The sequence below is a fragment of the Sturnira hondurensis genome, unplaced genomic scaffold, assembly GCF_014824575.4.
Source record: "Sturnira hondurensis isolate 20B ecotype Veracruz unplaced genomic scaffold, ASM1482457v3 Scaffold0006496, whole genome shotgun sequence".
Lineage (NCBI taxonomy): Eukaryota > Metazoa > Chordata > Mammalia > Chiroptera > Phyllostomidae > Sturnira > Sturnira hondurensis.
The window spans coordinates 25,125,950-25,270,128 of NW_028079127.1; the positions used below are offsets into that span (position 1 = coordinate 25,125,950).

The 144,179-nt window shown below is 43.3% G+C and overlaps 1 protein-coding gene across 2 annotated transcripts; it reads left to right on the top strand.

Moving 5' to 3' along the window:
* The first annotated feature begins 2,430 nt into the window (after positions 1 to 2,430).
* On the top strand, positions 2,431 to 109,689 carry CCDC93 (CCC complex scaffolding subunit CCDC93). Of its 2 annotated transcripts, none has more exons than XM_037049905.1 (24): positions 2,431 to 2,671; positions 9,112 to 9,225; positions 10,729 to 10,823; positions 18,549 to 18,660; positions 23,983 to 24,081; positions 24,682 to 24,738; positions 34,596 to 34,696; positions 50,450 to 50,486; positions 53,007 to 53,099; positions 53,373 to 53,423; positions 54,331 to 54,417; positions 67,844 to 67,957; positions 73,504 to 73,566; positions 78,355 to 78,428; positions 82,584 to 82,665; positions 83,595 to 83,666; positions 84,915 to 84,968; positions 86,469 to 86,531; positions 89,467 to 89,575; positions 95,429 to 95,511; positions 99,411 to 99,448; positions 100,878 to 100,962; positions 103,099 to 103,212; positions 108,376 to 109,689. In XM_037049905.1, exons 1-24 carry the CDS (start codon positions 2,630 to 2,632, stop codon positions 108,427 to 108,429), a joined length of 1,893 nt encoding a protein of 630 aa, XP_036905800.1. In that variant the 5' UTR covers positions 2,431 to 2,629; the 3' UTR covers positions 108,430 to 109,689. The 2 variants fall into 2 exon arrangements, with proteins under 2 accessions (XP_036905800.1, XP_036905799.1); XM_037049904.1 differs by having other exon boundaries at positions 2,432 to 2,671; positions 67,841 to 67,957.
* The last annotated feature ends 34,490 nt before the right edge of the window (positions 109,690 to 144,179 follow it).

Below are 144,179 nucleotides of genomic sequence, written 5' to 3' on the forward strand. Positions count from 1 at the left end.
CCTGATAAGGTCAAGTTCAAGGAGTTCATCATCACCAAACCCTTATAATATGAAATGTTAAGGCGACTTACTTAAGAAAAAGAAGATAAAAAATATGAGCAGTAAAAAGACGGCAAACTCACAGTTATTAACAACCCCATCTAAAACAAAAGCAAACTAAACAAACAACTAGAACAGGAACAGAACCACAGAATTAAGATCACATGGAGGGTTAGCAACAGGGGAGTGGGAGGAGGAGAGAGGGGGAAAAGGCACAGAAAATAAGTAGCATAGATGTTAGGTAGAAAATAGATAGGGGGAGGGCAAGAATAGTATGGGAAATGTAGAAGCTAAAGAACTTATGACACATGGATATGAACTAAAGGGGGGAATGTGGGTGGGAGCAGGTGTGCAGGGTGAAGTGGAATGAAGGGGGGAAATGGGACAACTTTAATAACATAATCAATAAAAGTGTTTTTAAAAAAGAAGAGGAAAAAAATTCTGGAAAAGGGATTATGGAGTAGGTACAGTGGCTTGTGGCCAGGAGAAGTCTTTCAAATAACTCCCCACCTCTGGGACAGATAACAGGTAAATCATGTAAGCGATGTGGCAGCTAAAACAATTACCGAATTCTCTGAGACCTTCCCAGAGACCTTCCCTGACCTTCTGGTAAGGAAGACCAGAAGGAAGACCAGAAACTGGGGATGGTGGGGGAACATCAGCCAGATGAGTTTTCCTGGGCAACAAGACACACTGGCTCAGAAATTAGTAAGGCTTGCAGATGCGAAGAATCCTTTGCCAGGGGCTTGGTTCCTGGTCCATATATAAAGTTTGCATATTAGTCAGGGTGTTACAGAACAGAGGTCCAAGGGGGACAATATTTGGTTCACCCAGGGATGCCAAAAAACTGTTACAGAACAGATATACCAGGCCCGGACCCCAGAGGGTGGTATAGTAATACCATCTGTACCCCCTACTGGGCCTGATCATCAGTCGCCAATTGGAAAGACATCTCTCAATGCCAGAGATTTGTGAAAAGGAAAAGAAATGTTTATTTAATGCTATACAGAACTAACGTCTTCATTAAAATATCAAAGTCCTTTACGATATCCACCTACACACACACACACACACACACACACAGAGCTCTCCATTCTCCCCCTGTCCTAACTCTGGGTACTGTAAATCAGGAAAAGAGCACATGTGGGTTTTTCCTGACCGCTGGTGCCATCAGCTGTGTCGCTATCCACGCAGGATCTCCAATTAATCCAAAGTCATGCGGCACCTCCTCACGGTCCACGGGCAAGAGTTCTCTGTACCCATTTTTCCACGCAAAGTCTCTCCTGCTTCCCAGGCCACATGGCCAACTGGAGCAACTCAAGGCCACGTGGGCCACTTCTACCAAAGCTGCATGGGTCCACACTCCACCAAAAGCGTGTGGCTTTCTTCTTCACCTGGCTGCAGGAGTCCCCACTTTACCAAAGCCACACGGTTCCCCCAGCCATCTGGGCAAGAGGGGGTCCTCACTCTGCCAAAACTGCGTGGCTCTCCCTCAATGGTTGCTGTGTCTGGGTTTAAATCTCCATGCCAATCTTCCTCTGTACCCCTATTTCTGACTTCTCCCACAATCCATTACACCTACCAGTATATTATTACAAGTTTACTGGGCTGCCGTCGTGAGTCTGGGCAGGCATGGCCCCCATGTCCTACAGCCAATCTTCTCCACACTTCCACACAGGTGCTGTAATTCAGGGAAACCTCCCCCCCCCCCCAGTTACATCTTGGGCAGGTGTGGGGGGTGGGGGGAGTGACTTCATCCCCCTGGCTCCAAGCCTGGCCACAGCCATTTAACATATCCAAGTGACCCACCAAAGGCTATAGATATGTTAAATGACCATGCCATGGATTAGCTGTGAGGCCGTGGCTGTACAAAACAGCCCTTCATGTTCCTGCTCCATGTGTCCCTTCCCCCAGCTCACACCTGTGGGGGAAGGGGTGAGGACATCTTATATGTCTCTCCAATAATTCCTATACACCTTGAGTTCTGGATACCATTCCAAATCTTTTTTGGGGTGCCCCCTCTTGGCTGCACCCTGTATCAAGGGGACATCTCGATTCTGAGCTAGCACCAGGCCTGAATTTGGAATCCCCAAGCTCATCTGTGCTGGAACTCTGACCCAGGAGCTAGTAGTCTTCTTAAGTTTGGGTGAGGGGGAACCGAACCCACTGGAGTTATGCAAGCATGAAGCAGAGCAGAATCAGAATGCAAAATTTCCCAAGACAGGGGACTAGTCCCTTTCACAAAGCACCTGGGAGGAAAACGCTGAGCCCCAGCACAAAGATTCTGCAGAAGAAAAGCCTCCAAAGCGAGACTGGAGTTCTCAGGTGCCCCGGACCCATCGCAACCAGGCCGTTCCTGCGCAGACGCAGTCGCGCCTAGTTCCGCTCTCACCACGCATGCTCCACCAGGGAAAAGGCGCTCTGGGTCCTGGCGGTGGCGGTTGCTGCAGCTGAGGCGGAGGCGGAGGCGGAGGCGGAGGAAGTACCAGCTTTGCACTTCACCCCGGTAGCAGCTTCGTGGCGGCGGGGATAGCTTCCTCCCAGCGCCCCACGGACTTTGGTGCTACCCGCACGTCTGTCCAGCCGGATCATGGGGTTGCCTAGGGGGCCGGAGAGCCAGGATGTCCCAGAGGTAAGGAACCCCTCTTCCTGACCCGGCAGGCTCCTGAGAGAGGGCTGAGCAAGCCAGGTGGCGGGCACAGAGGGCTCCGACTTCATTTGGGACCATCCGCCCCCTTCCTCAGGTGTGTGGAGAGGACGGGTCCGCTGGGCCTGAGGAAGTCCCCCTGCATGGGCAGGGGCTAATTTGATCAGTTCCGGGTCTGCTAGGGCTGAGGTGGCCTTCCCAGCCCAATAACTGCTCCAGCGCAGCCCTAGGTGCCGCGGAATCCACGGTCCCAGCTCTCTCTTGCTCCGGCCGGAGGGCCGGTGTTGTTGCACTAGGAGTCACGAGACTTGCTCTGGGCTCGGGTTGTGCAACGGGCAGTGACCTCGCGCCGGCCGCTGCCTCACTGGACCCGCGGGGTTCTGGCGGCCAGCCCCACCCTCCTTGGTGCCTAGAGGGAACTCCCCACTACAGTAATCCCTGTGCTGGGACCCGGCGGCGTTAGGACGCCTGGGGGCTGTGCCCAGCTGAATCAGCTTGCCGCGGTGTCCCAGAGGGACGCAGCACCGGGCAGAAACGTTGCTGCTTATCCGAAGGATAACTGGTGCCTTTCCTTCCAGGGGTGTTTATTACTAAGCACTCTCTTGGTCCTAAGGGACGGGATAATCACTTGTTTCCGGTTTTCCCCGTTGGCTGGAAATAAAGGAAGGGAAAGTGCATTTCCTTCTGGATGCAAGCATCACTTAACTAGGTGGTTTACAGCTGCCTTCTCTTGTAGTGGATCCACTCGAAAGCTAATCTAGTTTTTTACATTCTTGAAAAAAAAAAATGGAATCCACGCTGCATCTCTATCCCTGCCTAAGGTTCTGAAGCAGGTCTTTGGCAGGGGATTGATTTCTGGGCATGATGAGTGGTCCCTTTCCTCTTAGCTGTCTGGCCAGTCTTGCTTCTCTGGCCTCGTCCTCCTCAGTTCTTTCATCTCACAAGTACCCGCTAATTGAGAGAACATTGTTCTGTGCATAAAAGCTGGGATGTAGTGATGGAAGGATAGATTTACCTGTCAGTCAGTGTGTATTCTGTCCCAAGAATGTAAGTACATTTTGTTATCTTAGGAATCCTAACAAGTGTGGTCAGAACCTTTGTATTAGGTAAAACCTTACACAAAAGATACTTTGATGATGCCAGGAATTGTGAATACTGGGGATCTGTACTGTGATATTTTATTTGACATTTCTTTTTGCCATTTCTTTATTCTAGGCCTTTATGAAGTTTTTTCCCCAGTCTTTTGCTGTAGACTCCTGTCTCCCTGGTTCTACTTTAAATACATTGGGTTCAATGTCCCACTACCAAAGGAGATCTTTCTAAAATAACAAGCAGCCTGCTTCTGTGCGTCCTATGTTTAACCCTTCTCTTACTGCTAGGAGGCTAGGTCTTACTTGTCACTTTTCCAAGAGCTTAGAACAGTTCTTGCCAGTCAGGAGGCAGACAGGTGACTATATAATCAAGTTATAGCATTTAGTTAAAAAACCAATATGTATAGTCTGTGTCATTAAGCTGTTACTAGTCCTGTTAACTTCAGTTTTTTAAACCCTTTATGGTATGCATGTGGAGGATAGAAAGATAGCTCAGGACTTGGCCCTACTCTCCAGCTTACATGAATATATAGTACAATGCAATTGAAAATTTAGTGTGCCTGGTTTAGGAGCTCTGTCATTTATCTTCACCAGAATTTTGTTTTTTTAACAACTGTATGTATTACCCAGCCTGCTGCTTTTTATGACTTTAAGGAGACATTCTTTCATGCTCTTTCCCATTTTGTTTCAGTGTTAATCTGTGAAACGAATTTGGGGTCTTACTAGCATTATCCATTCAGTCAGTGTCTTGTGCCCAAAATTATTTCACAGGTTATGTTGCCATGGTATACTTCTCCATTCTGGGGGTGAATGGTAGAGAAGAATGCATCTTCCATGGGGTGCTCCATAGGTAGAAGTTGAGGCAGGGGTGATCATCCCATGATAAGCTGTACTCTTCTTACAGGTGTTTTTATGATAAATGATGATTAAACAAATGCAAGCTTTCTGTTTTATATTCCACGAGTTTTAAGAAAATACTTGTACATCCCATTTTTCTTTTCTACTCTAACTTTATGAACCATAACTGCTCCATGCTTTCTCTTCCGTTTGAATTTCTCCACTTACAGCTGTTTTTCACCCATCGTGTGTCTTTTGCCAAGGAAGAGAAGGTGTGAATAATTAATATTACATTATTTTTGCATATCCAGTAGTAATTAGTGAATGGTAAGCTTTAAAATTTTGATAGGCTGGGCCAAGGTCATTTGAGAGTTAAGTTAAATGAGTAAGTGGTACATGGTTGTCATCTCTACCCCTCCACCCCTGCCGTTGGATTCACAATCACTTTAATTCCTTGTTCAACTATATATTCATCTCTATGCTCCCTCTCCTGGCAGTTTGTCCTTCAGAGTAAACATGAATTCCCACTATCAGTGTCATTACTATGAAAACATTTTGCTAATACAGGACTGGGGCAGGTCACGCACTTTATGTAATGACTGATCATGTCGTTCTATAACAAGTGTGTCTTTGAAGCCTAATGCTGTTTCAGAACAGACGGGTGAACATGGGTGAATAATGTATGGGTCCATTCCTGAATCAGCTAACATAATAGTCTATTTGGAACAACAGGCATGCCATTCAAAGGAGGTTGTTACTTAATTGTGTGAATGACATGGATTATAAATAAAATAGAAATGCAGAGAAATGACCATTTTAGGCTCTATTTGTAGGGTTTGACTTCAAATGGGAGCTAGAATTCGAAGGTAATTTCTGCATGATCAGGGAATGTTAGGAGGAGACTGGTGTGAACACTGGTTGTCTGTGTTGGCCATAGCCGTGTCTGGATTGTTTTGGGGGGAGGTGAAGGATGAAGCTGAAAAGATAGGTTGCAACTGAAGATCTGGATGCCAAACTAAGACATTTGGAGTTTATCTTACAGATGGTGTCTGTAAGTGATGTAGTAATGATGAAGGCCAGGGGATGAGCTAAAAATATAATGATGTAAAAGCTGTGATTCAGAAACAAATGAGCAAATCAAATTGACAAAGAAGAAAGATTGAGAGGCAGTTGCAATAGTCCTGGCATGAAGTGTAAATAAAAGGGAAGGGAGGATTAATGTGAAGTGCATAATAAAGGAAGATTTTAAAGTCATTGTTGAGTAAGGGAGTAGTCAGAAGTGGGTCCAAGGATTTGAATCAGGATACTTTGGTGGTGGTTTATATAGAAAAATGGGTTGTTGTTTTTTTTAGTTTTCTGCAGCGATGCAAGAGAGGAAAGGCACAGCTCATGAATGTGAATGGAAACAAAAGTACTAAAAATTCAGATATATTTGACTTGTAAAGAAACACCTGCAAGTAACGGTAGAATATTAATTAAAATCGTTAAATCAAATCTGTATTACATAAATTTATTATTTTACATTATATTTTATTGATTATGCTATTACAGTTGTCCTGAATTTTTTCTGCCTTTACCTCCCTCCACCCAGAACACCCCACTCTCTCAGGCAATTCTCCCATCATTGTTCATGTCCATGGGTTTCATATAAGTTCTTTGGCTACTCTATTTCCTATACTGTACTTTACATGCCCATGGCTATTCTGTAAATACCTATTTTTGCTTCTTTAAAAAAATTTAAGTACTTTTTATTGATTATGCTATTACAATTTTCCCAATTTTACCCCCTTTATACCCCTATACCCCCTCCAGCATTCCTCTCCCCCTCCACCACCACCTGCGCTTAATTCATGTCCATGGGTTGTATATATAAATTCTTTGAGTCCTCTGCTTTCTATACCATTTTTTATCTTTCCCTGTCTATTTTGTGCCTACTAATTATGCTTCTTCTTCCCTGTACCATTTTCTGCTTATTCCTCCCTTCCCCCTCCCCACTGAACTCCCTCTGTGTGATGTACATTTCTCTGATTCTGTTCCTGTTCTGGCTGTTCGCTTAGTTTTCATCATTTTTCTTTTCTTTTAGTTTCATTTTTTTTATTGTTATGAGCTTGTTGTCATTTTATTCATATTTTTTATCTTTTTTCTTAGATAGAAAAGATAGACTTTTTTCTTAGCCCTTTTAATGTTTCATGTAGTAAGGGCTTGGTGATGATGAACTTCTTTAACTTGACTTTTTTGGGGAAGCACTTTCTATGCCTTTCCATTCTAAATGAAAGCTTTGCTGGATAGAGTAATTTTGGATGTAGGTCTTTGCCTTTCATGGCTTCAGATATTTCTTTCCAGCCCCTTCTTGCCTGTAAGGTTTCTTTTGAGAAATCAGCTAATAGCCTTATGAGAACTCCTTTGTAGGTAACTGTCTCCTTATCTCTTGCCGCTCTTAGGATTTTCTCTGTGTCTTTAATCTTGGGCAACTTAATGATGATGTGCCTTGGTGTGTTCCTACTTGGGTCCAGTTTCTTTGGGACTCTTTAGGCTTCTCGGACTTCCTGGAAGTCTATTTCCTTCACTAGATTGGGGAAGTTTTCCTTCATTATTTGTTCAAATAAGTTTTCAATTTTTTCCTGTTGCTCTTCTCCTTCTGGCACCCCTATAATTTAGATATTGGAACATTTCAGGTTGTCCCAGAGAGTCCTCAGCCTCTCTTAATTTTTCTGGACTCTTGTTTTTTCATTCTGTTCTGGTTAGATGTTTATTTCTTCCTTTTGTTCCCAATCGTTGCTTTGAATCCTGGTTTCCTTCTTGTCACTGTTGGTTCCCTGAATATTTTGCTTTATTTCATTTTGGGTGTCTTTTATTTTTCAACCAAGCTCAGTCAGTTCTCTGAGCATTTTGATTACCAGGGCTTTAAATTCCCCATCATTTAGGTTGGCAATGTCCTCATCACTTAGTTCTGAGGTTTTGCTGTTATTCATTTGGGCCATATTTCTTTGTCCTAGCGCACTGGTGTGGTTGTTCTGGTTGAATTTTTCTTTAACTCCTTGGTTGTCACAGTTCCATGCAGTTTGATTTTCTGGTGCTTCTGGTTGTTTATTGATTTTAGATTGGTTGTTATCTTCCTTTTGGTTGTGAGAGGAAGCGAAGGGTTTCTACCTACACCTCCATCTTGGCCAGGACTCCCCCCTATTTTTACTTCTTAATCCCTTCACCTCTTCACCCATTCTCCCCTACCCCTCTCCCACCTGCAACCATCAAAATGTTCTCCATATCCATGATTTTGTCTCTGTTCTTCTTGTTTGCTTAGTTTGTTTTTTAGATTCAGTTGTTGATAGAGATGTATTTATTGCCATTTTATTGTTTATAGTTTTGATCTTTTTCTTCAATAAGTCCCTTTAACATTTCATATAATAAGGGTTTGGAGATGATGAACAACTTTAGTATTTTCTTGTCTGGGAAGCTCCTATCTTCTCTTTGATTATAAATTATAGCTTTGCTGGGCGCAACAATCTTGGCTGTAGGTCCCTGCTTTTCATGACCTTGAGTATCTTTAACCTTTGGCATTTTAATTAGTTTGGCATTTAATTAGTCCCATCTAGTTTGGGACTCTGTGCTTCCTGGACTTGCATGTCTATTTCCTTCACCAAGTTAGGGAAGTTTTGTTTCACTATTTTTTTTCAAATAAATTTCTAATTTCTTGCTCTTTTTCTTCTCCTTCTGGCACCCATATACCCATATGATATGAATGTTGGACCTCTTGAAGTTGTCCCAGGGGCTGCTTATACTATCCTCATTTTCAAAAATTCTTTTTTCTTTTTATTTTTCTGGTTTGTTTTTGCTTTCTTATATTTCAAATCATTGATTTGATTCTCAGCTTCATCCATTCTACTGTTGTTTCCCTGTAAATTGTTCTTTATTTCAATTAGTGTATCCTTACACTTTGGGAAGTCCACATTTATTATTTTTAAGGCAGTTCTATTATATGCCAATAAGGCCCTTTGATATCTCTGGGTTGAAAGCCTTCTTTATATTTGTGTTAAAGATCAGAAAGAGTAGTGTAGAGAGGCATACGAATGTGAATTAATTTTTCTTGCACCTTTTAAAAATAATTTGGACCAAAATGAGTATGAAGTTAAAAATGAAAAATAAAAAACACCTTGTTCCTGTCTGTAAGGAATTTATAAACTAGTTGAGAGCCTGTCAAGCAAACTATGTGTTAGAGAACCGGGAGATAATGTGCCTTAATCTCCCTTTCTCTGGATTTCTCTAGCACCTGGTGAATAGGCTGTGCTGCCCGTGTCTTCTCCCCTGACCAATGATGATTAATAGCTTGTTGAGGACTAGGGACTTTCTTCTGTGAAACTGGCAGTACTGTGTCCCTATGTTCCTTTATGACTACAGTGATACAGCCACCGTCACTTGCCAATATTGGGCATTGGGAGATAACTCCTGGTGTTCCTTTATTCAAGGTAGCATTTACCAGTCTTTTAAATTTTGTTTTAGGTAGAAACAAGAGAAGATGAAGAACAAAATGTCAAATTGACTGAAATTCTGGAGCTCTTGGTTGCAGCTGGGTATTTCAGGGCAAGAATTAAAGGCTTGTCACCTTTTGATAAGGTAAGAGGAAATGTTCCTAAACCATTACGCTTTTTTGGGGGGGCGGGATCAGGATGGCATAGTTAATTAACCGTGGAAGGGAAAAAAGATTGTGGTTTTACTTTCTCCATGTTCATGTTTTCCTTTCTCCCTAATTCAGGGTCATTATGGAAATGTTCAAATTTCTTATTAAAAGAAAATAATATATCAATAGATACATTTTGAATTCCTTTTGTATGCACGAAGCTTTGGGAAATGCAAATGAGCCATTGAAATTACTCATTTTGAGGAACTTAAATTTGGGGTGGAAAGATAAAACTTATGTAAAATAAAATAATCTGAGTTAATGAGCTATCCCAAGTCAGTGTGCTCACAGTCAGTTACCAGATTTTCATTGAATGAATGGTAAATGCCTCATTTGGAGGAGGGAGAAGTCACTGTGGGGTGAAGTTTAATTCAGCAGAACCTGAAACAGTTATTATTCACTAGGCTTAGTAATAGGTGTTGAGGGCACAGAGATAAGACAGATACTCTATAGTCAAAGCGTCCGACCTCTAAAGCATAGGGAAGAGAGACAGAAAAAGCAACATGCATAGAATAAATAGCATGATGCAGTAAATACTACTGCAGTGAACTATACACAGAAATGAAGCATGCTGGTCAGACAGGGCAGGCGAGAAAGCTTCCTGGTGGAAGAAATTGCCGAGTGCTCCAGTGGGCCACAGCCTTGGCTCCCTATAACAGAATCACTGTGGATTGTTTTAGAATACAGATGTCTAGGCCTCACCATTGAAATTCTGGTCAACTAGATCTGGACTGGGACCTGGAATGCTTATGTTATCAGGCATCTCACAGTTCACAGCACAGCTAGAAGTAAGATGCACTATTTTTGTTTTTTGTTTTTATATCAAACTGTGTTCAAAAAGGATTTTGTTTCAAAATGGATTTTTAGTCTTAGTGTCATTTGCATCTCAGAGAAAACCTGTGAAAAAAAGTAGAGCAGGGATTCACATCCCCTTTTGGTAGGTGAAAAAAAAAGATGTATGGAAATTAAGTAATGATCCACAAAATCTCAGTTTTGCTATTAATGTGTCTGGTCCATAAAACACATGGAATATGGTACTTGCCTGAAACTGGGTGGTTAAGGCTTCTCTCACCTGAGCATTAATGTCTGTCTTGTTCAGTATAAAGAAAGTCAAGTGTGATATGTCCATGGAGGGATAAAAATCAGTTTCTTAGTCACATTAGCCACATTTCGGGGGCTCAGTAACTACATGTGGCTAGCAGCTGCCCTATTGGACAGTGAAGATACAGAACTTTTCCATCACTGCAGAAAGTTTTATTCAACAGTGCTATTTTAGATGAATTGTAGTTGATAGAGTCAGAACATATATACCCTCTCTAACAATAGAAAATTGTGTACATTCATTGAGACTGTAAAAAAATATTTATATTTTAAGTACTTTTCATTTCTTTCCCTCTCTCCAAGCTAGAAAGAGAAAACATATTTTCTTTGTCTTGCAGGTGGTAGGAGGAATGACGTGGTGCATTACCACCTGCAACTTTGACGTAGATGTTGATTTGCTCTTTCAAGAAAACTCTACAATAGGTCAAAAAATGTGAGTTGTTAGGGTCTGCCTAAAGGGGAAAAAAGAGTAACTTTTGAGTGTCTACTATGTGCCAGAGGTTGTGCTAGACATTTTTACATATTTTATTTTAATTTTCACTATAACAGGTATTTCACAGTTTTATAGATTACAAATCTGAGACTGAAAGAAGCCATGGTCACACAAGTAGCATATAAGAGTTATTTTATTGTTTAGGCTCTTTCTAACACTTTTTTAAAAAACTTTTTCCCAGTTTTTTTTTGAGATGTAATTGATATATAATGTCATATTAGTTTAAGGTGTACAACATAATGATTTGATTTGATATATATATATGATTACCACAGTAAGTTTAGTAAATGTCTATCCTCTTACATAGGTATGCATTTTTTTCCTTATGATGAGAACTTTTAACATCTATTCTCTTAGCAACTTTCAGATATATAATGTAGTATTGATAAAAATAGTCAGCATGCTATACATTAAATCCCCAGAACTTTTTTATCTAATAATGGAACTTTGTACCTTTTGACCACCTTTGCACATTTTGCCCACCCTCACCTCTGCCAACCACCAATCTGTTCTCTGTTTCTATGAATTTGGTTAAGTGAGGCCATGCATATTATTTGTCCTTCTCTGTCTGACTTATTTCATTTAGCACAGTTTCCTCAAGGTCTATCCATGTTGTTGCAAATAGCAAGATATCCTTCTTTTTTATAGATTAATAATATTCCATGGTATATATACTACATTTTCTTTCTTCATTCATCTGTTGATGAACACTTAAGTTGTTCCCATGTCTTGGCCACTGTAAATAATGCAGTGAATGTGGGAATGCAGGTAACTCTTTAACTTTTTTTTTTTAATATTTATCTTTAGAGAGGAAGGGAAAGAGAGAAGGAGAGAAATATCAATGTATGGTTGCCTCTCATGAGTCCCTTCCTGGGAACTGGCCTGCAACCCAGGCATGTGCCCCTGAGTGGGAATCGAACCGCGATCGTGTGGTTCGCAGGCCTGCGCTCAATCCACTGAGCTACACCAGCCAGGGCTGCAGGTAACTCTTTAAGATAGTGTTTTTGGTTTCTTCTAATGTATACCCAAAAGTGGAATTTCTGGATTATATGGTAGATCTACTTTGAATTTTTCGAGGAACTTCCATAGTCGTTTCCACTGTAGCTAGACCAATTTACAGTCCCTCCAACAGTACACAAGAAAAGAAAAAGGGTTTCTTTTCTCTGATGCTTGACACCCATTCAAACAGGCGTGAGGTGATAGCTCATTGTGGTTTTGATTTACTGTACATTTCCCTGATGAGTGGTGCTGTTCAACAACTCAAATACTTTTTCTTGATGAAAGTTTCTATAGACTGCTTAGTGTATCTCTTTCTAATGGCAGCTAATTTCAATGGAAGTTGAATGGGGTGAGAAAAAGAGAATCTTTTCTTCCCTGTTGCCTCTGTTGCCTCTGAAAGACAAGGCTTTGCTTTGGAGGAGGTACGGGCTCCTTGCTAGAGATCTCACCTGAGGGCCCCCTGTCTGGTCTTCCATAGCTCACTAGGACTTGGTGATTTCATTAGACCTTTTGGCATCCCCAGTGCCAGCCCATTGTGTATCTGTGTGAACTTAGGCAAGCCTCAGCTCCCTTATCTGTGAGAAGATGGATTTGTGACCTCAGATCTGAATGATTTTATGACTTACTTTTTTTTTTGAAGACTTATTCTCCCCTAGGGAAAAACAACACTTCCCAATGGATTAAAGATGGTTTACAAATATGCATACGAACCAGTAATAGCTGAAAGTTGAGGCAAAGATAAATGGAAGAGAAAGGGGAAAACAGTGGAGACAAAAGGCAGGGTTGGAGATAAGGCTAACACATTTGCAATAGGCCTCAAAATGCCTTGTTTTCCTAAGAGTGGGCTGCAGATTTAGCCCTGAGCTTCTGGCAGACAAGAAAAAAACACAATAAATAACCCAGTTCACAGTTTCTATATAGTAAAAGAAAAAATCAGTCCCTCAGAATCACCAAAATTCTTAGTACTAAGACCATCTCTCCAGGTACCTGTTGTTTAACACAGTGACACTGTTCTCATCGGTGCCCAGGCCGTGGAGAATGGGGCCCTGCACCCGGAACACCTGCTGCTGTGGGGCTGTGGCCTCATACCCTGCCAGAGCAGCACTGCAGCAAAGTCCTGCACTGGGAGGCAGGGCAGTGGAGTCCAGGTGCCTGGCTTTGCTCTCTGCTGCTCAGGCTAAATCAAGAGGTAGCTTTTTATTCCTGTCTTTTTGTTTGTTTTTATTATGTTAAATCCATGAAGTTAAAAAAAATTCAGATACTACCAAAGGGAACAAAATATACAGCTGTCTCCCTCACCCTCCCCATTCTATACACCAGTTTAATTTCCTGGAAAGAATCATCTTCAACTATTTAGGTTTTAGATTGTTCAGAGTGGTGACTTCTGCATCTCCCAACTATGTATACACTTTCTTTCATTTGTACTTAATGAGAAGAGGAAATTAGCTCCCCTATACTGCTCAGTACATCTATCTTCCATCTTCCAGTCTTTTATCACCTGCTCTTCTGTGTATGATCACTTGTATAATTTTAATCTACTTAACCTTCTATATCTTGGCTTATAAACATAAGATAGTCTCTCCTGGCTCCTATGTACATAAGGTAAACATTTTAGTATCTTTGTTTTTTCTTTTACCTTTCAGCCTCCATCTACCATTATAACATTACTTTTGTAATCTTTGGGGCATAATATTTAGAGTCTCTTCAATAATAGGAATTAAATTGTCCATGCTTTATATACAGATAAATTCTAAAAGTAAATCTATATTACAGTAAGAACTAAGACTTGTGATGGGAGCAGAGAAGAGGAAATGTTATCTTTTGGACCTAATGATATTGTTTAAAGTAGAATATTTAAAATATCATAATCAAAAGGAATCTCTTCACTTATTCATTGACTCAGCAAATATTGAGCTCCTACTATGTGTCAGGCATGTTCTGGGTACTTTTGATATATTAACGATTTCATGACAGATTGGACCTCAGGGTATGAGTTAAGAGGGAAGTCAAGGATTATTCTGAAGTATTTGGCTGGAGCAAGGTGGCCTGTATGAGTCACTGAAAATCAGGCACATCATATGTATTTTCAGTCGCAGTTGAGAAGCCACAGATGCAGAGGGCTAACTAGTTATATTTAAATTTTCAACTCTGTGGGGTCGGTGCCCCAAACCCCTATGTGGTTCAAGGGTCAACTGTAAATCGCTTTATAGCTTTTTTTTTTAGTTTCTGATTGCCTTTTTTTCTTGTTAACAAAGAAGCACATATCTTTACCTGTAGGAAAGATCAGCCCACTTCTTAGTCTATATACATACTATCAACTATCATGAATTCACTGTCTTCTTGAGGACATTCTTTTTTTTTTTAATTTGTTTTTTTTATTTTTTAATATATTTTATTGATTATACCATTACAGTTGTTCTATTCCCCCCCTTCATTCCCCTCCACCCTCACCCTCCCTCCCCCACCATTCTCCCCCCCTTAGTTTATAACCACGTGTCTCAAGTTCTTTGGATTCTATATTTCCCCCACTATTCTCGCCCTCCCCCCCTATCTATTTTCTACCTACCATCTATGCTACTTTCTGTGCCTTCTCCCCCCTTCTCCTCCTCCCACCCCCCTGTTTCTAACCCTCCATGTATTCTTCATTTCTATGGTTTTGAGGACATTCTTGATTGAAGCCTCTTTCTGTTAGAGTTTGAGCTGATTGCTTTTTTTTTTTTACATTTGTAGCACCATGCCATACTAGGATTTCTTTCCATTGCATGTTTTTCTGGTCTAGTCTTACCATTTCTTATGTTCTACGTATCTTCTCTATAACTTCTTTTGGTATTTTACAGTGGTCCTTAGTTCTTTTTCACCTTGTTGTTCTTGTGGGTTATGATACATTTCTATCAGTGATAGTGCTGTTAATAGATATTGGAGTATAGTGTTTTTTTTACAGGTTCTCAATTTTTTATCCACATTTCTGAACTCTAAAACACACTGAAAATGTTTTTTTTTTTCTTTTTAAGTGTGGGTTCAAAACTCATGGAAGCAAAATATAACCTGAACTAACTTAAAGCTATTTGTTGTCTTTACTGATCCCATTTATGTGAATATTCATAAGTTTTGCTGTATAAATATTACTTGATTTTAGGGTGCTGCTCTAGATTTTACTGGGGTCCTACATAATGTATAGTATATGCATGCCTCTTAGGTGCACAAAAGTACAAACATCTGAAAAAGTCTGAATTTTAAAACACATGGCCCCAAAGAGTTTGGTTAAGGGATTAAAGATGTGTTATGTTCTCTGGTACGTACTTGATGTGTAGCCTTTAAGTTCATAGCTATGGACGGTAATTGTGGGCAAAGCTGGGGACAGGGATTTGTGTGACTTAAAGTTATCTGTCATGCTCCTAGCACTTCTTTGGAAATTGGGTCTTTATTATCTGTAGGAGAATTGACATAGCCACAGTGCACTGAATTATACAAAAGTCTTCTTTGTTTGGTTTTGGAATATGTTTTTTATTTGGGAGTTGCTCCTTACAAAATTTCTGGTTAGGTGCAATTTAGCCTAATACTACCTGTTTACAGTGCCTCACCATATCCCAGCTGATGTGATGGGTGGCCAGGTAGCACTGTCTGAGGAGTGCACTCGTCTGCTGAGGGCATGATTATCTTTCAGGCTCTTTTCTGCATGCCAACTGGGGCCTTATTCTCCTTGATCCTTCTTTCTTGAGGGTTCCATGAGTTTCTGTCCTCCATCCCAGCCTGTCCTAAAGCCCTATTACTACTTATGCTCAGAGATTCATTGATGAGATTTTAGGCTTATAACTGAATTCATTTTAACAACATTAGTAGGCATCTATGTGTAGAGCATCTGTGGGCATGCTTTATATTACTTAACCTTTGCAACAACCTTTGAATAGGCAGGACAGGGGTTATCTTCATTTTATGGTAGGAGTATTTGACCAGAGCCGTCTGTGTGACTTGGCCAGAAATCCCAGGGTAGGTAATGGAACTGGAATTTAGATCCAGGTTTAATTCACCCTCTTTTAAACTGTTTGCAGTGGAGGAGGAAACAGTGCACTGAACACTCTTAAAAACTAAAGAATCAAACTAATCACACATAGTGACATGTGGGCATCATAAAATCTTAGACTAGGAAACCTGCCTGGTGACCTCTGCAGTTGTCATTTTCCCTTAGTTTTAGAAAGTCAGAGGATTCACCCTGAGCTCCAGGGAGAAGCCAGATGGCACTGGTGGGTTTCTCTAAGAAATCCTTGCTTTTGTCCCCTGGAAGTGTTAGTGCCTCAGGTGCTTCATATGCTGCCAGCAAGGAGGTGGGTTTAAGAGGGTTGTAAACCCTGAGCTGACCTGCAGCATCCTCCCTCAGGGCCTTAATGAACTGAGTGAACAGGCTGTCTTTAAAGACTGGCTGAGGAGAACCTTGTCTAAAGGTGGAGGGTTGTGATGGTTGTTGGGGGTTCCAGCTTCTTTTTTAAGCTACTGAATGATTATAGGCAGTCATTACCCTATGCAAAACCATAGACCTATAGCCACTAGAGGGAGCTTTCCTCCTACTGAACTAAAATACAGCGGAGAAGAAAGGTGTTCCCCCTCTACCGTAGATAGTTAAGACCTGCCTGGAGCAAGGATACAGGCTTGAATTTTGGGGAGCAGGGCCAATTAATCACCCACTTCTTCCCCTCAGAAGTTTCAAGGCATAGGAGTCTGGTAAAGATGAAAATAAAAAATAAAATTCATCAGAGAGAAAGAGCACACCTTAGATATTGCCAAATGGATTTGCTAGTACAACCCTATCAAACATTCCAATTTGAGCCCCAGGAAGAGCTGGACAACCACAGGCTTCCCTACTGAGGCAGGGCACACATCTCATGGCAGAAAAGATGCATGGACAGGCTACTCAGAGAGGAGGGACTGCAAGAATGGCTGAGAGCCACCTGACAATTTTCTTTCATATCTTGGACCTTTTGGATAAATCGCGCATCCTACATGCTTCCCTTCTGAGAAGTAGATATTCCTATCTTATGTGAACTTGTATAGTAGGATATCAGTCTTCCCCTCTCCAAGTTTTTTATTCTTAACTTATTAGACTGGACATCGATACTACAGGTGAGTGGAGCTGGGGGTGTGGCTGTTTCCCTCAGCAGTTTTAACCTTGGTCCCACCTTGTATAGCTAGCTACTTTCTGTATATAAATGTTTTCGTAATGTGTTCTCCAGGGACCATTCCCTGGGTAGCCATTTAGCTTTTGTCCCTAGATTACTTAGTTCCTACCAAGACTGACAAGATGAAACCTACTAAGAGAACATAGATAAAATAATTTCTCTTATCCAGACTTGAGTTAGCTGTTGGTTTTAAGGGTGTGTCTCCTGGGAAGGATTATGGAACTGCAGAAAGATGAAGAGGTACAAGATTTCTTTGAACAAGGATTACTTCTGGTAGACCCAAAACTTAATGAATTTGAAGCATCTAATAAGACCTAGTAACCTCATTCACCAGGGCCTTCATTTATTAACAAATTCCCCTCCACTTATAAACAAGGCCATGGTATTTGCTGTAACTGGGTAAGATTTTTTTTTTTAAATAAGGGTCTTATATGAGGATATAGTCTAAACTATCTCTGTAGGCTGAGCCAGAAGCTCCCCTTGTAACTTTAACATTCCTGATGTGTGTGCCATGGCTTTGGGGTTTAGCAGAACCACTAAATAATTTTTATTCACTTGAGTTGGATTCAATTCAGATATGAGAAGACCGTTGGAGATCAAATATCAGCTGATTAGAGGCAGAGGCTTAAATCTGCGGTGAAATGGACTTGTAACCAAGTCCCTCTATCACTTCTGCCGTAAAACTGACCCACCTAGGCCCAGGTTGAGCTGAAAAACTTCTCCAGCAGCAGAGAGGGGCTTACTTCCAGAGACAGAAGAATGCTTTGGGACCTCAGGGAGCCTGATTCCTCCCTTTCTACCCCCAGCCATCTAGGAGGAGGACTGAAGTAAGGTATTGGAGAGAAGTCATTCCTCCCTAATGCAAAGCAGAAAATTTCTCTCTGGAAAAAAAGAAGGAGGGTACATGGTTCCCCAAAATCTAGTATTGATTTTAGCAGATCAAAATTTAAGACTTTTTTTTATTTTGAAAATACTTTGTACCAGAGTAAAAAACTACAATTTTTTCTTGAGCTTGAGGCCTCATATTTTGTCTTAATATTCTGGGCACCTGGCACAAATCTGTAATTATTTTTTGCCTGACTGATATTTGCAACAGTTTTTAAAAGTGTAACCTAGCGGTTTATGGAAAAAGGAGGTTAGTAAGAGAAATGTAAAGGAATGTGGCGCACTCATAACTTTTTATTTTACCATGTAAAGATGTTAAAAAACAATACCTACTACCTCAAACATCACCCTAATTTCATAAATAAAAAATATATAAAAAAGTAAGAAGCACACAATCTTAGAATAAAGGATGAAGACAGTTTTGTGGCCTTACATGCATGTACAAACACATCTCAATTGTGCTTTTCTTTTCTAATTTTCCAGTCAGAGAAATTTGGTGATGGTCTGGCATTGAAAAGTGCTAGGTTTTTCTGTGATGCTGCCAGGACTTGAGAGATGTCTTACAGGCCACTTAGTGTGTTCTCACTCTTTGCTTGTTTTTTCCAAATAGAGCTCTATCAGAAAAAATTGTCTCAGTTCTTCCAAGGATGAAGTGTCCACACCAACTGGAGCCTCACCAGATCCAGGGGATGGATTTTATTCACATATTTCCTGTTGTTCAGGTGAGACCCTCTATGTGGTTTCTTGTCCTCTGAACATCAGATTCCTGTAACACTCTTGACTCGCGAGCTCTCCGGCCTAGATTCTGAATCTCATGGGTGTGGCGTGGATTTGGTGGCAGCAGAACGTGATGATGTTTCCTGACGTCTTCCTCAGAAGGTGGCTAGTGCTCCACCTTCCCTAGTTTCACACCTTCACCTGATCTTTGAATGTCCCCATTAGTTGCTCTTCATTGTCTTTTTAGTAAAGCTAGGACTCTACAGCCTGCATGGTCACCTCTGACCTATCCAGACTCATGCCTTGCTTTTCTTTGTTCTTTCTGTTTTAATCCCTCTGATTCAGATTGTCTCATGGCTATTATGCTTCCTCCTGTCACAGGGCCTTTCCAAAAAGGCTCTTTCCTTTTCTTCTTAACTGCCTAATTCATATTTATTCTTCAGGCCTCAGTTCCACCAATCCTTCTCAAGAAAGCTTCCCCTGACCCTTTAATCTAGAACAGGTTCTTTTGCTATATCCAGTCACATAGCCGCATTCCCTTTCTCCACAGGCATGTTCCATACTGTCATTTTTACCATATATATTCAAGTTTGTGGTTATTTATCTGTCTCCATCAGACTGTAAGCCTCATGACAGCAAGTGCCATGGCTGTCTCGCTCACTGTTGTGTCTCTAGCACCCCATGGACTGACTGGCACTTCGTGGTCATTTAGTTCTTATTTGATGGCTAAATGCCTGGTGGGAGACTTATCTCCACCTCAGCTTTTCCCAAAGATTCTGTGATTAAGTGGCTCCTGATATTCTCTGCAGTTCTGTTGTGCCTCTCCTCTAGGCACCCTGAAAAGACGAGAAGCAAAGAGACTTGACTTTGTTGTTTGCATTGTGAACAGTAGTTTGCATATACCGGATTTTTCTGACTGTAAGATGCACCCAGGTTTTAGAGGAGGAAATAGGAAAAAAATTTTGAAGCAAAAAATGTGGTAAAATATTTAATAACATAAATAACATAGGCCGCCACCCCTCCCCCCACAGCGAGCCAGGTAAGCTACATTCAGGCTATAATTCGCACCCCCATTTTCCTCCCAAATTGGGAGGTGTGTGTCTTATAGTCTGAAAAATACGGTAATCCTAATAGAGACTTTGAAGAATCTATCTATAAGCCTCATCTGAACATCTCAGAAAAGTGAGACTCAGAGAGGGTGATTGATCTGTTTAAAGGCAGAGTAGAAGAGCAAATGTTCCAGTCTAAACTCTCCATCTGCAAACCTTGTACTTTCCCACTCCACTATTCATGCAGCCACCTACAAGAAAGCTGCACAGCCCTTGCTAGAAAAGTCTTAACTCTGTGTCAGGATTATATAGTATAGGTACATGGACTCTGGAGACTTAAATTCTCACCTGTGAGATAGAGGCATTATAGGACCTACCTGATAGGATGAAAATTAAGTTACTATGTGTAAAGCACGAAGCTGAAGCGCTGGCGTATTTAGTAAGTGCTTTATAGGTGTTATATAGTTGTCTTGTTGTTATTACTCTTCTGGGAATCCTTCCTACTTTAGACTTTAAGTCAGATACCATGAATTTGTAAATTTGAGGTTAAGACTTTTACTCACAATTTGATTTGTATCTGTGAGACTTTCTGTCTCTGTGATTCAGGGAAATGGTACCTAATCCTCTTTGTGAAAACAGGAAGTAGGGACCCTCTGTTGATTTTTACTGAAACCTCCAACACCATCACTCTGCGAAGTTGTTGCCTTTTCCCCCTGAAAGCCTGGATCTCTAGTGATTAGGCCTTATTCCACTGTATCCCAGAACTTGGAGGGCAAAAAAATCTAGTCCAGGCATGAGAGGGGGATGAAAAGGAAATGATCTTTTATAGTTAGTGTGGGCATTTTGCGTGTCTGTGAAATGAACGGTTCTGTTTTGAGAGTAGAATGCTGGAGGGCTTTCTGTCTAGATGTGAGAGCCTTAGCTAGTGGTTACCAGATTTTAATTTCATGGACCTGTAAAATTTAAAAGCAAAAATGGAGGTTGACTGATAATTGCACCTGTATTTTTCCAGGCAAGGATGTTTTTTCTTGCTTTTACCATCATTTACTAAAAGAAATGCCATTTAGCCTAAATCTCAGAATAAAGGACAGGTCTTCAAATTTAATACCTTTAGCATTATGAAAACTCACCACATGTCTGTAGTCTTTTCCTGTTTTGCTGGAGACCAATTTAGAGAGTAGTCATGGGCCATAGATTTGGAAACTTTGAACTCGCTGTTTGTGTGACTCTAGAGGCTCGATACCCATGTTCACTGTGTTTAGCGAAGCTGTGGTTACACTCTGAATGCCAGCTAAGAGAGAAACAATCCAGCTTGCAACCACTGTTAGTTCTAGGTCATATCTTTTTCTCCCATGCCAGACATGTGAGTCCCGTGTGGGCAGGAATTTTTTCCGAATGCTTGGCAGCTGTGGCAGAGCTTGGTCATCCAAGGTGTTCCCTCCATAGCCCTTCACACTGGGATCTCCAAAACAGGGTGATCAATTCCCTAAGGGAATCCTATGACTCAACAGGCTTTACTTTCCTTTTCTGATCACACTCTCCAGGATCCAGACAAATAATTATTCAGTGTAGATCTGATTAACAGAAGAAAATCTGAATAGGAAACAAGCATGGAAGGCCAGAAACTAGATCTCCCCATCTGAAGGAAAGCAGAGCAAAATTGAGTTGAGCAAGTCAGCTGCCTTTGTTGTCCTGGGCTGTGCTGTTGCATGAGGGTGCAAGTAAGGTGCTAGAGTAATTCTGAATGCTTTCTGGACCTGCCCTGCTTCTGGATTTTAGTGCCCAAGGTCATTGTTTGAAACTGGGGTATAGTGGGGTGATGGAAATAAATGGAAGATATTAACAACAAAAGAGTATTTCTCATATAGTTACTTGCATCCACCCCTTCTTGGACAACTTCCTAAATGTGACCTTTACTTGGGCTGGCCCCCTCCACACACAAACATTCTTTCCAGCCCTGTGGGAACACTATGTTGTATGCCATGTGTCTACTTTCCTAGGTGGTTAAATTTTGCCAAGTGTGGCTGTGCTGTCAGGGAAACACAACTACTGTCTAAAAACTGCTTTTGAAATGTAATAGCTCTCTTTGGAGAGAGAACGACAACCCTGACAGAAGGGATCCCCTTCTGTAATGTTCTTCAGTAGTAAAGGGAATGAATGAAGAGCCAGGGTGGAGAACGGAGGCTCTTTTTTGCTCTTTGCATTCTTCCACCCTTTATGGAGTGTGGGTGTGTGCATGTGTGTGGTTTAACTAACTGGAGTTGTAAATAGGGAAAAATCAATAGCAGTTACTTCTGCATATCAGCCCAATAGAACTGGGAAACGTGGTGCATATGGGTGAAACCCATATGTCCAGTCTTCTGGTGTGGAAGACCCACCCCTTCAGTTGTGACTTGCAGCTTTATGGCTTGCTAGTCAGTGGGCAAATTATGTAGCCTGTCTGAGCTTCAGGTTCTGTAAAACACAGCAAGCACCAACTACTTCATAACTTGGATTAAGAGAGAAAATGTGAGTACGAAACTAACCCAAAGCAAGGGCTTTTGAGAATACCCTATTCTCAACTCTGACTCTTTGGGGGATTTTTAAAAAATCTGTCAAATTAGTGAGTACACTAGGTGTTCTCTGGTTCTTCCCTGTTCTCTGCTCCATGGTGCAAATAGCATAGGAGAGAGATATATTAAGGTCTGCCTAGAACCAGATAGTTGTGGGAAATAACTCTGTTTCTGTTACACTTCAGGCACTTATAAAACATTCTAGTACTTGTGATTTTGTTACAGAACAACAGCCCCCCCCCCCACCCAAGGACGGTATACTAATACTTTCCTGACCACCTACTGGGCCCATCTGTCTGCTGCCAGAGGAAAGACATCAGTGCCAGAGATTTGTGAAAAGGAAAGGAAAGTTTATTTAAAGCTATACAGACTTAAAGTAGTGACCTGATGTTTCCATAAAAATATCAAAGTCTTTTAAGATAAACACAGATGCCCACAATGCTTCCTTCTTCCCCTGCCCAAATTCAGGGTACCGCATCTCAGGAAAAGAAGCACATACCCATCAGCTGGCACTGTCAGCTGTGCTGCCGTCCAGGCAGGATCTCTAATTCATCCAAAGCCATGTGGCACCTTCTCACAGTCCACTGTCAAGAGTTCTTTGTACCCATTTTTCCAGGCAAAGTCTCTTCTTTCCTCCACCAGAGCTGCAGAGAGGGTAGGGTCGCCGCTCTGGCAAAGCCAAGTAGCGATTCTCCGCTAAAGCCACATGGTGATTCTACCTCCAGCTGTGGGGGTCCCCACTCTGTCCAAAAGCACGTGGCTCTCTCTCTGCCATGTGGTTTCCTCTTCTCACATGGCTGTGGGGGTCCCCACTCTGGCAAAGCTTCGTGGTACTCCTCCAATGGCTACCGTGTCTCGGTTTTTAATCCCTGAGCCAGACCTCCTTTGCAGCCCCATTTCCGACTCCTCCTACAATCGTCTACACTTGTCAGCATTCCTGTATTATTCCAAGTTTACTGAGCTGCAAATGTGAGTCTGGGCAGGTGTGGCCCCCTGGTGTGGAGCCAGTCATCTCCAAGTTCGCATACAGTCGCTGTAACTCAGGGGACCTGCCCCCCAGTATGTCTTGGTTGGAAGTCATGTCTTGGGTGGAAATCAGTTCCATCCCCCTGGCTCAGAGCATGGCCACAGCCATTTAACATATCTGTGCAGCCAGTTAAATGTTATAGATATGTTAAATAACCATGCCAGAGGTTAGCTGGAAACCGTTGCTATGAAAAACAGCTCTCGATGGCCCTGCTCCGTTTGTCCCTTCCCCCAACTTACATCTGTGCGGGGTGGGTAAGGGGTGAGGACATCTTACATGTCTTTCTAATATTTCCTGGACACCTTGAGTTCTGGACCCCATTCCAAATTTCTTTTGGGGGGCCCTCCTCTTGGCTGCGCCCTGTTACAATTTCATTTGCTCCCACAGCAGCTCTGTGAGGTGAAGAGAACTGGTAGCCTCGCCTCCGCTTTACACAGAGAGGGGCCCTGAGTCCCAAGGATCTACGGTGAGGCTTTAAAGCTTTTGCACGTCTATCAGCTCTAGGTCTCACTGGATCATAGCATCTCAGATGTCCAGTTGGTGGCTTTGCCTGTAGGACGATACACGTTGACAGATTCTTATCACTTGTTCCATTCAAATAGAACAAGTGATTTGTTTAGCAAGTTGTGCCATTTCTAAGTTGGCCTTCATCATGGTGGTATTTCATCTGTACTCACAGTCCTAACTTTTCCTCCCCAGTGGCTGGTGAAGCGAGCTATAGAAACAAAAGAAGAAATGGGTGACTACATTCGCTCCTACTCTATATCCCAGTTCCAAAAAACCTACAGTCTCCCCGAGGTGAGTTTTCTTCTTTTCTCTCCTTGTCCAGCTGAAACCGTGACTGCACACTGAGAGACTCCCTGGGAAGGAGCTCAGTAAGCTTGGGCTCTCCCACGTGCCCACCCCCTGCCATCTGTGATTCTGCTGGGTCAGCATTGAAATGGGGCCTCTTGGGCTATTGGGGCTGCCTCTTTCTATGAGCACTGAGTGTAAAGCCTTACAGTTTTGTCCTTTTGTCTCAGTGTTGGTTGTTGGCCCAGAACTTTTTTAAATTAAAAGAACCCTAGTATATTTTTGTAGAGTTACATAAAGCTTTTCCACAGACCATCTGCCTAGGACATTCCTGTATTAACAGTTTAATAATAATCCCAACAACAATAGCTGGTAGCTATCAGATTCTTACTTCTTCCAGTCCCAATTTATCACATGCCTTCTACTCTAATCCTTTCAACTGCTTCCTGAGGTAGGTAGTGTCCCATCTTGTAGATAAACTGAGGCTTAGAGGTTAGGTAACTTGCCCGAGGTTTTAGAGCCCATAAGGATTTGAAATGAGAGTATTTGTCTGTATCACTACACTAGTCTTCATACAAGATTTAATTCCTGTGTTTTGTCTTATAGGATGATGACTTTATAAAGAGAAAAGAAAAGGCCATCAAGACAGTTGTTGACCTCTCAGTAAGTTTCCCTGCCCCTATTCTTCTGAAAAAAGAACAAAGGCTTACAGCCTCCAAATAGCACTTTGATATAAATCACAAAACCCTGCCCTCTCAGGTTTCACTCTGCTGGGGATGCCCAGGAGCTGACCTCTGGTTAGTGTGAGGGAAGCCCTACCTGTCTTCTGTGCCCCGTATTTGAACAGCACCATTCATGAGTAAAACTTGATACAACCAGTGCCCTATGTTTTCCTTAGTTCCAGTTTTAAGGGAGAAGTTTTCCAAACCTGAAGCCCTTTCTCTTTTGTGCCAGCCAATGACAGGTATAACTTTGAATAGCTCCAAAAAAAGGCAGACAAGCAGATGATGAACTGGAGGTGATAAATTTGGGTCATCTCCCCCATGGTGGCTTTGGAGAGGCAGAACAGAATCTGAGCTTTGCATAAGAAACTCTGGAATGGCCTTTGTCATCATATATAGTATATCTTAACAATGGGGGACTGCACACATGTGCCCATTTCCCCAGTGCAAGGGGCAGAGGAAAGCTTTGGGCTTTTTCAAAACACTCTGGGTCAGAGCCCAGCAGAGCCCTTGTCAGCCCACCCCTACCTCACTTTCCAACCTTCCTGCCTGAGCTGAAGGGAAGGAAGCCTCAATGCCTGGGTGTAAATTATCCTCCAAAAATAATATATAGTGCTATTTTGCATGGTTTTTATTTTAAGAATAAGTATGTGGTCTCCCAGGGTGATTACTCTGAAATGAGTAATAGTCACTTGATGATGAAAGACATGAAGTGCTTGTATAAAACAATAACAGAAAAGTCTTTCTCACTTTATAGTTGTATTTGTATCTTTCCTCCAGTTCCATTTTGGAAGTGGGAGGAGTGGAAAATTTTTAAGATAGTTACCCTCTGAAGTCAGACTCTGTTTTCAGATTTGGTGGATGTATTAAAAATAAGAAGAAAAAGAGTGCCCTGACTGGTGTGGCTTGGATAGGCATTATCCCACAAAAGTGAAAGGTCACTGGCTGATTGCTGGTCAGGGTGCATGCCTGGGTTACAAGCCCAGTGTCTAGCTGGGACATGTGCGAGAGGCAACTGATGGATGTTTCTCTCACACATTGATGTTTCTCTTCCTCTCCTGCTGCCCTGCACTGTCCCCTCTCTGTAAAAATACAGACATACCTCAGTACTTGTTGGCTTCAGAACTTGTGAAACCCTGTACTTGAGGTATGTTGATGAGAAAAAAGTGTTTCAGCACTTGGCACTTGCTCCTGACTTACTTGCACTTGCTAGAACTTGTATGACTCACGATGCTGCTCTGCAAGAGAAGATGCTTCATCATTTGGTACTCGGTTTTGGCACTCATCACAAGTTCTGAAACAAATTAATGATGAATACCAAGCTACCACTCTAAATAAAATCTTTTTAAAAATAAAGAGAGCACATGATATGACAGCAGAATAATTTTTTTTCCTGATCATAATATAGATGTTTAGTTTAGAACTTCTTTAAAGTTATTGTTTTAAAGTTGGTAGATACGGGGGAAGAAAATCAACCTTAATCTCAGAAAACAGAAGCATCCACTTTTGATGTTTGTACATACATCTTTTATGTTTTTATTGTGTGTTTTTATGCTGAATTGGAATTATACTTTAAATATACCTTTGTAGGTTTTTTTTTCACTTACCAATACAGTCTTTAAGCTATTAAAGATTCTTCCTAACAGCATTTGTCATGACAAATAATAACCAGTTGGTTGTATGTACTGTTGCTTTCCCTTATTTTATATGATGCTTCATCTTTGGAAAGATAGGAGAACCAAGCATTGCCTCTGATACAAGGAGCAGAGGAGGCAAGGGCAGTAGAAAGAGGGAAATTCTCTTTGAATTTTGTACTAAGTTTGTGCATTACTTATTCAAACACAATAAATAAAAGTAAAGTTGTTATAGTGCTTTATTGAGTATCTTCACATGTAAATCTCACTATGATTCCTGGGTAGAAAGAGAGGAAACATTATGGTTTTTAGCCGTATTTCCCAGAATAAAAGACCACTGTAGTTGTCAATAATCCTATCAGCGAAAGAGGCCCTGACATCTCTATACCTATTAAATATCTGAGGCCTCCAGAGAAATTATTTCTTCTTTTCATTTGTAATAGAGTTTTTTTAAACCCCCTCTTCTTGATAATGTAACTGTATAGAATTTAAGGACATAATGATAATAACAAATACATAGTACCCAGATATTGTTCTAAGCATTAATGTGTAACTCACAGCAACCCTATGAAATAGTATTTTTTGACAGGTGAGGAAAGTGAGGTGCAGATAGGTTATATAAGTTGCTCAAGGTCACATTGAAGATGATAGTGCCAGAATGCAAACCAATATGCTGTGAGTCTCTAGATAAAAAGATGTTTGCGACTGATCAGAAAATAATATCAAGATAAAGGAAAATGAAAAAAATTGTATAACAGTTTGTATTGCTTAGTTTATTTCCTTTTTTATGTGTAAACTTACTTGTCAGTTGACTGTCAATACATTTTTGGCAGAAGTGGTTAAGAATTTCTGTAGATGGCAAGAGCCAGGTTGTGAGTTTTATTTTCTCCCTATCTGCTGGAAGTAGCTCCTGCTTCCAGATTCTTAGATTTCTTAGCTGTGTTCCATTGCCATTTACTTCCATCCCTCTCACCTACCACCTCTGCGATGGCTTCCTTGCAGCCTTGAAGTGAGTCTCAGGAACTCACAAGAGGCTGCAGTATGTGTCCCTGGCTTATTCTTTTGTCAGTGTAAGAAATGGAACAGGTTGCTGGGTTTTTGTTGTCACTATTCCCAAGGAGAATCCTTCCCTCAGTAAAGGGAATGAATCTTCCTTAGATGACCAGGGTTTGTGGCTCTTTGGAAGTCTCAAGTTCTAAAGAGGGATTTTTTCTTCATCGTTCTTTCCTCAGTTCTCCTTTCAGGTTCTTCATCAGTATTTTTTACCCATTTCCTATTGACAAGCCTAAAGTTCAAAATTTAAATTATGAGTGGTAAATTAAGGATTAAAATCAAGTCTAACATACAGCTCCCTACTTCCAGACCCAGCCTTTTTTATATGAAGTGTGTGCAGCAGCCATGTATCGTTTGAGAGCCATCTCTGTGGTCGGCACCTAACAAGGCATTATCTTACTAACTCCTCAGCAACGCTCAGGGAGTGACACATTATTATTTGCATTTCATAAATTAGGAAGTTGAAGCTCAGAAAGGCAAATAATTCCCTGCATAGTTGTGGAGCTATGAAGAAGCAGCCAGATTTTGATTTTACACCTGACTCCTCCAATGGAACAAGTGTTGGTACTTTTCCACTTTTCTCTGTCTTTATCTGCTCTCTGATTTCCCATGTATCCTGGTGCCGATTTTGCAGTACTGTTCTTGACTCGAGGACTCTGGGCTGTTATTCATCTGGGTCCTAGACCCTCAGAAACATCAAATTGGTTGCGTGCTCCCCTATGACCTTAGAAGTCACTTACAGGGGTATTTACTGTGGCTGTTCCCATTTAAAGACCCTTCGTTTGTCCAGATGGAGAATGTTTGCCAAAGTGGTGGTTGTCCTATTATTTTCATGAATTAATATGTACCATTGTGCTTCAACCAGAAGGATTTTACTTATTTTTGCTTAGAAATAAACCTTTAAAAATAAATTATAAATATTTTAATATTCTTCAAAACATATAACTTATTCTTATTTTTAGCCAACCTTATAGGATTCTTTCAGTCTTTTACATTTGTCCTTGGTTATATAGCCCATCTGTTTTTTTGGTGCATGATTTTTTGTTCTTAAGAAGCTTATTTTTCTTTTATGCTAATACTAAGAATAATAATGAAAAATTGGGAAATGGAGAAATGATGTGGACCCCGACTCATGGGGTCTTCGACATTGTGGATGAGATACGAGACAAATTCACGTGGACTGCCGAGTCCTGTGGAGGAAAAGGGATGACATGGCCACTTTCTCAAGAGGAGAGCACCCCGACCTTTGCCTTGACAGACTTCTATTGCTTTTCTGGGCACCTTACATGATGGTCCTCATTTACCATGCACAGGTTCGCTTTAGGTGGTTACGTTTTACAGAAAAAAAAAGAAGGCGATGCCGCTGATCACATCACAGAAGAAGGATATTTGCAGATGCCAAGAGAAAAGTGGTTGAACCGGTTACACTCCATACTGGAGAGGTTTAGCACAGATTTGAGGAAGTTACTCTAGGCACTTCCTGCCTCAATTCAGGGTGAGGGAGTTTTAGCGAAAGCAAGTCTCAAAGTGGCCTAGGTACAATGCAGGTCTGATTCCCCATGGGAGAACCTATCTGTGGGTGTGGGTCCTGTCTGGGCCCACACCATGCAGAATGGTCTCCTATAGAGAAAAAGTACAAAGACAAATCAGCCATGATCCCACCAGCCAGGGATAATCACTGATATTCCAATTAGGAAATACAGAGTTATGGATATCCATATAGAATTAGGAAGTAGAAAACCGGACGACACTGTACTGTATATTCTTTTTTGATGCAGGCTTGTTTTGCTCAACAATGTAAGCTAGGCTATCTTTCCATGCCAATAAATATCTCTCCCTAGCATTCTTAATGTCTGTAGATGATTCATTGTGTTGTACTAATGTAACTAGCTTAGTTATGAGGTGGGCCATTATGTTGTACATCCTCATAGCTAAATTTTTTCTTTTATCTTTAATTGTTTTCTTAGGATCACTGTCCTGGTCACTGTCAGCCTGTTCTCAATTTCAGTGTCTTTGGTTATATTTTGCTTGTTTGTTTGTTTTGTTGCTTAGGTTCTTATTAAAGGTGAGATCATATGGTATCTGTCTTTCACCACCTGGCTTATTTCTTTTGGCCTCATTTTTCTTTCTCTAGGGGATTATTCCCAGTACTTCTGCTTTTCTTTTTTGAAATGTATTACTTTCTTGACTTCTCCATATCAACTTACCATATAGTATCCAGCTGCTTAGTGTTATAGAAGGCCTACTTGATGGGAGGTGGTGTTTTTAGGGTACCTAAGAAAATGAAATTATTGCCACCCAGGGCAGACCTCTCCTCACCACCTTCCCCTTCCATGTTTTTTTAAAAATACATTTTATTGATTCTGCTATTACAGTTGTCCCACTTTCCCCTTTATTTCCCTCTGCCCTGTACCCACTCATTCGTCTCATTTAGTAGAGTAAGCTGTTGCACAGCGTACTTCCTCCTTTTCTGAGCTGGCAGCCATTCATATGCCTGAAGAAACTGCCCTGTGCAGCGAGGTCTGTTATTCTTAACCTTGAGTTAAGAATACCTGTGAATTTTTACCCCAAGTCCCAAAAGATACTCATTTACTTTTTGTTGAGCATTTTTGGTAGTGCTTAGAATTTTGTATGATAATAGAAGGAACGGGAAAAAAAGACTTCTTAGAGCTTCCAGTCTAGTTGAAAGGAAATAACTTTGCTAAGCTTATTAGATCACCTAAGAGACCATGATGTTTAAAATTACTTCTCCAGTGTGTTATTCCAAAGAGAGGGCCTTTTATACAGTACATAAAATATAAATGTGGTAACATAAATAAAATAGTATCAGTATATTTTATTAATAATATACATATTTGTATATAAAATATGTATCTAAGCTCTTACTATGTGTTAAGATTCTGTTAAATAATTAATCTTCACAGAGGTTAAATAACTTCCCCTGAATCAGACAAGTAGTGGTGGGGTAAGGACTAAAACCCCGTCTGACTCCAGGTCTTCACTTAGTAAGATTGATGAGGACTCACTGTGAGTTAGACCACATTCTATAAGCTGAAGTGACTCTAGCTGTCAAGAATTGGATGAATTAGGGGCTCATCAAGGAAAAAGATATGGTCATGAGGTGGCAATAGCACATGCAGGTATTGAATGCCTGGCATTCAATAAATGTTATTCGTTACTAGTGCTGCTCTTAGTAATAGCAGAGATAAGTTGATGTTGCATACCTTTTTAAGAGTACAATCATGTCAAGCATGGAGAGGTTTTTTTTAATCTCAAAACTTGAATTAATGATGGAATTATGTTACCAAGTCAGTATCTTTACAGGATTGAAAGGACATGAAGAATGAGAGACTGGGAGTCTCCTTCAATACCTATTAATCCAGCTTTCATTTCACAAATGAGGAAACAAGCCTGCTGATGGATCTGCCTTTCCCAAGGTCATCCAGCTAGTTAGTTTTAGAAACAGTACTAGACATCAGTGTACCTGACTCCTGTTACTTTAAAGGGTGACTAGGTAATAGTTCTTTTTAGTTAACCTAGAAGCCTCTGACTTTTAGGTCTAAATTACTATTACTATTAGGTCCTTATTAGGTCCATATTGTTGTAATAATTCATGTGGCAGCCTCAGATTCTATAGTGAGTCTCGTAAGAGGGTTCAAATGAAATGGCTGATGGGTGACTAGTGTAGTGGTAAAACCTTGAGGCCAGTAGCCAGAGTACCTAGGTTCAGGCATAAATCCTTTTAGCAATCCTGAACAAATTATTTAATCTCTGCTTCTTCAGAAGTAAAGTGGAGGTAATAGTGTCTGCCTTAACCCTATCTCAGGGTAATTATAAATTGCAAAGTATGAGATGTTTTTGAGGTGCTTTAAAAATAAGGAATAATTACACAAAGGCCAACATTGTTATTGTTTAGCAGAATAAAAGTTCCTTTTAACTGTTGATTTCAATATGCTGTTGTTTTGGAGTCATGCCCTTTTTTTTTAGAAGAATCCAATTTCCTGTTGTGGTTCATTGACTTTATCAATGGTAACTACTATGGAAGATAGCAATTAAGCTCAATTATATAGTGCTGCTATAGCTGTAGAGCTATAATAGCAGAGTTCAGTGGAAATTAAAGCATATGCAGTAACTGACATCATATGTGTTCATTATATTTTTTCATTACCCCATAAATCTCTTTTATGTTATTTATAGCTTTCTACTCATGTAGGCACCAGCAGCAATCTAGGGAATATTCATGATAGCAAGCTGTAAGAACAACCCTCAAGCATCATCTCAGACCCTGTTTTATTTCTTTTGCACAAAACTTGAAATTATATAGTATACGTGACAGAAAGAATTTTTTCTTTCTGTTCAAAATATTTCATGATAAAAAGTAAAATAGGTTCAGGTCAAGATGGAGGTGGAGGTAGAAACACTCCGCTTCCTTGCACAACCAAAAGAAGGAAAATTACCAATTTAAAAACAGTAAACAGCCCTGGCTGATGTGGCTTAATGGATTGACCACTGGCCTTCAAACCAAAGGATCGCTGGTTCAATTCCCAGTCAGGGCACATGCCTAGGTTGCAGGCCAGGTGTCCAGTGAGGGGCACGTGAGAGGCAACCACACATTGATGTTCTTTCTCCTTCCCTTCCCCTCTCTCCAAAAATAAATAAATAAAATATTTTTTAAAAAACCAATAACCAAAAGGGCCAGAAAATCAGAATGCATGGAACTCTGACAACCAAGGAGTTAAAGAAACATTCACCCAGGCCTGCAGGAGGGGCAGAGACTGATGGCTGATCAGAGAGGACACACAACAAGGTGGGGCTGGCTTGAACCGGAAAATAAAGACTCAAAACTTCCAGCTGTAAAATACTGTGGGGGTTGCAAAATGGGAGAAACTCTCAGTCTCACAGGACAGTTCATTGGAAAGTGGGGCTAAACCAAAGTGAGCCAGTGGCATTGTTCCCTCTCCAACCCCTCCCCCACAGTGCCACAACACAGCAAAGAGGGTTGCCCCACCCAGGTGAATACCTAAGGCTCTACCCCCTTACAGTATAGCAGGTATGCAGAGACAAAGGAATATAGCCCAAATAAAAGAACAGATTAAAACTCCAGAAAAAGAGCTAAATGATGAGGTAGACTATGTATCTGATGCAGAGTTCAAACACTGGTAATCAGGATGCTGACAGAACCGAATGAGCTCAGTTGCAAACTGAAGGAAGAAATGAAGACTACCCAAAGTGAATTAAAGCAAAATATACAGAGAACCAACAGTGAAGGGAAGGAAATGGGCTCAAAGCAATAATTTTGGAAAAAAAGGAAGAAATAATCATCCAGTGGAACAGAATGAAGAAACAAAAATTCAAAAAATCAAGAGAAGCTTAGGAACCTATGGGACAACTTTAAGTGCTGTAATATCCAAATCCTAGGGGTGTCAGAAGGAGAACAAGAAGACCAAGAAATTGAAAACTTATTTGAACAAATAATGAAGGAAAACTTCCCCAATCTGGTAAAGTAAATAGGCATCTAGAAAGTCCAGGAAGCTCAGAGAGTCCCAAAGAAATTGGACCCAGGGAGGAGCACAATAAGGCACATCATCATTAAGTTACCCAAGATTAAAGATAAAGAGAGAATCTTAAAAGCAGCAAGAGGAAAGGAGAGAGTTACCTACAAAGGAGTTCCCATAAGACTGTCAACTGATTTCTCAAAAGAAACCATGCAAGCAAGAAGGGGCTGGAAAGCAGTATTCAAAAATCATTAAAGGCAAGTACTTACATCCAAGATTACTCTATACAGGAAAGTTATTTAGAAGGGAAAGGCAGATAAAGCGCTTCCCAGATAAGGTGAAGTTAAAGGAGTTCATCATCAGCAAACCCTTATTATATGAATTGTTAAAGAAACTTATCTAAGAAATAGAAGAAGACAAGAAACTGAACAGTAAAATGACAACAAACTCATAACTATCAACAACTGAAGCTATAAATCAAAAACAAAAACTAAGCAAACAACTAGAACAGGAACAGAACCAGAGAAATGGAGATCACATGGAATGCTATCAATGGGAGGGACGGAAGTACAGTGAAAAGAAGCATAATTGGTAGGCATAAAATAAACGGGCAGGTTAAGAATAGTACAGGAAACAGAGAAGCCAAAGAACTTACATGTACAACCCATACATGTGAACTAAGGTCAGGGTGTGGGGGATGTTGGAGGGTAGAGGTGTTCAGGGCAGAGGGGCGATAAAGGGAAGAAAAAAATTGGAACAACTGTGATAGTATAATTAATAAAATATACTTTAAAAAGAAATAAAATAATAAACAACCAGAATTATCAAGGCGGGGAACAATTCTAATCAGAAGAAAAATGCTACTGTCTGGAGAAACCTGATAGCAATGCCTGTCCTGGTGATGTCCAGGTAGAGATAAGATGTGGTGAGCTCTGGTACTGCAGAAGAAAAGTTCCTGGGTCACAGAAGTAGAATGCCTTGCTTGTATAAGACAATTGCCCACTTGGACCCAGAACCCTCAACAAATATTACTAAGGGATTATTTGACTGCCAGCTTGGCAGTCAAGGACATTCATTTGGGATAGAATGACATTGCAGATCACCTGGGGGTGAAAACCTAAATACAGTAATTGAGCACTTCTATGTGCTATATACTTGTTTAGGAGGGTGTGTGTGTGTATTCCAAATGGGGAAGGATAGACTTCTGTTGGGATTCTTGATTTTCCATTCAGAAAAACCATAGCTAGAGCCCTGCCTTTAATTATAACCCCCCAAATCTGAATGAATGAAAAGGCTAAATATAAAATTAACACACAAGAACTTTTTTTCAAAATTTCTGGAAGTGGAAGTAAGTTATAAAGTGATACATTTGACTACGTAAACATACTGAAATGTCATAGAACAAAAAAACACCAAGTTACAACAAAGGTGACAGACACTCAGTTGCATGGAAATATTTGCTACCTAAGTCAAAGGAGCAGAGTTCTCGAAGGCAGACACCCTTAATGCCCACTGTTGTGATGGGGAAATACACATTTCCCTGACTTTACACTTGGCAACCAGTTCAGGAGAGCCGTCTTATGCTCCATATCTCCTTTGTCTCATTCACTTTTTAGGAAGCTTACAAGCCCCGTCGAAAATACAAACGCCAACAGGGAGCAGAGGAGCTGCTTGATGAAGAATCTCGAGTCCATGCTACACTTTTGGAATATGGCAGGTATGAATGAGATCCAGTCCGCAGTGTCTATTTTATAAAGCAATTGGAAAGGAAAACTATTTTGAATTTCTTTATTGGGATTAACTTGGTTGGTTTTTTACCTGATTGAGTTTACTATTTTGGGCCCAAGATTTCCAGCATCTGGAACTTGTCTCTGGTATTGAATTACCCAAGTTTCCGAGGGTAGCTTCCTGATGGTGGTAGTGTCCTGATCCTGGGAACTTCTTTCTAAAAATGTGTGTGACTGTGCTTTGGCTCTGTTCTCCTTGGGGGTTGGGAGTTTGGGGCATTTATGGAGGCTGGGGGTGGTCTGCCCTTCATGTCTCTGCCATTTGATAAAATCTCCAAGTAAACTAAAGAGTTTTTAATAGTTTAAGTATTAGAATAATAGTTTTGGTTTCCTATGAACAATTGCCCTAACTAGGAAAATGAAGAATTTTGAAGTAGTTTTGTCCCTTCTTAAAAAAGTCTCTAGCCCTGGCTGGTCTAGTTCAGTGGATTGAGCTCAGGCCTTCGAATCACATGATCGCGGTTCGATTCCCAGTCAGGGCACATGCCTGGGTTGCAGGCCAGTTCCCAGCGGGGTACTCACGAGAGGCAACCATACATCGATGTTTCTTTCCTTCTCTCTTTCCCTTCCCTTCTAAAAAAAGATAAATAAATAAAATCTTTAAAAAACTCTAATTTGTAAAAAACAATTCTTACTTTATATCCTCAGTTTTTACTTAAAGCACAACGGTAAAGAAGTACTTCCTCTCATTGAAGTTTTTGGTTGACACTGGGTATTAACCTTCATTTATGTCCTGCGTTTTCTACTTAGGATAACTGATTCTTTGATGTGAGTATGTCTCCTTGGGCTTCTTTCCTTTATACTGGGAGCGGTTGCTGTGTGCTGCTCTGCCTCATAACCCAACCCTTGTTGGGTGGCTGGAACTAATAGCATTGCCACTAACATCTCCCTGCGTGAACATCTGATGGCTTCCACCTCTACGAATAGGAACTAAGAGAAAACCAGGATACTAGCCTTAATTGGCTGAAGTACGCTATCTTTCAAATGGAATTATTACTACTTTTTGTGTGTGTTTTTGAGGGGGCTGTGTGGGGTCAGGTCCTTCCTCCCTAAGAATGAAAACTAGTCTGTTTCAAGGGAAGTTGTTAGTCCTGGCCCTAAGTTATATGTGATGGCTGCCCACACAGCTCACCAGTTGTTGCTGTGAATTGAACTCATCTGAGTAAGGCATCATCAGACCAACTACATAATTTGTATGACCTAGTTTAAAATGAAAATGTAGGGTTCTTTGTTAAGAATTATTAAAATGATTAATTATTAAGAATTTCAAGACAGCAAAACAGCTAAATGTGGGGCACTTCTGAGTGTGGAGCCCTTTGCAACTGGACAGGTTGAATGTCCTGGGCACTGTGATGGGGTCTTTCCAGCCAAACCCCAGCTGCAGCTGAGCAGGGGAAACCACTTCTCTGGGAGAGCCATGTCAGCATGTTCCAGAGCCAAAGTGTATTTGAGGGATGTTGTGGCTTTTGTAAATCTGTATTTTTCATACTTCCAGTTTTGCCAATATCATGCAAATTCAGCCGTTCCTGGGCTGCAAGGGAATCAGAGATTCAGTAAATTGTCCACCTCCTGAATACCATGCTACAAATTTCAATGTTTTGTTTTGTTTTGAAATAATCAGTTTCGCATTGGATCTTTTGCATGTGTCATAGATGGTAGTTGTTGTCACCATGTGAAGTCTGGGTAAATTCAGGACATTCCTGCCCATCCTCAGGAGTGATTAGAGCACTTTGAGGCCAGAGTCTGGCTTGAGTTTCTTTAGGGAAAAGAGTGAGACATTGGTTTTGTTTTTGACTCCTAAATTTGGAGGGTAAGAAAGAGCAAAATGTCTCAATTCCAATCTTAGTTCCTGTTGGTGGAGTCATGCTGACTTCTAAGCCTAGGTAGGTAGGTAGGATGAAAGATTTGTTTTATTTTTTTAGGAGAGAGATTATTTTGCTTTCTTTTTAGCTTTGCTGTTAAGGAATGATGAGTTTTTGAAAGGTGGAGAAGTAAATACTTCTTATATTTATATTTTATATTTTATATTTTATTTAGTTCATTTTCTTTTTTGAAAATACTAAAGACTGCATTCAAAAAAGGATAAAAATTAACCCTTTTTTTTGGTGCCTGAGGTCAACTGTTGACTATTAAGAGCCTCAGACTAGGACTTGAAATCAGGTTTCTTGGACTCCAAAAGTATGGCATTATCATTATCTACAAACATTGAGCTTACAGTGAGAGTTTGGCTCTTGGTTTTAGAAAGACAGGCCCAGTCTTTGTGTGGTCTGAGACTGAATAAGAAGAGAGTTGTTATTAAACTTACAGAACAAACTGGGTAAAACATAAAGCCCAATGAGTGTGTGTTTTATTCTCTGTTCTGGGAAGGCCCCTTGCCTCCTTTCTATTAGACTCTTTCCTCACAGTTCTATTCAGTACTCTCCACCTCATGGAGATCCTTACCATTAATTAAATGAGGATTACATAACCATATGAAGAACTTTCAACGGTTTGTCCTCTTGTAGAAAACAGTAAATGTTAACTATTAGGTCCCAAGGTCACAGCAATAGCAGCAGCAGTTTTCAGTTCTAAAATTCCCTTAAATATGACCTTTACTTTAAAATAAGGATCCTTTCCTAAGCCTCCCTTTCAATTATCTTTGTCTCTATGTAGTCATTACTCCTAGGACTAGCCCTCTCTCTAACCCTGTTACGGGAAGTTTTACCTACTCTTCCTTCCTTCCCCAGTCAAGCAGGCTGGCCCTTCGTTGGCTCTGAGATTCACTGCTTCATCCTGCCTTTCCCCTTATTTTTGTGCACACCTTAGTTGCTCATCCCCACCTAGGAATACAAATTCTCCATCTTTCATCAGTGTTCCTTTCATTAGCCTAGGCTCACAGTGTACCTGGCTTTGAGGTTAGCATTACAGCTTCTTCCTTCTGTTCTGACTTTTCATTGTTCAAATAAGGCTAGACTTTGAGCCTTGTCAACCATGCTGAAGGCTTTAAGGATTATGTGTCTATTGAAAACATGTTTGACTATATTTGTTTAAATATTATGGTGTTGGAAAAACAAGACTAATAGTTTTATTTTAGACTTAAACAAAGTTGCAGGTGTATAATATTTTAATTTTATTATGGCCCCAATCAACTTTTAGGAGCTAACCTAAATACCTAACCACAAAATAAAATGGCCAGTATGGGGGAATGCATTTTATGATGTGGATCCTGGCTCTTGGGGTCCGAAGCGTTATGGATGAGACGAGATAAATTCACATGGACTACTTAGTCCTGTGGAGGAACAGGAACAGCTCGGCTTCTCTCTCAAGAGGAGAAAAGGCCTTGGAGTGCCTTGGCCACCCTCTGAAAAGGACAGTGCCTTGACCCTTGGCTTGACAAGCTTTATTGGGTTCAATTTGCACAGGAATGCAGGGTGTATACATAAAGCTCATCAATCATTGTCAGGCAGAAATGATTAAATAATATAACATTCAGAGAACTCTGAGGGCTTATTCTGAGTCAGGGTCAGATAGTTAAAGGGCCATAAAACTTTAGGGAACAAACTTACTTGCTGTTTGGACCCTTATCATTTAAATTCAGGGTATTAGCAAAATAGGTTTCATAGGATTTTATGCATTCTTTCTTAGGCCTGATCGCCCTAGGGAACCGGCCCTTTCCAGCACGGGGCTGCACCCACTGATGGCACTGTTTCAGGCTTAAGGCATTGTTTTAGGCTTAAATCAGGCAGGGGAAGTAAGGTAGGCAAGAGATTAGGAGACCTTGCAGACAGAATGAGGACTCAGGCTATGTCAGAGCCGAGGGGCGAGGGTCCATCACCCCCTTTTTCTGCAGCCCACCAAGTCCTTCCCTGGGGGCCCCTTCACAACTGTGCCTGTCTTAGGTTGTCCTTCTTTTGAGGAATCTTACCTGTCATTGGCTAACCAGTCATCCTCCCAGGGTCAAGCAGGGTGAAGAGAAAGGGGGCAGAGGTTGTGCCCCTACAAGGAAGATAAGCTTTGTCTCTTAAGGGGCGTATGGTCCCAAGGTCCTTTACTCAGCCTTATCCACAGGGTATTACAGCTTCTGAAACTAGGCAGGGCAATTTCCAACAATTTTACATGCAGTATAATTGACTTGAAAGTGGAGTTTTGAAGCTCAACCACTAGAATGCTGGAGTTAGCCTATTCCACACTACTTTAGGCTTAATTTTGAGTTGCCTTGAAGTCATTCTGTACTTAGTAAATGAAATATGATGTATCTCTCTCAACCTCTGTCCCATATGATAGTAAGACCTGTGTATACTCATAGAAGGTATTTAGTAAATGCTTGTTCAGTGAACGAAGAATGGAGTTCACAGTCCTTAGTATTTAGGGCTTTCTTATGTCCCTGTTTTGCTCATATTCCAGATAGCTTGACATATCTTAATTTTCCCTGGGGCAGTTATTCTTAAAGGATAGTTTTTCCCTAGAACTGTGATGATCAGTTAGGTAGGCACTAGCCACAGATGGCTATTGAGCACTTGAGATGTGACCAGTGTGGCTTATGAACATAATTTTAGTTTTAGGTAAATAAAATTTAAATTTTAAAACTCCTGCTGACTTAGTTATTAGAATGTTTCATTATTGTTGGAATAACTTGAGTACATTAATCTACTATTTTTAAGTTTATATATGTGGCTCTTGTTATATTTCTCTTGAACTATACTGTTCTAGAAGATACATGTCCTTGATATTGAAGACCAGTTACTAGGTCTAGGTAATAGGACCAGAGTTCTGTTGGTACTGACAGTGTAGGACATCAGCAAAGGTGGTGAGTCAGAGCTAACCAAGGGGAAGGTAGGAATAAATTGCTCATATGGTACTGCAAATCAGGCTGGCTCTTGAGACAAAAGGGTAGGGCTGACTGCCCAAGGGGAAAGAGAGGTTGTAAGATTGAGTAGCATACCTCGAGAGGATAAATGAGAAGTAAATGCTTTTATAGTAGAAATAAATTGAAAAATCCCCATACTCTTTGTGAGGGATGATGGGCCATAAAGGGATGCCTTTTCCTGGTGAAGCTTAAGCAACTTTGGAAGAGGAAGAATGGGGCATATAATGAGGCAGGCATTACTAGGCAATTGAAGACAGCTCTTTGTCATGGAAGCATCACCATCATGTCACATGGAGAAAGAAACCTTCAGAATGAGGTTTATCCACAATAGGATTTTATTTACTCATAAAAAGAAATTAAATCCTGATTTGTGCTACAATATGGATGAACCTTGGAAATGTGCTAAATGAAAGAAGCTAAGCATAAAAGGCTACACACTGTATGATTCCATTTGTATGAAATGTCCAGAATAGGCAAATCCATAGAGATGGAAAGTAGATTACTGGTTGCCACGGGATGGGGAGAGATGGAAATGGTACTGACTGCTGATAGGTGTGGATTTCTTTTAGAGGTAATGAAACTATCTGGAATTAGGTAGTGGTGATAGTTACACAAAATAGTGAATATACTTAAACTACTGAAGTATATATAGTTTACAATAGTAAATTTTTTGTTATGTGAATTATACTTCAATTTTAAAAATGTAAAAAGGGAGTGAATAAAGCAGATACCCTTTCTTCCAGGAGCTAGGCAGGCAGATTCCACATAACGTAATTATATACTCTGGGATGAGTACACTGGTGGTCTAAACAAGAAACACACAGCCAGGAGCCTAGCCTAGTTTTGGATGGTTAGAAGTCTTCCCAGAGTCTGTCTTTAAGGACGGAATAGTTTAATTCTACCTGGGAATTAAATTGCTTAGATTTAGTAGTTTACTGCTTTATTTGGAAAATCCATTAAGTTCTGGGGCCAGATAAGGGCTGTGTGCGTGAGGATATGTCTTCTACCCTTCAGGTCTACACAGACTAAAGTCTAGAAAACAACAACAACAAAAAATATATTCAAGGTTCAAAAACACAGAAGTGAAGATACTTGGTGAGATCTCTTAATTGGTCAAGATTCCCTAGTTGAGAACACAAAACCCTCCTGCTAGTTTCAGCAGAATGATTGACTAAATACAGGGATCCTTGGGAATGTTTGAAAGATGAAATCTAGGCTGAGCCATTGTCTTTTCCCAAGCATCACACTGGAACTGGGCCTCCAAATATGCTGCTGTTCTCCATAGTCAGGAAGCTGCTAGAAGCCTGTGAAATTGGGAAGCTGGTGCTTCAGCTGCTGACAAAAAAAAAAACCCACACTACTTCTGCCAAAATCAGGAAGCCACTGTGACAGTTACTGGCCCCTACACCACCTTATACTTCCCCTGTGATCCACATTGCACAGTCAGTCCTTTGTGAGCATTCAAAACACCAGCAAATGCATCAGATTGGTAGAACCTAACTAGCATTCAAAACCCTATGTGCAAGGGAGTATGGAAAATAAGAGTTTTTTGTTTTTCATCCTCTCTACTAGGAAGATGCAATAGATATTCACTAAGCCAATTCACAGACTCTTGCCATGAGGCCCTTTATAGAATGTAGTAGATATTTTAGCTTTAACCTTGATCTGTTATACTTTGGTGTAAGAAATGCCATCAGTTTCTGAATATTGACTTTGTGTCCTGCTACTTTGCCAAATTTACTCATTAGGTCGAGTAATTTTTTCATGTGGTGCATCACATTTATTGATTTGTGAATATTGTACCATCCTTGCATCCCTAGGATAAATCTCACTTGACCATGGTGTATGATCTTTTTAATGTATTGCTGGATCAGGATTGCCAGTATTTTGTTGAGGATTTTAGTATCTATGTTCATCAGATATATTGGCCTATGGTTTTCCTTCTTCGTTGGGTCTTTACCTGGTCTTGGAATTGGGATAATACTGGCCTCATAAAAAGAGTTTGGGAATGTTCCCTCTTCTTGAATTTTTTTGGAGTAGTTTAAGAATAAGAGTTAGTTTTTCTTTGAATGTTTGGTAAAATTTGCCCATGAAGCTATATGGTCCAGGGCTTTTGTGTGCTGGGAGTTTTTTGATTACTACTTCAATTTCAGTAGTTGTTACTAGTGTATTCAGGATTTCTGCTTCTTCTTGATTCAGTTTTGGCGAATTGTGTTTCCAGAAATTTATCCATTTTTCCCAGATTGTCCAATTTATTGGCATATAATTATTCATAGTCATTTCTTACAAGCCTTTGTACTTCTGTGGTATCAGTTGTTATTTCTCCTTTTTTGTTTTTGATTTTTATTTGAGTCCTCTTTCTTTCTTGATGAGTCTGGTTAAAGGTTCATCACTTTTGTTTATCTTTTCAAAGAACCAGCTCCTGGATTTATTGATCCTTTGAGTTATGTATTGATCCATAGAGTCCTTTTAGTCTCCATGTGATTTAATTCTGCTCTGATCTTTATTATTTCTTTCCTTTTTCTGTCTCTGGGATTTGTTTGTTGTTGTTCCTTTAGTTCTTTTAGAGGTAGGGGTGGGTTGTTAGAGGTTTTTCTGTCTTCTTCAGGTAGGCCTATATTGCTCTGCATTTCCCTCTCAGGACTACCTTCACTGTATCACATAAGTTTTGGGTGGTTGTTTGTTCATTTTCATTTGTTTCCAGTACTTTTTGATTTTTCCCTTGATCTCATTATTACCCATTCATTATTTAATAACATGTTCTTCAGTCTCCATGTATTTGAATGTTTTTGAGTTTTTTTCCATGAGGTTGGTTTCTAGCTTCAAGCCATTGCAATATGAGAAGGTGCTTGATGTGATTTCAATTTTCTTGATTTTGTTGAGGCTTGTTTTGTGCCCTACCATGTGGTCTATGAAAATGTCCCTTGTGCATTTGAAAAGAATGTATATTTTGCTTCTTTGGAGTGAAATGCTCTGTAAATATGTATTAAGTCCATTTGTTCTAGAGTATTGTTATATGCCACACTATCCTTGTTGATTTTTTGTTTGGATGATCTGTCCATTGTTGACAGTGAGGTGTTAAAATCCCCAATGATGACTATATTGCTGTCAATCTCCTTTTTAAAGTCCTCTAAGTTTTTTCTTATGTGTTTATGTGCTGCTTTGGAGAGTGCATATATGTTTACAAGGATTATATACTTTTGTTGGACAATTCTCTTAAGCATTATGTAGTGACCTTTGTCTCTTGTTATGGCCTTTGTTTTGAAGTCTATTTTGTCTAAGTATTGCTACCCCATCTTTTTTTTCATGTCCATTTGCTTGAAAAAAAATTTTTCCATCCCTTCCCTTTCAACCTGTGTAGATCTTTTGTTCTGAAGTGGGTCTTTTGCATATATGCAGATTGTGTTTTATTATCTACTCAGCTATCCTGTGTCTTTTGATTGGTGCATTTACTCCATTTATACTTAAGGTTGTTATTGATGGGTATTTATTGCCTTTTAAAAAAAGATTTTGTTTATTTATTTTTAGACAAAGGAAGGGAGGGAGAAAGACTGGAGGAGAAACATCACTGTGTGGTTGCCTCTCCTGCACCTCTCATTGGGGACCTGTCCTGAAACCCAGGCCTGTGCCCTGACTGGGAATTGAACAGCAACCCTTTCGTTCTCAGGCCAGTGCTCAATCCACTGTGCCACATCAGCCAGGGCTATTTATTGCCAATTTTTTCCCTCTCTGCATGTGTTCTTGTACCTCTCTCTTTTTCTTTTTCTTCATCTTCTTAAAGCAATCCCTTTAGCATCTCTTGCAATGCTTGTTTGATGGAGGTGTATTCTTTTAACCTTTTTCTTTTTTTGTCTGAGAAACTCCTTATTTCACCTTCCATGTTAAATGAGAGCCTTGCTGGGTAGAGTAGTCTTGGTTGCAGATCTTTGCTTTTCGTTAGGTGGAATAATTTGTGCCAGTCCCTTCTGGCTTGTAGTGTTTCTATTGGGAAATTAGCGGATAGCCTTAGCGGAGCTCCTTTGTATATCGCTAGCCATTTCTCCCTTGTTGCCTTTAAAACTCTCTCTTTAAATTTTGTCAAATAAATTATGATGTTTCTTGCAGTGGTTCTCTTTGGGTTCTTCTCAGTTGGTGCCCTGTGTGCTTCCTGAACTTGCATCACTTTTTCCCTTATCAAGTTAGGAAAGTATTCTCTCATCATTTTTTCAAACAGGTTTTCTATCCCTCGTTCCTTTTCTTCTCCTTCTGGAATCCCTATATGCAAATATCGTTATGTTTCATATTGTCCTACAGCCCCTTTAAACTATCTGTATTCTTTTTAGTCTTCTTCATTTTGTTGCTCTGACTGGGTGTTTTCTCGTGTACCCTCAATTTGCTGATTTGATCCTCTGCTTCATCTAACCTGTTTTTATTTCCTTGCAGTGTATACTTCACTTCAGATATTGTATTCTTAGCTCAGTGGATTGAGCACAGGCCTGAGAAACAGATATTGTATTCTTCATTTCTTCCTGGTTATTTTTGATACTTCCTATGTCCTTTTTCATGCTGACGTAGTTCCTTGTCATTCTCATCGAGTTCCTTTAGCATCCTTGTAACCATTACTTTGAACTCTTATATCTGAGAAATTGCTTGCCTCAGTTTCACTTAGCACTTTTTCTGTGGATTCTCCCTTTCTTTTCAATTGGTGATTGTTTCTTTGTCTCTGCATTTTAGGTGGCTCTTTTTGTTTGTTTCTCTGTGTTAGATTGATCAGCTTTGACGTCCTGTCCTTGTTGAGTGGCTTTCTATGGTAGGAATCCTGTGGGACTCAGTGGTGCAGTCTCCTTGTACTCCTGATGTGAATACTCTAGAGATGCCTTTTATGCAGTTTATGTGGGCTCTCTTGTTGTACTGGGTTTTGGTTGTTGGTGGCTCATTCATTGGTAGGTTCTCACCTCCAGCTGGCTGAGCGACATAGCCCCCACCATGTCTTGTATGCTGTTGTACAGGAGCTGCCAGAACAAAACATGCCAGCAATCAAAACCTACAACAGCAAAAATACCGCTCAACCACTACCACAATACTAATAACAAATGAGCTAAGATTTATAAAGGTGGGAAAGAATAAGAATATATGAAAGGAGAAAAGAATAAGAGGTGAGTAACAGAAAGAAAAATGATTTTGAGAGGACACAGGGAGGAAAACAATAAGCATATGTATTAGAAATGAGGCTAAGAAAGGGACAAAATAAAACTTAAAATGAAGGGAAGACAGAGAAGGAGGAAGGCAAAATGGCGTTGGATAGGGGAACAGTGAAAAATGAGATTTAAAAATTTTTAAAAATAGTGAACAACTGGAAGTAGAATTGAAGAAATGCAACAATAACCTTAATATCAGTGACAGCTGAGGAAATATTAATAAAGGTGGAACTACAATAAGGATATTATAAGAAAGGGAGAAGAATGTGAGATGACTAGTGGGAAGAAAGATGGTTTGAGAGCATGGAGGGAGGAATAATAGTAAGAGTGGGGAAGTGAGGAATAGAAACAAGGTGTAGAAAAGGAAAAAGTATAATTTAAAACAATAATAAGAAAGGATGAAGACAAAATGGAGTAAGAGGAGGGAAAGTAAAATATGAGATTGGAATTAAAACTAAAAAAATTATAAAAGTAAAAAAGTATATATATAAAAATAAAAATAGTGAAATAGCAACAAAATTGAAGGCAAAGAAGCAATGTTAAAAAGCTATGCAGGAGAAAAAAATAGCACAAACAATGAAAAAGCATGAGGCGGAATTCATCTCAGCAGAGTCTAGTATTTGTTGGCCTACTGTCTTTTCCTTCAGTAGGAAAAAGCTGATATCCTTTTCCTTTAGAAAAGGATGACATCCTTTTCTGGAGTCATAGTCTAGCTTTAGGCAGCCTGTTTAAGGCTATAAGCAATCTACAGTCTGTGGCTGTCTCCTTCAGGCTTGCTTCATCCATTCTGTTCTGCCCTAATGACTTTTTATCAGCACAAGGCCTAGGAGTAGTTCATCTAATATCTGACAGCACATCTGATAGCACCACATGTACCACCTCCACCTGCTTCCAGAGGGAGCCTCTGGTGTAATCAGGAGGGTGGGATTCCAGGATCAGCCCCCAGGGGGCACTGTTCAATCTCCAGGGAAGATGGTGTATGTGTTCCTCTGCCCCTATGCCAAATGTCCCAGATTATTTCCAGTAATGTGTAGTTTGTAATTAATTAGCTGCCTGTTTCATGTGAGGGGCCAATCTGTGTAAAAGGGTCAGCTCTTTTCTGCTTGGTACTGATGGCAGCTCTTTGTGAGAGCTGAGGCTGGGCATAGCCCTGAATACTTCTTATTGCACCAATTTCTGATCTCTCTGCTCTTTTCAGTGGAGTAGGGCCCGAGGAGTAGCCAGCATAACATCTAATAAAAGTTCATGAAGTGCTCCTTTGGAGATTCTTTCTTTCCCCTGTGGATATGTGCTCAGCAGTGGGTTTTTGAACCTGGCCTTGCTGTGTGGAGTTTGCTGCCCTGCAAGTGGGGTTGGGATGTCTTCCCCTTCCCAGAAATTTGTATTACACAGTTTGAGTGGCCCTGCCTGGCTACAAAGAATCTCAGGTGCCCAGCTCCTTTCTGTCCAGTTCCCAGCTCACTGCTCTTGCAGGGACCTCAGACCCAAACGCTCTGTTTTGTGTGCATCCCTTCCCAACCCCCATCACCAGCTGTGCTGGATAGGGCCCTGCAGTGTGCAGCCTTCCACTCTTCCTGGCCAGCTGGGTTCAGCAGGCATGAATAGCATTTTGGGGGGGTTTTGTTTGTTTGTTTTTTTTAAAATATATTTTATTGATTATACCATTACAGTTGTTCTATTCCCCCCTTCATTCCCCTCCACCCTGCACACCCCTCCCCCACCCTTTAGTTTATGACCACGTGTCTCAAGTTCTTTAGATTCTATATTTCCCCCACTATTCTTGCCCTCCCCCCTATCTATTTTCTACCTACTGTCTATGCTATTTTCTGTACCTTCTCCCCCGCCTTCTCCTCCCACTCCCCTGTTGCTAACCCTCCATGTGTTCTTCATTTCTATGGTTCCACTCCTGATCTAGCTGTCCTCTTGGTTTGCTTTTGTTTTAGGTGTGGTTGTTAATAACTGTGAGTTTACTGTCCTTTCACTGTTCATATTTTTCATCTTCTTTTTCTTAGATAAGTCCCTTTAACATTTCATATAATAAGGGCTTGGTGATGATGAACTCCTTGAATTTGATCTTATCTGAGAAGCACTTTATCTGTCCTTCCATTCTAAATGAAAGTTTTGCTGGATAAAGCAATCTTGGCTGTAGGTCTTTGGATTTCATGACTTGGAATACTTCTTTCCAGCCCCTTCTTGCCTGTAAGGTCTCTTTTGAGAAATCCGCTGACAGTCTGATGGGTACTCCTTTGTAGGTGACTGTCCCCTTATCCCTTGCTGCTTCTAGGATTCTCTCCTTCATTTTGGTCTTGGCTAATGTAATTATGATGTGCCTTGGTGTGTTCCTTCTTGGGTCCAACTTCTTTGGCACTCTCTGAGCTTCCTGGATTTCCTGGAAGTCTATTTCCTTTGCCAGACTGGAGAAGTTCTCCTTTATTATTTGTTCAAATAAGTTTTCCACTCGTGGCTGTTTCTTTTCCCCTTCTGGTACCCCTGTAATTCGGATGTTGGAACGTTTAAAGATGTCCTGGAGATTCCTAAGCCTCTCCTCATTTTTTTGAATTCTTGTAACTTCACTTTTTTCTGTTTGGTCATTTCTTCCTTCCTTCTGGTCCATTCCATTGATTTGAGTCCCAGTTTCCTTTCCATCGCTATTGGTTTCCTGTGCATTTCCCTTTATTTCACTTAGTTTAGCCTTCATTTGTTCCTCTAATTTGTGACTATAATCAACCAGTTCTGTGAGCATCCTGATCACCAGTGTTTTGAACTGTGCATCTGAGAGGTTCACTATTTCTTTTTCGTTTAGAGTTATCGGCTCTCGGCCTTTGAGTTCTTCTTGAGCCATATTTTGGACTGTTCATGCCTATTATGTATGAGGAACAGAGCCCTAGGTGTTCCCCGGGGCAGGGCACCTCAGTCACTGGGTTGTGACACTGTATGTGGGGGCGGGGTCAAAGGAAAGCAATGGTGGTCCCCTCTGCCGCCTTCCGCCGTCGGGGCCGCGGTCTGTCCCACTGAGCATGAATGTGTGACCATGGTCAGCCAGCCACCTTGCGCCCTCACTGGGTTCGCCCGCTGGGGCCTGCGTGGTCCGTTTCACTGCTCACTCCTCTGCTGGTTTATCTGCGTGCAAATGTGTGGTCAGCCTGCCCCGCACCCTCACTGTCTGTGATGTTACCCCAGCTGCCTGCGTGCCTGGGTCCAGGGATCTTTCCTGCTGGACCCTGCTCTGCTGCTGGCTCTGCCCCTCTTACCAGTCCCGGTTGAACGGTTTGTTGGTTTTGGACTTCCATATAGCTCAATTTTCTGGTCTTTGGCCACATCTTTGTTTACTAAACCTTTGTTGTATTCAAACTTGGTTGTGAGAGAATGCACAGTCTTTCCACCTATGCCTCCATCTTGGCGGAAGTCTCATGAATTGCATTTTGTATCTAGCCCCTTTGCTGGCACAGCCACTGCGTATATGTGTGGGATCTCTACTCAGCCAGGCCTCTGCTCCTGTTTTTAAAAAAGTCCCTACGTGTCACCTACACTGCAACCCTGAGCCCCTGCCTGGCTCTCTGTACACTCCACTTCCCCAAAAGGCAAGTCTTTCTCGGTCAGGTCTGGCCATACCCTGCCAGTGCCTCCAACAGTCTTAGGAGCTAGAATTTCTCTCTTGAACTCTCCCAGTTGGTGTTGCAGCTGTGGACATTCTGCTTGCTCTGTGTGTGCAGCCTGAGTCTCCCAGACTCCATATATCCTCCCAAGTGTCTCCTGATCAGGATTGGGCATTCCCTGGGTGGGACTGGGGCCCCTGCCCCACTCTAAGAGGGGTGGGAGCTACTAAGCTCCTTTCTCTCTCCTCTGTTCTCTTCTCTATTGCAGAAACCTCATGCAGGGTAAACCCCCTTCAACTTATAAAATCTCTTACTGGATGGAGCAAAGCCTCTTCTTTACTCCTTGGCTTCAAAATTCATATCAGCTAAGATTCTGTTGATTGTTGGTAAGGTCAATTGTCGGGAGATCAACTGAAAATCTGCGCTGGGGGCAGAAGCAAGTGGGCTCAGCTTCCACCTACTTGGCTGCCTTCTTATCCTCTCTGCACTTTGGGTCTGTAGATTTATGCTTAATGGTTGAGCATGTTGTGCCCAGCAGCTAACTTAGTGGTTTCTCTGATTATATGACAATCTATTGCATGGTCAGGTGGTACTTTTGGCTTCTTGGTTTCTTTGTTTTATTTAACTTGTTTTACTTTATTTATTTCAACACACATTGGAAATAGCAAATGTAAAATTAGCATCAGTGCCCTCCAGGAGAAGGAGGCAGACATGCAAATAGGTAGTTGAACATGATTGCCATGTTGGAAGTAGGGGAATATGTATAGACATAGGGATGGATCATCTAGGGCAGGGTGTCTGTGCATGAGGATGCTTTGGAGAAAAAGTGGCTTTAGAGCTGAAGTGTGAGGCGTGAATAGGAAAATAGAGCGGGGGAAGACATCCCAGTGTGTGCAAAGCTGTCTGTTCAGGCTGGGTGCACTGGAGCATATAAAGTGAGCTGCAGGAAGTGAAGTGGTTGTTAGGCAGGGCCATGGAAGGGAAGCCCTAATGAGAGTGCCCAGGAGGTTCTGTTTTGTCTCTAGGGAAGAGGCCTGCTGTTGATTGGTATAGATCAGGCCAATGGGAAGTTGGATAAGTATGGGGAAGAAGCCCTGGCTGGTGTGGCTTAGTGGGCTGAGCACTAGCCTGTGAATCAAAGGGTTACCAGTTCAATTCCCAGTCAGGGCACATGCCAGGTCCACAGGATGGGGCATGAGAGAGTCAACCCCACATTGATGTTTTTCTCCCTCTCTTTCTCCCTCCCATCTGCTCTGTCTAAAACTAAATAAAATATTTTTTAAAAGAAGAATGGGGAAGAAGAGTAAGAGTAGAGTGAGGCTGGAGACCAGCTAAGAGGGCAGTACACTGAAACATTAAGTGAAGCCTGGCATGTGTGAGAGCAGAGCCAGAGCCTTAATCTGTTTTTCTTAAATGGCTGCATGTAACTTTTATTTCCTTATAAACTCTTTAAAGGTGAGTGAGGCTGGGTATTTTTCCTCATGCTTTTTGTTTTAGGTCAAATGGTTTTTGCATTATTATACTTACTTTAAAAAAGTAGATATTAATTACAGCCAGAAAATAAACTAATTTAAACTAAAGTGCATCTGTGAATTTTTTTAATTTAAAGTTGAGTGACATGAACACATTATTGGCAGAATGTTTTGGTTATGCTTGATAATAAAAAATGGGCTGGACTGAAAGTTGTGAAAGTTGGTATTAGAGAACATGCTTAGCTTGAGCAAATACATTCACATTGGTTTATACAGGTGTTTTTAAAGCTCTTAACTTAAACTGTGGATCTGAAATGCAGTTCCTTCTTCAGAGTGACAGTTGCACTTAAAAACAATGTTGTGCTCTGCACTGTCCTGAGAGTTCCCGCTTAACTTTATATGGCAAGTAGGGTAGCTGGCCCTTTGTTCAAAAACAGTGGAATATGTTTGAGGTATAGACGTTTAAAGAATTTTCTCCAGTCACCAAATAGCCTAAATTCGCTTTTCATGTAAAAATCCAACTAAAATGCATTTTACTAACTTTATGTGATTTTTGAATAGTAATTAAACTCCCTTTTTTTGTGGCCTACAGGAGATACGGACTTAGCCGCCAGAGCAAAATAGAGAAGGTAAGAAAAACATATATAATAGGAGAGAATATTTGAGAGATGGAAGTGACCCTCCCTTTTGTCTCTGTCTGATACTAACAGGCTGCCTAGCAGGGGTGGGAAAGCAGGGCTACTGCCAACCAGGCTCTGGTCCTTGGGCAACCCAGGGCTGCAAAGAGGTGCTTCGCCAGTCTGGGGGAGCGGAAGCAGCAGCCTCATCTGGGACTGGAAGTGAAGGGTGATTAGATGTCATGGCCCTTGGGTCAATCCTGTGGGCTCTAATAATTCTAAAAGGGTAAAGGTGAAGTCCACTGCCAAGACTCTGCACATTCCTCATCGAGGGAGAAAGACCACAGACAGGTGCAAACAGGATGCTGGCAGTGAAATAGAACACAACCATAAATTACAGGCCCTCCCTTGTACTAGGATAGCTAGTGTGGAAAAATCAGGTACATGAAGATGGATTTTTCTAACTTCACAAATTAGTCTTGAAGATATTTCTTCATTCATGTGTTTATTAATGATTCTTAACATCAGAAGCGGGGCATGCATAAATCTTACAGTGCCAGACCTTTACTGTGCTCCAGGCCCTTTGTTCAGAGCTCCACATGTGTTTTTTCACTTACTCCTCTGAACAGCTCTATGAGGGACATGCTTATTCCTATATTTCAGGTTAGAAAGATGAGGCCCAGAGAGGCTCAGTAATTTGTCTAAGATCACACAGCTTCTTAAGTGCCATATTAGGAATCTGAATCCAGGTTTGTGTGACATCAAGTATGCACTCTTGACCACTTCCTTTAAAATAATAAAGTGCTAATTAAAATAGTCAATGAACTCTTAACCAGGGTTCTGTAGCTTGAGATAAAAGATAAATAAATAAAAGATAAATAAAGATATCTTTATTATTATTAATAAAAAAGATTATTAATAATCTTTTTTCTCATTCCTCACCCTCAGATTTTCTGGAATGAGATACCACTCCTCCATTTGTTCTCTTGCCACCCTTCCCTCTGTCTAGGTTCCACATCCTTCAAATTTTCTTTCTGGAGGCCTTCCCTGATTCCAGCCTCCCTCTGCTTCCTGGGGTAGTTGTTGTTTCAGTCATTGGAGGTCCCTGACAGTGATTGAAGCATGTGTTTGAAAGCCAGACTTGCTGGTTTTAAATCCTAACCTCATCCCTTCTCTGTGTGACTTTGGACAATATGCTTAATTGTTGTGCCTTAGTTCATAGCATCTATAAAATGGGGGCAATAATTGTATAACCTTGCAACATTGTGAAGATTAAAATACAAAGGACACAGAACGATCCATACATTTTAAACATCTAGTTATTATTACTATTATTTCATTAGCAATTAGTGATGCACTGATTATACCTTTTTTTGGTTTTCGTATTTATTTTTTCTTTGTTTGTGTTTTCACTCAACTAAACAGTCATTTCTTCTAAAACAAGGCATTTTTTGAATTTCAGTATGTCACGCGGCATCTGATATATAAGAATTTGATGCCTACATTTAATTTGATGTCTAATTTCAGTCTGACAGGAATGTTTATGTATATGACTATATCTTAGAATAAGGCAGGTTGATTATGATTGGAAAAATCATGAAATGCCCATGAAAGAGTATTCACATCAGGCTCATCTTCTCATTCTTATGTCAGGTGGCACATTTGAACTGGCAGTCTTGTCCCTTATAGATACACGCAGCAGTTGGAAGCTAGGTTGTTCCCCAGGGTCAGTTGTAGACTTGTTATAGAAAAGCATCACCAGAATGAGGGTTGTGTGAGAAGGGTATTTGAGACCAGTGTTCCCTTTCAACCCTAGAAGACCCTAATATCTGGAGAAAGTAAGTCCAAGGTCACCCAGCTGATAGATGGCAGAGGTGGAATTAAAACCAAGAACTGAAGATCTTAAGTGTGGTGTGGTACATTCAGAGCCTGAGACTAGATACAGAATGTGGAGCTTGATCACCAGGTGAAGCAGTTTAGATTTTCATCCTTTAGGCCAGTGACTTTCTAATTTTATTGACTTCAAGTTTCATGAAGCAGTACTTAACCCTTGACTGCCTTCAAAGCACTCTGATATGTTTGTTCTTTATTATTTTTATTTAATCTGTTTAGATACTCTTCCTACCTAAATTATTTTTGTGTCCCACTAATAGGTCTCAACTGGCAGTTTTGAAAAGCACTCCTGTGGGCACTGATTTGTTCTCGGAAGCATTAAAGTAAGGGAAAGACCCTATCAAAATGTAAGGATAAGTTTGGCAAATGTGAATGATTAGGGATTTAATTGGCAAGCCGTTTAGTAATGGAGACAGGCATTGGCTGGGATCTGAAGCTCAACCTGCTTGCTCTGATGTTGGAATGGAAACTAAGGTCTCTGGATTTTCCCTTCCAGAGAATCAATCTTTTCTAGGGATTGATTCAGCCCTCCAGATCTGTGTGTTTTCTTTCACAGATTCATGCCTCTCTGCAGTATTGTCCTTTCTATACTCAGTCTCCAACCCCAATGCTCAGCTGATTTTGCATCTTGCCTTCTAGGCTGAGGACAAGAAAACAGCACTTCCCACAGGGCTCTTGGCTGCAGAAAAAGCTGATGCTCGGGAGGAAGATGAGCTTCAAGCTGCTGAAGAGGTGTGTGGCCCACATAGGTCCCCTGAAGGTTCTGCTTAACCATTTGGGGAGAAATTTTACTTTCATTCCCAGCTTTCCAGAATGGCCAGGTGCTTCCCTCAGCCAGCTGCTGTTAGTTGACCTTTCACACCCTTTCCAGTCTCCTTTTATCACCTCACAAGATTCACCATAAAAATGAAATCAAGTAAAATAATGTCCTGTTTAGATGTACCGTGTTGTTAGTCTTAAGTGGTCAGATCCACTCTCTGCTACTTCTCTGCATTCCTCTTTTAGCAGCGTATTCAGTCGTTGATGACCAAGATGACTGCCATGGCAAATGAAGAGGTGAGGTGTGGGAGTGGTTGTGGGGGAGGGAGTGGTTGGGGGGGGGGCGTGGTGTGGAGACATGGACTTGGAACCAACCTGCCTGACTCTCCGGGGCCTCTTCCTAGAGGGACCACCTTCTTCAGAGCCCTGTCTTTTCAGCACTTGGTGTTTCCTGCTTCCTAGGGCTCTTTCTTTCGAGAAGTTTTTTTATAGTGTTTCCATCCATGGTAACCCCTAGGAGGAAGACTTGAGGGATCCTTGTGAAGGCAGGATGTCCCTGCTGGGATAGCACCGTATGGGGCTCAGCGGAAGAGCGATGGTTCAGTTCTCCTTCACGACCATGAGTTACATCCCATGCCTAAGGAACCATTGTCTTCTGTTTCCTTCCTACCATCTAGGTAGAAAATAGAATACCAAATTTAGAGCTGGTCTTCTCAGAAGTCAAGGGCTTTCCAGGAGGTTTAAGGAAGGACTTTGAAAGGATCATTTCTTTGGAGGGCAGGAAAGGCCTGTGGCAGAGATATTTTAGGAGTTCTGAGATTCTTCTTCTTCCATTTGAGCTTCCTTTTTCCCTGGGTCCTAAGGTTGCCAAGTTCCCTACAGGCTCTGTGTAGTGACCTTTAGGAAGAGAGACTTTGGGATGGAGTATAAAGGATGAAGAATGATTTTTCCAGTGGTATCCGGGATCCCAACAGAATCTGGCAGTGAGCCGAGTGCCTCAGGAAGTGGAGAAGGTGGCTTTACATTTGTTCTGAAGCTTGTTTTCTCCCTTCCTTGTTGATGAATACCTAAACAAAAGCCAAACTATTTTCTCCCTTGGGAATATCTATTTTGTTGTTGTGCTAGGTTTTTCAGAGTGTTAGGTTTCCCAATTCTGTGAAGGACAAAGCATGGCCTTGAGAACACACCCTCCCTGTGATTGCAGAGCCGTCTCACCGCAAGTTCCGTGGGTCAGATCGTGGGACTCTGCTCCGCGGAGATCAAGCAGATTGTGTCTGAGTATGCAGAGAAGGTACGTGGGGGCTCAGCTGGAGTCTGCCTCAGGTAATGCCCCAAAGATTTGTCCTTTTTCTCTACACCCTCCCCTGGCAGAGGCAGGTTGTAGTTCATCAGGTACACTTGTCAAAAAACATATGTGTCACAAAGCCATCAGCATCTGCCCATTAACTAAATTAATTTTCTTTTCAGTGCCTATTTTTCTACAAACATAAAGAGAAAACCTGTCTCACAGAACAATTATTGCATCTGATAAATCGATGCCTGAGGTACAGCACAGGCATTTTTCCTTCTCTACCAGGCTTCTTATTTTTTTCATGCTGAGAATAGGCAGTGGGACCTTGAATATCTCATGGAGACAGTGATTAATCATTTTGTACACAACTGATTCTGGTGTGGCTGAGATGTAGTATCAGTAAAATTAAATTTACAAGGCATTGTTTCGCATCCCTTCTTCCCCACCATACTTATCCTGCCCCCCTTAAAACGTTCATGTCTTTGGAAGCATCTAGCTTTGCTTTCCCTGCCTCAGAAGCCTTGTCAGAAAATTAGCTCTGCTTTGACCCCTGTGCAGCAGTCTTCTGAAGTGATTATGCCGATGTTGTAATTGGGAAGGGATGTCACAGCAGGTGGTCATCTCCCAATTAAAAAACTCCAAAGACGTGAACATGTAGTTCTGTACTTGTACGATAATCTAAGTCCTTTTCTGGGCAAACCTCAGAAGGCACTTTGACCACTGTCACCTTCCCTTTTGTTGTAAATTGAAATAGAGGACACTGGATTCTGTGAAAGTTGGATCAGAAAACCTGTGTTAAGAAACATTGGCTTGAGGCATGGGGGCAACAGAACCTCTCCCCCAGTCAAAACTAGTTTACTCACTGTCTTTTTTTTTTAAGATTTTATTTATTTATTTATCTTTAGAGGGGAAGGAGAGAGGGAGAGAAACATCAATGTATGGTTGCCTTTCGTTCGTCCCCTGCTGGGAGTTGGCCTGCAGGGAACCAGCCTGCAACCCAGGCATGTGCCCTGACTGGAAATCGAACTGCGATCCTCTGGTTCGCAGGCCCGCACTCAATCCACTGAGCTACACCAGCCAGGACCTTACTCACTGTCTTGCTCAGAAGGCCAGAAAAAAGTAAAATTACAAATAGTTTTGGACAGCTCTGTTTCCAAAGACATATAATTTAATTTCTCAGAGAGAATTGGAGGTCAAGAGTTCATTGCTTCCTTATCTGTGTTCTTTGCATTGAGTAGGTCATATAGAATTGAAGATGATAATTTTTAAAATTAAATTGCCTTTAATCTTAATCCTGTATCACAGTTATTTCACATTTGCATATTGTCTTCTAGTGTTTGTTTTTGATACCACAGTTGTACCTAGTTGCAATCATTGTGTATTTCTAAAAGAGGTAGAACAGCAGAGTTAAAAACACAGCATTTGGAATCATATTGTGGTTCATATCTGTCTCCTCTACTCACAGCTATGTGATGAAAACCAATTTATTTGACCTCTCCTTGCCCTTAGTAGCTTATTCTGCAAAATGGAAATAATATTACTTTCCTGGCAGGGAGTTGTGAAGATTAAATGAACTGACCAAAATGCCTAAAATAGTACCCGGCACATTATAGCTGTTCAGCTAATGGGTAACCTTTATTTGCATTCTTATAGTCTGCATTTTTTTTGTCACATCAAACCCTAAACATTTTCTGTTTTAGCCTTCATGATTACGTGAATACTAGGTAAGCCATGTGTTGATTCAACACAATTTGTTAAACATTTTCTTACTGTTAGACTTTTAGGTTGTTTCTGTTTGCCATTGTAGATAACACTGTTGTAAAGCCTGAGCAGGTATTTTCTGCTAAAACGTTTCCTAGGAGTTGATGACTGGGTAATGACTCCTCTGTGTTGCCTTATAAATAAGTTGTAACACCTGCGAACCAGACAATCACGGTTCGATTCCCAGTCAGGGCACATGCCTGGGTTGCGGGCCAGTTCCCAGCAGGGGATGCACGAGAAACAACCATACATTGATGTTTCTCTTCCTCTCTCCTTCCTTTCCCCTCTCAAGATAAATAAATAAATAAATTATTTAAAATAAATAAATAAGTTGTAACAGTATAAAATACTATCAGTAACGAAGGGCCAAAGACCACTAGGGACACACCTTTAGTTGAGCAAGTTGAGTGTATCACTGGTTCTACAGGGAGACCACACAGCAATGGGGAACCATGCAGCATCTCAATAAGGAAGCAGTAGAGAAGACTTGTTATAGGATTTAGCCTTGTTTTAGATCATTGGGTGAAAATTCAAGAGCGTAACGCTTTGCTCTGTATTGGATGCTTTAAGGACGGGCAATTCAATGAATGGACATCTAAGTAAATCTCATGTATATACACATTGGGGAGTGAATCAAGGTTAAAGCTGTGTACTTATATTAGCCAGTATAGAGGGATGTTTGCTCATTTGAGGGATTTGATCAATGTTCAGGTTTTTGTTCATGTTCAGACATGATTACAGAATGGTCATAATTTTTACTTCTGTCTTCATGACCTTGTCTGGCGTTGATGTTTTTTGGAATTGTTTGTGGTTAACACCAAGGCCTAGGATAAGTATAGAACAGCTCAATCAACATCAAGGCCTTGCTGAGGTCAGCTCTCGGATATCAGAGGCTGCTTTTCTCTTTCTTTTATGGGTTTGTTGTTGTTGTTGTTGTTGAATTAGTTATCTGTTGTTACATTGCAATATTATCACAAATGTGGCTTAAAACACCACACATTTATTATCATATAGTTTGTGTGGGTCAGCACTTGGGTACAGCTTAGCAGTGTTCTTTGTTTTATTATTTTATTTTTTTAATATATTTTATTGATTATACCATTACAGTTGTTCTATTCCCCCCCTTCATTCCCCTCCACCCTGCACACTCCTTCCCCCACCATTCTCCCCCCCCCTTAGTTTATAACCATGTGTCTCAAGTTCTTTAGATTCTATATTTCCCCCACTATTCTTGCCCTCCCCCCTATCTATTTTCTACCTACTGTCTTTGCTATTTTCTGTACCTTCTCCCCTCTTCTCCTCCTCCTCCCACTCCCCTATTGCTAACCCTCCATGTATTCTTCATTTCTATGGTTCCACTCCTGATCTAGCTGTCCTCTTGGTTTGCTTTTGTTTTAGGTGTGGTTGTTAATAACTGTGAGTTTGCTGTCCTTTCACTGTTCATATTTTTCATCTTCTTTTTCTTAGATAAGTCCCTTTAACATTTCATATAATAAGGGCTTGGTGATGATGAATTCCTTGAACTTGACCTTATCTGAGAAGCACTTTATCTGTCCTTCCATTCTAAATGAAAGCTTTGCTGGATAAAGCAATCTTGGCTGTAGGTCTTTGGATTTCATGACTTGGAATACTTCTTTCCAGCCCCTTCTTGCCTGTAAGGTCTCTTTTGAGAAATCAGCTGACAGTCTGATGGGTACTCCTTTGTAGGTGACTCTCCCCTTATTTCTTGCTGCTTCTAGGATTCTCTCCTTCATTTTAGTCTTGGCTAATTTAATTATGATGTGCCTTGGTGTGTTCCTTCTTGGGTCCAACTTCTTTGGGACTCTCTGAGCTTCCTGGATTTCCTGGAAGTCTATTTCCTTTGCCAGACTGGGGAAGTTCTCCTTTATTATTTGTTCAAATACGTTTTCCACTCGTGGCTGTTTCTTTCCCTCTTCTGGTTCCCCTGTAATCCGGATGTTGGACCGTTTAAAGATGTCCTGGAGGTTCCTAAGCCTCTCCTCATTTTTTTGAATTCTCATGTCTTCATTCCTTTCTGGTTGGATGTTTAGTTTTTCCTTGTGGTCCATTCCATTGATTTGAGTCCCAGTTTCCTTTCCATCGCTATTGGATTCCTGGACATCTCCCTTCATTTCAATTAGTTTAGCCTTCATATGTTCCTCTAATTTGTGACTATAATCAACCAGTGCTGTTAGCATCCTGATAAACAGTGTCTTGAATTGTGCTTCTGAGAGGCTGGCAATCTGTTGGTCGCTGAGAGTTATCGGCTCTGGGACTTTGAGTTCTTCTTGCGCCATCTTTTGGGCTGTTCATGCCTGTTATGTAGCAGGATCAGAGCCCTAGGTATTCACCAGAGCAGGGCACCTCAGTCACTGGGTTGTGACTCTGTATGTGGGGGCGGGGTCAACAAGGAGCAATGGTGTCCGGTCTGCTGCCTCCCGCCACTGCAGCCACAGGTGCCGCAGCTGCCACTGTCACTGGGCCCATGCATTTTGTCCCACTGCACACAAGTGTGCCACCGCCATCAGCCCTCGCCCCCTGGGGCCTGCGTGGTCCGCCTCACTGTGCGCGAATGTGCGACCGCAGTCAGTCTGCCCCACACCTTGACTGGGTCCGGGCCACTTGCGTGCCTAGGTCGGGGCATCTGTGCTGCCCAACCCTGCTCTGATGCTGGCTCCGCCCCTCTTACCGTCGCAGTTGCACGGTTAGTTGTAGTCAGACTTCTGTATAATTCAGTTTTCTGTTCTTTGGCTGTGTCTTTGTTCTCCAAACCTTTGTTGTATTCAAACTTGGTTGTGGGAGAAGGCACAGTGTTTCCACCTATGCCTCCATCTTGGCAGAAGTCCTCTGTTCTTTGTTTTAGGCTCTTACCAGGTTGCAGTAGAGGTGCTGCCATCTTATCTGAGGCTCAACGAGGGAAGAATTCACTTCTGAGCTCTTATGGTTGTTGGCAGCATTTCGTTCTTGCCGGCTGTCAGCTAGGGTCTGCCTTTATTTCCTTGCTGTGTGCACCTCCCCGACATTGTCTCTTGTTTCATCAAGGCAAGCAAGAGAGCGCTTTCTCACAAGACACGTTACAGTTTTATCTAACATAATTATATACATGCAGTCACATACATCTCATATCCTCTGCTGTATTCTGTTGGTAGAAGGAAGTCACAAGGCCCGCCCACTCAGTGGGAGGTATTACACAAAAGCCTGAACTCCTGGAGGCAGAGATTATGGGGTCATTTTAGGATTATCTGCCACAGTGTGTTTTTTTCTGTCTTTAATTTTACTGCCATAAATTGAACTTAAACCAGGCACTGCCAGTTTATCTAAAAATCCATGTCCCTACCTTCAGGATCTCAGCAGTGAAACTGTTTGAAGTAGAGATGGGATTGAAGAATGCCCAGGAGGGAAGTCATCAGTGGTGCTTTGAAAGAAATCCAAATTAGGCTGAGATCAAGACAGATTTTTGCTTAGTGAAGAAAAGGGACAAAATAGTTTTGGGAGGATGAAAGTATGAAAAATATTTTGTTACCAAGGAATGAATCAAACAGCCTGCCTGGTACAGGCATTTAGAAAGTTAACAGACAGTGGGATATAAAAATAAGGTGTGTGTATATATACACATATATATATATTTTATATATATTTTTAATATATGCTTATGGATATGCAGACTTCTCCTTCATTTGTTAATTCAAAAGTTCTTATAACAATGTAACATGATAAATAATCCACACATTTCAAAACAAGTTTCTGAGATATGTAACTCAATGTGGTTCCTATAAAGCATAAGGGAAGAGGAACATGAAGAATGTATAATTCTTCATGGGTGTCTTTGTATAATTCATGGGTGTCAGTAGGCTCTTGGCCAAGGAGCACCATCTCCCTTTGTTTTTGACAGGTAACACCCTTCTTAAAATGTGCTAGATAAGACTCAGAACCATCAGAAATTGAGTTGAATGGAAGTCTTACAAATACAGAATTAAAGAAACCACATCCATCCAGACTGGTCCAAGGGGTGCAAACATGGAACAGGCTGGTCCTACATCCACAAGTGGTGGATAAAAATTTGGGGAGGGATATCTGAGGAGTGAGGAGTCCCAGCCCCACATTAGCCTTCCCAGCCCAGGGTTCCAGTGCTTCCCCATAACTTCTGGCTACAAAAACCAGCAGGGATTGAGTCAGTGGAAGAAACTTCTGGAGTCCCAAGCAGTTCCCCTTAAAGAACCCACACATGGACTTACTCAGTCTCACTCCCTCTGAGCTCCAGCACCACAGTAGCAGTTTGAAAGGCACCAGTAGCATACAGGGAGGAACTGAAGTGTCTGGTATCAAGGCAGGAGCTGGGGGACAGCTTTCTCACAGACAAAAAGGCAGGCAGAAGCGACTGTCTCTTCTCTGAACCCTCCCCCAACAGAGCCACAGAGCCAATAGGTAGGTGCCATGTCCGAGACTATCAAGCTGGCGAAAACACTATTTGTCCAGCCCTGGAGATCCCCTGAGACTCTGTCCCATCCGAGCTATTAACCCTGACTTAAAAGAATAATTTAAGAGGGATTTAGGTTGAATAAAGATAACTATACCCCAGGAACCTTGCCTGAGTTAGAAGGTGATAGGAAGCTTAGCAACCAGCAGGCTCTGGATCCTTTACTAGAGAATCAGGCCTGAGCTGGAATCACCCTCAGGCCTGAGGGTGGTTTCTAATAAGGTTAGATGTGAATATTCTAATTCCATCATCTGGTTACACCCCCAAAAATCATTTTTACCATTTTTCCAGCAGCACTGGCATATGGAGTAGAGGAAGAATGTGTGGCAAAGGAGGAGTTGACTTCTTGGGGACCTCTTGCTGTGGCCACAGATGGAAAAACCCAGGTTGGGATCAGGAGGGTGAGAGCAGGGGTGTATTTTTTTTTAAGATTTTGTTTATTTTTAGAGGGGAAGGGAGGGAGAAAGAGAAGGAGAGAAACATCAGTGTGTGGTTGTCTCTTGTGCACCCCTTACTGGAGACCTGGCCCACAACCCAGGCACATTGTACCCTGACTGGGAATCGAACTGGTGACCCTTTGGTTCAGAGGCCGGCGCTCAATCCTCTGAGCCACACCAACTAGGGCAGCGGGTAGATTTTTATAACCCTTCCTTCTGGACTTGTTTATTCACATAAGATCACAGGTGTTAGACAAATTATTTCTGGAATCTGTATACTTCTGGAGGGCCAGGATTTCATCTTTTGTCTCTGTTGCCGAACATTATTGAGTAGAGGCTGACGGATGACTGGAAGACTGTGGAGTCTCACCAGATATCCATGACAGGTGACTTCCTTTCTTAAGATAGGTCCCTCTGTGATGTTTCATGGATCAGCTCCTTGTCTCCTTCACAGCAGTGCTAACAAAGAACCATTTCATTTGTCTCTGCCTGTCTCCCAGGACTACAATATTTGCTGTCAGTGAGGGCTGGGATCACTGTATAGCGCCAGTGCCTAACATAATGGGTTTTTCATAAACATCTGTTAAAGAAAGGAAGAAAGGTAGGAAGGAAGAAGGAATAAGAAGAGCTTTTTGAAAACTCTGGCACAATTTAGTCTTGGGGAGAAGGTGGAGAATACAGCCCCTTTATTTATGAATGAATCATGTTTTCCCAACTAGAATGTGATGGTCCAGTGGTAACACCTGTGTCTTTTTCCACATCTGTAATGTCTTCCACTCTGCCCCATACATAATAGAGTCTGATCAAAGGTCAGTTGAACCAAACCAAGGAAAGTAGGAAGAGAGATTTACAGCTGTAATCAGAATTTAAAGAAAGGAACCCAGTATATCTGGAGAGAATCATGCTAAATATTTTTATATTTCCAAACTGCTTCAAGATTTCCTGATAGATTTCCTTACCAGCACATAGTAACTAATGAGATACCCAGGGTGACTAATGAGATACACAGTAACTTACTACCAGCAGGGAGAATGGTATTGCTAATGAATTGTCAACATGGTAGAATTGTCTCAAGTCTCACAGGACAGCCTATACCTTCCGGGGTCTTTATCCATTTGAATAAAGACATAGAATTATTTTTGTAAAATTCGAACATCATTTAATTTAAAGCTAGAAAAGAAGAGGTGGCTAGTATGCTGGAGAATAGAATCAATATTCAAAAATATCTTAGATTGAAATTATGAACCCAAACCAATAAATTCATTTTTTAAAGAAGGTATATATGCACTATTTTATTTAGTTTCAGAAAAATCAGTTGTACCAATTCAGGATTTGGTGAGGATGTCATGTAACCTGACAGTAGCTCATGGGGATAAAAGTGAGAGGTTTGGATTTTTTTTACATACATCATAAATGTTAAGTGCATTCTTACCTTGGGACCCAGAGCTGTGCCTTAGATTCAGCAATGTTACATGAATGTGTGTCTTTGAAATTACTGGGAGTCAAGAATATTGAAAAGAATGTTTATGTATTCAGCTTCATTCATAAAAGTAGAGTGTAGATCAGGGAAAATAGATGTATAGTCCCATCCTGTCTGCTGTTCTCAGACTGCACCTGGAGTGATTGAAAATTTCAGAGAACAACCAAGATGGAGAAGGTCACTGACATCTTGTTACAAAAAGGAGAGAGGAAAGATCTGTGATGCTTGTAGATAAGGCGAAGTAAACTGAAAGAGTGATTACACTTAACCTCTGTTGCTTCAGGGAGGAATGGGCAGGTGCTTGTTTGAATCTTGGCAGGCCTGATTTTTCGGTCTGTTTCTGCTGGCTTTTGCCCATGGTGCCTGGACTTTGTGTGTGCTTTTGATTTTTGACTGTGAGTTCATATTTCTTGGAAATTTATCTGTAGAATTTCTTTGAGTCCTGGAATTGAAGTTTTGTTCTTCCAGACAAGATTTACTTTTGCTTCTGGCCAGCACCTAGGGACACCCCAGCCCAGGTCTATTGTACTCATAGTCTTGACTTCTGGGTTTTGAGACCACCCAAGTAGTGTGTAAATTTGGATCACAGAACGACATGTGCCATCAAGGCACATGTATAAAGGACACATGGACAGAGCCAAAGGGGGGCAGGTTCGAAGGTGGGAGGTGGGATGGGTGGGGTGGGGGAGTGTGGTAGGGGAGAAACGGAGACAACTGAACTTGAACAGCAATTTAAAAAAAAACAAAGAATCACCTATGGGCCAATCTGTTGTTACAAAATCTCATTGCAGATGTTTTTCTTCTTATGCCTGTGTCAAGGTTTATGTACAGCAGGTGCCGAATTAAAAAATTAAAGATCCAGATCACCAGGTTTTGGCAAATATGCTAAAGAAAAACACCAACTTAAGTGGATTCACATACCTTCCTGGATTTACACTTTCACTAGCTTTTTGGCCTTCCAGGATTTCGTACATTCTTGCTAGCTTACGGATTTTTAAGAGATTAAATAAATAAATGTTTTCTATTTTCTGTTTGTTTTTAATAGGAAGGTTCATCAAGGTGCCAGTAACTTAAGTTCATCTGTTCCGAAGAGAACTTCTGGCCCTGTAGTGAGATAGGGATCTTTACTATTGATGATTAGTGACAATATTTTGGGGGATGGGGGGTGGTAATATAGGGAAGATTCCTGTATTAAAAAGATTTTTATGTAGATAACCTTTTGGGTCTTTTTCATTATGAAAATACATAGTTTTAGCTAAAGTAATCATTTTTTGTTTGTTTCTCTGAGGAATTTACTATTTCAAACTGAGCTAATATTATTGAATAACATTTCAATCTGATTTCCCTCAGAATGGGAGTTGTGAAATGTCAGTTATTAGAAAATGTTGAATCTGAACTAGAAATCATCTAATCCATGTTGTGGTTTTGAAAGCACATTCTTAATCTGAAATTGTTGAACAAAATTAGATTGGTACTATAACCTTCACTCCGATGTAAACACAAGTGGAATATTTGTACATGGTTAGTAATTTTTTGAGAGATGTTACACTTTTCAAGTTGAAATCAATTAATATGCCCCAGGATTTACTTTTTTTTTCTGTCAATAATTTACTGAAAAGCTCTCTTTCCTATTCTCCAGCTGAACAATTTTGTCTCATTCTTCAAGATCCAAGCTCATTATCTTCAGTGTTTTTCCCGCTGTGACTCTCAATGAAAAGAATGTCAGATGAGACATACTGCTTTAAAGACCTGTTTCTGCCTTCATCAGTCTCACGCTTCAGGCTTTTTAGAGGGTATTTGAAAGAAATGAAACACTTAGATTGCTTAATTAAACGTATGTTTGAAAAATAAAGCAATCAGCTTTCCATCGATTAGGTTAAGAAGTCTTTGCTGTTCAGCTCTAGAATGAATTATTTTTAACTTCCCATTAAAGAAAGCAGTTTGCGTAGTACCATCTCTAGACTCAAAAGCAAGTGGAGGAACTCACAAATTCATATGTACCATGGTCCTGCTCATGTGCATATTATTCATTTTAATTTGGCTGGAGAAATGTCAAATATGGAAATGGCACTCACTGTCCCAATATTGGTGTACATTAATGCTTTGCAGATGCAAATTTAAGGGACTCCACAGAGCAATGAGAATTGCTACCTAGCAATAAGAGAAAGGATTTTGAAAGCCCGTGTTTGCTGAGAATACGTACTATTACTGCAGAGATATAATAGTACATTTGTACAGAGACTTCAAGAGTCTTTCTGTGCATTGCTAATATTTTCTCTCTGTTTTTATGGTTCTCAGAATCACCTGTCTGGTAGAAATGGAATCAGAAAGGATTTCCCCCTCTGGGTGTTATATAAATGGTGGGTGGGCCCACTCCATTGGTTGGAGCTTAGTGCTATGAGGCTGTCTCAATCAATGACTGGGGCCAATAAAGAATTTCTGAGTGAGTCAGACCCCATAAAATAAAGTAGTGGTTCTTAAAATTTTTAGTTTTAGGACCCTTTAGAACTCTTTAAATCACTGAGATCCCAAGGGCTTATGTATTAATTAATTTACAAATCACCATAATAAATGTAACATATTCAAAGCAGTGATGTTATCACATATCATGTAAAATCTGGAAAATTTTCACTGTAAAGTTATGAGAATGAAAAAATAGTATTATTAGGAAAAGGATTTTGACCTTGAATTTCCCCTGAAAGGGTCCTGTGAGACCTGTGGCTAAAATTTTAAATCTAGATAAATTAGATTAGATTAGATTAGACTAGATTAGACTAAATTAGACTAGATAGATAGATAGATAGATAGACAGAGACAAGAGAGAGAAAGACAGCCAACTATAGACAGAAAGAAAGAGAGAGACTATCCTGGAAATCTTTACATATATCAAGATAGCTACTAGTTTCCCTTGATGAAGAGTTCTTAGAAGTGCAGTCAAAAGTCATAGTTTTAAAATGAAGCTGTGCCTGCACCACATACACTGATAAGAGGATATGAAGTTTGGTGGGAAATGCTGTATTCATTCTCTTGGAATTTTGGTCATAAAATCAGTTAATCAGAAAACCTACTCTGAATTGGAGACATCATCGAACCCATGCCCAGGGTTCCGGATAGCACCAAGAGAGTGTGTGCGCACCCCTGCAGACTGGAGGAGGTCTGGGACACACGTGAGACACTGACCCCCCATGACCTGCCTGCCCACAGCATGGTCTGGTTCAAATCCAGACAAGTAGATGGAGAAGATCAGGTGTCAGGGTACTGAAGATAATCTGAACATCAAACATGGGGATGTACCATGTGGGGTAGTTCTTATGGATGGGGGATTAATTCTAATTTAAATGTCAATAAATTGTATGGTAGAAGGCTTATGTCATTCTGCTACTAAGGGAAAGTTCTTTGAGGATATTCCAGTGGCACTTTAGAAATCAGGGTCAAGTTGGGTGTTAAAACCCAAATCTAAATTATCTATAAGAAAAACACTACTAAATTTATAGCAGACAAAAGTGACCAAATTAGTAACACAGTTCAGGGCGATGCCGTCAAAGCAGAGCAGACTGTATTAGTTAACTGGAATTCTGTTTCTGACAGGTGATTTGGAAATTGAGAGGGGTTGCTCTTTCCTCTTCCTCCCCTTTTTTTGTACTCAAATAATTTTCAAAAAGAATTCTCCTTCCCCAGACTACAGGTCATGGATGTCTTGATATGTCCAATTATATCTTTAAAAGGTAACTCCACTTCCCAGAAATCTGGATAAGCTGAAATATGTTAGTTGACATTTTCCAAAATCCTAGGTTTCGAGACTAGATATGTTGCAGAGCCAAGTACTTTGTGTTTCTATTTCCTTTATGGCCTACCAGCCCACAAGGTAGAAAATGACGTTCCTTACTGTTTTATGCAACCACACCCTGCTGGTTATGTCCTACCTCCAGAGTTGTTAAGGAGCTAAAAGTATTCACCTATTAACAATGCTGCTGAGTTATTCAGGGAAATCCATACCCAAAATAAATGATGACTGTGCCATTTACTTTTTCCTCCTCCTCACTTTCCCATCTCTTTTTGCCATGAGTAAATCTTCCAGACTTTCAAGCCCATGGTGGCTGTTAAAACATACTAGGAAAATCAAATATCCAATTGTTTTATTGTACTTGAGCTTAAAATCTGTGATTTGTTTGGAACTGGGATGCTTCCAATAAAAAAGGAAATGTAGTTATAATGGGTATTAAACTATTCGTGTTCAGTAAAGCTGTCTACGATCTTCCAATTGAGTATTCTAAGTATACCTGTAGCAACAGGGTCAGCCTTTCTGTTTCTTTTCCCTGAGGCTTCTCCTTGGTGTCCTGCGCATGTGTTTGCATCAGCATCTGCAACAGGCTGCTTCCTTCTTTGTGTGATTTCTCAGGAACGTTGCTACATTCACCTCATCACCTCATCCAGAATCTCTCCCTTACTTCCATTCCTGACAGTCTCTATATCCTGTCCAATCTTTCTTCTCCATCTCCTCCTAATGTATATAATTTCAGAAATTTCCTACTGGCCTCTATCAGCAACTTTTATGCTTCTCAAATCCATGTTCTGTGAATACCAGAAAAAGAGAAAGAAGAAATGGTTAAAAGAGCCCATGGGTGGGGAGAAATAAGTTGAGAGACTAATGTTTCTCATTGTAAGTGCTTCTGAATGGTTAAATTTTTTTTAAAGATTTTATTTATTTACCTTTAGAGGGGAAGGGAAGGAGAGAGGGAGAGAAACATCAGTGTGTGGTTGCCTCTTGTGCGTCCCCCACCGGGACCTGGCCTGCAACCCAGGCATGTGCCCTGACTGGGAATCGAACCTCCATCATCTGGTTCACAGGCCTGTGCTCAATCCACTGAGCTACACCAGCCAGGGCTGAATGGTTAAACTTTTTAACCATTGATGAAAATTAATGAATTCATCATCCTTGATAACTCCACAGTGGTAATATGAAGATGTGTGTGCAACCATGTAACTCTTCTGTTTAGGACCTTTGATGATGTCCTTTGCCTGATGATAACAATATAACCACAATTATGTCTATATTATATTCCTATGCTCTGGCACATGCCATTCCCTGTGCCAGGAATGCAGCTACATAGACAGGGAGTGGTCATTGTGCTGAGTCTCTTCTCTGGACCTACGCTGTGCACAGGAGCCATTGGTGCTCTGCCCAGACTGAGCAGGAATGGGTCTCTCTTACATGAACCAAGGTGGACTCATTAAATCCTTTGGGATTGCCTTCCCTGTTTTCCACAGCAGTCTGAGCTATCAGCTGAAGAAAGTCCAGAAAAATTAGGAACCTCCCAACTTCACCGTCGGAAAGTCATTTCCTTGAACAAGCAGATTCTGCAGAAGACCAAACATCTGGAAGAGGTTGGTGTTTTCTTTTCATAATTTTATTCAGGTAAAACGGAACCATTGTTTAAGAAGTGAAAATTGGGGGAGGAGTTAAGGTCTTTGTGGTAAAATGGTCAAAGGAGGTTCTAGAACAGGGGTCAGCAAACTATGGCCCTTGTGCCAACCCAGCCCCCACCTGTTTCTGTAAACAAAACTTTTTTGGAATAAATATATATGCATGTTTACATATTTTCTATGCCTATTGTCAAGCTCCTGTGGCAGAGTTGAGTAGGTACAGCAGAGACCACATGGCCTACAAAGCCTAAAATATTAATTATCTGGTTCTTTACAGGAAAAGTTTGCCAACCTCTATTCTAGAAGAAGATCACAGGGCAAGAGTAGCAATTATTAATTCACAAATATTTACTCGGCACTTATGCATGGTAGGAACTAAACTAGACTATGAGGATGAATGAAGAAAAAGGTATCCCCACTTTCAAGGATCTTAAGGTAGTAATGGGAGACATACACTAAACAAAGCACATGCATCGTTAGAGCTGTGACGTGGTAAGTGCTTGAAAGAGAAGTCTAGAGAGCTGATAGGGAGACCTGACCTCATCTTGGTCACAAAGGACTGCAGCTGGAAAGGTGAGTAGGCACTGGCTGGGCAGGAAGTCTGCATAGGAAGCATGTGGGGCTCGGGTGAAGACTGAGGCAACAATGTGAACTAAGACCTGGGAGAGGAAGGGTCTTGGCCAGTTTCTGTTTTATGGATGGCGAGTCATGTATGAGGCAGGTGGTCAGCAGAGCCCTCTGAGGTCATGTTAAGGACAGTAGAAGCCGTTTTAGGGTTTAAATAGAAAAGTAGCATGATCAGCCTTGCTTGTTTCAAAGAACATTCTGTTTGCTTTGAGAGCATGAATTAATTGGATTTGGGTGAGAAGGGATTCCAGTAGAACCATTAGGAGGTTGATCCAGTAGTCTAGACATGAGCTCTTGGTGGCTTTGACTAGTGATCCTAGGGGAAATGGAGGAAACAGGATCATTTTTGAGAGAGCTTTAGGGGTGGCATCTGTAATGTTTGATGATGGATAGTACTGTTTTGGAAAGACCTTTATATATTCACCTTGAAAAGTAGACATAAGAGGAAGCTGGCGGGGGGCGGTTGACTCAGGAATAGTCATTAGAAGATAAAACATTGTTGTATGCATTGGTAATAAGATTTAATTAATTAGAAAACTACATGTAGCAGGAGAAAATGGGAATGAATATTGCTTTCTGAAGTTCACCAGTAATTTCAACAATTGACTTTACAAAAATGGGTGCTAGTTGGCATTTTGAACTTGTACATTTTTTATCTTTTCAAATCCCACATTTTCAAAAGATAGTACTATATCAAATGGTCCCAGTCATTTCTTTGATTGAATTTGTTCTATTATGATTTGTTCTACCACAGATGAACAAACAATAGGTTGGTTTTACCAAACCCTGAATCATAAGCAAACAAGGATACCAAGGTGGACTCTGATTGGTTTTCATTTGATGATATGTTTAGACATCTTTAATTCTTAGCACAGAGAATATAATCTTCACTCCCGATCCTTGCCAGAGAAAAGAACCTGAAAGTGATTGGTTCAGAAAGATGGGCATGAATCAAGGATGAGGCTCTAAGCCATCAGAATGCCTTTATCCTCTGAGGGAGGATATTGCAGACCCTATGAACCAGAGGATCTCAGCATGAGTTTCTTTTAACTTGGAGAGAAGGAATGCTACGCCTTGTTCCAGGGGCAGTCCTGGCACATTTTTTGTCCAGCTGAAAGCGGCAAGCCTCTCTGAACCTGTGTTTACTAAGAAAATGTTATTTTCTAGGCATACTGCCTGATATGCAGCAGGCTGTCAGTGAAGGACAGTGATCGTTATTGCAGTGGCACCGGCACGTGCAATAACCCCTGCCTATGTAGCTTGGCCAACTGGATGAGGAAAATGAGGTAGGGATTTGCTTAGGGTCATGTGTCACATATGAATTAGGGAGTCTCAGATGATGATAAAAATATGCCTGGAGAGACTGCTTCAAGAATGAAATGAAAATACAAACAGGAATGGACTTTTATGAACCAAAGCTTTATGCAAACACAAGGAACCAAAGATGAAAATGTTTCCAAATAAGCCTAGATGTGAATGTTTTATAAAGATTTAAAACCAACATCAACATTTTCATAAACACTTTTTTGGGCTGTAAGAATATGGGGTTTTTTTCTAGCTAACTTGCTAAACCCAATTTAATTTGCAATGTTCTGTCAAAAGAAATATGAAGCCTCTGCCAGGGGTGTCCAACCTTTTGGCATCTCTGGGCCACACTGGAAGAAGAGTTGTTTTGGACCATCATTAAATACACAAACACTAACAAAAACTGATGAGCAAAAAAAAGATTTTAAGTAAATTTATGATTTTGTGTGGGGCGGCATTCATAGCCATCCTGGGCCACATGTGGCCCGTGAGCCACAGGTTGGACACGCCTTTGTTACTGTCCCTAAATCTGTCCTGCTGCTCACCTCTCAGCTAGCTGTTCTATAGAATTTTTTCATCTTGTAATAGTCTCTAGTAATCTGTCAGAAGTCACAGGGCTCACAAACAACAATCCTAACAATAAGCCTTTGTGTAAGAATCCAGGTCTCTAGAGCTTCAATTCTAGTTCCTTCTGTTCTTTCAACTGTCTTTCTGGCCACTTCATCTGGCCCTGTGAGCACACCTTACACTTTCTTCTTAGTGACACTGAGTAGTAAGTCACACTAAGAGAGCATATACTGTGTGTGTGCATACTAAACACATTTTTTCCTATATCAATTTTTAAGCACTTCAACCAAGCTTTTACATCTTTTAAATTATAGGAATCATCTAAGCTTACTGTAAATAAACCAAATAGTATAGAACTATGTAAAAAATGTTCTGCTTCTTAGAGCCAACCTTTATTTTCTAGACCTTTGCAAGTACTTACATATGCCCATTCACCTGGGGATGATGGATAGTCTGGTTACAAAATTGAATTTGTTTTTCACTTACCCTATCACAGATATCTATCTCTCTTTCAGTAATACTAATGGCTAATAAGGGCTTTTTTTAACTGACTAACTACAAGGTTTTTTTTTTAAAATTAACTCATTCAGTTCACACAACAGCCTTATGAAGAAGGTACTGTTACTGTACTCTCTCATCCATGTACTTACCAGATCTGACCCTCCTTCTGAGATTGGATGAGATCAGGTGGTCCAGGTGGTATGGCTGTAGATTGTCCTTATTTTAAAAAATAAGGAAACTGAGACACAGATAAAGGAAGTAATTTTGCCTGTGGTCACATGGCTCATTAAAAGTGGAACAAGATTTGAACGTATAGATCTACTGTATATTTTCTAATGACTACATAGTGTGACATAGTATATATGCACTGTAATTTATTTAACCTGACCCCTATCCATGGGTATGTAGGTTTCTCCAAAATATTTTTCCCAGTTGCAAGTTTATGCTGCCATGAATGTCTTCATGCTGTCATCTTTATGCAAATATGTAAATATGTCTTTAAGATATATTTTAGGAAGTACAATTGTTGGATCAAAAATACGTGCATTGTCAGTTTTGTGAAAAACTGCCAAATTATTCATCAATTATTTTTACCAAATTACATCTCTACCAAGAGTATAAGAGAATTGAAACTTTAAGAACCTCTCCTACAAGTAATGCAAGGGGAAAGCAACCAAGATGCACCTGTGGCCTTCGTGATAGGAACCCTGGAGAAGTTCTGAGTCCAGCAGAGAAATGGGGGAGGGGTAAAAGCAAGGGAAGGAGTAGAGGACAGTTCATGATCCAAGTGAACTGCTGCAGTGGCACAGAACTGCGGTGCTGCTGGTGGACAGCTGAGAAGACACCGAAGACTGAGGAAAGAAAGAGGAAGCAAGTAAGAAAGTATCAACCACCAGCTGAATTTTGGGGGTGATGAAGGTTAAGGAAGCAGAAAATGTAGGCAGGAGAAACCTGGAGGACTACAGCAAAATGAGAACTAAGCCTAGCTACTGGGACTGTCCTGTTTAAGAAAATATGGTCAGATGAGGAGAAGAGTAAAGCACTTACTAGCTAAATTAGTTAACAGAAGAGATGAGTCTTCCACTCTTAGCACGCATCTACTTCCCTGCCAAGATCCAGCTGTTGAATGTGAATCTCTTGGTGAAGCCTTCCTTGAACTTCCTGATGAGTAAGGTGACTGTTTCCTTGAGTACCTCATGGGCCTGTCTCAGCTGCTGCTCTTCTCGAACTTTACCTTTGTCCCCACTTTACTGGTCCTTGAGGGCAAGGACTGTGTTGTGTTTGTAGTCTCCTCCCATTCACCTCATTTGAGCAGAGCATTGGGTAAATACCAGATGGGTGGGTGGGTGGGTGCAGGGGTGAGAAGAGGGCAGGCAGGTGGCTGAAGCCCGTGGGAAAATGCCAGGACCCCTTCCTGTAGCTTCAAAGAGTTTTCAAGAGTTAAAATACTCGAATTTCAAGAGGAAAAAAGAAAAAAAAACACACACACATAACAAAACAGATGCCTCCCTGTGAAAGGGGAGAAGCCAGAGCCTTCCTGCTTCTCTCCTTTGTCACTTTTGCTATCTGTTTGAGTTGGCTTCCTGATAGACCTTGTTGAAGTATAACCACTCATTGAGCTGAAGACTGCTATAAATGTGATTGAGGAGTAATGATTCCTGAAGATGACATAATTCTCAATAAGTTGCTTACAGGTTCAAGGATGGGGCAAAGTGATTTTGACATAATTTTTGAGATAATAGGAAAAGATTTCTCAGTGTTAATTTGTACACAGGTAACAAATAATTTGATGATGCTTTCTGCCATTATTTCCCCTTTCAAAAAGTAGAAATGTGCAAACCCTTTGAACTTTTAATGGAATGTTTTCAGATTTCTAAAAGTTCATAGACAACACAAGGCTGTATACACCTTTTTAGTAAAGAAATGGATAATGATATTTTTTGAGGTGTAGTTTACAATTTATGCAACTTTCAAAATAAAGGTAATTTGTTTTCTTCCTGTTAGTGTTGAAGTCCAGAATGCTTTCTTCTTTCTTGCATTGTTTGCCAATCAGTCATATTCTGTGCTGGAATCCTGAGTACTGAAGTGTAGTTTGTATTCTGTGAATGGGCAAGTTGGCTAACTGAAGCAGTTGTAGCCGTGTAGAAAAGTTAGACCTGAATTTAAATCCAGGCTTTATCAGTTATCAGCTGTGAAGCTTTAGTCAAGTAACTTAATCTTCCTGAGTTTGTATTTTATCTTTAAAATAAGGATATTGTCTTCTTCCATTGAACATAAGTTGCAGTGATAGGATTATGCCGAGTATCTGATACCTCCTCTGACATGTAGTTGATACTGTATTATATATGAGTTTTTTCTTCCTTTGTTGTTGGCAGCCTTTCTAAAATTCCCACATTTGCTCAGTTTAAATCTTTCTGCACTTGTATTTTCTCATCTGTGAGATGGGAATATCACCCATGTCTGTGATGTAAGCATAAGAGCAGCTGTCTTCTATGTTTCCTTTACAGCTACAGGCAAATCATACCAATCTACAAGCCAGGTACGATGAAATGAAGAAAACGCTGACTGAGGTGAGCAGATTTTCCTTCCTCCACAGGCCTTTTTAAAGTTCACTTTTGACCTGCACTATTATGAATGCCGTGTGCCATCAGTCTGTGTGGAGGAGTCATGAATCCCTTCTCAGGGCTCAGGCCCATTTGGGGGCACAGGGCAATCACATGACAGTGCCTGACCCATGCCATCAGTTTATCCATGCTTCTCTGTTCTGTCTAACCCATCAGTGATTTAGGTGGGAGGCATCACAGAGTGGGTGCAAGGGTCAGGATAGGATTCCTGAGGAAGGTAGGCCTGATGGGGCGTGGGGCAGGCCACAACAAAGAACATGGAGGGTCATTCACAATCAATGGCCCCTGCTCCTCTAGCTGCAGGGTGTGGAATAGCTCCTAAATACTGAATTTTGTGAGAGTGAGACAGTTTCCCTTTGTAATATGAGAGAACCACAGTGATGTAATTTGCTGTTCAAAGTTACTGATTAAGCCTAGGTGGGATGGAGGAGGAGGTTTCAAAAGAAAGGAGGATTTACTGGTATCTTTTGGAGCATGTGGTTCATTTTCTAGTGTAGATTATGAGTGTACCATCTCACATTTTTATTAGAGTGTTGCTTACCTCCCACATCAGATTGCTCGAGAACCAGATGAGCAAAACAACACCTCTGATGCCAGCTCTGTCATGAGGAGAGTGAGATAGTTCTGTCCTGTGCATTCCCATAATATTACCCTCCTGGATCGGAGAGCTCTCCTTGTGATTTTGGAGCTCGGGCTATGGCTCTACTCTATAAAGGCCTCTTTGTGAGTGCCCCGCCTAGTACTTTTAGGACCTCATGGAAACTGGACTGATCTTCAGACATCTCTGAAACCAAACCAGTCCCTGTTTTCTAAAATTTCACGTGAAATCTGCCTACTTAAAATTTTTATGTTTACAGCAGCATGCGGCACTTTTATACCTGAAAACCTGACAAAGATTTTTAATTCTGACCTGGACTAAATCACTTTATTATCAGAATGTTTAAAACGGTCAGTTAGAGGAAATTCTTCTAAAATTCTTTCTAAAGATGCCTGTTAGGGTAAATGAGCTTTCTTTCTACTCTTCTGGGATTACATTCCTTATGGATTAGATGACCAACTCTTGGAGTGGAATTTCTGCTGCTGTCTTACTTTTAATGCTGAAGAGTCCCTAACATGAAGTTTGCCAAGTAGTGGATCAGTATGTGTATAACAATTTGGAAAAGATTAAAGGGACCACATCTTGACACCAGTTTCCTAAACCATGCATAGCCTTGGGATATAAATCCTAAGTGGCTTTTTGTGCTGAACACTAAATCAAGTATTTCTTAAGTTACTTTTAGGTGCTGAAAAGGTAGAGGTGTGATTTAAGTCAGTAATAAGTATTCTGCCTATCCTCAAATAATAATAGCAAGTCAGCATTACTATGTGCTGGGTATGCTCTGGGCCCGTCACTTACATAAGTCTGCTGACTCCTCACAACAGCACCAACAACACAGTTATCATCTCTGTTCTGCAGATAGGGAAACTAAGGCAGAAATGTCATGCAAAGGGCCAAGCTGGTAGTGTGGCATGGAAGGCCTCTAAGAGAGCTTACTAGTAGGACAGTCAAAGTAATTCCCATCTACAGAAATGGGAAGCTCTACAAAACCTAGTTCTAAATAACTTAGGAAGAAGCCTGGTTTTGTAAGGATACTGAAGACCAGGCTTGTGAATAAGTAATGAGCTTTGTGTTTAGGCCTCAGTCTCCTTACCTATTCTAGGCAAAGACTGGACAAAGTGAGTACGCTGAACCCTTTTACATCATTATTCACAGTTTTACCATTTCAACAAAACCCACTCTTCCAAGATACCCTAGTGGCACTGAAAACCAGGGAGACCTATCTTTCCAGTAGATTTAGGAAAAGTAAAGCCAGGCATGGAAGGTAGAAAACAGATGACTGCATGCCATCTACGCGGGCGGGCTGCACACCACTGCAAGAAGGCCAGCAGACTGGCTAGCCCCTGCATCCGCCACCAGGTTCTAGCCTGTCTACTTTTTAATTTCAGCAATCACAATTTTAATTTTCTGTATGCAGAATTAATTCTTTTTAATATATGCTGCGTCCTGTCCTGTCTCTCTAAGGGCATAAGTTGTCTCAAGTTTTTCTTGACCTATAAACTATTTCTTCAGATCAAAATTAATGTTAAGTTTATAGACTTTGCCAAGACCTGCATGGGGAGGAGGTCCCTGAGGGGGTGAGGGTGACAGGAGATTAAGAAAGACACAGACACAGTTTAAGGAAAAGTGGGGACATCGTCCTCTGATGGAGAGACAGGGATTCTGAACATGGTCTCCGTGTTTATTTTATGAGTTAGTCGATAAAGCTCAAGGACGTTTCACAGGCTCAGGGAAAAACTGCAGGTATAATTGCTCTGTTCGCAGGCTAGCTAAATGATAAATATTTCTTCTGCAAAAGTTATAGTTGCATTCAGCTGAAGCTTGTGGTTAACTATTTAACTGTCTCCTTCTTAACCCCCGCGGGTTCCAGCTGTATGATGCCAACCTTCACCATCCTCCACACACTTTTATGGGTTTATCTTTCTTCAGGTGTTTGATAATTCTTTTTTTTTTAAGATTTTTTATTTATTTATCTTTAGAGGGAAAGGGAAGGAGAGAAGGAGAGAAGTATCAATGTATGGTTGCCTGTTGTGAGTCCCCTGCTGGAAACTGGCCTGCAACCCAGGCATGTGCCCTGACTGGGAATCGAACCGCGATTGTGTGGTTCACAGGCCTGCGCTCAATCCACTGAGCTACGCCAGCCAGGGCCAGGTGTTTGATAATTCTTGATGGGATCCCTTCTTTGATTCTCACATTTCCTGTTACCAACTATGTGGACTGTGTATCCATTTTATGAAGCCTGCTTCATGTGATTATTCTGGGAGGGTGGGTCCTACTCTTAGGTGGGATCAGCCAATGGTAACTAATATTTGCGGTTGAACAACTCCCCACTTCTCCTGGGCATTGTCAACTCTCTGGGGCTTTCCCCTGCCTCTGTGACTTGAGCACCAGCTCATGAAGTAGCCCATGGGTTGAGGAAGCCAGGCCATGTGGTTTAGCCCAGTTGGCTGATCCTGCTGCATACCCCAGCCCTGCAGCCCAGTCCACCTGCATCCACTAATTCCACGCAGTAGGCCTCCTCAGTCCATTCCTGTCTACTGTCCATCTTTCTTGTCCCTTGTTCCAACATAATAGTTTAGATTTTTAGGACCTGGGGCAAGAAGGGATTTCTGCAACTTGTGTTTGAAATTTTCAGCTAGAGCCCTTGGTACGTCTTTTAATTTTTTTTTTTTTTTTGAATAGGTAACGCATTCACATAGTTCAAAATTCAAAAAGTATATGGGGTATACTACTGAAACTTAGCCATACAGTTTCCCTCTCCAGAGATAACTAGTATAACCATTTTCTTATGGATCTTTCCAGAAGTAGTACATGCATATGAAAGTAACATATATATTCTTTTATATATGTATAAGGGAGGACCCAAAAAACAGAATTTATATATATAAAAATGTGTATTTATTCTTACATATTTAAACTTCAGTCACCTTCCAAGTACTCTCCATTTGATGCAGTACACTTACTAAGATGTTTTTCCTACTACTCAGTGGAACTCATTGATTTTGGCAACAACTCATTGCCAAAATCATTGAACTCGTTGATTTTTGAACTCATTGATTTTGATGCCTTTCATTGTTTCTGCTATTTTTGTTTCACTTCTTCTATATCAGCAAAACATTTCCCTTTGAGGACTTTTTTCATTGGGGTAACAAAAAAAAGTCACTCTGGGCAAGATCCAGTGAATAGGATCTTGGGGGCATGGGGGTAGTGCTGTTTTTGGCCTAAAACTGCTGAACACTCACTGGGATGCAGTCATAAGTTGCCTATTATTAAAATGGACAAACACGTTAAAAGTCCTCAAAAAAAAAAATTCACTGAAGCCAAACACAGTCTCTCACAACAATGGCACCTGGCACACTGATACAGATGGGTTCTGAGACCACTCACCTGGCAGGGGAAGCCTATACGACAAGGGACTCGCCCTCTGGAAAGTAATTCCTTTTTTTTTTTTTTTTTTGAGGGCGTCCCCCTTCATATACTTTGATTATATGTATTTCTTTATAATAGTTGGAAGCATATTATATTTGTGGTTTTGTACCTTGTTTTCTTCGTGTAACAGTAGATATTAGAAATCATTACAAATTGCATTTTTAACAGTGGCTTAGTATTATATAATATAACTGTACACTCTAGAATTTATATTTATTTTTTAACTTTCTTTAAAATTTCTTTTTTGAAAACCTACTCTGACTCAAAAAATGGAAGTGAAACTATTCAAGAAGATAGGAGCTTTAGTCCTGCCCTGTTAATAAACCTGACACTGGCATTCTGACATTTAAACCCAGGTCTCTGTCTCATAGCCACTCCTTCTAGTTCCCCTTCCTAATAAAAGGTACCTGCTGTCAACATTACTCTTGACTTTTTACCCCTTTGCTGCTGTGATTGAAAGTTGTTGCCAAGGTTTTATCAACTCAGTATGCTTCAAGAAGGGTCTGGTTTTGACCCTTCCATGTTGTCCCTCCAACCCCATCCTATTTTTCATGTCCATCTATTTTCTCAGTGTATAGCTAAATCTTGTGGGCTGACCCACCTATCAGAAGTGGAGTACAGGTGGAACTAAGGGGAAGGAGAGTGGAAGCACTTGCTCTTCTGTTCTCCCAAATGTCTAGCAACAATGCCTCCATTCTCTCTTGCAGTTGAAGAGTTATAGTGAGAAACTGGACAAGGAACAGGCATCCCTCGAGAAGATAGAATCCAAAGCTGATCCAAGGTAAGAAGTCTCAGCATGTGTTTATTTTTTTTATTTAAAGAAAGTAACTTTTCCAGTACCTGGTGGCTTAATTTCCAGTACCTGGAACACAGGGCTAAGGAGCCAGAGGTCATTTTGTCCTCATATAGGTCAGTTAATTTCACGTCGTATCCAGAATGTGCCCATTGCTCAGTCACGTGCTGAGATGTGCTTGGGCTGCCTGTTTTTCCCAGTTGCCCTGAAGATCAGAAGCAATATGTTTTGGGGTTTTTAACCGTTTTTCCATTTTTGTGTTTTTAAAAACTAAGTAATTGATTCATGGTACAAAAAGGTACATGGTGAAAAGTCTCCCTCCTACCTCATCCCCCAGATACTCAGTTCTCCCTGGAGTCAACCACTGTTACCAGTTTATTTTAATTATTATTATTTTTATTTTGAGAGGACATTTATTAAAGCTGGAGGCAGTGAAACAAGAAGGGCTTAGCATAGAAGAAGCAATAAGAGAGAGCCTAGGTGAGGGTGCTTCGGCGCTCTAGAAACATTATGGGAAAGAAGTGAGCCAAGATGGGGCTGTTCAGCTTACTGGAACATCTGAGTAAAGGAAGCCATGGAGACAGGTTCAGGGGTTTAGCTTGGGATGGGCTGCTTCTGCCTGTTGCTCTCCTGGTTGCAAGTCTTATGGGGACCCTTAGAGTTTAAGAGAAAGAAAATTCACTTGAAAAAATGAGATTTAAGTGGGCATGCCCTAAGGAGAACTCATGCTGGCTTCTTTGTCTTCAGGGGTGTTACCCGCTTTCCAGAGTTGCGTTCTTTAGGGGAAGTCTCAGGGGAGGATCTCAATAGAATATTCATCAGCTTTTCCAGATGTGTTCTTTCAGGGTCATGGTCTCTACTGATTGGTTGGTGCCAAGGCAGGGGGTCATTAGTCAGTGCAGCTGGTCCTGGCATCCTGGCATTGCCTGCTTGGTTTTGCTGTTTTTCTGGGCCTGGAGCTGAAACGTAAGGTCTCTCTGGAAAAAGTCCAGTTATATTGTTAATATAACAAGAACATCAGTGTAACCTGGCAGCCAAGGAGAGTGGACTGAAATGTGCAGGTATGAACAAGGATGATATCACTAAATTAGTCAGTAAGGGTGTTAGATGTGAGCACAAGTATATTGTGTGGCCATTGCATTCAAAACGAGTGTGAATATACCAACACATCTGCATCAGGTTTTGCTTTAAGCTTAAACATTTCTCCATGGAAACTATTCAGATGATTCAGAAGACCTCAATAGAGCACCTAATGATTGGCAGCCTCATCACGACAACATGCCTGCTCATGCATCATGTCTTGTGCAGAGCTTTTTGGCCAAACATCAAATCATCCATTTGACTCAGCCCCCTTACAGCCAAGATTTGGCACCATTCGTCTTGTGCCTTTTCCCAAAAGTAAAATCACCTTTGAAAGGGAAGGGGTTTCAGACCATTGATGAGATCCAGGAAAATATAACAGGGCAGTTGATGGCACTTGAGAGAACTGTGTGAGGTCGCTACTTTGAAGGGGACTGAGGTGTCGTTTTCCTGTGTACAATGTTTCTTGTGTCGTCTTTAATAAATGTCTCTATTTTTCATATTACATGGCTGGGTACCTTCTGGACATACCTCATACAACTCAGGCATAGCTGTTATCTCTAGGGAGGAAAGGTCAGGGGAGGGTCTGAACTGCATGACAAGTAATGTGAAAGGTCAGGGGCTTCTAAACCACATGACCAGCGATATGCCAGGGGAAGAGAGGCTACCCTCGGAGGGAGGTCTGGCTCCAGTTTTGCTGGTTGCTAGGCACCTGGGGCTTTCCACTCTGATGACTTTCTATATCTGGCTGTAAATTACTGAGCGGTTTGTTGAACCGTGTCTCTCAGTTTTCCCATTCCACTTGCTAAGGAATTTTCCTAGCTTCTTACTATCCTGCCTCATACCCCCATCAGAGACTTCCATCCCTAAAATCTTCTAGGGGTGATGAAGGAAGATAATGTATCTTCAGTAACTTCTTCCTGTTGACAAGGGTCATGGTTCCTGCCTGATAGGGTATGGTCTCTCACTGCCTGATATAAGGGAGACAAGGGAATGTGATGAGAGACTGGAACAGAGAAGCAGGGATGGGTCGGAATCGCTCAAGCATCCTCATCTTAGTGTGGAATTGTTGTATCGTGCAGGTGATAAATTTGGCAAGAAGGTTAAAAAGATATGGTCCAAAGATAAGAAACAATTATAGTAACTAAAGGTCTGAATAGAGATAATAACCCGGTGATAGAGGAAGGGACCTACAATACTTGACAGCATCCCAGATTAGGTTTGTGGAGGGACCTCCCTGGATGAAGGTGTGTCAGCTGCCTGAAGCCTTCTTGTTTAGCTACTTAATGCGGATTAGGATAAGATGAACATTCTAAAATCTTCTTACTGAAGTACATTTTCTTCTGTCTCAGCCTCTTGGGCAGGAAAGGGAAAATAGTTGCTAGGTAACAGAACTTGGGTCCCTTCAGTCTCACCCTTTTAAATAATAAAGGTTTACATCGCAGAAGCGAAGTTGTAGATTGCTCCTTATTTCACTGACTCAATTACTTAGTCCTGAAAATAAGTCAATTCAGTTAAACGGTTGAGTCTCATTTCAAGAGGTGGTGCTGCAAAGGGGCCCCCAAAGTGAGACCTGTATTGTGTAAACAAGCAATCAGGTATTTAATAAGAAGCATGCCTGTGAAAACAGAAGAGAAAACTGAGGTTAATGATCAGAGCAAATTATAAACCAGTTTCTGAGTCTGTAAGTCTTTCTCTTGAGAAGATTTTTAGATGTCAGGCTGAAAGTTTCTTCTGATGGAATGCAAGCAAGCAATGACAATCTGTTAGGTTCTCCGTATCTGCAGTTTGACTGTCTGGTCATGTCATCAGATGCTCACATAAATTCTGTGTGGCTTACAGTGTAGTGTATCAGTAGTATCAGTGTATCAGTGTAGTGTATCAGTGTATCAGTGTAGTGTAGTGTATCAGTAGTTCTCAAAAATTTCAAGTCAGAGAATGGGAGAAAAATGTAACATTAAGTTTGGAGAATTGTAGCCAAATATTTAAGAAAACTGGAAAGATTCAGGATTCGATTCAGTTCCATTTCATCTGGAACTGGGAATCTATAATACACAGTTATAGGTGTGAGACATTAGCAGTTTTTTGGTGTTTTTTTTTAATTTATTTATTTTTTTATATATTTAGAGAGAGAGGAAAGGAAGGAAAGAAACATCAATGTATGGTTGCCTCTTGTGTGCCCCCAAGTGGGGACTTGGCCTGCAACCCAGGCATGTGCCCTAACTGGGAATCCAACCAGCGACACCCTGGTTTGCAGCCCACGCTCAATCCACTGAGCCACACCAGCCAGGGTGCAGTTTTTAACATCATTTGCTTTAAGCCTTGTCTCCTTGGGAGTAAAGGTGCAGTCTTTTCTGTGAAAATCAGCTTCTGAGTTGGGGTGTTTTTTTCACATTTTAAATTAACTGTTTTTAGAGAAGTTACATTATGTAAAAGAAGCACTTACATTGACACTTCTGTCACTAAACAGTTTGGATGGTAATATCTCCTAAGTGTCACTCACTTGAATGAGATTTTGAAATCATAAAAAGCTTCAGGCACAGGTTGAGCATTTCTGGGTTTAATAGACATTTTTAGCAAAGAAGTACCCACAGTTTACTTGGCTTTATTATTAGAAAACTTTCTCTCACGATATGGAACAAAGTACTACTGGATACTTGACATTTTTATTTTCAAATTAGTGTGTTAATGACCGTAGGCAACATGTTTTCTTTTCAGAATGGAATTAAAAATAGTTTTCCCTACTTTTTCCCCTATGTTTTGAGTACTGTTGGGTAATTGGTATGATTAAGTATATCCAGCACTCTTAAAAACTCATTGATGTTTCTGCACTTAACATTTTAATTTTGGATTTTGTAATGTTTGTTTGAACATAGCTTGATGGACTCTGACCCAATTAAGTAATGGTAGTCTTGATCATTTGTGGAGAACTCAATTAGACACTTGGGAGAGACAAAGGAAATTAAAAAGGAAGTCCTTTTTTAGCTTGAGACTTGGTTTTCTCTGTGATTCATAAAATCAAAATGCCTTGCCATATGTCATTTGTTGGTCTTTTCTCTTCAGTATCCTGCAGAACTTGAGAGCACTTGTAGCCATGAATGAGAATCTAAAGAGCCAGGAACAAGAATTTAAAGCACATTGTCGAGTAAGTGTTGCTTGATATCTGCAGACATTAGATCAGGACTCCTGTAAAATCTCTTGTTTTGCTTCCCCTTATCTTCATGTGGCATCCTATCTAGGTGCAGTTAGAAAGTAATAGATCCATTGAGCACTTATGCATCAGTTGCGTAAGATGAGTAGAGCACTGTGTTAGGTCCCTCCCTGGACACCAGAATTGAGTTAGATTAGTAACTGTGTGTATGTCAAACCCCCAAAATTGAGAGCACAGTCCTTTATAATGTTTTCTAATTTACACATGCATTTTAAATAAAAGTCTTATTAAATATAAAGGAATAACATTACATAAAACCAGGGATGTCCTGAAAATCTGGGAAGTTTGTTTGTCATGTGTAAGCCCTTGTTTCTACCATCTGGAAACTTGCTCTCAAATAGTGGGAGTGATGGGTATGCAAGTGCCCATGACCTTTGCAGGAGGTAAGAGGCCAGGTGAGCTCTGTGTGTATTCCAGGGGAGGAGAGGCCAGTCTGGCCCAGGACCCACCTGAAAGCTGGATCTTACTAATAGCCAAGTGGAAGGAAGGGGCTTGGTTAGGCAGGTCTCCAGGCTAGGGGGTGCCCAGAAAGGTGGACAGGCTTGTGGAGAAATGGAAACAGAGAAGGTCAATTGGAAGTGGGCTCCAGGCCACCCAATTATTTCATGCCCCAGTGATTCCTGCATGTCTCACCTGCCCTTTACAAAGAAAGGGCTCTTCTGACTGAAGAACAGCTGCCTGTAGCCTCCTGGAAAAAACTTTCCCAGGCTGAAAATTGGAGATCAGGGCAGTTAGTTCCTAATAGACTTTTTGTTTTAGCATAAACTAACAAAATGTGAAAATAAGACTCTGGATCAAGATGAAAAATTGTACCCAATTTCTAGCTTGCCAAAGTTTTATAAATATTTATATCACTTTTAAAGGAGGAGATGACACGGCTACAACAGGAAATTGAAAATCTGAAAGCTGACAGAGCACCAGGTGGAGAAGAAAAGGTAAAGGCCCTGAAGGAGTCCTCAAACCCCGAGGTGCTGACCATGAAAAGGTTTCTAGAGAATTAACCAGCAGAAGGACTGGCTGAAAAGGACAAATTCCCTTAACTGGGTCCTTATGTACACACATTTCTCAACTGGTTTCAACATGATTTTGTTAGATTTTTTATCCTTCTTTCTCTTCCTCCCAGTGGGTAAAAGGCAGCAGTGGGTATGGATGAGAGCCACTTCAGACAAGAATTACCAGATTGCAAGTCTTCCTTCCTCCTTTAGAAAAGGGGTGTTTCCAGGAACCACCTGAGCTGTTTTCCACTCAATCTTTTCTTCTCTAAATTTAATACCAGTTTACTCATTTCACCCTCCACTCCTGCCTAGGGACCCTGTGCCCAATCTTTAAAAGGCAGCAATGAGCAGGAAATGGGAGCAGTGCTGGATTAGTGTTAGAGCTCTAGCAGTGCAGAAGCTCTGTGGACTTAAGGGGCACAGCTGGCTCTCTGAACAAAGATTTGGTCTCTGTCAGGCATTAAATTATAACACAAGGACAGGAAAAAAAGTCTGCTTCTCTTACCAAGTGAGATTTTAAGTATTGCTATGTTTTGTTTTCCCTTCTCACACTTGATTCAAAGCTTATTTCCTGGGCACCCCTTTGCTTGGGAAGTGAGAGTTGGACGTGGCCTCAGAACTCATCGATTGCACCATCTCCCTGGTAGATATGGGGCACTTGAGGCTCAGGGAAGGGAAGAGGCTTGTGCAGGCCAGTCGGCAGGAGTGCCCTATCCTGCCCCCTTCACTGAGGGACTGAGAAGGACACCGTCACACTCAGTGGGGGCGTGCTGCCTCCCTGGCATGGTGGGGTTGTGTTGGCCAGGCCACACTGCTCGTCCTGCCTGTGAGAATGGGGAGAGGCAGAGTTAGGCCATGCAGTGCAGTGGTGTCCCAGGACATCATTGCATGGCCTGCCTTGCCAGCTGTTTCTAAAATTTTGAATCTTTGAGGTTCAAATTATCAGCCCAGTCAGCTTCTGAGTTTACATACATCACAGACTTAGAATTCTATTTCTTTTCTCAGCAGTTCATTAGAAGGATTATAACTAGAATTCAAAGACAAGTTTAGCTTACTCGTGTGTAACTGAGAGACATGTAAGAGCAGTTTAACATCTGGGGCTCATATTGAACTGTCCTTCATCCTACCCCTTCTTACATCTAGACCCTCAGCTTCTATCCCATTCATTCACCTTACTTATCATTTCAGACCCTCTCCAGTGGAGAGCCACATGATGCCCTCACCCCAGCGATGTCTCATAATGTGAGTACCTGCCCGTTGTCAGGGCCGCCAGTGTTCCCTGCAGGTGTGGTGACTGGCTTTGTACTCTCCGGACTCTTTCTCATGCCGACTTTAATTTTCTCTACGGCCACTCCTCATCTGGAGTCTTTCAGGAACATTACCCACTTTATATAGCTGGCTCCTTCGATGGAGCCAGGATCTCACCAGGGGTGGCCCTGAAGGCCACCATTCTGGGAGGACGGGGGTTCTTGTGCAGGTGTTCTGTCCTTACTCTGGCGTCTCTTCTGAGAAGGCGAGAGCTTGCACTGGCTGTGCATGCCGGTCAGAACCCACAGGCTCTGAGTGGGGGTGGTGTAGAAGGAAAGAACTTGTTTTACGGTACTACATTCCAGGGTCAGCAAACTGTAAAGGGCCAGACAGTAAATATTTTTAGCTTTGTAAGCCAATTTCACTATTGCAATCATAGTCAATATGTAAGTCAAAGCACATGCCAGTATTCCAATAAAACTTGACTCACAAAAACAGGCAGAGTCAGATTTAGCCCAATGGCTGTAGGATTTGGCTCTTGGACTGTAGTTTGCCAACCCCTGTCCTGAATTAAACTAGTGCTTCCAGAACTCCAGCGCTCCAGCAGACCTTCAGGAGAAAGAGAAAAGGGAGCAGAGGATGGGAGAGAAGCAGGAAAGCCTTTGAACATATGCCTTCTCACAGGTTTCCCTTCCCTTTGTGCCCTTAGAAACTCCTAGAGAATGAGCTTCAGAATTCCTGTAGTGAAGTTTAGGGGGTTTCCTGCAGCTGAACCCTGTGGAGGAGACTGTGTCTGTCTTTGGCCTGCCTGCCTATCTCTCCCGTGTGTGTGTGCTTGCATGTGCATGCTCTGGGGCAAGGGGCTTTCTCTAACTCAGCAAGCCATCTAGCCATCCATGTCTCTTAACTTACTGTGTTCAGTGAGCTGGCTAGTTTTTCTCTTTAATTCAGCTCTGTCCAAAAACACTTTCTGCAGTTGTCGGAATGTTCTGTATCTTCCCTGTTCAACGTGGTAGCCGCTAGCTACACTGAAATGTGGCTAAAGCACCTGAGAAACTGAAATTTTTTTTTATTTAGGTGATGTAAATTTAAGTAGTCATGTGTGGTTAGTGGCTATCATATTAGACAGTGCAGTTCCAAATAGAAACACAGAAAGCAGACCAACATCACCTTCAACACAGAGGCACAGGACAATAGGTTCTTTAAGTTAGTTGGTTTTGATGAGGGGGGTAAATGGATTTGGGGGACACTTCACTTAAGAACATTGGATTCACCATGGATCCAAGAAGAAGGAAGAGTTGTTATGAAAGTATATGAAAGGGGGTGAAAGGTCTCACATGACATAGGACCCAGACCCTAAAACTTGGCCATTTGAGAAAAATTCAGGGCCTTGGGATGGGGGAGAAAAGGTAAAAAGCCTTCAACTTCTAAAGACCTTGTTAAAGAGTGCAAGTTTTCTATTCCCAGATAATGGTGTCCTCCTCCAATTTTTAGGAAGACCTAGACAGACGATATAATATGGAGAAAGAGAAGCTTTATAAGATCCGTTTACTACAGGTGAGTAAAAACAATAAATATACAAGTGTGTCTAGCTAGATATGAATGTCTCATAGCAGAACTGGAAAGTTTCATTCTCTGAGAACTAGAGAGACGTGGCACTAAGGCTGCTGTTTGCTGTCCTTCTCTCTAGAGGGTAACTCAGTGGTTTAAAATGTTGATAATCTTCACATTGGTATGTTACTTTCACTATCATCTTACTTAATTAGATCCTCACCCTGGTCAAGAGTAGGTATTAGCCTTGTTTTCTATATGAAGAAGTTGATTCAAATCTATTAAGTACTTGACCAAGATCAAGCAGATAGTAAGTGCCAGAGCCAGCACCCAGGTTCCAGTGTTCTTGTAGAATACTTTTCCTTTACAATTAAGTGCCCATTTTAGCTATCTTAGTTGATAACCTTGGAGGGTTGTGAGGATATCACGTATGAGGGAGGTAGGTTTTAAAGTTGCCTCCAAAGCTACATTCACATAGAGTCAAAATAACATTGTAAAATGCCTTACATTGCCAGTATCTGGCCCATGGTAGCTCAAAGCCAGTAGTTAACTTGTGTTGTACTCCAGGCCAGGCCTTCTTTCTGTTCTCTGGAAAGGAAAGGCAGGTTCTGGCAAAGGGCTATGAGGATGTGGGCAGTGGGACTCTGTTGTGTTGTTCGTTTGTTTTTTTTAATCTCTGGCTCCTGCTTATTTTGTTGAACTGTTTAAATTTGGGTGAGACACGGAATTAAATAAAATCAGGACAGCATAGCTGTGTATTTGGGTTCTTTTTGACTATGTGGTTATATTTAGTTTTACATTGGGTCTCAGGAATAATAGATGGAATGGCCCATTTTCTGAGTGCTGGCTTGCCCTTTGAGGACCAAGGTACATCCATATACGTCAAAGTACAAGGGAGCTTATGTGCAAATTCCAAACTGTGAATAGCTTCAGACTGACTAGAGGAAAGCCACAGTAAAATCCTGAGGGCCTGAGCCAGAACAGGATTGATGGGGATGGACAGAAATGAATAGCAGAGGGAAGACTGAGAAGCTGTATCTGATGGAACTGACTGATGGGTAAGAGAAAAAGAGGAGTCAAGGATGATGCTTTGGTTTCTGACTTGGGAAGTAGGGTAGATGTCTGTGTTATTCATTGAGAAAAAAGCATTAAAGGAATAGGACTAAAGGGCTTTGTAGTGTGACTAAGAGTGTTAGCAAGATCCATTTGGGGCTTTTGAAGGTTAGGGCACTCAACTATGTAGAAATGTCCAAGAAGCGATGGGTGTTGGGGTCTGATGCTCAGTGTAGTCTGAGCTAGAGCTTAGGTGTCATCTATGTAGGTGGTCATCGAGGCTGTGAAAATGCAGGTCATGAAGGAGTCCTGAGCTAAACCTTCTCAGAAGAGGCCAAGGGAAAGAAAGAATCATGAATAAGGCTTGATGCCAAGTGGGCAGCTGAAGGCGAGGAACACACGAGTCTGAGGTCTCTTGGCAGCTGAACAAAAGCTCAGTAGAGAGAGTAGTAAATGTTGCTAGAAGTTAAGAAAGCTAGAGTCTGTAAATTGCCCATTAGACATATCCCAGAAAAGATGTGCAATGACATTGCTAAGAACAATTTCAGTGGGGCATTGAAGAAGCCACCGGGAGTATTGGGTGAAGGATGCCTGGAGAGGAATGAGGAGTTAGAGGAACAGAGAGTATGTTGCTCTCAGGAAGTTTGGCTGTTCAAAGGAGGAGAAAGGATGGTAGCTGAAACATGATGAGGGTTTAAGGAAGGGCTTTTTTTAAGGAGTGCAGGATTTAAACATACTTAAATGCTGATGAGAAGGAGGCAGTAGAAAGGGAAAGCTTAGAGATTCCGTAAAAGTAATGAATAATTGGCCCTGGCTGGTGTGGCTCAGTGGATTGAGAGCTGGCCTGTGAACGGAGAAGGTCACCCATTCGATTCCCAGGCAGAACACATGCCTGGGTTGCAGGTTGGTCCCCACCTGGGGCGTGAGAGAGGCAACCGATCAATGTGTCTCTCACACATTGACCTTTCATTCCCTCTCTTTCTCCCTCCCTTCCCCTCTCTCTAGAAATTAATGAGTAAAATCTTAAATTTAAAACAAAAAAGAATGAACAATTATATTTTCAGATTCCAAAAATAAAAACGGGAGTCAGAGCTTGAACACCCATGGTGGGGGTGTGCTTGTACCAAAGAGGGTGGTGGGTTTCTCATCTGGAGGCTCATATTTCCCCGGTGATTTAGAGAGCCACAGCTGCCATTGTGAGTAAAGCCGGCTTGGGAAGCCAGAGGAGGACAAGGAGGCACAGAGGAAAGGCAGCACCCAAAGCCCACTTAGTCCTGAGACTGGAAGTGTGTGCTGGAAGCTGAGCAGTTTTCTTCAGGAAGCGCCCTACTGGGGAAAACAGTGCTCGGAGCTGCCTGCCTCAGGGGCCTGCACTCTCCCTTGCACCACACCACACTGCTGCACCTCCCTGGATGCAGTCAGTGAGCCACTCTGGCCAGTGTACCCTGAGTCCGAGGTAAAGAGAAAATAATGGAGAGGTATTTTAAGTGTCAGCTATGGGAGCTTTTCAGCCAGGTGAAGGGACTTGGAATATATAAGGAAGCAGCAAGGTGGCATCAGTTCCTTGTCACCTGGCACTGATGGAACTGGCTACTATAGAGTCCTTTGGAGCCTTGTGGGCTGGCTGGGTGCTCTGGCCACATAGCCAGTCCCAGTCATAACCCTCCTTTTTTGTCCATTAATTTGGTACCCTCTGTGGTTCCAGTTTGCAGCCACACCTTCTCCTTGTATTGCAAAGTCACAATCTGAGATGGGACCCTGAAGCCAACAGTAGAATTTTGGTCCTGTATTCCAGGGCAGGTGGGTGGCAGGAAATATTTTGGCTCCCCAGAAAACATCTAAGGCCTTTCACCAAATAGTGTTTTCTCCTCTTCCCTTTTGCATTTAGGCTCGAAGAAATCGAGAAATAGCGATTTTGCATCGCAAGATTGATGAAGTGCCCAGCCGAGCTGAGCTAATACAGTATCAGAAGAGATTTATTGAACTCTACCGCCAGAGTAGGTGCACTGACCACTGATGAGCTCTCTTTAAGCTGGTCCTAGGAGGGACAGGAGGTGAAGGGCTTTGTCCCACTTTAGTGTGGTGGAGTGTGCGTCATAGCACAGTCCGTCAAAGTCTCCACTGCAAAGGACTCCTTTATATTGTCAGGCCCACTCAGCACTCATTCCCTGTAGCCCTGCTGAGCAACTCATAATCCTGGGAGCAGCACTGATATGCTCTTGCTGTCCTCTGTATGAACAGTTTACTCCAGTTGAGCTATTAAACAGCAGTATTTTGAGCCAGCACTCATCCCAGTCAGCCGTTTGGGTCCCCTGAGCTCCCAGTCCCCTTTCCAGCATTACCCGGAACATTATGACCCTATTATCTCTAGATCGGTTCTCACTCGTCCTTCTCTACGAACTTTCAGGCTTATGTAGTCCTTGCCTTTAATAGCGTCGTATTCACTCAGTAATCCAAGACTGGATCTCCCTCAGCCTGAATCAGTGACCACATCTTGTCAGGCTTAGAGTGGTCCTCAGAGCTGTCATTGCCTTCTGTTCCCACTGCTACTGCCATATCTGTTCTTGTGTGCATCTCAGCTCAGCTGTGTTACCATTAGCTAGACTGTAGCCTTTGCTGCGAGTCTCTCATCCATGTGTCTGTCTGCTGGGAAATCTTCAGGGGCCCCCAGGGCCTCCTAAATCAAGCCTCTCTCCGTGTTCTTTCCTCTCTAAATAGCTGCCTTGAGGACCCCCACTCCGAGTCCACACTCCAGCCTCACCAGTCCTCACACTGCGTCTGCCACCTCGGGCCTCAACCTGTGTCTGGAACCCTTTCTCCTCTGTCTGACAGAATCCTTCAAGATCAGCTCAGACATCTGTAAACAGATCCTGGACCATCACCCCTTCCTGTGGGCTCCCACTCATGTCCCCTGGACACCTCAAATTCCACAGGCACAAAACTGAATTCAGCCTCCCTGTGCTGTTTTCATGGTCACTGGCATCACTCTCTAGCCACCTGGGCCCCCTTAGTCCACTCTTGAGTCACACTCCTCTACATGTTCCATTTCTGAGTAATGGCCAAGTCCATTTATTTAGGATTTCTGCTGTAGCTACTACATTGTCATCATTGCACAAAGTCTGGCCCCTTCTTTGCACTCTTGCCTGGCAGATCTTCCTCAAATTTGATAATTTACCTTCTTTCTTTAAGAGCTCTATTTAATAACTCTCCCCAACTTATTAGATAATCTTCAGAATCCTAAACGCACTAGTGAAGTCCTGCATCATTGAGCCAGAGTCACTACTTGGCCTCGTCCTCTCAGGAAGGTGTGAGTCGTGGCCTGTGAGCCTCATCTGCAAATTCAACTGCCACTGCCCTGCAGTCCCCACTCAGTATACCTTGACTCTCTTTTTTACTTTTTTTAAGTGTTATTTACTTATTTTTAGAAGGGGGAAGGAGGGAGAAACAGAGGGAGAGAAATATCAATGTGTGGTTGTTTCTCGCATGCCCCCAAGTGGGGACCTGGCCCACAACCCCAGCATACGCCCTGACTGGGAATCAAACCAGTGACCCTTCAGTTCACAGGCCAGTGCTCAATCCACTGAGCCACACCAGCCAGGGCCCTTGACTCTCTTTTAAAATCCAACTCAGACTTTGCCTTGAGATCTTGGCCTCTCAGGCATCTTCCTAGTTTATTCTGGAGCATTGTCCTTATTTGAGACCAGAATTATTCTTCCTTTCACACATTTCCCCACCATCCTGAGCATTACAGTGGGTTTTTTTGTTTGCTTGTTTTGTTTTTAGAAAGGGGAAGATGTGGAGAAAGGTAGAGAAACATTGATATGTGAGAGACACATCAATTGGCTGCCTCGTATGCCCCCAACTGGGGACCTGGCCCGGGCATGTGCCCTAACTGGGAGCCCAACCCACTGAGCTACAGCAGTCAGGGCCTAAACATTAGTCTTCATGATTGATTCAGGTTGCCAAATCATGTTTTGATTCAGTATTGCTGATACTCTGAGCAATAGCAGTTTCTCAGCAGAAAATAGTTTCAGCCTTTAAGTTAAATTTTTTCTCTTAATTTTTCACCCTGCCTACTTTAAAGCTTTTAACAATAAGTAATACCTTGTATTTATATATTTCACAGGGTAAATTTTACATGTTAAAGTCATTTTGATAGGACGTTTTTACACCAGAAGCATTTAAATTTGTTATACCAGAATATATACATCATTTTCTCTTAAATAATTATCAGGCCCTGAGTAGTGTGGCTCAGTGGGTTGGGCGTTGTCCCATGAAATGGAAAGGTGCCCGTTGGATTCCTAGTCCCCGGGTAGGAGGTGGGTGAGAGGCAGCCAGTGGATGTTTCTCTTACACATTGATGTCTTTCTCCCTCTCTCTCTTCTTCCCTTCCCCTCTCTCTAAAAATAAATAAATAAAATTTGTATTAAGCAAACATTATCATCAAATACCTGCGTCTCCCACCCAGTCCTTGAACTGGATAGAGTAAGGGTGACAGCCACACTCCTGAGCAATTAAGCTGAAAATTGGTTGATTGATTTATGGCAGTGATTTTCAACTTTGACCACCCATTGTAATCACCTGGGCCCCGCCCCCTAAAAATTCTCTCTCTCTCTCTCTCTCTCTCTCTCTCTCTCTCTCTCTATATATATATATATATATATATATATACATATATTTTATTGATTATACCATTACAGTTGTTCTATTCCCCCCCTTCATTCCCCTCCACCCGCACACTCCCTCCCCCACCATTCTCCCCCCTTAGTTTATATCCACGTGTCTCAACTTCTTTAGATTCTATATTTCCCCCACTATTCTCGCCTCCCCCCTATCTTCTACCTACCATCTATGCTATTTTCTGTACTTTTTTCCCCCTTCTCCTCCTCCCACCCCCGTTTCTAACCCTCCCTGTGTTCTTCATTTCTATGGTTCCACTCCTGATCTAGCTGTCCTCTTGGTTTGCTTTTGTTTTAGGTGTGGTTGTTAATAACTGTGAGTTTGCTGTCCTTTCACTGTTCATATTTTTCGTCTTCTTTTTCTTATATAAGTCCCTTTAGCATATCATATAATAAGGGCTTGATGATGATGAACTCCTTGAATTTGATCTTATCTGAGAAGCACTTTATCTGTCCTTCCATTGGAAATGAAAGCTTTGCTGGATAAAGCAATCTTGGCTGTAGGTCTTTGGATTTCATGACTTGGAATACTTCTTTCCAGCCCCTTCTTGCCTGTAAGGTCTCTTTTGAGAAATCCGCTGACATTCTGATTGGTACTCCTTTGTAGGTGACTGTCTCCTTATCTCTTGCTGCTTCTAGGATTCTCTCCTTCATTTTAGTCTTGGCTAATGTAGTTATGATGTGCCTTGGTGTGTTCCTTCTCGGGTCCAACTTCTTTGGGACTCTCTGAGCTTCCTGGATTTCCTGGAAGTCTATTTCCTTTGCCAGACTGGGGAAGTTCTCCTTTATTATTTGTTCAAATACGTTTTCTACTCGTGGTTGTTTCTTTCCCCCTTCTGGTACCCCTATAATCTGGATGTTGGAACGTTTAAAGATGTCCTGGAGGTTCCTAAGCCTCTCCTCATTTTTTGAATTCTCATGTCTTCATTCCTTTCTGGTCGGATGTTTAGTTTTTCCTTGTGGTCCATTCCATTGATTTGAGTCCCAGTTTCCTTTCCATCGCTATTGGATTCCTGGACATCTCCCTTCATTTCAATTAGTTTAGCTTTCATATGTTCCTCTAATTTGTGACTATAATCAACCAGTTCTGTTAGCATCCTGATAAACAGTGTCTTGAATTGTGCTTCTGAGAGGCTGGCAATCTGTTGGTCGCTGAGAGTTATTGGCTCTGGGACTTTGGGTTCTTCTTGCGCCATCTTTTGGGCTGTTGGTGCCTGTTATGTAGCAGGATCAGAGCCCTAAAGTGTTCACTAGAGCAGGGCAACTAAGTCGCTGGGTTGTGACTCTGTATGTGGGGGCGGGGTCAACAAGGAGCAATGGTGTCCGGTCTGCTGCCTCCCTCCGTGGCCCCCACCGGCACAGCAGCCACCACGGTTACCAGGCCCACGGGTTTCGTCCCACTGCCCGCAAGTGTGCCACCGCCGTCAGCCCTCCACCACTGGGTTTGCCCCCTGGGGCCTGCGTGGTCCGTCTCACTGTGCGCGAATGTGCGACCTCGGTCAGTCTGCCCCACACCCCGACTGGTTCCAGGCTGCCTGCGCGCCCAGGTTGGGGGATCTGTCCTGCCCGACCCAGCTCCGCTGCTGGCTCCGCCTCTCTTACCGTCCCTGTTGAACGGTTCGTAGTTGTCGGATAATTCAATGTTCTGGTCTTTGGGTGTGTCCTAGATCTCCAAACCTTTGTTGTATTCAAACTTGGCTGTGGGAGAAGGCACAGTGTTTCCACCTATGCCTCCATCTTGGTGGAACTAAAAATTCTATATTTTTGATCATGGACTTTTTAAAGGTCCCCAGGTGATTCCCTTTTTCAGGCAGGACTGAGTACCACTGTTTAAAGCTTTTAGCAATAATAATAGTAGTAGTAGTAATACTTTATATTGATTATTCATAATACGATTTTATATGAATTAGACATTTTGACATTGGGAACACTTTTTACTATTGCATCAAAATACTTGTATCAAATTTTTAACTTCTGTTACCAAATATGTTCCGCAAATTTCTCCGACTTCCACCTCTCTTTGAGCTGCACTGCAGCAGAGAGATATAGCTGTTGCTGGATATAGAAATTAAAAGTGACTTGTTTAAAGAATCATATTTAAATGCTTATGGCAGTTGCCAGAAAAGCCAGAATCGCCCAGGCCTGCTCTGCCTCCCCAGTGCCCACCTCCACCCTGCCAGTCCTGCTGCTCTGGAGGGAACAGACCTCACTGTAGTCTTGGCTGTGCTGTGCCTGATAACCTTCAGGTATCAGGGTCTTGAGCTACAGCTACAATGAAGTGCTCAGCTCACAAAGCCTGACTGAACCTGTGTCTGGGGATTTCACCTCTTTCTGGGCAGTTTTGTATTATGGAAATTTAGAGCAGTGCAAAGGTCACAGGCTCAGAGCTATGGGACAGGGGCTGCCCAGCCACCCAGCCAGAATGGAAGGGGTAAGTTTGGGTAGGAAGCTTTCACCTCAGTGACCTCATCCTCTGGTGAGCACGGCACACTCCCAGTCCTGGAATTTGCCTATTTCCTTGTGAATCATTTTTCTACAGAGAAAAGTGAAGAAGGGGAGTTAGGCAGAAATACAGAGTAATTTGATAGGTAAAGATATTGAGAGCCCTGGTAAATAAGTGCCTCCTTAGTCATAGGCACAGGGATGGGAAGAGAATTCGTATTCATTTGACATCTATTCTGCCCCTGGATAGGCGTACCATTCGTCTAGGGGGTATTTTACAGGGTCTACTGAAGAGATTGGTGCTCACCGTGGGAGTTACCCAAGTGAACAGGCTACAGCTCCTGCTCTTGGAGGTGCAGGGAGGGAGGAAGCCAGCCATACAAACAGGAAGAGATTGAGTGGCGGCTTCATCATCCTTGCCACCTTCTTCCCAGGACTCCTCACCTGAAGGACCTCTGAGAAACCCACATCTGACGGGGAGATTCCTCTAGCCACTCCCTCTTGGCTGGGCCACTTACAACTGGCCTCGTGCCACCAGCCTACTGCAGCTCTGCACACACTGTTTTGTTGTTGTTGTTACTTGTGGGTCTTCTGCCCAGAGTGCAGGTTGAGAGTGTTAGCCTGACAGGTCCAACTCTTGGTGGTAGAGGGTGTCTTATGAGGGACTGTGTGCTTAGGGTTATTTTGATACATTTTTTAATCCATGTGCTGATTTCTTTGCATTTATAGTTTCAGCAGTGCACAAGGAAACCAAGCAGTTCTTCACTTTGTATAATACACTGGATGATAAAAAGGTTTATTTGGAAAAAGAGGTAAGAACCTTTATAAAAAGAAAATACTTAATCAGGTTAGCAGCTGCCAGTGCTGTTGACCCCTGAGGTTCAAATTAACTTACTGTCTGGGGTGCATTCAGTTTCAGCAGAAAAAGTGCCTGTTGTATGCCCAGGGCTGAAGTAGTCAAAAAGTGCAAGATTCCATGAGAGCTCATGTTGTCTGGGGTGAGGTGAGGCAGGTGGACAGCCGTCTCATAGTGCATGCAAGACATGCCATCATTAAGAGAAACATTGGGAGGGTGCATATGGAGGGGGGTCTGGGGTGGGTGAACCTTTAGTTTGAGTTTTAAAAAAAGGAACCAGCTAAATGAAATGGGGATGGGGAACTTGTCATGTTTACATGGGGAGATGTCTGTTTAGTTATCATGGCAGACAGAGGCCTGAACTGAAAGGATGGTAAAAAGCGTGAGGGAAAAGGGCACTGACATGGCACTGACAGTCCCTCCATATTCCTCTCACTCTCAGGTTAAATCCATTCGTGAGTCAGGTCTCCCCAAGGTTGGATGACCAATGATCAGGGCGTAATATACAACTATGTTTAAAAGCGGAACAGTGCTGGTCTTCATAGTCATGTTACAGAACAAGGGCCAAGGCGGAGTACGATATACTATTACTGAAAGGATGCCCCCCACTAGGGTTGCTTGTCTGCCACCAGAGGATAGATGTCTCTCAATGCCAGAGATTTGTGAAAAGGAAAGGAAATGTTTATTTAAAGCTATAGACTTAATTAAAGTAGTGACCTAATGTCTTCATTAAAATATCAAAATCCTTTAGGATACCCACAGACACACACACACAGTGCTTCCTTCTCTCTCTGCCCTAAACTGGGGTACCATATCTCAGGAAAAGAAGTAGACGTCAGGTTGCCAGCACCATCAGCTGTGTCACTGTTTAGGATCTCCAGCTAATCCAAAGCCTTACGGCACCTTCTCACGGCCCATCAACAAGAGTCTTTGTATCCCTTTTCTTCCAGGCAAAGTCTCTCTTATTTCTTAAGCCATGTGGCCAAAAGGAGCAGCCCAAAGCCACAGGGGTCCCCACTCTGGCCCCTCTCTGGCCCCTCTGGCCCCAATGGCTGCCATGTCTCAGTTTAAATCCCCACACCAATCTTCCTCTGTACCCCCATTTCCGACTCCTCCTACAATCAGTTACACCTGCCAGCATTCCTGTAGTTTTCCAAGTTCACTGGGCTGCTGTCATGAGTCTGGGCAGGTGTGGCTCCATGTCATAGAGCTAGACTAGTCCAAGCTCTCATGCAGGCACTGTAACCAGGGTGACCCCCCCCCCACACACCCTCAGTTACATCGTAGGTGGAAGTCCTTTCCATCCCCCTGGCTCAAGGCATGGCTACAGCTATTTAACATATCTATGAAACCAGTTAAAGGTTATAGGTATGTTAAATGACCAGGCCAGAGGTTAGCTCTAAAGCTGCTGCTGTACAAAACAGCTCTGCATGTTCCTGCTCCATGTGTCCCTTCCCTCATTTCACACCTGTAGGGGGAAGGGGTGAGGACATCTTATATGTCTTTCTAATATTTCCTGGGCACCTTGAGTTCTGGACTCCATTCCAAATCCCTATTTGGGGCCCCCCTCTTGGCTGCACATCATTTCAGTAGCAGCGCAGTGCGGTGTTGAGAGCATGAGCTTCCAAGTCAGACGGATTTGGGTTGTAGCCTGGCCTTATTTTCTCCACAAGGAAAATGGGGACACACCTGCTTCAAACGGTTATAGGAGGAGAATGAGAAAAATGTGGAGTTCCTTGCACATAATGGTTTTCAACTCATGTTAGTTCCAGCTTACTCCCTCACTTTAAGGTTGACAGAATTTGTTTTCATTTTATCACCGTGTAACCTGCACTGATTGCCACTTTAATAAGAACAGCGTTACAGAGGTATCTCTTACCTGAACCCACATGGAGGCATCTGTAATTGTCACCCTATAGCCTGATGTTAATCAAATGAGGTAAATCTCCTCCTACAGCAGTGCTGTCAAACTCATTTTCACCTGAAGCCACATCAGCCTCGAGGTTGCCTTCCAAGGGTCAGAATAATTTTAGGACTGTATAAATAACTGTTAAGGAGTTGAAGTTACATTCTGCTCTTTGAAGGCAACCTCGAGGCTGATGTGGGCCCCTGATGACAGTGAGATTGACACCCCTGCCCTACAAGGACATTCCTTGAGGAGGGCTGAGCTCTCATTTTCTCTGTATCTGGGGCCTTACGTAGTGAGGGGCACATAATGGGCATTTGGCAAGTGTTTGGATAGATGATTTGATTGCCTTTGCTGGGATAGGTCTGCTACATGTCCTGGCCTTGGAGGTCTTCCTCCCTGGCATTCGAAAGACTTGCCAACACTAATTTAGGGATGGGCTAGCCCATTCTGAAAAAGCCTTGAACCCATTGAACTTCCTTCATTGGCAGTGCCTGAAGTTGTGTTCTTTTATGTTTTCTTTTTTTTTTACTATATTTTATTGTGTATGCTATTACAGCTGTCCTGATTTTTCCCCTCTTGCCCCCCTCCACCCAGCACCCCTCACTCTCTCAGGCAATCCCTACACCATTGTTCATGTCCGAGGGTCACGTGTTTGAGTTCTTTGGCTCCTCCATTCCTGATGCTGTACTTTACATCCCCATGGGTATTCTGTGACTACTTATTTGTACTTCTTAATCCTCTTACCTTTCCACCCATTCTCCCCTCCCATCTGGCAACCTTCTGGTAATCAACTTCTTTTCTCTTGCCTTTAAGATTCTCTCTTTATCTTTAACCTTTGGCCTTTTAATAATGATGTGTCTTGGAGTGGGCCTCTTTGCATCCATCATAATTGGGATTCTCTGTGCTTCTTGGACTTACATGTCTATTTCCTTTTCCAAATTAGGGAGGGTTTTTTTTCTTTTTTCTTTTTATTGTTGTTGAAGTACAGTTGTCTCCATTTTCCCCCACCACTCTCCCTACCCCACTCATTCCCACCTCCCACCCTTGATCGTATCCTCCTTTGGCTTTGTCCATGTGAAGTTGCATTCTTTTAAAAACTAGGAGTATGCAGGGGAGTGGGGGCTTTGTAATTCTAAGCCACATTAACACATAACTTTGTATTCACATAAATTGTACATTTTATTCCAAACCTGTTTATGCCTGTGATATTGTAGCTTTCAGACATCCCAGTGGAGTTGTAGGACAAGAATATCATTTTCATGTTAGACTGTGAACCTCAGGTCCAAGTATAGTAAACTCTTATTAGTCCTGACTGAGCTCACAAGTTAGTGACACAGACAGAAGGAGGAACTAGGTTTCTAGTTTCTCTGGACTCAGAGCTCTGCCCTTGACTGTATCATTTGGGGCAGATAGAGGGGCATACTGTGCAGGGGAAGACAGTTTCCGTGGGAATGGAGGCCTTGAATGATGCATTCCATAGGCCCCTCGGAGCCACTCGGCTCATCACACTGGCAAAAATATTTTGTGAGAAGAAATAGGATGGAAACAGTGTTCTCACTCTCCACCCTGACTAACCCTGTGCTCAGCTGATAACCCTCAAAATAAAGGGCAGTGTTTGCAAAATAGAAAGGAAAGTGGTGGCAGCTTGCCCAAAGAGCCCAAATCCTGTGGGGATTCAGGTCCCTTTAATGAGCCCGCTTCCTACATTCCTGTGGTCATGGGGTGTCCAGGTAGATTCTCTGGGGAAAACTGTGATGCTAAGAATGTGTTGCTGTTTTGTTTTGTTTTTTCATCTTAGTTTCATCTCCATAAACTAAATGTGCTCTTTCAGAAGCACCGTCCAGAGCAGGACAGGCTTTCAGTAGTTGAGGCAGCACAGGAATCTTTCAATCTTTTGCTTATAGTTTTTTCCTTTTTTTTTCTTTCTTTCTTTCTTTCTTTCTCAGATCAGCCTGCTGAACTCGATTCATGAGAACTTCTCACAGTAAGTGCTGTCAGACTGTGTGTCTTCCTCCTTGTGTCCCGTGGTGTACACCGACCTTCGTGCCGGCTCCCCCTGGTGCTGCAGTGGTGTCAGAGCAAGACTCGGCTCTGTGTTATGTGATTCTGACACTTTCACCCCTGTTACTAAGCGCAGATGTTTCTTGGTTCACATGATTCTTGAGTTTTTACAAAAAACCGCTATATTAGAGTTCATTTTAAAAAACAACAAGAAATATCTTAAGGAAAAGTTAACTTTCAAATAACTTGATTATGTGTGATTACTAAAATCTCTTTGTATATTTTGTCTTGCTAAGACAAAGACCAATGATATTAGATTGATATCATTTATTTTTGAAGACATAGAGATGTTTTAAATTTAGATAATGAAATAATCTATATAATTTTAAAAGATTGTTTAAAATATTGTGGTAGACATTGTTTTTAAATTAATGTAGATCCTTCTAAACAGCTTCATTTGGATATGAATTGTTTTCTCCAAAAATTGGATGGAATTGGATGGCAAGGTCCAGCTATACTAAAATCCTACCAACCCTCAGGCGTGCGTGCCCATTGGCCCACCCACCATCCAGACAGCTCCAGGGCCTGCTCCCTGTATAATAGACTTTATTTCCTTCCAGCACAAATCTCTACTGTCCTCCCATGGGTTACTAGTGACTTCAGATCATAATAGATTACAATCTCTAGATTTTAAGCTTCATTTCTAATTAAAAACACCTATAACTCCCTGATAAGATTCAGTTAGTAACTTAAAACCTTGTGACATTTCTAAAAATGGTGCCTTCATTTTTATTTCTTGACAGTTGAGAGAGGCTGCAGTTTGAGTGTTCTTGTGATGTGTACTGTTGCCATTCTTTGAAAGAATTCTTAATCCTTGTGTACATGCACTCTGGCCCCCTGGTTTCTCTCCCTCTGTAGAACTGGAGGTGAAGGGGAACGTTTTAAGACATCAGGGAACCTACTCATTTAGCTGCAGCTTCCAGAAACAGGAACAGATTTCCCAGCTTGATTTTAGGAAAATCTCAGTATATGTCTGCCAATCTTGAGCAGTGTCTCCAAATCGTCAAAATTTTAAAAACTAAATGAAATTTATTTCTTAAGCAGTACCTTCTATCATTCAAAGTAAAAAATGTTTTTGTTAATTTTAGTGATACTTTATTTTGATTTAACAAAATACATGTTACTGAAGAAAACTGAAGGAAGAGTAAAGATAAATATTCAGTTATAAAACCAGGCTAATTTTTATGCCTTCTTCAGAGTTTAGAATTCTTAACTGCCTGGGATGCCTAGGTTCCCCGCAGGTCCATTTGGAAAGGCCTCGTGGAGCATCATGTGGGTATGGGGCTGACCCTCAGCGCCTCTCTTGTGCTCACTCCTGGTGCTGATCACGCTTCCACTATTTTCTCTTTCAGAGCCATGGCTTCCCCTGCTGCCCGCGACCAGTTTTTACGTCAGATGGAACAGATCGTAGAAGGAATTAAGCAAAGTAGAATGAAGGTTAGATGGCATCTTTTATGTAACACAGGTTTTATACTGGTGATGGAGAAGGCTCTGGGAAATATCAGCTTCTTCTGGTTGTTCTCAGTCTTGAGGAAATATGTTCAGTGTCTCTGCAGTGGGCAGGGCCAGCTCCCAGGGCTTCACGCCCTGGTGATTCAAAGGCAGCTCTTAGCAGAACCTTCCACTGAACACCTACTTTGTGCCAAACACTGTGCTAAGTCTCCTTAAGCCCTCTTAAGTGAGTGGTGTAATACCCATTTCACAGATTAAATCAGCTTTCACCAGCAGCCTTCCTCTTTTGCGCAGAATCACTTCCTCACTGGATCTTTGGTTCCTGACATTCTGTTATTAGAGATTGATTCTGCCATTAGATTCCTTAGGATCCCAAGAGCATTGTAGTTTTCAGGAATCTCCTATAAAAAATGAAAATAATTGCTGAACTGAATTATGATGATGTGACAGGATATTGAATGCCTTGGAAGACAGGATTGAATATTCAAGAACTGAAAAGGGGTGTGGGTGCTCCAGAGGTAGCTTTGCAAGGAATCATCCAGTCTGGGGACAGCATGGGATTTTCCTTGTGTTGTGACTTTGAATGTGGGCCCTTTTGTCAGTAGTTAAGCAGATTTGCTGTCTATAAGCCAAACCAGCTGTATTTTCCTGCTACTTGTACCCAGGTGAATCCTCACTAGTACAGTACTTCCAAATGGTTTTTGCTTTCAGTCCGGTTTTAAAAATGTATCACAGGAAAACAATCCTCAGGCAAAGCATTAAAACCTCCTGGGGATTTAAGGTATCTCTTCTTACGATGTTGGCCCATAGTGGTCAGTAAGTGACGCCAGAATGCAAACAAATAAAAGAAAGAGTTGCCTATGGGACACATCATCATAAAAACCCACCCACAGCCCTGGCTGATGTAGCTCAGTGGATTGAGCGTGGGCCTGCGAACCACACGTTCGCGGTTCGATTCCCAGTCAGGGCACATACCTGGGTTGCAGGCCAGTTCCCGGTTCCCAGCAGGGGACGCATCAGAGGCAACCATACATTGATATTTTTCTCTCTCTCTCCTTCCCTTCCCCTCTAAGATAAATAAATAAATTCTTTAAAAAAAAAGAATACTTTCTTTAAAAAAAAAACCCACCCACAAAAGACAAACATTCAAGCTGCCTATAATCTCATTTCGTGTGATGAACTGAGGGCAAAATCTCTCCATATCCCTTTCTCTGTAGAAAAATATTAACCTCCCCATTAACGACTTTAGTGAAATGATGTCTTAGGAGGAAAAAATGTGTCACAAGTGATGAGACTTTTCATCCACAAAGATGACTCTGATATGAGGCAGCATTTGCCTTGTGCATAGACACTTAACCCAAGGCGGGATAGGCTGTCTTGCCGAGAATGCATGGAGTCCTTTCTTGATAATCTGGAGTATGAGATGGGTGGAGGACAGAGAACCTGGCTCACCATGAGCCTGTCACAACCCAAATCTCAGTGTGTTGACCCTTCCACCCTGCCATGCTCCTCCTCTGAGAGCTGCTCTTACTAAGAGTAAGAATAACAGGAACTTGCTGGGTTTTTTCCCTTGGCTTCTGCTTCCTGTTTACTAGGAGATGCCTTCCTGGGGAAGGTACTGTCCTGACCCCTCATTCTGTCCATCTTCCCCAGGCTTCATGCTGTTGGATCTCAGTGCTGGATAACTCCTTGTTGTATAGGGGCTGTCCTGTGCATTGTAGGGTGTTTAGCAGCATCCCTGGCTTATAACAGTAAATGTCAGTAGCACCCCTTCCTCACAGTTGTGGTGATCTAAGCTGTCATCAGATATTGCCAGATGTCCTCTGGGGAGCAAAATAGCCCTTGGTTGCAGACCACCAACTTACTGATTGTAAATTGATTTTAGTCACTCAAAAGGGGGGGGTGGGGCACAGTTAATGCCCAGTGGTAGGAGAAGTACAAAATAAATAGACCTTTTATGAAATATCATGCAAATAAATAAGACAACCTCAAAAATTATATGAAGAAGGAAGATACTGGAGGAAATCTATGAACGATTAGTAAGAGTTGCCTTCTGGATGTTGCCAACAGCCATTGGTCAGAATATGCTTTTCATTACCGTTTCCCAAAATGTTTTAACAGATGGAAAAGAAGAAGCAAGAGAACAAAATGAGAAGAGACCAGTTGAATGACCAGTACTTGGAACTGTTGGAAAAACAGAGGCTATACTTTAAGACTGTGAAAGAGTTCAAGGAGGTAAGGGGGAGGTTGGTCCGGTTATGTAAAGCTACGGGGAGATTTCTGTCCACTTCCAGAAAAGCCTTTAAAAACCAGAGCACTTGGTTGGCTTTCCGCTGGCAGTGGAATCTGACAGTGAAGTGTATGTGGCACCTGGGTAAGTCAACGTTGTGTTGTTCTGAGACCATCTTGAGGCTCTAATTGAATGTTTCAGAGACATTACATCTTTATTTTCACTTTTCTAACACTTAATAAGCACATTAAATTTGTGAAATGACATCAGTCCACCTCAAAGAGCATCTAGAAACAACATTTGTTATAGATTCAGATCTGGAGCTTTTCCTCCCCTGAAACTTCACATGGAGAGGGACCTTGAAATGCCATGTAGGGAGAGTAAACTTCGAGTGTGCGGGCTTGGGTTGAAATCCTACCTTACCACTTAGCAGCTGTGCACTTGGGCAGTGATGCAGTTCCTCCAGGCCTTCGTCGTTGGAGGGTTCTGTTGGGGCAGATGAAAAACAAACACGACTAGCACTGTGTCTGGCATAGTGCCGACAGTCACTGAGTTTCATTTTCCCCTGTCTTTTCTTCCCTGCATTTGGTCGGGGCTACTCTCAGTTGTTCCAGAAAGACAAATATTTGCACTCTACTTAAGAGATATCCCAGAAGGGAGCTTATTTCGTCACTTCCCAGGATCTCAGCAGCTTTTTTTCCAGGAGTTTCTTCCCTTATTCTAACCTAAATCCATATAGTTTTAGTAAGTTTAAAGATTGCTGAAAATGCAGAGGCACCAAAGTTAAGTTGTAGCCTTGTGTTTGGTTTACAGAGTAAAAAATAATCTTTCCATACCAATAATTTTCTTCTTATGTATTTTTAGGGCCTTCCTTACTTTTTCCCTCCCTTTGTCCCCCTTCTCTCTTTCCTTTCCTTCCCCCACTTCCTTCTTTCCTTCCTGCCTTCCTTCCTTCCTTTCTTCCCCATCTTTTCCTTCTTTATTTCTCCATTCTCGTTTTGTAATTTAAGTTTTTGGAGTCACAACCCATGGGCATTTCAAAGTCCTTTACCTTTTTAATAAATATTTTTCCAGCTCCTACTATGCCTCTGGGGATAGATCAGGTTGCAAAATAGATAGTCCCTTTGTCAAGAAGTTTATGTTGTAATGGGGAGGCAGGTAAGTGAGGAAACACAAGCAAACAGAAACCCTAAATTTCTGTTTGTTTCCACTCCCCTAAATTAGTAATAACAAATAAGTAATTTCAGCCTTGGAAGGACTTGGCCCTGGGCAGAACAAGAGTCCTTCAGCCAGAGAGCAGCCCGGTTGAAGGCCTACAGTTGGGCAGCCTGGGAGAGTGACCAGGTGAGGTGTTCGAGACCTAGGGGCTGGAGCTGAAGTTTTGGAAGGGCCAATGAGTGAGCAGGCAAGGAACAAACAGGCTATTTTTTCCTCTTAAAATCAAATAACTCACAAAGAGTGAAGGCCCAGAGGAGAAGAATTACATTTCAAATATGTTTGGACATGCCAACACTACCCTTTTGATAGCAGCAACAAAAAGCCAATAAGTTGGGGTGGGGGATAAGTATATGTTGTCAAAATCAAAGCAAATTAAAGCAGAGTTCATACTTGTACCACAGGCTCTCAGGGCTGAGGGCGTAGGATGATGTCCAAAGGAAATGGTTCCTTCAGATACATTAAGCGTCAAGAGTTCTGTGTTCCTACCTCCTCAAACTCAGTTTACTGGGCCCTTCAGAGCCAAGGAAGACCCGCTAGACCAGGTGCTTGCCCATGCCTTAGTGTTCTGAGGAATAGAAGGGCGGGGAGAAGTGTAGTATGTTCTTAGTATTTTTTATTTGAAGGGCCTCACCTTTTTAAAAATAGCATGTCCTCTTGTTTTTTTATGTTAAAATTGCCCTTCTCTTAAAATGATGGTGGTAGTGCGTAGTTGTTATTTTTCATTAGCATTTTACTTGGCAAAAATTTTAAATTACCAACTACCCGTCAGTTTTTTAAAGCCTTAAGCTTTCTTCCACGAGCTCCTCTGAGGTAACTTGGGGCCACCCCAGGTGGCAGTGGTACCTTGCTTGCTGCTCCCCAATCTCCTCTCCCTACCTTCAACCAGAGTAATTCTGGTATTTTACATATTGCAGTTCCAAGTAAGATCTCACTTTTGGTCTTTCATCTGGTCTTTCAAACTGGTAGCAAACCAGTTTGAGAAGTTGGACTTTCATCCCAGGTTGGAGCCTTCTCCCAGAACCCTCTCTGTCCTGCCTGCTTTACCTGCCTGTCCCCCACATGCTGAGTCTCCTGCTCCCAACTTCTGAATTCCTACCACATCCTGGCCCCTAGCACTTGTGCTGGGCAATAATTACTCTTCACACAGAGCACAATAATATTGTCCAGAACATCATCTTCAGCAGTTTAGTGGTTCTGTTTATTGTGTGTGGCTTGTTCCACATTAATTGAGCACCAGTGAAGCCCCATGGGCTCCATGTAGGCACCTCGTGATGCCCTCATCTGAACTTCCATCCTCCTCTGGTGTCAAGACTTTTTGATTTGAAACATGGGGTTGACTCTGGAATTCCATTGGCTGGATCACTCTGGGAGAGTTTGTTAATAATAAGTCTACCAAGAAACAAAACATATTCTGAAATCCCAGATTGCCTTAATTTCAGTATTACATTAAGTAGTTGTGTCTCTAAACTAAAATCACTCACAGGGTCACCAAAGCTAGATTTAAATTCTAGCCCAGCACTGATGAATGAAGCTGGCTTGGCATTCTTAATCTTGGGTGAGCTGAAGTGCTATGTCTGGCACGTAGCGGGCCCCTATGGTTTTAAGCAGGAAAGAAACAGAGGCAAGGAGACAATTTTCCTTTTCTTCTGAAAAAAATATCTAAAGGATTCTTTCTGTATTTGCTCTGACCAGAGAGTATTATTCTGTAGTCTCCCAAAGGTTTCTAGTAGATTGCATAGAGTTTAATCAGTGCTCGCATACACCAGCTGACAGCCTAGATATCTTTGCTGAAAAATCAGGCATTGTTTCAATGTTGTAGGATATAAAGAATTACCCCTGCTGGGAACTCTACACCCCAGGAGTATTTTGATGCTCACAGTTGTTTTTATTTTTATTTTTTTAAACATTAGCTGTTGTTTATTTTAACAGTGCCATTTTTTTTAAGGTTTGATTAATTTATTTTTAGAGAGAGGGGAAAGGAAGGAGAAACATTGATGTGTGAGAGATACGTGGATTGGTTTCCCCTTGCATGCCCCCCACTGGGGACCCAGCCCACAACCCAGGCATGTGCCCTGACTGGGGATCGAACTGGTAACCTTTCAGCTCCCAGGCCAACACAATCCACTAAGCCACACCGGCCAGGGCCTGAGTTGTTTTTGCCTTGTTTAAAAGGTGAGGTGGGTAACAATTGAAGCTAATTTATTCATTATTGTATTATTTTGTCTTTTGTGGAAGTTTTCAAAAGTACACAGAAGTTTAGGGAAAGTACTATAACAGTATGACTATCTACCTGCTCTTGTTCCATCTCTACCCACCCTACTTTGGGAAGTGGGCATGTAGAAATTTTTTCCTCCTAGTAACTGATTTCTAAAGGGAAAACTTTCTTCTTTACTTTTCTAACAGAACAGATGTTATTCAACTTCACCTTTTTTTCTTTTCCTAACCCTAGAAAAAAATTAACTGCNTGAGGTGGGTAACAATTGAAGCTAATTTATTCATTATTGTATTATTTTGTCTTTTGTGGAAGTTTTCAAAAGTACACAGAAGTTTAGGGAAAGTACTATAACAGTATGACTATCTGCCTGCTCTTGTTCCATCTCTACTCACCCTACTTTGGGAAGTGGGCATGTAGAAATTTTTTCCTCCTAGTAACTGTCTAAAGGGAAAACTTTCTTCTTTACTTTTCTAACAGAACAGATGTTATTCAACTTCACCTTTTTTTCTTTTCCTAACCCTAGAAAAAAATTAACTGCCTCCCCCTCCAAAAACATGTGCTCAAAAAATGTCAGAGCACCTCGTTTCTGACAGAAGAATTCAGCCTTACCCCTAGCCCAAGAGCCTGACTGTTCTCCAGCTCTGAGTGAAAGATAAGTGTAAACCCTATAGGTAAACTGGCATTTGTTTTAGTAAAACCAGGGTCATTGCAGCCATGAGCTGTGATTCTGCAGAAAGAGCAAAGGACCACCAGAAAACTCGAAGCATGTAGGCCCAGGGAGATGGAAACATTGACTCTGGGGGTCTTGGTTGCAGAGGATTCAAGGGTGAAATGAAGCTTTTTCTTCCACACTAAATGGATCTTCAGGGAAGAAGCATGGCTACTGGAGTCCTGGGCTCTCAAGCTCAACCTCTCCAGGCTCTTCCCATTACCATGTTCACCTCGCAGTCTAAAGCAGGGCTCCTTGTACCATGACCCAGAAAAGGGGTGGAGATTTTTGCTAGCAGGTGGAAGTATCCTGATCTATCAAGTCCAGTCGGAACAAGGGGGCAGAAAAACACACAATGAGAAGCCTTTGAAGATGTCTGAAGGGAATATAAAATAATGCAGAGGTGACCTTGTACTGCTGGACATCAGTTCCACAGAGACAAAGGGGCCAGTGACCTCCCTCAGTGATAATCCTCAGCATATACAGTAATAGATTCTTAAGGCACGTATCCCTTGATGCCTATTTCTCATCATGTCATCTGTGAGTTTGTCTTTCTTAAAGTTAAGGATATTCTTAACTTAACTTATTCTTAACTTCACTATTGTCAGAGTAAGAGCTTTTCTACTGTGTTGCCTGCTGTGCTCCTTAGCCCGCCTCCAAGGACCTCCCCCACTTTCTTCCCTCTCCAGAGTAATCCAAGATTGTGTCTGCTTTCAGCTCTTGTCCCCTTGAAGGGTTTAGAGGTTTCATGAAGTCTTCTGGAGCGACAGTGCCTAATCCTGTCATCCTGTTCTCAGTCTGACAGTGCACACAGTGAATGCCATTATAAACTGTTCTGGTATTGAAAATCAGGATGTCACCAGGAGGTTTCACCAAGCTGGTAGCAACATGCTAGGAGTCTGGTTTTGTTGGTCAAAAGTTATCTACCATGGGACTCAGGGAAGGACAGTAAGACCACCTGAGCCTCACATGGGTTCTAATGTAGCCACCACCTCTCTGTACACACTCTCTCTGCTTTCTCTCCAGGAGGGCCGCAAGAACGAGGTGCTGCTGTCCAAGGTGAAAGCCAAGGCCTCCTGAAAATTCCCAGCCATCTTTGTATGTCATTGATTTTTTTTAAAACACCATATATCCGCTACAAGATTATGAAATGGTTCTGAATACTGCAGTGGAGAGATGCAGGTGTAATGATTTCCACACCCTGGATGTTTTCTTTCTCCTGTTGGCTTCCATTGTATCTCTGTATTGGTTATTGTTGATGGAATTAATCAGTGTAAATACTGTAGCTTAGATGATACCCATCATCCTCTGGAGAACTATGAGCAGTATTTGTTCTCTGTGTCGATTCACCTTTTATTTCTCCATATGACACTGCACATATGACAATACCTGTATTTGTATGGACTCTGAATAAAGAGGAATTCATTTGCTCAGCAAGTATTAATTGAAAAACCATGGACACATAAGCATTTTGGAGACAGATGTGTCGAACACAGTCCCTGTGGTTGGACACCCAGCAAGTGGGCCAGAGAATAGGTGCAGCCCAGCTGACCAGAGAGCTTGGCCACCTGGGATTATTTTTTTAGTAAACGAAGGGTTTTATAGCTAAATGATCATCCCATGTGAGTGTTGGTCACTTGGGCCCTTCACTTGCCTTTGGTGCTTTTTGTTCCTGGCTGCTTGTGGTGCAGCCAGCAGGCTTCATGGTGTATTACTTAGAAAGAAAACTCAGTGTCTGCTGCTTATTTCTTATATACTGCTCAAGTTCATTTCACTGAAAGTTGAAAACAAGGGCCTCATATTGAGGACTTAAATATGAATGACACCTTATCATTCTCTCATTCTCACTTCAGTCAGAGCCGTCATGTGGATGGCCTTGTGCATCCCCTCATTTCCCATGCCTTAATTACACTGGACAGTTTGTGGTGTAAGCACTGAGGTGGGACACACCATTTGCTGCAGTCCAGGGCAGTATGTGATAAGTCTCAGAGTGACAGATGATGAGCAGGTGTCGAGAGGTCAGGAGGTGTCAGAGGAGAAAGAGCAGTAAGTTGTGTAGAGATCCAGGAGACCTCGTGGAGGTGGGAGGATTTGGGCTGGATCTGAAGGGGTCCTAGCATTTTAGTAGCACAGGTAGGTGGGAAGGCCATTTTGGATAAAGATTTGACTATGACTAAAGATTCAAAAGGGTGAGGGATGGGCCAGTCTTTGTGCATTTTTCTCTTCTAAGAATCATCTCAATTTTTAAAAATGACATGGCTGAGAGAAATATGTAGCCGGACATTTCCAGACAGGGTTGAATTTAAATCATCCACCAAATACTACGTTCTGTCCTTTTTTGTTGTTGTTGTTAGATTTTATTTATTTATCTTTAGAGGGAGAGGGGAAGGAGAGAGGGAGAGAAATATCAATGTGTGGTTGCCTCTCGTGTGTCCCCTGCTGGGAACTGGCCTGCAACCCAAACATGTGCCCCGACTGGGAATCGAACTGCAATTGTGTAGTTTGCAGGTCTGTGCTCAATCCACCGAGCTACACCAGCCAGGGCATGTCCTTTTTTTTTATTGTAATATTTTTCTGAAGGCTTTAGAGACCAGTCCAGAAAGATGGGCTGGGACCGGCCTTTGGAGGGCCTTGAAGCAGGAAGGTCTGAAGAGTTGACTTCATCGTCTGGAAATGAGCAATCCAAACCCAACACAGAACTCCTATCCTGGACCCCAGGGATCTGGCAACTCAGTCAAGCTCCGGAAGCCCCAATGTGAGGTTTGCACTTCATTCTGCATAAACCTTGCACACATGCCAGTTAGTAAGTTTGGGCTATAAAACATAAAAGCTTAAACATGTTAGGCAAATGGGTCATTATTGCTGTCACAGGAAGGTCACGTTCATTTTTAGTTCCCTCAGGTGCATGATTAAGCATGGCTGACATAAGAAAATCTCATGCCGAATTAACAGCAGCTGGTTTCTGTGCCAGGGCCAGTGAGGCCTGCATGACAGGGATGGCTGCTTGTGGAGCTGAACCATGGACATCTCCACCTAGGCTGGTCCTTGAGCCATGGCCTTTGTGGATTTTGAAAGGTGAAGTGAAAGGCAGAACCGCCGAAGAATGGGTGGGTAGCATTTGGAGGGCAGAGGAAGAAAACAGCAGTTTGACTGTAAATTATTTCAGGTTCCAGGAAACATCTCTGTTATCTTGAGAAGTTCATAGATCTACTTCCCAATTAACTTTTTGAGGAGTTAGGAGATTGTTCGGATATTTGTCCAAAAGTGGTAGGGATGAGTAGTGGGTGACATTCTACAGTTACTCTAGGCCACCTCTCTATGTTAGTGGGAAAAGTATGGCATGACTAGTCCAAAGCAGCCCCTATTTTTTTTAAAGTGAGGCATTTGTGTTGAATTGTTTCCAAAGAGTTTTATTTGGCTTGGGTTCAGTTCGGGGAGGTCTCAGTTGATATCTTTTCCCTTTTTGTCACCTACAAGGCCTAATACTATTAATAAATTAGTTTACATTCCTTGAACATATTTTGAATTAGCAGAAGCCAGTCTGGAGAGTTCATATTTGCTATGGAGGACCTACATAGTAGTGATGCCTTTCTGAGTAACAGGGCATTAAGTGTGCTTTGCAGGCTGTGGGGGTGCCCAGGCCCAATCTGTTCAGAAGTTAGCAGGGGTTCCTCCCAGGAACACATCCTTCAGTGTGCTCAGACAGAGAATGGTTGGGTGTTCTACCAAGTGCATACACTTTTCCAAAGCTAAGAAAGTAGTGGGGGAATGTAGGCATCTGGAGGAATGAGGTTTCCCTGGCAAGCAGGAAGCTGTCTAGCAGTGTGCCTGCTAATAGGGCAGGCTTCCCATGGCTGGCCACTGATGCCTTAGGATTCTCCGCCAGCCTCTGGATTGGGAGTTCTCCTCCTCCCACATAATGTCTCATGGAATACATGGAGCTGCTTCGGTTTAAACCCAAATCAGAGCTGCTGGGAGCGGACAAACTAGAAGAGGCATCTGGAAAGACACTTGGGACATATTTTGTTATCCTTGGCCTGGGTTCAGTTTCTTGTGGGTCACTGGAATCAGCTAATAGCACTCAAAGGAGGTACCAAGAACAGCTGCCACAGTTAGACATGAGGAGTCAGCTTTGTTTTTCTTATAGAAAGCACAGATTCCAAGTTTGTTGGGATTAAACTCTTGTTAAGAGTCTGGAACGTGTGGTTTTAACTGGGTTCTACTTCGCAGCCTGTGTTCTGTGGATGGCCAGGTCCTACTGGCATCTACTGAGTCTTGACAACAGAACCAGAAGGCACAGGTGCTAGTCCACACAGGAGGACTTCCCAGGCTCCCGGAACCTCCTGAAATCAGAACAGCAGTTGGAGGTGACCTCAGGTTGTAACATCAGTGGCCCCATCACCTCTATAGTGATGAAAGTAAACCTGCCTAAAAGGACAATTTGAACAGGAGTGGCCTGCTGTCACCTCAGCCAGACTAGTCTTGCCCTCTCTGCAAGGTGACTGATCCTCAGTGTAAGAGGGAAGTAACATTCTAGCAATAATTTTTAAAACTTTAGTTTTTAATTATAGTTTACATTCAGTATTACTTTATAATAGTTCGGGTGTACAGCATAGTGGTTATACAATCATATACTTTAAAAATATTTTTCCCAACATTACTAGTACCCACCTGACACCATACACAATTATTAAAATGTTATTGACTGCATTCCCAGCTCTCTACTTTACATCCTGATGATTTTCATAACTACCAATTTTTACTTCTTAATCCCTTCACTATTTTTTCACCCAGTTCCCCAACAACTGTCAGTCTCCTCTTTGTATCTTCTTTGATTTTGTTTGCTTATTTTGTTGTTTAGATTCCACATATAAGTGAAATCATTTGGTGTTATTCACTGACACACTTACTTCACTTAGCATAATACCCTCTAGGTCCATCTGTGCTGTTGCAAATGGTAAGATTTTGGTTTTTTTGTATGGCTGAGTAATATTCATATACACACACACACACACACACACACGCCCCACAACTTTTTTATTCAGTCGTCTGCTGATGGTCATTTGGGTCACTTGGGTTGCTTCCATACGTTGGCTGTTGTAAATAGCACTGCAGTTAACCATATGGTTGCGTATATTTCAAAATGTGTTTTGGATTTCTTCAGATATATACCCAGAAGTGGACATAAGGCAGTTCCATTTTTAATTTTTTGAGGAAACTCTATGCTGTTTTCCACAGTGGCTGCACCAGTCTTGCATTCCCACCAACAGTGCACTAGGGTTCCCTTTTCTTCACATCATTGCTTATGAATTCTTTGTAAATTCTGGATAATAACTTTTATCAGATGTATCAGTGGTGAATGCCTTTTCATTCTGTTGATAGTTTCCTTTGCTATGCAGAAACTTTAGTTTGATGTTGTCTCATTTATTTTTTCTCATTCCCCTTGCCCAAGAAGGTCAACAGTGGAAATTCTGTTCTTAAATTTAATTCATCCTGGAAACTGTTCGAGAAGTGATTTGTTTGGAAACCAATCTGCTTTGTTACCTGAGACACACATGATTAATCATACAGGTATCAGCATGAAAGGGAACCAATTTCTGAATATTTCTTATGTATTCTGCTACTTTGCTGAATTAATTTATTAGCTCTAGTAGGTATCTGGTGGAATTGTAACTGAACTAGTGAGGTCCCACCGCCTGCTGCCCATAGGCAGTAAGTCTGGGCACAGAGTCTGTTGGAAAGGAAAATGAAATTTTTACTTACTTATAATATAGACAGTGGATTTCTTGATATCCACCCCCACCCGCACCACTGGAAGAGCAAGCAGACTGCTGGCAGGTGACTTGGAAGGTTAACTGCCACAGCAGTTTTCCTAGGCCTTTGTGCATGGGAGAAGGGCACGGGGCTTGTTACCTGGCTGTGCCACTGCTGGGGACCTGCCAGCCCAAATCTTCTCTCCGCCACCCCCATCACCCTGTTCATACTGGCCTTACTCCCAGCACCAACAGTGCTCCTAGGGAGGCCTGAAGCTCTCAGGGAGGGGTGCAAGACCTTACCCTCCCCAGCTGCCCTGGGGCTGGAACCAACTGGCCTACAGGAGCATGGTCCATGGGCAGGCGGCAGCCATAGCTTCCTGCCTGGGAAGGGGCACAGGGCTTGTCCACCCAAGCTTCCTGGAGCCCCACAGCCTGCATCTCTCCCACTGTCCTTTTCTCAATTGTCCCCCCAGCCTTCCTACCTAAAACCTGCTGAGCTCCTTGACAGGCAGGTCCTAGAGCACTATGACAGGGGGCACTTGGAGGCCTTCCAGCTAGGTCCTTGGCTCAGGAACTCAGACCCCAGCCTCAGACCCACCAAGCAGGGAACAGGGGAGCAAAAGCACGGCATTTGCAGGCGCTCCATCTTTTAAAGAAACCCCCCCCACACATGTACATACACAGCAGATGATATAAATCACCTCCCTAGCTTTTGGGGCCTCTTTTTATGTGTCATGCACAGTAGTCCTGGTTGCTAAGGTGACACATGCACCATCTCAGGCTCTTTTCCGCTCTTCCCTATTTCCAGCGTGAGTTTCTTTCCCCCTCCTTACAGGATCTTTAGGGTTCTCTATATACAGTATTTTGTCATTTACAAATGATGACAATTTTAGTTCTTCCATTTTGGATGCCTTTTATTTTTTGTTCTTGTCTGTTGTGAATAGGACTTCTAATACTATGTTGAATAAGAGTGTTGAAAGTGGACATCCATGTAGGATGTTCTTTCATGTAGGGCTTGCTTCTTTGTCTTCAAGTGAAGATATTTTTCAGGAGAATCAATGTGGGGAACTGGTATTGCCCACATTTCTTGAATCCTTTAGCCACCCTTCAGCCATCTTAAAGGTTCTCGATCCACTCGGGCAAGAAGGTACATAAAACGCATCTTTCCCTTGTCCAGTTAGTGTATTTTTTTCTCTCTTATCTGCGGCTTTAGATAAATGATCAACATACTTCTGTGGAAAACTTGCAGAGAAATTGTCAGAACCCATAAGATTCTATATCCTCTGCTAATCCTAATGTTAACTTTTTATCACTTCTGATTTTTTGTGTGCATGCTCCATTAACATAAGCCAAAATGTCACTATTGGTTTGCTCCTGGGGAGCGCTTTCAACCGTATCAGTACCGTGCTCCTGTTTTCCAATTGCTGGCTGTGTGGCTTCTTCCTTTGTGAGACCTTCTTGCTAAAACATGCAAGAAGCTTTCAGAAGAGGTTCAGGTGACCGAAGAGCAGAATGAGAAAAGCCCTGGACTTTTATTGTTTGTTGTGAAAGTTTTCAACCACATCTTCATTTCACTATGAAAATCATTTTCCTCTTATAAGGTGCTCGTAATTGATCTTACAATGGCGTATTTTGCTTCTGTATTTTTCTTGTATTGCTGAAAAGCAGTCAGCTTTGCTAGGCTTAGTTTCACGACATTCTTGGTATCAAAATTGGGATCTTCATTGTCTGATGCAGCCCACGAATTGTTATTGCCAGGTTTTCTGGAAAATCTCCTTAAAGTGTCTGCTTCACAACTGTCTTCTACAAAATTGCTACTTTCAGAAGTGTTTTTAGGTCTCTTTTCATTTTTATATTCAGAAGTTAGTTGGTTATTGCTACAAGGCTAAAATGTGGGACAAAAATGAAGCCTCATGTCACATTTGGGTATTACATAAAAGTTGGTAAAAAGTCCTCTAAGAGTCTGTCCACCCCAAAATACCACAGCCTCTGCCATTTGTTCAGGTCCAGCAGCCTGGCATCCACCAGCCGCATTCCTTGGTCCATTTGGGAGTGTCCTGTGGGGACAGGGCCCCCTGCTCACCCGCCACCTTGTGCTACCAATAAGTTTTGATAGTTGCTTTGGCTGAGTGTGAGGTGTAGGTAATTGGCTTAAAACGTGCTCTGAGGAAGAACACTTTAAGGGCGTGCTTTATAATTTACTGATGGCCAGTGTTGGCCTGGAAGTAAAAACACATCTCTCCACAGAAGCAGTACTGTGAAAGCCCAGTAGAATGAGGCACCTGCTGTCTGCACGTGTGGACAGCATATGCATGTAATCGCATTCTGTCGTTCCCCTGCTCTCTAGCTGGCTCCTGCTGGAATTGTTTGGGTCGAAGTCCTTTGTGAGGGCTGTTGCCTTGACCTGCCCTCTGGAGTGTGTAACACAAGCAGGGACCTTGCCTGAGTTACGCACTGCGGTCTCCCCAGCATCTGGCAGGCCTGGAGAATCGGGAAAGTCTGGTTGGATAAAATAGCTTCTTCGAATTGCAACTTTGCATCCCTATATTAGCAAAGTTTCCACCTAATTTATGCTTAGTTTGAGAACAGGTAGACAATTTACTGAGCAGCTTTAGAGAATCTCAGAGTATATTTGTTATACTCTACCCTTGAAGATTGGAATGAAAAAGATGTCAGAGTTCAAATTTACCTTTTAAAGATGTTTTTTCTGCCCGTGTAGGTTGGGGGAGAGAAAGGGGGAGCACACTGATGTCAGAGATTAGATTGTGAGTGTGTTCTGGCTCAGAGTATGATCTGAATGTAACTTAACTGGTTGAAATGACTCAGCCATGTGAAACCAAGAAGTGGAAAGCAGCGCTCATGGCAGAAGTATGAATTTTACAGTCTCTGGAGGGCAGTCGGACAGTATCTCTCCAAAGGGCAAGTGCACAAACCTTTTGAGCCAGCAACGCTACTTCTAGGAACTGTTCCTATGTATGAGAATTTCACTACAGCATTGTAATTGCAAAAAGCTGGTGCCCTGGCTGGTGCGGCTCAGTGGACTGAGTGCCGGCCTGGGAACCAAAGGGTCACTGGTTTCATTACCAGTCTAAGGCACATATCTGGGTTGCAGGCCAGGTCCCCAGTAGAGGGCCCGTGAGAGGCAGCTGCACATTGATGTTTCTCTCCCTCTTTCTCACTCCCTTCCCCTTTCTACAAAAAATAAATAAAATAATTTTTTAGTTGGAATCTACCAGCATCATAGGGCAATGGCTCAATAAATTATGGTGAATTCATACAGTGGAATATGAAAAGAACAGAGCCACTCTATGTGTCCCGCCATGGAGTGGTCCACAGGCTGCATGGATCATTTGGGGGGGAAAGAGATTCATAGTGTACTAGTGTTTATAAAACGAGAAAGGAGATGGAGAAAAAATGCCTGTGGGTATATCTGTGGGTGTGTATCTGTATCCACACACACAAATGTATGGCAGACACATCTGTGTGCACCTGCCTCGGATATTTCTGGGAGGATACACAGAAGCTTGGTGGCCTTGGTTGCCTCTGGGCAGAGGGGTAGAAATTACTTCCCACTGTACATACACCTTTTGTACCTTTTGAATTGTGTACCATGTAGATGTATTATCTGTTCAAAAAATAAAAATATTTACGTTTTAATTTGGTTTACTTTTTAAAAAATAGAAGACAGAAGATTCTCATTTAGTAAATCTGCTTTCCTTAGGAGTTTAAAGCCCTTGAGCCAAAAGTCGTTAGACTCTCCTTTTCTTGAGTCTTGGAGGTTGCCCTCTTCTGGTGGAGCAGCCCTGGGACACAAAGCCGTGAGGGTGGTTCTGTTCTGATGGTGTGAGTATGTTGGGGCGATGATCCGAGGAAGGAACAGATTGTGAAGCAGCTACGCCCTGCAACAGACCAAGGCTGCTGCAGGGTTGCCTCTGTCCCATGAGGATCATAGAACAGCCCGCGTTCTTCTGGCTTTTGGGGTTCAAAATGTAGATGGGGTCCCTCTGAGCCGTGGTCCAAGGGGAGTTGTTAACACTCTCCGCAAGCCGTGCCTGTCCTCCATGGAAACCAGCTGTGGGTGCTCCTCACCAGCAGGACTCTGACTTGGTCCCGTCCCGGTGGCTGCTTCCAGGGTCCCAGGAGAGACTCACGGCAGTTGTTCTAAGACAGTCAGAGAAATCCTATTTCTCCGCTAGGAATTGGTTTACATGTGGGTGTATAACCCACTTATGGCCAGTACTTGGTACAACAGCTGCACATGGTGGTCAATAAGCAGTCATCTTAAAATTTATTCCTGATTGCATATTTTAGGAAAGGGGGTATAGAGGGGAAGATCATTCACACCATGTGGTATCTTTCAACCACGATGGGAAAATCCCCAGGAGCCCCAAGCTTGAGCTGCAGCCCTTAAAACACAGCAATGATGGTTGGCCCAGAAGGTCATTTGATCGAGAATCACATATCTACCTGCCCCACTTCCTCCAGGTTGTCAGTCAACTCAAAGAATGTCTTGATACCTCAGCCATCAGGTAAGCCAGTGGTGGAGAGGACTCTTGTGTAAATTAAAAGGCCTGATTAGTAGGCATCCAGCCCACCTGCAAGATCAGGCGGTCTGTTGACAAGATAATTTAGTCCAGGTGTCCCTCTTGTCCTCCCCCTCTCTGCCATTGTGTGCACACCTATGTGTCGAATAGGTAGGTGGGTAGATACAGATGGATACATTTGAGTGTATGTACACCCACATATGACTCTGAGCCTAGAAATGAATGTTCGAGAGTATTTTTATTACACATACAAGTCAGTATGGGGAAGTAATGGGAAAATTTCTCACAGCTGCGCTCCCTTGTGTGCACAGGTGCCTCACCAGGGCCCCGTTGTGCTGGCGGCAGCTGGAGCCACCTGAGGAGCTTTCAGAAGCACTGCCACCTGGCTCTCACCCGCCGCCCAGGAACGCCAATTTATCTGCTCCAAAGAGCAGCCTGAGCATCCAGCAGTCTCTCACTGTGCTAAAAAAGTCTCTGGAGAAGTGATATAAATCACCAGACCTCTTTTTTGAAAGTCCGATTCAATAGATAGGGGTTTCACGGAACACTTTTTAAATACCAAAACTTTGGATGACCTTTGGATGATCCTCATGTTGCATACAGGACATACTGCCTTGAAATTGGAAGATGAGTTGGGTCGGGTGGATAAAGGGTTGGGGGAGGGCCGTTTTATAAAGGAGACAGTTTTCTGAGTGGGGCACAAAACAAGCCCTGTGCTGAGAGAACCTCTGACGAATATAGTATAAGACAAAGGAAAGGCAAATCAGCTCTTGTCAGTTCCAACCAATCAGCAATAACTGCCTGAAGTGCCGTTGGGGAAGGATTCTGAAGCAGAGTTCCTGTTCAGTGGGGACATGTGCCACGATCAATTAGCAATGCCTGCCACCACAAGCAGAGAGTGAGCTGCACGCATGCCACACATCTGCTTTTCCGAGAGCCTCTGTAGGGCTGCCCCTGCAGCCCAGGCCCAGTGTGCTGCTCTCAGCACTATTAACATTCAGCTGTGGGGGAAGGCTCCAGGCAGACTGGGGAAGGGGAGAAATGCAAGTTCCCACCCCATAGCTCTGTGCATGTCTCTCCAGGCATGAGTTTATCTCTGCTTGGTGGAGAGGCTTTGGAAGGCATTGTTGTAGTTCTTGTTAAATGCTGTGTAAATTAGGGGATTGAAGAAAGAATTGGAGTAGCCAAGCCACAAGAATGTGCTTCTCCAGGTGGGCAGGCTGTAGGCACAGAGCGGGCTGCTGAGCTCCATCAAGAAGAGGGGGGTCCAACACAACACAGACATGCCAGTGAGGATGGCCACTATCAGGGCGGCCCTCTTCTCCTGCTGCTGCCACAAGTCCCTGCTTGCCTGAAGAGCCACCATAGGGTGATGCACCATGAATTCCATCTCAACCTCCCGAGGTGCCTCCTTCATCTGGAACAAAGGAAACATGGAATTAAAAAGAAAATACACTGGGTGAGTACAGTGACATGAGGCTCTTCCAGTCTTGGCCACCAGCTCCTTTTGCAGCCTCATTCAAGCTGCATTTGACCATAATTCGTCAAAAAATGGTAGGTGAAAAGGTTTCTGAAACTGTAGGTTAAAACATGGTCTGAAGGCTCTTCAGGGCGTGAGTGGTGGTCCCACAACGTCAAATAATAGGACTAAGAAGGGAGGAAGGCGGTTAAGAGCAGGGGCACCTTGGGGTCAGTCCCAGCTCTGCAGACTGTTTCTCCACCTATGAAGCAAGGTGGCCAGAGTCACCTCCTCTTGCCTTAAGGCTGTCATGGAGGTGAACTGGGAATGCATGTTGGGTGCACAGCACAACCCCTGGCCCATGCACTCACCCACTCAACACTTGTGCAGTGGGCCTGGAGCTGAGACTAGGACCCCGAATGCAACAGACCCAGGCCTGCCCCTCACAAAGTTCATGGCTCAAGAGGTAGCATGTAAACAATAATATTGAAAAAATGTATAATTACTGTGTTGAATGGATTCAGTGTAAATTTTGGGACAATTCTGTATTGCCTAGCTTTCAAAAGACAAATCGTAATAATTAGCTTGCACTTAAGGAGCTTCTGGCCCATGCTCTGCCCCTCACTGCCATCCTCTGATTTAACTCTTATCTCTCAGCTTAATGGCTACCACCCCTTGCAGAGTGGTCTTCCTGACCGTCTTAACTGAATCACATCTCCCTGTTTGCTTCCACATTCTCGTCTTTTGAATAAATTTGTGTGATTATGGGTGTGACATCTGGTTCAAGCCAAAGGAAGTCAGTGACTGTCTCTCCCTCTTCCAATACCTGTCTGCTGTCTGGCAGCAGCACCTGGCACCTGGTAGGGACCCCAGGAAGTAGCTGCCAAATTAATAATTGGTCATTGCAAAAGAATAGTCCATGCCTACATTTCTCTTCCTTTCCTGAATGCTGCCAGACATGGCCACAACCGCTGCCAAACACACACAGGCCAGAGGCTTCCAGGCAAGTTGTTAGTCACAACTAGAAGCAACTTTCAGGACAGCCACATGACCTTGGGGCACTTCACAGTGCCCACTCACATTCCTGTGTCTTCTCTCACGTGGGTCACGGTGGCCAAAGCTAAGGGAGCGGGGGGTTTCCAGGAGGCCTGACTTAGAGAAATGCAGGACTCCTCCCTCTAACACCACCTTTAGATTTGGTGCCTTCCTCTGCTTCTCCTACCACCCTGGCTCCATTTATTTGTAAAATCACTAAGTCGGCCTGCAAAGAGGTCCTGAAGATGTGTACAAAGATGTGTCCTTTTGCATCTTGAGACCCTGCTCCCATGACTGCTTCACTCCTATGGAAGTGAGATCCTGTGAGCACTGGGCAGTGCTCAGGAGTTATGTTGCTGGAGACAGTGCGGATTAATGAATAGTGGATGAGAAGAACAGTGACTGTAGGTGGGGACAAACTTCAGCTTCTCCACCCAACAACTGTGTGTGGTCTTGGATAAACTCACTGTGGTGCCTTCGTTTTCTCTAATGTAGAACGAGCGTGGCGTGGCAGAGACGGTGATCCCCTAGATTTCACGGGGGAGCCAAGGGAAGTGACAGGCCATGGACTGCGAATGGAAGTGACACGGATCCACTTGAGGGGCAAGGCAGGTAAAAGCTGCTCTACAATAGCCCTTCCCAGGGTCTAGAAGGGGATATGTTCCAAGAACCCCAGTGGCTGCCTGAGACCTGGGATAGAAGCAAACCTTACGCTACATACTATGTTTTTTCCTATACAGCAGGTCCTTGAATAACATTGTTTTCTTTCAATGCTGTTTCATCATAACACTGATGAGAAGCTGTAGGAACTTAACTCTTTTTTTGTATAAATTAGCCTGTGGTTAAATTGGTTTCCTTATGTGTCATTTCACTTAAAGCCACTGAACCTACTGACATTGTTAAGTAGGGACTTAACTGCACTCACCTCACTTAAAGAAACAACTTAACAGCTTCTGCTCGTCAGAGCTGCATGGTCAGCATCACTGCTCTTGCACTGTGGGACCACTGTTAAGTAAGATGAGGGGGACTTACCACAAGCACTTCTATGCCACCACAGTCAGTCTGATAACTGCTAAGTGGCTAGTGGGCGGGCAGCACCTACAGGGTGGAGACGCTGGACAGGGATGAGGTGCACTCTTGAGACTTCATCACACTACTAAGAACAACACACGGTTTCAAACTTCTGAATTGTTTTTTTCTGGAATTTTCCATTTAATATTTTCAGACTGCAGTTGACCTCGGGTAACAAACCACAAAGGTTAGGAAAACTGGATAAGAGGGGACTATTGTGTCGCCACAGCAATCTTGGAAGCCACATGTTCCAAGCATCAGAGCTGAAAGAATGACAAGTGGCCCAGATCCATGAACCTAAATGAGAGCTATGCAGGAGGGCACCAGACCCACACTGTACCCCAAGTGAGAATGAAATAAACTCAGCAACATTACCCAGGAGTTTGAGTGACAACTTGCTTGGCACCTAAAGAAGCAGGATGCTCTCAAACACCATCTCACGTACAATCTTAGCATCAAAATGATTCAGACTTTGAGCCATGACTTAGACCAATACTGTGTATTAGAGAAGAGAAATGGCAGCCCAAAGTGGGGAAGCAGCTTGCCCCAGGTCCACTGCCAATGAATAGCTGTGCTGAGTAGCAACTGTCCCTGCCTACCAGAGCACTTTCTCCACTACCAGTGGCCACCCCAGTGATTGGCTAGGCTCTTGTGTAGTCGGTCACATCTGTGTGTCACCTGTCTGAACAGGGCCTGTCAGAAATGAGCACTAAACTCAGGCTCGGCAAGCCTTGCTGACACCCATTTCACTGTGATTTCTATGGGTGCACGTTGGGTCGGTGTCACTATTGAGAATGGGTCCTACCTCAGCAGTCAGATAGAAAAATTATAAGCATTCCATGCATTTCCAAGGGACCTTTCAAAGAACATCATTAATTCTGAATAAAGCTCTCCCCTAACATCAATTTCTAATTATAATCTTGATATTCCTATTTTATGCTACAAAATCCCTTTGCCATTTAGAAAGGTGGGGAAAGCCTGCCTTTCCAAACACACACATTTGAATAGCCAAAGTAACTGAGTTAACATACTGAAATTAAAACAAAACTAACAACAAAAACTTAGACCCTCTTTCTTTCTTCTCTCATGACCCCTTCTCCTGGTCCATATATTGTATTTGGAAAGGGGCAGTGAGTCCTGTTATTACTCAAGACTGTGAGCCTGAGACACACACACACCCCACCACCACTCCCACCTCCCACCCCCCAAAGGAAAATTTGCGTCTTCCAGCTGAGGAGTTAATTAATAGGTATTAGGGCCTGGCCAAAAGACAAAAAGCCTCGATTTTAAATACAGTCTACAGAAGTTCTGCCAATGCCGGGTTCTTCATCTCATTTCATCAGGGCAGTGTTTGGGCCCACAGCAGAGTGCCAGGCCACCCAGGGCTACCTCCTTACTCCAGCCAGTTCCGCCCAACCCCCTGTGCCAGGCCCCGCGTTAGGAGCTTCACAGTCTATCTCGTGTAATCCTCACCAGCAGCCCTCTGAAGCAGGAGTTCACTTGTTTAGAGATGGGGAGAGGAGATGCATAGAGAGGAAGCAACTGCCCCAGTGTTCCCAGCCGGGTACTTTAAGTACTTTAAGTACTCAGGGTACTTTTCCTGCCAAAGTCACTACAGGATAGCCCTGAGTGTGAGATGGTCAAAGTGACGCTTGGATTATTTTTACCCCTCACTTCTCCCCTTGACAAGGAACTGGCCAATAGCGTTAGGGGATGTAGTCTCTGGACGGGAGAGTATGGATGGAAAATAAGGGGTGAAGGGTCACAGGAATTCGCTCAAGTACGCAAGGAATTCCCAGCCCCCGTAGTGCCACTTGGTCTAGCGGGGACCAGGAGGTTGGTGGCTGCTGGAGTCAGGCGACCCCAATAGCTCGCTCGAGGAAAAGCAACAGAGGGCTCAGCTGAGCAGAGCCCTCCTGGAAGCTCCGCCCTTGTAAGCCTGCTTCTGCCGTGTGGTTCGGCGGAGCCAGCTGCAGCCCTGGTGTGCAGGTGCTGAAACCCCTTGCCGCAGCGCACCAAAAACGCAGTAGCAGCCCATTCGCGTGTACGCCGGGTGCAGGTATAAGCCCCATTCGTGTACTCTTTAGGCGAAGGGATGGCAATTCCGCATGCGCTCCAGGTGCACAGTGGCCAACCTTTGTGTGCGCGCTCCAGGTGCACAATCTTCCGCCTCCGACTCTCCTTTTAGCGCAGTGTCCTCTTTAGCCAGCGTCCTCTTTCGCCACCCGCACCGTGCAGCGCCCCCCTCACCTACATGGTAGCGGGCAAGGGTAGCACAGCTCTGCGGCTAGGCTATAGCTAAACTTGGCCTCCACCTGGTAGACCTTCCAGTAGATAAAGAGCACCACTCAGAGCGACAGAGAGAAGGCACCTCAGGTTAAAAAGACGGCGGCGTCAGAGGGTTCCTGGCTCACCTAGCAGCACCGCCAGGGCGATCAGTGCAGAGAGCGTCCAGGTGAGCTCGATCACGAGCAGGGAAGCTCGGCGGAGGGTGCGCGGCGTGTACCGCAGGTGGCACAGGAGTGTCCGGTAGCGTAAGGGCGATGGCCGCCACATTCCAGATACTGGCGGTGCAGCACAGTACCGCGAAGGAGATCCACCCCACTCGCAGCACAAGCTCTGGCCCAGCTGCCAACGTCGCCCGTCCAAGAGCTTGGTCACCAGACTCAGAGGCATCACCAGCGCTGTCACCAGCATGTCCCACATGGCATTCGAAGCCACCAAGTTATGCGGCACACAGTGAAAGGCACAGACGTGCAGGATGGTGACCAGAACCAACAGGTTCCACGGAAAAGTGGCTGCAGTTGGCAGCACCAGCAGCGTCACCACCAGCACAGTGAAGACGGAGAAGGGTGGCTCTCGGGCCTCCGTTCAGCGCCTCTGCCTGGAACTCTGTTTTTCCAGTGGAACAAAATGAGAGTGGGACCCTCGGGAGTCCAACTCCTCTCAGCGTGCCTGTCCTCCTGCCCCTCCACGGCGTCCCCGGTGCAACCCGCTGCCCGACGAGCTGGGAATCCCGGAACGCAGCCGAGTGTCTGAGGGCAGGGCGTCCTTGGAGAGATGCCCCGGCCCCATCCTTGCGGGCGGCTGGAGCAGGGCTGCACCGGAGTGGCAGGGGTGCGGGTGATCAGCAGAAGCTGCCAACGGAAGCCAGGTCTTGACATCGTCCCACGGGTCTTCCTACCTCCACCATGCGTAGGACACCCTCACTGCAGTAGTCTGGAGGATGTTTANACTAACAACAAAAACTTAGATCCTCTTTCTTTCTTCTCTCATGACCCCTTCTCCTGGTCCATATATTGTATTTGGAAAGGGGCAGTGAGTCCTGTTATTACTCAAGACTGTGAGCCTGAGACACACACACACCCCACCACCACTCCCACCTCCCACCCCCCAAAGGAAAATTTGCGTCTTCCAGCTGAGGAGTTAATTAATAGGTATTAGGGCCTGGCCAAAAGACAAAAAGCCTCGATTTTAAATACAGTCCACAGAAGTTCTGCCAATGCCGGGTTCTTCATCTCATTTCATCAGGGCAGTGTTTGGGCCCACAGCAGAGTGCCAGGCCACCCAGGGCTACCTCCTTACTCCAGCCAGTTCTGCCCAACCCCCTGTGCCAGGCCCCGCGTTAGGAGTTTCACAGTCTATCTCGTGTAATCCTCACCAGCAGCCCTCTGAAGCAGGAGTTCACTTGTTTAGAGATGGGGAGAGGAGATGCATAGAGAGGAAGCAACTGCCCCAGTGTTCCCAGCTGGGTACTTTAAGTACTTTAAGTACTCAGGGTACTTTTCCTGCCAAAGTCACTACAGGACAGCCCTGAGTGTGGGATGGTCAAAGTGACGCTTGGATTATTTTTACCCCTCACGTCTCCCCTTGGCAAGGAACTGGCCAATAGCGTTAGGGGATGTAGTCTCTGGACGGGAGAGGATGGATGGAAAATAAGGGGTGAAGGGTCACAGGAATTCGCTCAAGTACGCAGGGAATTCCCAGCCCCCGTAGTGCCACTTGGTCTAGCGGGGACCAGGAGGTTGGTGGCTGCAGGAGTCAGGCGACCCCAATAGCTCGCTCGAGGAAAAGCAACAGAGGGCTCAGCTGAGCAGAGCCCTCCTGGAAGCTCCGCCCTTGCAAGCCTGTTTCTGCCGTGTGGTTCGGCGGAGCCAGCTGCAGCCCTGGTGTGCAGGTGCTGAAACCCCTTGCCGCAGCGCACCAAAAACACAATAGCGACCCATTCGCGTGCCCGCCGGGTGCAGGTATAAGCCCCATTCGTGTACTCTTTAGACGAAGAGATGGCAAATTCCGCATGCGCTCCAGGTGCACAGTGGCCAACCTTTGTGTGCGCGCTCCAGGTGCACAATCTTCCGCCTCCGACTCTCCTTTTAGCGCAGTGTCCTCTTCAGCCAGCGTCCTCTTTCGCCACCCGCACAGTGCAGCGCCCCCCTCACCTACATGGTGGCGGGCAAGGGTAGCACAGCTCTGCGGGGAGGCTATAGGTAAACTTGGCCACCACCTGGTAGACCTTCCAGTAGACAGAGCACCACTCAGAGCGACAGAGAGAAGGCACCGCAGGTTAAAAAGACGGCGTCAGAGGGTTCCTGGCTCACCTAGCAGCGCCGCCAGGGCGATCAGTGCAGAGAGCGTCCAGGTGAGCTCGATCACGAGCAGGGAAGTTCGGCGGCGGGTGCGCGGCGTGTACTGCAGGTGGCACGTGAGTGTCCAGTAACGTAAGGGCGATGGCCGCCACATTCCAGATGCTGGCGGTGCAGCACAGTACGGCGAAGGAGATCCACCCCACTCGTGGCACAGGCTCTGGCCCAGCTGCCAACGTCACCCGTCCAAGAGCTCGGTCATCAGACTCAGAGGCATCACCAGCGCTGCCACCAGCATGTCCCACATGGCATTCGAAGCCACCAAGTTATGCGGCACACAGTGAAAGGCACAGACGTGCAGGATGGTGACCAGACCAACAGGTTTCACGGAAAAGTGGCTGCAATTAGCAGCACCAGCAGCATCGCCACCAGCACAGTGAAGACGGAGAAGGGCGGCTCTCGGGCGGGCTGGGTGGCCCCGCCCGACTCAAGGACTCTGTCAGTGCTTGGGCTGCTGATGTTGGACTTGGGTCCCAGGGAAGGAGCGAGGCCCGCGGCTGGGGCTGAGAAGTTAGTGGTTGCCATGGCGCCCTGCACACGCGCATGAGATCTCCGCACCCCTAAAGCAGACACACTCGCAGCCCGAGTCTGCACCAACTGGGCAGGCGGCGACGTGGACGGGGCCTCTGAGTGCAGTGAGCGATCCAGGTATGACAACCCTGGTACCTCCTGATACCGCAGCCTCCGTTCAGCGCCTCTGCCCGGAGCTCTGTTTTTCCAGTGGAAGAAAATGAGAGTGGGACCCTCGGGAGTCCAGCTCCTCTCAGCGTGCCTGTCCTCCTGCCCCTCCCCGGCGTCCCCGGTGCAACCCGCTGCCCGACGAGCTGGGAATCCCGGAACGCAGCCGAGTGTCTGAGGGCAGGGTGGCCTTGGAGAGATGCCCGGCCCCATCCTTGCGGGCGGCTGGAGCAGGGCTGCACCGGAGTGGTAGGGGTGCGGGTGATCAGCAGAAGCTGCCAACAGAAGCCAGGTCTTGATATCGTCCCACGGGTCTTCCTACCTCCACCATGCGTAGGACACCCTCACTGCAGTAGTCTGGAGGATGTTTACAAAGGACCCCTCGACAGGCCTGGTGGCGCTATTGTAACTCAGGAAGCAGAGGGGTTGGCCCCTCTCTGGGTTCTGCTTTCCAGGGCTCTGGATCCTATGTAAACCTGAAATAGGAGATTCAGGTAGCTGGATATATAAAACGGGCAACTCCTAAACCTGGCTCCCTCCTGCCGTTTCACTCGCAGCACGTTTGCCTGGCGAAGGCTTTCTGGTACCTTAAGTAGCTGCTCCATGCAGAGAGAACATGGCTTCTGAGCAGTTTGAAGGAGGCCTGGACGAGGCAGCAGTTACCAGCTGTTCACCATTTCTCACCATGCCCCACTTGCCTCATGGTTTCCCTGCCTGGCACTTCCCACCTCTCCCGGCTTTCCAGTGGATAGCATCCTGAGTGTTACAGGAAGAATCAGGCCGAACATTGGAAGAAGCAAAGTGGTTCTTTTATTTACACGTGTGGACCCAGAGGAGGAAGTCTCCAAGTTCTGGGCTCCGATCAGCGGGGAGCAATTGCTTATATAGGGTGAGGGGTGGTCTGTTACTTAGACCATTACTTCTGGAGGGAAAGCAAGAAGCCATGTCCTGGCACCCTTCTGGCCACCAGCCTGCTCCGTTCGCTCCCACCCACGTAGAGCTCCGTTCCAGCACAAGAACACTCACGCGTGCACAGCAGCCCACCCAGGCACGCCTCTGAGGAAGAAAAGAAGAAAATTAAGGACAATATAACCTAAGTGCATATTCAGAGGAATTTTTTCCCCTATAGGAACACCATCAGCAGAAAACCGTTCCACAGTGAGAGTGACGGTACTCTTCTGGGACGCGGGAACCAGTTGCCCTCCTGGTGGCCCCCGAGCCTCTCTGTTCCAGTAAGGACTGCTGCTTCACTTTGTCATAACCAAAATGCTCAAAAGAAACACCTGCCAGCCAAGGTGAAATTTAGGCCTCCACCTCCAGAGAAACCCCAAATCTGCCTGCAGCTTTAAAATAGTTCCTCCTCCTCCCACTCACTGCTTGTCTCTGTCAAGGTTTTAAAAAGCACATGGGCTAGTCTCAGCCAGGTACCCCATTATATCTCTAGTTGGAGGTAAGTCTATATATTATCTCTATACATTAACATGTGCCATAGTGTCATCTGCTCTTATAAAACTGTTTAACCTTGTTTCTTTAGTTATGTTTCACACTGAAAGTTAACAATTAAAACATATTCCTCTCCTGCACTGTAGGGAACTGCTTCTCGGGACATAGAAATGTAGCTCAGCACCCACGTGGAAAACCAGTGGGGGTGAGTCAGCACACAGGACCACCCCTGTAAAGAAGATCTCTGGTAGGAAATCGGGCCTGCATTATACGTAGGCTGCTTTGTGATTTGCGTTTCCTGAAGTCTGTGCTAATTCTCCCAAAGATTGAAATGGAACCAGATCTATTACTCTTGTCATTCCCTTGCATTTGTAACATTTTTCAATGGACTGAATTTAGGAGCTTGGGTCTTGGCAACCCTTGGGCTGCTCCTTGTCGTAATCTTTATTTGTGCTTTATGATGTACATGGAAGTTATTTTCTTGTGATTGAATTCAGAAACAGCAAATAGTAGGTTTTGCAGGCCTAACAGCTACAATTGATTTTTTTTAAAAAAAGGGAGAGATGTTGGGAACCGTCCTGCCTGGTTTCAGGAGATGCAAAGCCCCCATGGCCAAGGCTGAGTGAGCGACCTTCAAACCATAAGCCACTAAGGAGACAAAGCTTATCTCCCTGGCAGGAGCGCTGCTTCTGCTCCTTTTTCCATAACTGGCCCCCACTGCTTGATCAGTTAGCCAGTGACAGGTAAGATTCCCCAAGGGGGGAACCACCTAAAACAGGCATGATCATGTGGAGGCCCCAGGGAAGGACTTGGGAGGCTATGGAGAAAGAGGGTGATGGACCCTCACCCCCGGGCTTTGACGAAGCCTGACTCCCCCGAGTTCTCGAGAAGTCTCTGAAAATTCCTTGTCTATCTTCCTCCTCTGTCTGATTTAAGCCTGAAACAATGACAGAGGGCAGTGCAGCCCTGTGCTGGAAAGGGCAGGCTCCCTGGGTGATCAGGCCTGAGAAAGGATATGTAAAATCCTGTGAAGCCTGCTTTGTTAAGAATGCTCTTAGTTAAATGATAAAGGCCCAAGCAGGAAATGAGTTTGTTTCCAAAAGTTTTATAGCATTTTAGCTGATAGACCCTGACTCAGAATAAGCCCTAATGGTTCTTTGTATGCGATCTATCGTTTGACCCTTACTGCCTGACAATGATTAATGAGCTGTACCTGTATTCCTGAGCAAATTAAACCCAATAAAAGTCTGTCTAGACAAGAGCATGCGGTGGTCTCCCCTAGAGAGTGGCTTGCTCCTTTTTCACCACAGGACTCGGTAGTCCGTGTGAATTTGTCTCGAATCCCATCCATAATGCCGCAGGTACTGCAGGCTGGTGCACACGTCACTACACCACAAATTGCTGGTCCTCAGTCACCAGAGGTTGGGTTCCACCTGGGGTTGACAATGGTGGCGGTCTTTCTCATCCTGCACAAATGAGTAAATTGATCAGGGTTTCTTGTTCATCCCAGCCTCTCCATTGCTGTGGCTTTACTTTAGAATGAAACTGGGAAGCAATAATCTTTCTGGATAAGGGATGGGCTTATCCCCAACCCACTACCCAAGTAGTGTTAGTGATCAAACGGTGCTTGTGGAGATAAAACATGTTCAAGGAAGCAGCTGGGCATAATTAGCTTTTTTTCCTATATGGGCGTTACAGCTAATATGTTTGGGGGGGAAGTGCAGAGGGAGGGGAAGAGAATGCCTTGGAGTATTTATTCCTCCTCCTACTTCTGGACTTGTAAATATCAGATGGGCTCCTTTTTCTGCCACAGCTGGTTTGGGGTTTTTTTATGACCAAAGGTAGTTTCCCCCCATGCTTTCAAACCTCAACCCTTTGCTATCTCTTTCTCACTTGAGCAAAGACCTCTAGCAGTGACCCATTGTTTAGAGCTGAAAGTTCTCCAGAGTTGATGACGATGAAGACCATACAATAGCCACCAGGACCCTGCACAAACAGGTCACACCCCAAGGTGGGTCCACGGTGGGCAGCTGAGGATGCCGCCCAGATGATCTTCTCCAGGCTCATTGGTCTGTTTCTACCCCAGTCTTATTCTTCCTGGCTCATCCTGCCCATCTGACCAGGGCCCCCCATCTGATAAACATAGAATATTAGGGTCACATGGAAGGCAGTTTGTGTCTCAGCGGACCTTTTCTGGACCATTTTAAGCCTTTTACAGGAAGGCAAAATTGGGAAGGAGGGCTGTAATGAGGTTTCGAATTACCTACATTCCTCTGCACCCTGCTCTGAGCTGCGAGGACTGATGATTTTAGCCCTAGATCCTATAATGGAACCATCGGCCCTAGGCTGACAAATAGTTGTAATTTCTAACCCCAGAGGAGCAAAAGATAAAAGTGCTAAAAACAATAACAACCAAAAAAAATGAATCCAAGAACTCCAAGGCTCTTAATTTGGAAAGATCCATTAGGAACTACCTCACAGAGAATTCTAGATTAGAAAAAATAGGTCAAGGCAAGATGATACGTGGTAAGTTTAATATAAGATGTATAAGATGAATATAGAGAATCATAAAGAAATATCCTACTAAGTTGTTCTTGTTGGTGGAATTCAGATGGAAAGTTTTAGAGAAAAGCATAAACTATTTTGAAAAAGGCACGAGTTTAAGTATAGATTCCTTCACTCACTGTCCTGCCTCTCGACCCTGGATGAAAACCCTAATTCTGCCCAAGATCCTTGGGTACAGAAGCTGTTATGGTTCTGGAAGCTCTAAATATTCGTTCCTCCTGGAAGAAGTGAATAGTGGGCTGAGATGAATTCAGATTCTTGAGATGCAGGAAAAGCCTCTGTTGGGAGCTGCTCTGCCTGGTTGCAGGAATTGTAACTGCCCCCCATGGCTAGGTGAGTGACCTCCAGAATGCAGGCCACAGGAGACAAAGCTTGTCTCTGGCAGCAAGCGTTGCTTCTGCTTCCTCCCCTGTCCCCAAAGCATGGTCGATGTCCATGGCAGGTATGACCCCTCAGAGAGGGGCAACCTAGCACAGACATGATCACTTGGGAGGCCACCATGGAAGGACTTGGGGGGCTGCAACAAAGAGCAATGGACTCTGGCCCCCCGGCTTTGACATAGCCTGAGTCCCCATGACCTCTGGGAGAAGCGCTGTCTGGCTCTAATCCACTTAAGCCTAAAAACCTATGATGGATGGGGAAGGTGGTGCAGACCTGTGCTGGAAAGGGTGGGTATCTGGAGTAAATTAGGCATAAGAAAGAATATGTAAAAATCCTGTGAAACCTGCTTTGTTTAGAATGCTCTCATTTAAATAATAAGGGTCCAAACAAGAAGTTTGTTCCTCAAAGTTTTATGGTTCATTAGCTATCTGACCCCGACTGATAATAGACCCTCATAGTTCTTTGAATGATATTATTTGATCCTTACCTGTATTCTTGTTCAAATGAACCCAATAAAAGCCCCTTGAGCAGAGGGCTCTAGGCACTTCTCCTTTGAGGGATCTGCCATTTTATTTTTTTAATTTTTAATTTTTTTTAAAGATCTTATTTATTTATCTTTAGAGGGGAAGGGAAGGAGAGAGGGAGAGAAATATCAATGTATGGTTGCCTCTCGTGAGTCCCCTACTGGGAACTGGCCTGCAACCCAGGCATGTGCCCTGACTGGGAATCGAGGGATCTGCCATCTTTATTTCCCAAGCAGATGACATCATGTCTCAGTCATGTTTACTCTCATCCGTGGCATATGGGGGGACTTGCAAGGAAAGTCGCCCCCATCAGCCTTGGGGGTTCAGTTTCCCCGGTGTGCTAATGGTCAATAAGGAAACTTCAGAATTTGGAAGACAGTGTAACAACTCCAGCTGGGCCCTTCTCTGCCCTCTGCTTTCTCCTCCCACTTCTATCATTCTGATCTTCCTCTCCCCGGAATTGAATTCCCTGTGGAGGGTAGGAGAGAGTCATTACCACACCTTCTCCATGAACTTTCTTTGATGTTTATAATTGCTGATTCCAACACATTTGAGGCACACTCTTCCATCTCGCCAAGTCTGAGCTTTTTTTCTGGGCTTTACAAGAAGTCTGGTCTCTGGATACTCTCACTGTAGGCAAACTTGAAAAAATAAAGTTTGTGTCCAAGATTATGTTTACTCAATGATTTTTTTCTTTAGTCTTTAAGGGTTACAAAGAAAGCAGATAACTTGCAAGGTTCTCTTTGTTCTGTGCACACTTTTCCTTCAGCATCTCCAGACACGTCCTGAGCAATGATGTGGCCAGGTGCCCTGTTTGCTAGCTGAGTGGAGAATGAAGGGGAGCTCTGGAGCCCAGCAGGCCTAAGTGCAGATGCCAGCTCAGCCAGAAGCCAGAAGCGCCCTTTGGTCTGGTGGGTCAGTGCTCGGCACAGCTGTCTCCTTGCCTCCTTGCCTCCCTAATAAGGGAGGACAACTGTTACTGAACAGAGGTCGAAGGGGAGGCAATATTTGGCCCACCGAGGGATGTTACAGAAAACAGGGGCCCCTCCCAAGGACAGTATACTAATACCTACTGGGCTCGTCTGTCTGCCACCAAAGGAAAGACATCTCTCAATGCCAGAGATTTGTGAAAAGGAAAGGTTTATTTAAAGCTGTACAGACTTAAAGTAGTGACCTGATGTCCCCATTAACATATCAAAGTACTTTAGGATAACCACAGATGACCACAGCGCTTCCTTCCCCCCTGCCCTAATTCGGGGTACCGTATCTCAGGAAAAGAAGCACATGTCTGTGTTTCAGGATGCTGGCACCGTCAGCTGTATCGCCATCCAGGCAGAATCTCCAGTTAATCCAGTCATGTGGCACCTTCTCATGGTCCACTGGCAAGTGTTCTTTGTACCCATTTTTCCAGTCAAAGTCTCTCTTGCTTCCCAGGCCATGCGGCCAAAGGGAGCACCCCAAGGCCACGTGGGCCTCTTCTATGGAAGCTGCAGGGGTCTGCACTCTGCAAAAGCCTGTGGCTTTCTTCTTCACTTGGCTGCAGGGGTCCCCATTCTGGCAAAGCTGCATGGTTTTCCCTTTCACCTGGCTGCTGGGGTCGGCACTCTTCCAAAACTGCGTGGCTCTCCCCTTTCACTTGGGCAAGAGGAGGGGTCCTAACTCTGCCCAAAACGCATGACTCTCTTACACTTGGGCAAGAGAGGGCCCTCACTCTGCTAAAGCCGCATGGCTCCCTCTCCAATGGCTACCGTGTCTGGGTTTAAATCCCTGCGCCAGTCCTCCTTTGCAGCCCCATTTCTGACTCCTCCCACAATTGGTTACAGCTGCCGGGACTCCTGCATTATTACAAGTTTACTGGGCTGCCATCATTGGTCTGGGCAGGTGTGGCCCCATGGTGTGGAGCCAATCAACTCCAAGCTGTCAGGCAGGCTCTCTAACTCAGGGGACCAGCCCCCAGTTACATCCAGAGAAGTCACTCCCTTCTCCCTGGCTCAAAACTTGGCCACAGGTATTTAACATATCTAAGAAACCAGTCAAAGGTTATAGATATGTTAAATGACCATTCCAGAGGTTAACTGAGTAACTGTTGCTGTACAAAATAGCTCTCAATGGCTCTGCTCCATTTGTCCCTTCCCCCCGGGGGGGGGGGTGGTGAGGACATCTTAATATTTTTCCTGGACACCTTGAGCCCTGGACCTCATTCCAAATTCTTTTTTTGCCCCCCCTTCCTGGCTGCACCCTGTTACACAACCATCTCACATTCTGTTCCAAATAGGACCCGACAAGTGAACACGATGAACTCCTTCCCTTTCTTTTCCCTTGTTGCTCCATTCTTCCCCCTTCTGTTCTCATTCCTTTTTAAGCCATCAGCACTAACTCTCAGATTCCCCATTAAGACTGAAGGATTTGTTCCCTTGCTTGCTGGGGAGGCTGTCACAAATAGTCCTCCATCCCCAGCTTCTTCTGGAATTGCCTCTGCTCAAGGGAATCCCTTGCCCAAGGTCACAGCCCCTTCTAGGAGGCTGCATGATTATGATCAACATGGAGTACAGCCCTGACCCTTTTTCAGCGTGAGACTCAGATGAGTTGCAGGCTTAGCTTCAACTTTTATTGAAACTGACTCATGATCAGATTCTTAGTCAACCCAAACTTTCCATCTTCACCCTTGAAAGTGCTGTTTTCCCCTAAGTCACACCCCAATAAATTTCCTGCACACTAGCCTCCATCTCAGCAACTGTGCCCTAGGGAAACCCACTTGCAACAGCCATAAGAGATGGGATGCAGAAGACACTACTTGATGGACAAAAGAAATGCATATTAAATGGGTTGATAGCATTATAAGGTGATCACTAATGAAGAGTATTAAGTTACCATTAAAAAAATATGGTCATAGGAAAACATCAGTGGGGCAAGAGTAGTGAGGGGAGGCTTCCTGGAAGAGGCAGAGTAAGAGCTGGGACTTGTTGATAGAATTTGAAAAGAGACACACCACAGAATACTTCAGGTAGAAGGAATTGCTCAAGTGATCTGAGAATGAACATCCCTGATTTGTGGAATAGGAGTTTTACGTGGGCAAAGCAGACATCGTTGGAAGGTGGGAAGGAACTAGATATATGGTTTGGCTGAGCTACATTGTGGTTATGTTACCAAACAGAAGTCCAAGGCGGGGGGCAATACTTGGCCCACAGAAGGACGCCAAAGAACTGCTACGGACTAACAGGGGCCCCTCCCAAAGATGGTATACTAATACCTACTGGGCTCGTTTGTCCGTCGCCAATTGGAAAGACATCTCTCAATGCCAGAGATTTGTGAAAAGGAAATGAAATGTTTATTTAATGCTATTCAGGCCTAATGCCTTCATTAAACTATCAAAGTCTTTAAGGGTATACACCTACACACACACACACACAGCGCTCCCTTCTCCCACTGTCCCAACTCCGGGTACCGTAAATCAGGAAAAGAGCACATGTCCATTTTTCCAGGCCACTGGTATTATCAGCTGTGTTGACCATCCAAGGCAGGATCTCCAGTTAATCCAAAGTCTTGTGTCACCTTCTCATGGTCCACCGGCAAGAGTTCTTTGTACCAAGTTCCAGGCAAAGTTTCTCCTGTTTCCTAGGCCACTCGGCCAAAGAGAGCACCTCAAAGCTGTGTGGGCCTCTTCTACCAGAGCTGCAGGGGTCTGCACTCTCCCAAAACCACATGGCTTCCTCTTTAGCCTCAGCAAGAGGGGGTCCTCACTCTGCCCCAAGCCACATGGCTCTCTCTCTCTTTCAGGGGTCCGCACTCCACCAAAAGCGCGTGTCTCTCCTCTTCACCTGGCCACAGGGATCTCCATTCTGGCAAAGCTGCGTGGTTTTCCCCTTCACCTAGGCAAGAGAGGGTCTGCACTCTGCCAAAGCCACATGGGTCTCTTTTTAATGGCTGCCGCGTCTGGGTTTAAATCCCCGCACCCATCTTCCTTTGCAGCCCCATTTCTGACTCCTCCCACAATCAGTTACACCTGTCAGTATTTCTGTATTATTACAAGTTTACTGGGCTGCCATCATTAGTCTGGGCAGGTGTGGCCCCATGGTGTGGAGCCAATCAACTCCAAGCTCTCATGCAGGCGCTGTAACTTGGGGGGACCCGACCCCTAGTTACGTCTTGGGTGGAAGTCAATTCCACCCCCCTGGCCCAGAGCATGGCCACAGCTATTTAACATATCTATGAAACCAGTTAAAGATTATGATATGTTAAATGACCATTCCAGAGGTTGGCTCTGAAACTGTTGCTATGCAAAACAGCTCTCAATGGCTCTGCTCCATTTGTCCCTTCCCCATCAAGGGGAGCTCCTGCGATGGGAGCTTGAGAGAAGGTACCAGGACCTGCGCCACCACCCTGTTGCCCACTGGGTTTGTATGCTTGCGAGCACTGTTTTTCCAGCAGTTTATAGAGCAGGCCAGCATTGGGACTCGATTGGAGGAAGGACACCCATTGGGTGGCAGTTCCACTGACAGAAATAGGGAGTGAAGGGTGGCTGGACTCAGGTGGGAACAATGAATGTAACAAAACCTCATTTCTTTTTTTTTTAACTTTAAATATACTTTATTGGTTATACCATTACAGTTGTTNAGTCTTATGGGTACTCCTTTGTAGGTGACTGTCCCCTTATTTCTTGCTGCTTCTAGGATTCTCTCCTTCATTTTAGTCTTGGCTAATGTAATTATGATGTGCCTTGGTGTGTTCCTTCTTGGGTCCAACTTCTTTGGCACTCTCTGAGCTTCCTGGATTTCCTGGAAGTCTATTTCCTTTGCCAGACTGGGGAAGTTCATATTATTTGTTCAAATAAGTTTTCCACTCGTGGCTGTTTCTTTCCCCCTTCTGGTACCCCTATAATCTGGATGTTGGAATGTTTAAAGATGTCCTGGAGGTTCCTAAGCCTCTCCTCATTTTTTTGAATTCTCATTTCTTCATTCCTTTCTGGTTGGGTGTTTTGTTCTTCCTTCTGGTCCATTCCATTGATTTGAGTCCCAGTTTCCTTTCCATCACTATTGGTTTCCTGGACATCTCCCTTCATTTCAATTAGTTTAGCCTACATATGTTCCTCTAATTCGTGACTATAATCCACCAGTGCTGTTAGCATCCTGATAAACAGTGTCTTGAATTGTGCTTCTGAGAGGCTGGCAGTTTCTCGGTCACTGAGAATTATCGGCTCTGGGACTTTGAGTTCTTCTTGCGCCATCTTTCGGGCTGTTCGTGCCTGTTATGTAGCAGGATCGGAGCCCTAAGGTGTTCACTAGCTCAGGGCAACTAAGTTGCTGGGTTGTGATGCTGTATGTGGGGGCGGGGTCAAAGAGGGACTATGGCGTCCGTCTGCCGCCTGCCGCTGCGGCCCTCACCGGTGCCGCAACTGCTGTGGTCACCGGGCCCACGCGTTTCATCCCACTGCACGGGAGTGTGCCACCGCCCTCAGCTCTCACCCCCTGGGGCCTGCGTGGTCTGTCTCACTGTGCGTGAATGTGTGACTGTGGTCAGTCTGCCCCGCACCCCAACTGGTTTCGGGCTGCCTGCGCGCCTGGGTCGGGGGACCTGTCCTGCCTGACCCTGCTCGCTGCTGGCTCCGCCCCTCTTACCGTCCCGTTGAACGGTTAGATGTAGTCGAACTTCCGTATAATTCAATTTTCTGTCCTTTGGTTGTGTCTTTGGTTCTCCAAACCTTTATTAAATTCAAACTTGGTTGTGGGAGAAGGCACAGTGTTTCCACCTATGCCTCCATCTTGGCGGAAGTCCTACAAAACCTCATTTCTTTCCACAGCTGGATGATATTCAATTGAAATATATAAATCACATTTGTTTAACCATTTATCTGTTGATGGACACTTGGATTGTTTCCAACTTTTGGCTCTTGTGAATAATGTTGCTATAAACCCAGGCATGCACGTGACTATCTGAGTCCCTGTCTTCCATCCCTTTGGGTATGCACCCAGGAGTGGAATTGCTGGCACATGTGGTAATCATACATTTCACTTATTGAGGTGCCACCAAACTGTTTTCCACAGCAGGTAAGCCACTTTATATTCTACCAGTACTGTATGAGATTTACAAAATTTCTCCACATTTTCATCAACACATTATTTTCCATTTTTAAAATAACAAACATCCTAGTAGGTGTGAGTGGGTATCTCATTTGCTTCATATTTAATTTTAATTGCAGAAATTATCACTCCCTTTGTTATGGAAAATGAAGTGACCAGACACCGAGGGTTCAGGAGCACGATCTTTATTACGTGCATGGGCCCAGAGGAGAGTGATCTCCAAACTCTGAGCCCTGAACAAAGGGTTCTTGGGGTTTATATAGCCTGCAGGACCTTCCTGTCTACGTGGCAAAGTGAGTTACAGAAGCAGAATGTGGAAGTTGTGTCTATTTCCTTATTTGGGGATATCTGAGGTGCTGTGGCTCTCTTTGGCTGTGCGGCAGAAGCAGGTTCCAGAAGCGGAATGCGGAAGTTAGACTCTCCTATAGGACGTTCTTAGGCTAGCGGAAAAGGGGCTTTTCTCTATCATTCCTCCCTATGGGTGCTTAGACAGCGCTTTCGTCTGTCTCAGCATCCAATAACGGGACTCTCTGCTCTTGTCATTGCTGGAGAATGAGAATGTGGCTAGTGGTCTTCTGTACTAGTGCTCCTTCTAACTGGCTGACTACTGTCCTGATGGCCCAGGGTCCTATGGTAATGACTAGGATGAGGATGATCAGGGGTCCTAGGACAGGGACTAGGAAGGAGAGAAGAGGAAGGCCACCAGGAGGATGCTCCTGTCTCAGCTCTGGGCCGTAGTCTGTCTTTAAGTTCATTTATGTGTTGTACATTCTCTTCAACTAAGCCACTTTCATTAACAAAATAGCAACACTCTTCTCCTAGGAATATACAGGTCCCCCCCTTTTCCTGGATTCAGAGCATTAGTGAGGTTTCTTTCCTCATCATTTTTCTCCTCCTGTGATTAACTATTAGGAGAGGTTCTGAGATTCCTTTCTCCTTCAGGAATCATATAAAGGACAATGAATGAAGGTCTCATCTTCTTATAACTACTTCAGGCTGGACATGGACGTCATCCTACCTACCCTTGGGTCAGGGGTACTGTGAAAGAGGAAGAGGTGGGGTGTAGCATGGAGGGAGTCCTTCCTGTAAGGGGAAGGACCTTATAGGGTCCTGGTCAGTTGGCTGTCACCAGGAAGTCACAGGCTTGGTGTCCAAAGGCTGGCATTACCGGACCATTGGCCTTCTGGTCAGGTCATATTCTGGAGGTGACAGATTAGGCAAGAAATTGGAAGCACAATTAAATTATAACTATTAAATGACAAAGGCAGGGACTTCAGTAAAGAATGGCTTATCTGGAGGAAGGTGTACAAGCATGCTACACCTATCCAAGACTCTTCTGGCCTGCTATATTTCACTTGGGCTGAGGGGAATACATAAAGATTTCCCTCCTTTCAGATTTCTGAGCCCTTTCTGTCTGAGTTATCAAGACAGAAAAGGGAAAATCAGTTCTAAAGGGAAGCCCACAGACCACCCCAACTGTTTATCAACCTAACTACTTAGTTCAATCACACCGTTGAGTCTCAAGGGGGGGCGATGACAAAGATGGGCTCCTTAAGTGAGGTCTATATTGTAACTAATCATCCATAGGCATAGGCAGGTCATAGGCATACGACCTATGTAAACAGAATAACACACAGGTTAATTCACACAATAATCCCCAAACCAGTTGCTGTGCCTGTGACACTGTCTTTTGGGATGGCATTCCATTGCAAGGTCCTTCCTGAAATGACATTTAATAGTGGCAATTTGACAGGTCCTTTGCACCTGTAAATTGTACATCTTTGGTGACATCACAAACCTTAATGAAAATAAGGTTTTCAACTCTTAATGAAAATAAGACAGTTTTAAGACAGTTAGCTGCACCATTCTGATATCCAATACTGAGCATAGTGATTTTCCTAGAACTATAATTTTTCTCCTTAAGATCACCCTTACTGTTATTACAGGGACTACTTTGAGTCCCACTTTTGATTTTGACTGTTCATTTGCATAAACACACCAAGAGCAGCCTGGATCACTTAGGATCCTTAAGTCTCCTTTGCTGGAACTCACACAGAGAACCTTCAGATTGACTTCTCAGTCCGCCCTTTGGGGCACAGAAGCAGAGCCACACATCTGCCATCTGGCTTCCCCTGTACCAGGTGTTTCACTCAAATACTCGAGCCTCCATTGTGCCTACAGGTTCCTTTTAGCCATCCTTCAGGAAGCAAACTTTGTTCCTTCCCTGGAAAGGCTGGCTGGAACTGCACAACCAACCAAAGTACCAGGCTTTTCTCGTGGGCTTTTGCTAGTTTCACAGGTCAATCCCAGTTCCTCTGAGCTCTCTGGTAATGACCAGAACCCATACATGCCTCCTTCAGGTGTGACATTCCAGTCAAAGTCCTGGTTAACAAAACCACTATTAATGACTGGTCTTATTGGTTTTATGCAAAGAAACCTTATGTCATCATTCATTCCTTCAGAATGCCAAATTCTGCAGGGATCAGGTAGGGAGAAAAACACAAAGCTTGAAGGAAAATCTTTCTCCTTCTAATACCCATCAAGATACATCTCCATGCCTTATACCTTCTATTACTAACACTATATAATTTCTTTCCAAAACTTTCACATTTCTATTTATTTTTATAACTTCCCACAGACTTTCTGCAATATTCACAAACCTTCTATAGCCTTTTTACCTACCCAGATTTATTCATAATTCACTTTTAATCCCTGTTCCTTTCCCACACTGGGAAGGACTACTTAAACTCGGTATCTTGCAGCCAAAAGTCCCTAGATTTGCAGGGACATTTTTACCTTCTTGAAGCTTAGACCTTGCAAACGCCCTATAAATCAGATGGTCAGCCTTGGACCTCAGTTCATGACCTTCAAAACCAGAGCCATTCCTATCAGAACTAGTTACAGAGAATCTGACTGCTGTAGTGTCCACACAGCAGCAGCATACAGCTAAGCAGGTTTACAGAAGCAAGAAAGCAGGGCTGCTGATAGGGTCATATAATGGTCTTTTGTTCTTACTTCTTAGTTACTTAGTTGTTTACCCCTCCTTATCTCAGTGGCTCAGCAAATGGACCAAGTGCCTCTAACTTGTCTAAACAGGTCTCCTGATACACCTCCCCCCTTTATCTATTCTGAGGATGGGAGGAGGTCTCCTAAAGACTTTGGGGGCATTCCTAATTCTAAGTAGTGCCAGCGGCAGCAAATCAGTCCAAAGTTGTTCAGTCCCCTTCTCAGTGAATGATTTTAGATCTCTGTCCAGGGCCTCTCCGAGGGGAGTGGGAGAGTTTCTGAAGCTCTGTGGCAGTCTCATCCAAGTTAGCCGGGACTTTTCCCCAGATACCAGGTCCTCCCACTCGAAGGCAAATATGGCCTGCAACTGCAGGGCCAGAGGGATGCAGAAGAAGGCATCTTTCAAGTCTAGGCAAGTAAAATGAGTGGCTGTCAATGGCAACTGTCCCAACAGGGTATATGGATTTGGGACTACAGGATGCAGTGTAACCGTGGCTTGATTGACTGCCTGTAAGTCCTGTACCGGCCTGTAGCCAGACCCATCTGGTTTCTTTACAGGGAGCAATGGTGTGTTCCATGGCGACTGACAAGGGACTAGGATCCCCGCTTCTAGATGCCTATTGATTATTGGAGCTATGCCGTGCCGGGCATCTCTAGGTATCGGATACTGTTTGAGGCATCTCGGAGTCGCTCCTGGCATGAGCTCTACTAACACAGGCTCCCGCCCTTTCGCTAGTCCTGGTGGATTGTCCTCTGCCCAAACTCTGGAGTAGGCTGCCCAAAGGGGATCCTGGGCTGGCCCTTCGTCTTTCTGGTGGAGTCTATATTCTTTTTCTCTAGGTATTACTAGGGCAATGGTCCGCGGTGCGGGCAGGTCTAGGGAGGCCCCCCCAGGTTGGAAAATGACCCATGCTGCCAGCTTGGTTAGAATGTCCCTGCCGAACAGGGGGACTGGGCAGCCTGGCAGGTACAGGAACTCATGGGTGATCTGGTGGCCGCCAAGTTCGACTTTCCGCGACTGGCAAAACCTTTGCAGGCTGGCCAAGAGGCCGGTGGCTTCCTGTACTAAAACTTCTCTTCCAGTGGGGGGGTCCTACCGGGATGGTGACTACTGAATGTTCCACCCTGGTGTCTACCATAAAGTCAATGTCTTGGCCCCCGACTTTTACTCTGACCAAGGGCTCCTGGGGACCGAGCGCAATAGAGCCTGTTTGCCCTCAGTCTTGGCTGAACCCAGCGAGGGCTAATATGTTGGGGGCTGGCGCCCGTGGGGCCACCCGACTGTTAGATGACTCCTCCCGCCGCTTGCAGCCTGGGCAATCCCGCTTCCAATGTCCTCGCTCTTTGCAGTAAGCACACTGTTTCTTCTACTTTGAAGTGCCCCTTTTTATTACTCGGTCCACTTTTTGATGTTGTGGAGGCTGGTTTTCCTAGTGCAGTGGCTAAGAGGGTGGCCTGCAATTTTTGGTCTTCTAAGTGGGCAGCCACCGCTGCTTTGTCTCAGTTTTCATATACTTTGTTGGCTACTGCCAAGAGTTGGTTCAGAGTCATGCCTGCGAAGCCTTCTAATTTTTTAAGCTTTTTTCTAATGTCTGAAGCTGACTGGGAGATGAAGGCCATGGCGACCATGCACTGGTTCTCGGTCGCCTCTGGGTCAAAAGGGGTATAAACCCGCTAGGCTTCCATTAAGCACTCTAGGAAGTCCCTGGGGCACTCGTCTGCCTTCTGAATTATGGTGGCTACTTTAGCCGTGTTGGTGGGTTTTCTAGCCGCCGCTTTTACCCCCTGTAGTAAGGAGTGGCGATACTGATCAAGGGCCGCCCATCCTTATTCTGTGTTTGGGTCCCAGGCCGGCTGTTGCTCAGGGGCGGCTGTGCGAGCATAGTCAGAGGGGTCGAGGGTCCCAGCTGGTGGGGCCCGATATGGAGGCGGCTGGAGGACAACTAATTCATCTTCTTGCGTCTGATCTTGGTGGATGGGGGGCCTGGCTCTGGCAACTAATACGGTCGGGGTCCTCTGTCCCTGGGACTGCGCACAATGCGTCCTCTGACGCATACCACCCGAGGTCCCTTTAGGGCAGTTTGGAGTCCCTGCACACTGGCTCAGCCATCTGGGCATGTCCTGGGCCAGTTCTTGCCACCTGTCTATATAGGCATACTCGTCGGGGTGACCTGGCTTTCCCGTGACTATGAGGTGAACTGCTCTAATGGTGGACAAGTTTAAAATTTCCTCAGGGGGCCTGCCGACTCCGAGGTTGGCCATTCTGATGTGCAAAAAATCTCAAGTTGTTCTGCATTCAAAGATGGGTCTTGCCCTCTAAATCTACTGAAGTTCTTGAGCATACAATCTAAGACTGTGGAAGGCCCGCCTCCCACTCGGTGCAGACACACAAAGGGTGGGGTTCACTCGCTTGCCTGCCTGGTCTATCCCCTCGCGGAACAAAGTCGGTCTTAGCTAAGGCTGCCCCAGCAGAATTCGGGGTTAACTGCCAGCTGTTATGCCGTATGACCTGACACAGGAACTGCAGGTTGGGGCCCAATCTTGCTCTGTAGGTTTTTCACCTGTGGAGCCACAAACACAATCACTTTCACTTTCACTCTCAGACACTCAGAAGTTAAATGTTCCCTCCTGGAGTGAGGGTCTGATGATCAGACTCAGTCTAAGTTCCTGACTCCGATCATATTTTCTGGCTATGAGAGGTGATCAGTCTCTCCCTGGTCTCGGGTCCAGTTCCTGGGGCACTTACTCATCCGATCCGGCGCCTTCCGATTTCTGATACATCGTGGTCTGAAACCCTCACTTCCCGTCTGGAGTCGTGGGTTGGCGTCCAGTGCCCCGGCTGGTCGGGGCCTAAGAAATCTCAGGGCACGTGCTCCGCTGGTCCCTGGTCGGGCCTCCGGCCACCCGGCCTGCCCTGTCCAGCAGGCGGCAAGTCGGCCCAAATTTATGTAAGGTCACTTCCTGGTCAGGGAACTGAATGTTACAGAAAATGAAGCGACCAGACACCGAGGGTTCAGGAGCATGATCTTTATTTACATGCACGGGCCCAGAGGAGAGTCATCTCCAAATTCTGAGCCCTGAACAAAGGGTTCTTGGGGTTTATATAGCCTGCAGGACCTTCCTGTCTACATGGCAAAGTGAGTTACAGAAGCGGAATGCGGAAGTTATGTCTATTTCCTTATTTGGGGATATCTGAGGTGCTGTGCCTCTCATTGGCTGTGCAGCAGAAGCAGGTTCCAGAAGAGGAATGCGGAAGTTAGACTCTCCTATGGGGCGTTCTCAGGCTAGCGGAAAAGGGGCTTTTCTCTATCACCTTTAAACAATAATTTTAAACAACTATATCTATTTCTTTTGTTTATGGTCTTGTTGCTTTTTATTTAAGTGTTTTTGGAAATAAATGAAATTTAAATCATGCACAAAAGAAAAAAGTTAAAACTAATGAAAAGACAACTGGATTTAAGCAGCTTTACAGGAGTGCTTAGTTTGGTTTATGAAGCTCTCAATTCAAATAGTTTTTCACTTTCCAGACAATCTTATGTATTTTCGTCTTTCCTGTATTTTTTTTTATTTTTCAATTCTTTTGTATTATGCCTCTATGGTCCAGTGGAGAGTTTTCTGTTTCCTCAGCAATTTGACAGTTGAACTCAT

Bases quoted from the DNA above. Each gene is read 5' to 3' on its own strand.
- CCDC93 (XM_037049904.1), top strand. From the start codon at position 2,630: ATGGGGTTGCCTAGGGGGCCGGAGAGCCAGGATGTCCCAGAG. The intron at 18,661-23,982 runs GTGAGACCCTCT...TTTCCTCCCCAG, and splicing joins ACATATTTCCTGTTGTTCAG to TGGCTGGTGAAGCGAGCTAT. The intron at 24,082-24,681 runs GTGAGTTTTCTT...TTTGTCTTATAG, and splicing joins AAACCTACAGTCTCCCCGAG to GATGATGACTTTATAAAGAG.